This window comes from Poecilia mexicana, unplaced genomic scaffold (genome assembly GCF_051168715.1).
Source record: "Poecilia mexicana isolate PSO_F unplaced genomic scaffold, ASM5116871v1 scaffold_2, whole genome shotgun sequence".
Classification (NCBI taxonomy): Eukaryota; Metazoa; Chordata; class Actinopteri; order Cyprinodontiformes; family Poeciliidae; genus Poecilia; species Poecilia mexicana.
The window spans coordinates 11460079-11603066 of record NW_028263371.1 but is presented as its reverse complement, the minus strand read 5'-3'; the positions used below and the strand labels follow the sequence as shown (position 1 = coordinate 11603066).

At 39.5% G+C, this 142988-nt stretch overlaps 6 protein-coding genes, 2 long non-coding RNA genes, 2 other non-coding genes and 1 pseudogene across 12 annotated transcripts; 7 read left to right on the top strand and 4 right to left on the bottom strand.

Moving 5' to 3' along the window:
* The first annotated feature begins 10570 nt into the window (after positions 1–10570).
* Positions 10571–12537, top strand: LOC148160407 (uncharacterized). Its single transcript, XR_015762373.1, has 3 exons — positions 10571–10662; positions 11071–11197; positions 11410–12537. It is a non-coding gene; the product is annotated as an uncharacterized LOC148160407 (long non-coding RNA).
* Positions 12538–18289: 5752 nt separating this feature from the next.
* On the top strand, positions 18290–30946 carry LOC148160405 (NLR family CARD domain-containing protein 3-like). The gene is made up of 9 exons (XM_088010841.1): positions 18290–18666; positions 21526–21672; positions 22448–22567; positions 23755–23864; positions 24693–26448; positions 28218–28397; positions 29361–29534; positions 30058–30210; positions 30728–30946. Exons 2-9 carry the CDS (start codon positions 21545–21547, stop codon positions 30741–30743), a joined length of 2637 nt encoding a protein of 878 aa, XP_087866967.1. The 5' UTR covers positions 18290–18666; positions 21526–21544; the 3' UTR covers positions 30744–30946.
* Positions 18460–19180, bottom strand: LOC148160406 (uncharacterized). The gene is made up of 2 exons (XR_015764847.1): positions 18921–19180; positions 18460–18820 (listed from the first exon to the last, which is right to left on the bottom strand). It is a non-coding gene; the product is annotated as an uncharacterized LOC148160406 (long non-coding RNA).
* Positions 30947–38637: 7691 nt separating the features above from the next.
* On the bottom strand, positions 38638–42886 carry LOC148160404 (uncharacterized; annotated as a pseudogene).
* Positions 42887–46083: 3197 nt separating this feature from the next.
* Positions 46084–57490, top strand: LOC106912843 (NLR family CARD domain-containing protein 3-like). 3 transcript variants are annotated; one of them, XR_015764822.1, is made up of 10 exons: positions 46084–46249; positions 47061–47180; positions 48374–48452; positions 48558–48759; positions 49587–51495; positions 53276–53455; positions 54418–54591; positions 55118–55270; positions 55788–56813; positions 56851–57490. XR_015764822.1 is itself a non-coding variant. In XM_088010779.1 (9 exons), the coding sequence occupies exons 1-9, from the start codon at positions 46122–46124 to the stop codon at positions 55792–55794; spliced, it is 2952 nt and encodes a 983-aa protein (XP_087866905.1). In that variant the 5' UTR covers positions 46084–46121; the 3' UTR covers positions 55795–57490. The 3 variants fall into 3 exon arrangements, 2 of the variants coding, with proteins under 2 accessions (XP_087866905.1, XP_087866908.1); XM_088010779.1 differs by having other exon boundaries at positions 55788–57490; XM_088010782.1 differs by lacking the exon at positions 47061–47180 and having other exon boundaries at positions 55788–57490.
* A 7507-nt stretch (positions 57491–64997) lies between these two features.
* On the top strand, positions 64998–69903 carry serpine3 (serpin peptidase inhibitor, clade E (nexin, plasminogen activator inhibitor type 1), member 3). The gene is made up of 8 exons (XM_015001440.2): positions 64998–65468; positions 66539–66766; positions 67349–67591; positions 68356–68554; positions 68640–68740; positions 68831–68917; positions 69003–69086; positions 69694–69903. The coding sequence occupies exons 1-8, from the start codon at positions 65204–65206 to the stop codon at positions 69744–69746; spliced, it is 1260 nt and encodes a 419-aa protein (XP_014856926.2). The 5' UTR covers positions 64998–65203; the 3' UTR covers positions 69747–69903.
* Positions 69904–69963: 60 nt separating this feature from the next.
* Positions 69964–96935, bottom strand: ints6 (integrator complex subunit 6). The gene is made up of 18 exons (XM_015001438.2): positions 96457–96935; positions 96230–96307; positions 94296–94445; positions 87023–87112; positions 85808–85991; positions 80533–80658; positions 80103–80254; positions 79205–79357; positions 76446–76578; positions 75590–75684; positions 75386–75496; positions 75079–75294; positions 74751–74877; positions 73180–73322; positions 72905–73091; positions 72401–72769; positions 71687–71780; positions 69964–71436 (listed from the first exon to the last, which is right to left on the bottom strand). The coding sequence occupies exons 1-18, from the start codon at positions 96565–96567 to the stop codon at positions 71343–71345; spliced, it is 2613 nt and encodes an 870-aa protein (XP_014856924.1). The 5' UTR covers positions 96568–96935; the 3' UTR covers positions 69964–71342.
* A 3040-nt stretch (positions 96936–99975) lies between these two features.
* On the top strand, positions 99976–120469 carry wdfy2 (WD repeat and FYVE domain containing 2). Its single transcript, XM_088010743.1, has 12 exons — positions 99976–100304; positions 103404–103471; positions 105534–105607; positions 107383–107437; positions 108838–108988; positions 111357–111469; positions 113036–113162; positions 113333–113438; positions 114850–114951; positions 116641–116771; positions 116889–116997; positions 117911–120469. Exons 1-12 carry the CDS (start codon positions 100168–100170, stop codon positions 117938–117940), a joined length of 1203 nt encoding a protein of 400 aa, XP_087866869.1. The 5' UTR covers positions 99976–100167; the 3' UTR covers positions 117941–120469.
* A 174-nt stretch (positions 120470–120643) lies between these two features.
* Positions 120644–126518, bottom strand: dhrs12 (dehydrogenase/reductase (SDR family) member 12). The gene is made up of 10 exons (XM_015013046.2): positions 126341–126518; positions 124584–124717; positions 124139–124221; positions 123509–123601; positions 123338–123419; positions 123141–123202; positions 122934–123038; positions 122188–122278; positions 121883–122020; positions 120644–121113 (listed from the first exon to the last, which is right to left on the bottom strand). Exons 1-10 carry the CDS (start codon positions 126394–126396, stop codon positions 121001–121003), a joined length of 957 nt encoding a protein of 318 aa, XP_014868532.2. The 5' UTR covers positions 126397–126518; the 3' UTR covers positions 120644–121000.
* A 224-nt stretch (positions 126519–126742) lies between these two features.
* trnal-caa (transfer RNA leucine (anticodon CAA)) lies at positions 126743–126852 on the top strand. Its single transcript has 2 exons — positions 126743–126780; positions 126807–126852. It is a non-coding gene; the product is annotated as a tRNA-Leu (tRNA).
* Positions 126853–127772: 920 nt separating this feature from the next.
* trnal-caa (transfer RNA leucine (anticodon CAA)) lies at positions 127773–127882 on the top strand. The gene is made up of 2 exons: positions 127773–127810; positions 127837–127882. It is a non-coding gene; the product is annotated as a tRNA-Leu (tRNA).
* Positions 127883–142988: the final 15106 nt, after the last annotated feature.

Here is a 142988-nt window from a genome sequence, read left to right as displayed (position 1 = left end):
ACCTTTAGCTAATGTTCTCTAAATACCGTCAAAATGTTATTTCAATTGTTAGCTAAAACCTTTAACTAATATTCTCTAAATATGTCATATCGTTATTTAAATTGTTAGCTTAAACTTTTAGCTAAGGTTCTCTAAATACGTCAAATTGTTATTTAAATTGTTAGCTAAAACTTTTAGCTAAGATTCTCTAAATACCGTCAAATTGTTATTTAAATTGTTAGCTTAAACTTTAAGCTAAGGTTCTCTAAATACCATCAAATTGTTATTTAAATGTTAGCTAAAACATTTAGCTAATGTTATCTAAATACCGTCAAATTATTTAAATTGTTAGCTAAAACTTTTAGCTAAGGTTTTCTAAATACTGTCAAATTTTTTATTTTATATATTAGCTGAAACCTTTAGCTAATCTTCTCCAAATAATGCTGAAAGGTTAGCTATTCTACCTGTTACTTCCAACATCGGGTTAGCATTCCTTGAACACTAGCCAAAGTTTACCTAAACATTAGTTGAAAGCTTTAGCTAAGGTTCTCTAAATACGTCAAATGGTTATTTAAATTGTTAGCTAAAACCTTTAGCTAAGATTCTCAAAATACCGTCAAATTGTTATTTAAATGTTAGCTAAAACCTTTAGCTAATGTTCTCTAAATACCGTCAAATTGTTATTTAAATGTTAGCTAAGACCTTTAGCTAAGGTTCTCTAAATACATCAAATTGTTATTTAAATTGTTAGCTAAAACCTTTACCTAAGGTTTTATAAATAACATCAAATTGTTATTTAAACGTTAGCTGAGACCTTTAGCTAATGTTCTCTAAATACCATCACATCATTATTTAAATTGTTAGCTGAAACCTTTAGCTAATGTTCTCTAAATACCATCACATCATTGTTTAAATTGTTAGCTAAAACCTTTAGCTAATGTTCTCTAAATACAGTCACATTATTATTTAAATTATTAGCTAAAACTTTTAGGTAATGTTCTCTAAATACCATCAAATTGTTGTTTAAATTGTTAGCTTAAACTTTAACCTAAGGTTCTCTAAATACGTCAAATTGTTATTTAAATTGTTAGCTAAAACCTTTAGCTAAGATTCTCTGAATACCGTCAAATTGTTATTTAAATGTTAGCTGAAACCTTTAGCTAATGTTCTCTAAATTCCGTCATATCGTTATTTAAATTGTTATCTTAAACTTTTAGCTAAGGTTCTCTAAATACCATCAAATTGTTATTCAAATGTTAGCTGAAACTTTTAGCTAAGATTCTCTAAATACTGTCAAATTGTTATTTTAATATTAGCTAAAACCTTAAGCTAATGTTCTCTAAATACCGTCAAATTGTTATTTAAATGTTAGCTGAAACCTTTAGCTAATGTTCTCTAAATACCATCAAATTGTTATTTAAATTGTTAGCTAAAACCTTTAGCTAATGTTATCTAAATACCGTCAAATTATTTAAATTGTTAGCTAAAACTTTTACCTAAGGTTTTATAAATACCGTCAATTTGTTATTTAAACGTTAGCTGAAACCTTTAGCTAATGTTCTCTAAATACCGTAACATTATTATTTAAATTGTTTGCTAAATCTTTTAGCTAAGGTTTTCTAAATACCGTCAAATTGTTATTTTAATGTTAGCTAAAACCTTTGGCTAAGATTCTCTAAATACCATCAAATTATTTAAATGTTAGCTAAAACATTTAGCTAATGTTCTCTAAATATGTCAAATTGTTATTTAAATTGTTTGCTAAAACCTTTAGCTAATGTTATCTAAATACCATCAAATTATTTAAATGTTAGCTAAACCATTTAGCTAATGTTCACTAAATACGTCAAATTGTTATTTAAATTGTTAGCTTAAACTTTTAGCTAAGGTTCTCTAAATACGTCATATTGTTATTTAAATTGTTAGCTTAAACTTTTAGCTAAGGTTCTCTAAATACGTCAAATTGTTATTTAAATTGTTAGCTAAAACTTTTAGCTAAGATTCTCTAAATACCGTCAAATTGTTATTTAAATTGTTAGCTTAAACTTTAAGCTAAGGTTCTCTAAATACCATCAAATTGTTATTTAAATGTTAGATAAAACATTTAGCTAATGTTCTCTAAATATGTCAAATTGTTATTTAAATTGTTTGCTAAAACCTTTAGCTAATGTTATCTAAATACCGTCAAATTATTTAAATTGTTAGCTAAAACTTTTACCTAAGGTTTTATAAATAACGTCAATTTGTTATTGAAACGTTAGCTGAAACCTTTAGCTAATGTTATCTAAATACCGTCAAATTATTTAAATTGTTTGCTAAATCTTTTAACTAAGGTTTTCTAAATACCGTCAAATTGTTATTTTAATGTTAGCTAAAACCTTTGGCTAAGATTCTCTAAATACCGTAAAATTATTTAAATTGTTAGCTTAAACTTTAAGTTAAGGTTCTCTAAATACCATCAAATTATTTAAATGTTAGCTAAACCATTTAGCTAATGTTCACTAAATACGTCAAATTGTTATTTAAATTGTTAGCTTAAACTTTTAGCTAAGGTTCTCTAAATACGTCATACCGTTATTTAAATTGTTAGCTTAAACTTTTAGCTAAGGTTCTCTAAATACGTCAAATTGTTATTTAAATTGTTAGCTAAAACTTTTAGCTAAGATTCTCTAAATACGTCAAATTGTTATTTAAATTGTTAGCTTAAACTTTAAGCTAAGGTTCTCTAAATACCATCAAATTGTTATTTAAATGTTAGCTAAAACATTTAGCTAATGTTCTCTAAATATGTCAAATTGTTATTTAAATTGTTTGCTAAAACCTTTAGCTAATGTTATCTAAATACCGTCAAATTATTTAAATTGTTAGCTAAAACTTTTACCTAAGGTTTTATAAATAACGTCAATTTGTTATTGAAACGTTAGCTGAAACCTTTAGCTAATGTTATCTAAATACCGTCAAATTATTTAAATTGTTTGCTAAATCTTTTAACTAAGGTTTTCTAAATACCGTCAAATTGTTATTTTAATGTTAGCTAAAACCTTTGGCTAAGATTCTCTAAATACCGTAAAATTATTTAAATTGTTAGCTTAAACTTTAAGTTAAGGTTCTCTAAATACCATCAAATTATTTAAATGTTAGCTAAACCATTTAGCTAATGTTCACTAAATACGTCAAATTGTTATTTAAATTGTTAGCTTAAACTTTTAGCTAAGGTTCTCTAAATACGTCATACCGTTATTTAAATTGTTAGCTTAAACTTTTAGCTAAGGTTCTCTAAATACGTCAAATTGTTATTTAAATTGTTAGCTAAAACTTTTAGCTAAGATTCTCTAAATACGTCAAATTGTTATTTAAATTGTTAGCTTAAACTTTAAGCTAAGGTTCTCTAAATACCATCAAATTGTTATTTAAATGTTAGCTAAAACATTTAGCTAATGTTCTCTAAATATGTCAAATTGTTATTTAAATTGTTTGCTAAAACCTTTAGCTAATGTTATCTAAATACCGTCAAATTATTTAAATTGTTAGCTAAAACTTTTACCTAAGGTTTTATAAATAACGTCAATTTGTTATTGAAACGTTAGCTGAAACCTTTAGCTAATGTTATCTAAATACCGTCAAATTATTTAAATTGTTAGCTAAAACTTTTACCTAAGGTTTTATAAATAACGTCAATTTGTTATTTAAACGTTAGCTGAAACCTTTAGCTAATGTTCTCTAAATACCGTAACATTATTATTTAAATTGTTTGCTAAATCTTTTAACTAAGGTTTTCTAAATACCGTCAAATTGTTATTTTAATGTTAGCTAAAACCTTTGGCTAAGATTCTCTAAATACCGTAAAATTATTTAAATTGTTAGCTTAAACTTTAAGTTAAGGTTCTCTAAATACCATCAAATTATTTAAATGTTAGCTAAACCATTTAGCTAATGTTCACTAAATACGTCAAATTGTTATTTAAATTGTTAGCTTAAACTTTTAGCTAAGGTTCTCTAAATACGTCATATCGTTATTTAAATTGTTAGCTTAAACTTTTAGCTAAGATTCTCTAAATACCGTCAAATTGTTATTTAAATTGTTAGCTTAAACTTTAAGCTAAGGTTCTCTAAATACCATCAAATTATTTAAATGTTAGCTAAACCATTTAGCTAATGTTCACTAAATACGTCAAATTGTTATTTAAATTGTTAGCTTAAACTTTTAGCTAAGGTTCTCTAAATACGTCATACCGTTATTTAAATTGTTAGCTTAAACTTTTAGCTAAGGTTCTCTAAATACGTCAAATTGTTATTTAAATTGTTAGCTAAAACTTTTAGCTAAGATTCTCTAAATACGTCAAATTGTTATTTAAATTGTTAGCTTAAACTTTAAGCTAAGGTTCTCTAAATACCATCAAATTGTTATTTAAATGTTAGCTAAAACATTTAGCTAATGTTCTCTAAATATGTCAAATTGTTATTTAAATTGTTTGCTAAAACCTTTAGCTAATGTTATCTAAATACCGTCAAATTATTTAAATTGTTAGCTAAAACTTTTACCTAAGGTTTTATAAATAACGTCAATTTGTTATTGAAACGTTAGCTGAAACCTTTAGCTAATGTTATCTAAATACCGTCAAATTATTTAAATTGTTAGCTAAAACTTTTACCTAAGGTTTTATAAATAACGTCAATTTGTTATTTAAACGTTAGCTGAAACCTTTAGCTAATGTTCTCTAAATACCGTAACATTATTATTTAAATTGTTTGCTAAATCTTTTAACTAAGGTTTTCTAAATACCGTCAAATTGTTATTTTAATGTTAGCTAAAACCTTTGGCTAAGATTCTCTAAATACCGTAAAATTATTTAAATTGTTAGCTTAAACTTTAAGTTAAGGTTCTCTAAATACCATCAAATTATTTAAATGTTAGCTAAACCATTTAGCTAATGTTCACTAAATACGTCAAATTGTTATTTAAATTGTTAGCTTAAACTTTTAGCTAAGGTTCTCTAAATACGTCATATCGTTATTTAAATTGTTAGCTTAAACTTTTAGCTAAGATTCTCTAAATACCGTCAAATTGTTATTTAAATTGTTAGCTTAAACTTTAAGCTAAGGTTCTCTAAATACCATCAAATTATTTAAATGTTAGCTAAACCATTTAGCTAATGTTCTCTAAATACGTCAAATTATTTAAATTTTTAGCTTAAACTTTTAGCTAAGGTTCTCTAAATACGTCATATCGTTATTTAAATTGTTAGCTTAATCTTTTAGCTAAGGTTCTCTAAATACATCAAATTGTTATTTAAAGTGTTAGCTAAAACTTTTAGCTAAGATTCTCTAAATACCATCAAATTGTTATTTAAATGTTAGCTAAAACATTTAGCTAATGTTCTCTAAATATGTCAAATTGTTATTTAAATTGTTTGCTAAAACCTTTAGCTAATGTTATCTAAATACCGTCAAATTATTTAAATTGTTAGCTAAAACTTTTACCTAAGGTTTTATAAATAACGTCAATTTGTTATTGAAACGTTAGCTGAAACCTTTAGCTAATGTTATCTAAATACCGTCAAATTATTTAAATTGTTAGCTAAAACTTTTACCTAAGGTTTTATAAATAACGTCAATTTGTTATTTAAACGTTAGCTGAAACCTTTAGCTAATGTTCTCTAAATACCGTAACATTATTATTTAAATTGTTTGCTAAATCTTTTAACTAAGGTTTTCTAAATACCGTCAAATTGTTATTTTAATGTTAGCTAAAACCTTTGGCTAAGATTCTCTAAATACCGTAAAATTATTTAAATTGTTAGCTTAAACTTTAAGTTAAGGTTCTCTAAATACCATCAAATTATTTAAATGTTAGCTAAACCATTTAGCTAATGTTCACTAAATACGTCAAATTGTTATTTAAATTGTTAGCTTAAACTTTTAGCTAAGGTTCTCTAAATACGTCATATCGTTATTTAAATTGTTAGCTTAAACTTTTAGCTAAGATTCTCTAAATACCGTCAAATTGTTATTTAAATTGTTAGCTTAAACTTTAAGCTAAGGTTCTCTAAATACCATCAAATTATTTAAATGTTAGCTAAACCATTTAGCTAATGTTCTCTAAATACGTCAAATTATTTAAATTTTTAGCTTAAACTTTTAGCTAAGGTTCTCTAAATACGTCATATCGTTATTTAAATTGTTAGCTTAATCTTTTAGCTAAGGTTCTCTAAATACATCAAATTGTTATTTAAAGTGTTAGCTAAAACTTTTAGCTAAGATTCTCTAAATACCGTCAAATTGTTATTTAAATGTTAGCTAAAACCTTTAGCTAATGTTATCTAAATACCGTCAAATTATTTAAATTGTTAGCTAAAACTTTTACCTAAGGTTTTATAAATAACGTCAATTTATTTAAATTGTTAGCTAAAACTTTTACCTAAGGTTTTATAAATACCGTCAAATTGTTATTTAAAGTGTTAGCTAAAACCTTTAGCTAATGTTCTCTAAATACCGTCAAATTGTTATTTAAAGTGTTAGCTAAAACCTTTGGCTAATGTTATCTAAATACCGTCAAATTATTTAAATTGTTAGCTGAAACTTTTACCTAAGGTTTTATAAATACCGTCAAATTGTTATTTAAAGTGTTAGCTAAAACCTTTAGCTAATGTTCTCTAAATACCGTCAAATTGTTATTTTAATGTTAGCTAAAACCTTTAGCTAATGTTCTCTAATGTTCTCTTTAACAGGACATGAGAAAAAACTTAGAGCATGGCAGACAGGTGTGACCTCTGACCTCACACCTGTGATGTCCTCAACTATGCGAAGTCCTAGATAGAACTGATCTTTGGTCCTACAGCCTCTGATGTCGTAAAGTATGCGAAATCCCTAGAATATGTGAGACATTCCTTCTGACAATAGCTTACACTGCATTATTTGGTGTTAGACAACAGACTTATAGCTAGTTAAGAGGGGCTGACCTCTGACCCTGCAACCGTTGATGACTGTCTCAGGCAATTGTTCTGAAGGAAAACAACAGTTTAACTGTTTTACTGCAATATTTATGTGTAACACCTGCTAGTGTGATACATTTCAGTAAAAGGTCCTCATCTGTAACTGTATTTCTTAAGGATATGTGTCAGGTACTAAACAGGCCTACATGAGGCTACTCAAATTTTACTTTTAGCTTTCTGCAGTTAAAGTGAAAGACAAACTCTAACATCGATCCCTTTCCAGAATTTGTCCTCACATCATTGTGAATGCTACTTTGCTTCAGTCTTTTTTTTCTGTTGTTGAATCAACACTGATCTTCTCAGTGCTTCATGGTTTCTCCAAAATAGTAAAGGTTGGTACATTTGAAACTCACAGATTTTTTTTATGCAACACTTGCTAGTGTGACACATTTCAGTAAAAGTTCCTCATCTGTAAATGTATTTCTTAAGAATATGTGACAGCGACTAAACAGGCCCAGGTGAGGCTGCTGCTCATATTTATCTTTCAGTTTTCCCCAAAGTTTAAAGTTTTTTACACTGTACAACCACACTCCAAGAGTTGCTCCAACATGGTAAATAGTTTTGCTACCTTTAAAATTATCTACAGCTTTTGTCTCTGACTTATACGCTGTTTGCTTTTTTTGGCCCTAATGATTCTTTTACTCCATCCGTTATCTTACATGCTTAAGTGCTCTAACAAAATATAGTTCACCTGTAGTTGTTAAGGTTCCATTACTAAAAAATTATAAATGATCAATGTGAACCGTCAGTCTTAAAATATTTAGTAAAATTTCTATTTATTTAGATTTGATGTTTTGATGTGAGCACTTGGATTTCTATCGATTTATTGAATGATGCTCTATATAAATATTTATCAAACTGAATGATCATTCAGGATTTATATAGTTTTTTGCTTTTCTTTCAATGTTTGTTGCACAAATTCAAATATATGCAGGCTATCGACCAACAATTCAATCAGTGAATCTTTGCTTTTTTCTCAAGTAGCCCCTCTCACAGAGACTTACTTACATCTTCTGACACCTGGCCCAACTTATAATAACATTAACCAACTTAGCTGTTGGTACACTTACCTAAAGAGTAAAACCTGCTCGCTACACAACCGAGCTCCATGAGTTGGTCACAACGTGGTAAATTGTTTTGTTACCTTTAAAATGATCTACAGCTTTATTTTTCCCTTGGTCCTAATGATGCTACCTGTTCATTAATGCTCACTAACAGACAGGTCACCTCTTGTAACTGATAAGTATATAAATGTGAAGCATCAGTCTGCGTTCAAGAAGATCATATCAGTCAGATTTTGTAAAATATCATGAAACTCCAAGGAGTCAAAATTATAGTTCACAGAAAGGTAATCTATCCCTTTTAGGGAGCTTTGACTGTGAAAGGAATGAATGAAATATACTATGAAAAATTTCAATTTGCAGAATCCTGATAATAAAACTTCAATTGTGAACTGAATGATTAGATTGTATCTAGACACAAAAGAATCAACTGTTAATTAGTAACAATACTGTGGAAATGACCACCAAGATCTGAACAAACAAGAAACTTGACTACCTCAAGAGATTTCACTCGTTGGAGAATGAACCGTCTGACTTTCTTTAGTCGACTAAATTTAATCTTACCACATTTTAGCTGTAGAGCAAACAGGTACTGAGTTTGAAGTGGATCAGATGCCTCCAGCCGTCTGCTAAAGCTAGACTCCGGCCTTCCTCACTGTAAAATAAAACATTCTGCTTTATTAAAGAGTTCAAGTGAACATCACTTCATTCTCAACAACTTGTTTGTTCTCATCTTAAACAAGCGGCAGGAACTTTTGGATTTAGAAAAGAAAAAAAGATGCTTCATAAGTTAATCCATTTAAGTTGAGTCTGCAACAACTAGAATAAAATAAAAAGTGAACTATTTGAAAGTAGTGAGGATTTTGGGTGGTAAATGTTTAACATTTTAACATACACAGACATTACTCCATTTCTACTCAAGCAAACCAAAAGGTTTGGAACAGAACCGCTATGTCAAGTAACGACATGCAGTAAATACATTGCTGCAGCTGCTGCTGCTACTGCTGCCGCTGCTGCCGCTGCTGCCGCTGCTGCCGCTGCTGCCGCTGCCGCCGCTGCCGCTGCTGCCGCCGTTGCTGCAGCTGCTGCTGGCAGAAAGTAAAATACATTTTGCATTGAATAATATTTTGGATGAGTTTAAGAATATTATTTGCCAAAATCACACAATGTAACTACACTTGTTTTTTACATGTTGCAGTAATTGAATCTTTTGAGACAATTGGTTTGCATAAATTTAAGTAACTACAACCCATTTTCCTGCTCCACATACTTGGCTAGCAATTTTCCAGTTAGCTTCCCAGTCTGAACTTCTGCACAATGTCTCGATTCAGTCAAATCTTCTACCCTGTGTCTCCTGTACTTTGATATTCTACTTCATCCACTCTGTGAAAGCTTTGCTTGCTGGTCTTCTTCATGCTTTGAATGCAGTATCTGGTTTCTCTTACTTTAACCCGCCCAACATGCAGCTGATTGGCTTGTTAGCGTTTCGATTCCCTCCCAGTGAGGCGGTGCTTCACCAAGCAAACTGTTTGTCAAACTGTTGATGTCCCTCAGAAGACATGGTGACTGAGTTTTAGACACTAGTATCCAGGTCATACGGCTTTTTTACTAAACGGCAGTCCTAAAAGTATATATCTTTAAATTATGAATAAATACGTACAATTTCATAATTATTCGATCCAGCGGTTATAGAAGTTTGGCAATATTGTTGTTTCTTAATGTCAGTGTTTCTGCTACTAGACAGTAAGAAGACAAGGAACAGGGTTAAACGAGGATTTAGAAATAAAACTACAAAGATGATAGTTGTATTTACTGGGAGAAAGGCTATGACTAGTTATCAGGACAGAATGAGACCCGTAAAACTGTTGGGTCCATATGATCCAACCGGTCATCTGCTCCAACAATTTATTACCCTTTAGGAACCATGTCTGGACACAAGGAGCAGGAACATCACAACATCCTTATATCAAACACTTTTCATCCTTATATCAGCGATTTAAAACTATTTCTAATTTCTGATACCATACGGCAGGCTGCAAAGTTGTGCATGACTGTAAAAGTCAATTATTTTCTTCACCGGTAGAAAAGTGCAATGTGTTTATTATGAGTAGGATTAACCGAGCAGAAGGAAAACAAAGGAGAAATAAATATTCAACGATACAGAACCGAATCAGCAAATATGAACTTATGAAACTATTGAAAACCTTCAAGAATCTTATGTTGTGTAAGAAAATAATTCTGAAACCGCACACATGAATTTCTTTATTTGACTGTTATCTCTAAAATATGTTACTTTTTATGTTGAACACCAGACATCTCACCTCTTTCCCACAGTTTTTCATTTAGTTCTGCGACTGCAGTGGATTTTATAGTCAATGTTTAAAGCAGCACAGAGTCTGAACCGATGGAGGAAATTTATGTCAACATGGAACCTGTTGGACAAACTGCATCTAAACACACAGGTAAGAATAAAGTTACAGATAAATCTAGTATGTATCTAATTACATTTTGGTAAAGTTCAGGTTTTCGTTAAGGTTCGAACGGCTCCAAAGAGAGGCTCTGCCTCTGTGTGGCTTTGGGATTCCTGAATGTTTTACTTTTGGCTGAACTCATCGCCATCAGTGAACGCAGTGAGTCTTCTTCTAGTCATCTGAAAGATGAGTACATTTTAATAGAGTAAATTTCATGTTTCTGTAATAAAAAATGTCATCGGCTCTTCTGAAATCAAACTGACCAAATAACAAGGGTTTGAAAAGCATAAAGCTTGGTGACTCAAAGTGCTGCAGAGGTGAATCATTACACTGTGTTACGTGAGTTTGATTCATTTTGAGCATTGGATGCATTTGCAGCCATTTAGGTTAGCATGTCTTTAATATCTCCTCTTTTTCACACTATTTACCCAACAATTTATTGTTCAGTGTTGCCTCAGTTTAAGTTCTACAGCCATAACCAAAATCATAAAACTATTTTATAAGTCTTAAGTGAAAATTCGATGTGACTTTTATTTTTGCAAACATGCTTGTTGATTTTTTTTCCAGCTCATGACATGACAGCAGATTTTTCTGACATTAGTAACTTTCTGACTGAGCAGAGCAGCGACAGCAAGTTTCCCTCCACAAACGCTAACTTCACTGAAACGACTCCACGAGCTGAAGAGACTTCAAGGTTTGTCAAAACTTTAAAAAAATGTGGATCTCATTAAAATGTCTAAAACCTTTTCCCCTCTGAATTGTAGAGCATAACTAATAACTTTCCTTTTGTGGCTAAATGAATATAATGTAAATGAACAACATTTATTTTAATTTATTAAGTACTGTATAATTTGTGTGCTCTAAAAACAACAATGTAAAAGAAGCAAAACTTTTTTTTTCTTACAGAACGAACAAACATCAATTGCTCCTTTTAATCCAGGGACTGCAGAAGAAGAAGAGAGGAGCAGATCCAGTAGAGATTTATGATTAGGATTTGTGTTCGGTGTGATATTATTTACCAACAATCATGTAGCTTATTAGTATGGTGTTACATAAAACCTAAAGATAAAATGTACACTTGTTGTGACTTACAAAGCAACAATTTTACCGGTTGTACTCTTTCTTGTTAAAACTCTGACTTGATAAACGTTGGAGGATGGCTGGTTGTGGGGAGAATCGGTTCAGCATGAGGCTTTCTGATTGTGTCTTAATGTGACTTTTACTACGAGACTTTATGGAACTCCATTGGTGCCCAGTAATAAAGAAACAAAGAAAGAAGGTAGCATACGTACATGTTGGTTCCCCTGAAGAAATGGATAAAATCAGTCATTACAGGGTAAAAGTAATTTGAAGAGGGGGAAGCATATAAACAAGTCAAGTCAATAACAAGTCAATGACATGATGCAATCCACATTTTTAACTCGGATAACTTAACTTTTTTTTTTACTGTCTTAAATAATACATTTAAATTGCTGCACTGTTAAGTAGAATGGAAATGACTTTTTTGTAAATTGTCTTAAGATTACCTATTGTAAATTAGTGTTATGTAAATCAAATTAATTGTATTATGAAAGGTTTCAATTTGCCCAACGGACTGGACTGAAGAAAAATGATGAGCAATGTTTTATAGGATGATGAAAGCAAAAATTGGTATTTTTTTGGTAACATCATAAGTTCATTTTTGAGGTCAAACTAAAAATATGTACATTTCTTTCCAATACATTTTTCCACATACCATGGCCTGGTGTCTGAGCAGATGAAGGTCATCCCTATTGTCAGAAACCGTGATGTTAAGTTTGACTTACGAACCAATTTTCAAACACACTAGTCATAATATCCTGTTCGGCATAATTCACAGTACACAAAGTCTAAACAGTCTAAAAACAAGCATAAGAATCACCATAAAGTCATGACCTAAAAACGCTTGTGAAAACATTCTTGCTCCTGAATCTGGCTCAGGAAAATAAAGCTAGAGGAGCAAACTCTTCCTCAATTTAAATTTACATTTTAATAAATAAAACAATGTATACATAACCATTGTATTTCATTTGCCTGGTGTTCTTTGTTGGATCATTTTTGTAGCTTGATGTACTAGTACTAGTAATATCATGTAGTGCGATAGTGACAGAGAGCAACATCAAAGTTGGCAATAAGTTTTGCATTAAATCAATGGCAGGAAACTGAGTTGTCATTATGGTACTTTTATTTGAAGAACTTTTATTCCTTAGATAATAGTGCTGCAGGAGGAGGTTCTATATTTAGGACCTTGTAAATATATAATGTTGTATTTACCCCCATATTCCACCCTCATTTGTTTATTTTACATCAATGGGATGTTAAATGGGCAGGCTGTACACCGTGATGGAGATATTTGTGTCTTTAAAGACTTGTTCCAGGATCTTTGTAAAGTAAACATCTGATTTTCACTTTTGAGACGATGGCATCAAGCTGTACGCCAAGAGCGAGCGAGACATCGACTCACTGATCCACACCACCAGGATCTACAGCACTGACATTGGGATGTCATTCGGACTAGAGAAGTGTGGCCGGATGGTTACAAAGAGAGGGAAGGTCGTCCGCACAGAGGAGTCTCATTCCCAGAAGGAACAATAGCAGACATAGAGCACAGTTACAAGTACCTGGGAATACCACAAGCATCACAACCTCGATGAGGTCACAAGGAAAGGAGCCACAGCCAAATACCTCCAACGAATAAGGCAAGTCCTGAGAAGCCAGCTCAATGGCAAGAACAAGATCCGTGTGATAAACAGCTATGCCTTACCAGTAATCAGACACCCTGCAGGAATAACTAGCTGGCCAAAGGAGGAGACAAACACCACGGATGTTAAGACTCGGAAGCTACTAACCATGCATGGAGGGTTCCACCCCAAATCCAGCACCCTGAGACTGAACACGAGCCGTAAGGAAGGTCAATAAGGCAGGTGGTTCCTTGAGTTTTGGTTTTCTAAATTGAGGGAACCAAACCTTTAGAGAATCCTAAAGACCTTTATTGGAAATAAAGGCCCCTCTTAGAGGATTAAGAGGCAGAGCGACCACAAAGCTGATTTGTTGGATTCTGTGAAGACGTTTGCAGTCTACAGAGGAAATCCCACCCAGTTCTAGAAGAACGGGTCTAAGTGGTTCCAGCACACAACCTCCTCCTCTGGGTGAATTGATTGGAATAAAATGCTGAACATAAATCTCTTGTTGATAAATTACAGGCCTTAATATGTTTAATTTTTCTTTTGTGTGTTTGAATAAATAAAAAAATATTTCTTAAAAGGATCAATCAATTAATGAATTTTATTTATAAGGGACCCTTTCATACTAAAAGCAGCTCTAAGAGCTGTTCCAACAATTAGCCCTCAGGTTTCTCTGACAAACTTTTCCAAAAACAGGAGCCATAATACTGGATGGATAATAAATGACTAAAACTATATGATCACGTAAAAGGTTAAAATAAGATTCAAAAGTATAAATGTATATGTATGGAAAACAACAAGGAAAATGACAAGACAAACCCTCATTGATTTTCTATTTGCTTTTTCTCTTCCCTTCTGTCTGAGCCTCACACGGTGCATCTGACCTCTGACCTCAACGCCTCCCATCTGTCCCTCCTACAAAACCAGCCAATGAAAATGATGGAGAAGATCTGGAGGATCAAGAAGACAAAAAAGACCTCCATCACCTGCAGGGGACAACTGTCGGTCTCCTGTTGGGCATTTGGACTGAAAACCTCCGCTGGTCTGCTGTCCAGTATCAGCGAAGAGGAAGAAAAGCTCTTCTCTCACAGGAGCTGTGAGAGAAAAAGACTCTGAACTGTTGACTCTTGTTTCATCTGTGGACAACATGGACATTTCCTGAGGGACGATCTGGATAACCCAAAGAACCAACACCAGAACCAGTTGGACTGACAGGAAGCTGGAGGAGAGAGACGGGGCAGGATTTGGCTGCAGCAGCACCGAGACCGACTGGGGCAGAGGGGCGAGAAGGAAGGAACAACCTGGATCCACATCAACCACTGTGAAGGACGACCTGTCTGTAACGTCCATCTAGATCACGACTTTAAATCTGAAGCAGCAGCAAAACTTCCCTCTACCAAGTATCAAGAACTTCAACTGTTGACACCAAAGAGGACAACGTCCAGAGCAACAGCGACTTTAGATGTTTCTGAAAGGATCTCCACTCAAAGGACTATTGCTGGTCCACTGGCGAGTGACCGAAGCGGAGAGTGAAGATTTAGACTTTTCTGACAGGAGGGAACAAATCCTCCTGAGCAGACAGACGATCCGTGTTCCTCCTTCTACGCTTTACCCACAGATGGAAAATCTGTGCTTTCTTGTTGGGTTTTGAACAGAAACTTATCTGTACCTTCACTGCACTAATGTCATTTTTTTTTTGTGGGGTTTCCTAGAAAACACATGAAATTTGGTAGCTTAATTATAATCTTTCTTAGTTGTTTGACTCCTCAGGATGTTTAAGAGTTTAGAAATTCATTCTTCTAGACATAAGAGAAGTCAACTTAAAATTAACTTTAATGTGTGTAAAATTAAAACTGATAAGTTTAAAACTTTGGACTTATTTAATTACGCATCAGGAATGCACAAATTTATGTTCTGTTACCACATTAAAATAAGACATTAAGGTTTAGATTAAACAAATGAACTAAATGACTTAATATGTACATTTAGGCTGTAACACCAAAATTAAACTGTGCATAGATCAAAAGTGAATGGGGTTAACATAAAAGCATGTAATGCATGTGTAGAAATGTAAAATTAAATTATTCACAGGGAGGTCTAAGGATTGAAATAGATGCACTTATTTTGCACGGAAGAATTTGGGATTAAAATAATGACTTATTTAAGCAATTGGACATATTACTTTGAAAACGGTTTGGTATTCTGCTGGTCCAAATACATTACTTCAAATTTCTCCTTTTAAAGTTTTGTGAAAGATGACAAAAGATATAGATGACAAAAGATATAGATGACCGTCTCCCTGGCAAGGAGAAACAATAAAGGGATGAATGGATGAATGCCGGTAGGTTTTTTGTATCCTGCCTATATGTTTTTGTTTCATCTTACAGAATAATGTTTCAGTGACTGAATGAATATGTCATGTCTTCAAATGTATGGGATAATTTCTCACTTCTCACCATAAAAATTGTACAAATGTCCTTTTATATAATCAGTGGGGATGGAATACAATTTGACGTGTGATTAATAGTAAATATTACATATTTACTAATAATCAAAAGGAGGGAAAAGTGGTGGAAAATTACTACAAGTTAACATCTGCTGATCATATTATATGAAATGCTTGTGAGCTCTCATTAAAAGAGCTATTTGGGTCACATGTAGAAGGCTGGGAGTCGTTTTCTACAGCTGCATCAGAACCAGACTGTGTGGCAGAGCTTTTCACCGAGATCTGCTTCATGATTGGTTGTCCTACCAGCTCTGAGTTGTGCACAATTCATAAATAAACCTGATTGAGTAATTTTACCCGAACAGTGCTTGTCCCCCCTCCCCACAACAATGGATACAGACAAATACAGATCACCGCAACTCTTTTTTTGCGCATTAATACGTTGCATGACAGACTTTATTCAATGCAGCGCAGCCGCAATGTGTCCACCGAACTGCGCAGGTCACTGTGCACCTGAAATGACAGGATATGATTCACGTACACTGATATTACACAGCTTCAGTGTCGCTGCCAACATCTATTTAGCAAAGTTTTGTAATAACGAGTACGGTGATATTTTAAAGTATAGGCACAAAAAAAGTCCACAAGACAACGTATTTTGTCCTGATTTGACCAAACAATAATTTGTATAACGACATTGCCAGGTGCGGAGCTATGGAGGGGGCCGGGGGGCAGCTGCACCCCCAGTTTCAAGTTGCTTATAGACAGAGAAAGTGGGTCCACGCCTGTTGAGAAAGGTATATTTAATGTTAAAGTCCCTCAATGGAATATATATCAGTCCCATTGACCGTTTCACTCACGGTTTTGCCGAAGTGCTTCCTGGGTAAAAATCAAACGAAAAAACGCTTCTGTGATAATTTGGTCACTTTGTCTTTTTTTGTCAAGTCAGTGTTTGTAAAAACAAAAACGCAAATATTCTAACAGTTTATAAAATGTATATTTATATTACCAAAAAAAAAAAAAATTACATACAATCTTAACTAAAGGGGCTATAAATAGAAATATATAAAATTATAAAGAATACATTGAAATACTGTAGGTAATAAGGCCTGTTCGTAATCTGCACCTGATTGGCTCAGCTGGTCATTGGTGACGTGATCCTCGGATACTCAAACCCCGAATCACACGTCACAGATTGACGTCAATGACCGCCTGAGGAGAGTCATTGAATGTAGGCCTTCATCGATCATTTGGTCACTAATCATTTTCTTTGTCTTGCAGGTAAATACTTGAAAAAAAAAAAAGCCATTAAACATAGGTTATCCTTTCTTAATGGTCGAGCATCACAATGCAGGATAAAAAGAGAATCTTTAGTCCAGGTCTTTATTTAAAGGCCTGCATGAAAAGGAGGATGTGTGGACTGTCATTGGCTCAGAGTCCAATCAGAGGCTGGTTTTAAACGGGCTGGTCTCAAGTACAACAAACAGCTGGCTTCCCTAAAACTAACACACTGCGCTCCCCACAACAACCGGACACTTTTCTAGCTCTTCTTCCTCCCATCGCCTACATGTTGCTCTCTGCTGCCCCCTAGGAAAGAGAGGGGGCACCAGCTACACAACACTGCACACTTTAATTAATATTTTAAAATGTATTAATATGCACTGATGCGCTCGTGGATCCAACAGTAAAACAAAATAAGAAAGCGTAAAATATTCTTGCAAGACTAAGTTGCTGGGGTTTTAAAGAACCTTTATAATAATCGGGAGATTGAATAATTTTTAATATTATGTTAATGATAATTATTGGTAAGTTACTAAATAATATTTTTAAATGTGTAAATAACATTACAACATTATTAAGTAACATTTATATTATATACTGAGACAAATTTAAAGACAAATAAGACACTTCCGGTTTGTGTTTTTCAAAACAATCAGTATGATGTCTATGGTGATAAGAAACTACAGCTATGCCATTAAGCTAGAGAATTTACACATCACTTCCACTTCTTTTGAATACTTTCACATTAAGAGCTATGGAAATGAGTTCATATCCTCTGTTAGCTTTATATTAAATAATGCATTTTACTTTTCTTGTTTCCACCCTTAAACTTTTATTTAGAAGCATGAAATTAAATTCTGCCGAGGTTTTCCACCACCACCGTATAACTTTCCTGTTCCTAGTCATTTAAAACAGATTAAAGTATTTAAATAATATTAGCAGTTGCACCTTGATGTTGTTGTACATATAATACATTTATTCACAGATGAATTCAGTTATGCAACAGATTGCAGTTAAATAAGTAATATTAACTAGTCAAATTTTAAACTTTAACTTTTATATTAAGTTTTTTTCCCATTAGGAAAAAAAAATGCATTGAGCGGCATTTTCATCCTGCTCAATGCTCTGATCTCAGCAGGTTGGATTTAATTACGCATTTTTATAGTTTATATATTTTTTCAGGCTTGATTCTTAAAGTTACAGACATCCTCTGTTTGTGAGAATTTTTAACTAAGTAAGTTTAATTTTCTTTTCCATTTATTAACCCTGCAGTGGCTCTTTAAAAACATTAATTTAAGCTGATTTCATTTGACCTGGTAAAGGTGAAAATGAGAACAAATGAAGTCAAACAAATGACCTGGTTAGTATGTAGCGGAATATCTGTAGTTACAATAGTTGACCACCAGAGGGCAGTGAGCGCTCATAATCCACAATCAAAAACCTGTTAAACTCGTTTGTTCTGCTGGTTTTCTGCAGAACAAAAAGCTGCTCAGCTCCAAATCTTCTTCAATAACAGCAAAACAGAAATACCGAAAGTTTTCTATCTTTATTCTAGTTTTATTTCACTTTGTAAACTGAAACTGATGAATCAAACTTTGATTCTGGACGCAGAAGGAAACACAAGTCACGTGACTTTCTGTGAAAAAGAAACTGAAACTAACTTTGATATTTTTCTTCAAGTCAGCCTCCATTTTGAGCGGAGGGTGGAAATAACATGTTGACTTGTTAACAGAGGTAAGTGTTGCCGCTCCGGGTCCCTCCGAGTCTCTCTCGGCTCTCTGGAGCCTTTCTGACCGATAAACCCTCCGAGGCTTCCCGGGGCCTCGGCCACCTCGGTCTGGGGGCCTCGTCTCTCATACGGTGTGGTCCCCCACAGCAGTGCTCTGATCTGGAAAGGAATTAGATTCAATGAAATGTTTTATTGTGAGACGTTGCTGCTTATAAAGTGATTCTAAGTGAGGATACATTATGAGAGAAATAACACAAACCATAAACACACAGCTCAGTAACAGTGTTGTAGTACTCGAGATCGGTCTTGGTCTCTAGACCATTTTTTGATGGCATTTGGTCTCGGGCGCTGAGGACTCGGCATTTTATTGCAAGACCAGTCGAGACCGCAACTGTGAAAATATCACTAAGCGTACAGCATACTGTCCAGTTTCTTTGTTAACATCTTTGTTTTCCGTGGATGCCAAACGCACCGACTAAAATCCAGGCAATAACGTGTTTCTGTTACTCCCCCTCCCCACCCTTCACTCGCAACGCGGCGCTCCAGGACATGCGCAGTGGTTTCCTCTGAGTGGCAGAAGATGTCTGTCTAATCGTCAGTAATATAATAGCGCTGCATAAATCATAAGAAATCCAATGGGCACTGATAACTCAGTAGCGCTTCATTTTCACAGCCAGTGGGGAAAACGTCTAACTATTTTCGTCACTTAGAAAAGTAGCTCAAAGAAAGGTAAGCTCCGTTGACGTGATGTTAGCGAAGCTCGCTGTATAGAGACAATAAGCATTTGTGATGGAAAAAAAAGTCACTCACTGCACTTAATTATTGTGCGGAGGTGTTGACTGACTTGTCCCAGATATGGGACAACGTTGTGTCCAAAAGTCTGCAATATAATGATGTGATATTCAGGAACAGTCCGGTTCTTCTGAACGGCTCTTTACTTAGAAAATAGGACTGGAGGGTCACTGAGAGCCGTTCTTTGTTCTTGTAATGCTTTGGGTACACTGCAGTAGCTATCATTATTTAATCATATGCATTGATATTTTTTTAATTGACAAATAAATAAAACACAAGAATGAAAAAGCATGCACATTGCTCTATGATCGTTTTTGTTCAAAGTGGCAGCTGTCATGTCTGCCATGGTGTCAGACTACCTGGCCTCATGTAGCGGGAGAGAGGGTGAAAACAGTCACAGTGAGCACCTTGTGCTTGGTTACTTCTTTGTTGCTCCCTGGTCAGTGTTCATAGTTGAGCGTTATTTACCGTCAGAGCATTGCCTCAATTGCTATGTTTAAAGGTGCAGACAGTGATGGTTTCTGACATGACTAATATGGGCGTTATTTTTTTAGGGATGGCACGAGACCACAGCGGATTGTAGCACTTCACTTTAATATTGGTAAAATTTATTAAGTATTTAATATCTAGGTGTTTTTATGGGAATATGGATCTTTCAGATCAATTTGAGAAACAATTTTGATAATATTTCAAATTTTATCGTGTCATTTAGCGCAGGCCGCTGTTCTTGGTCTTGACTCGGTCTCGACTTCCCTCGGTCTTGGTCTCGACTTGGTCTCGGACCCTAAAAGTCTTGGTCTTGTCTTGGTCTCGGGTTAGGTGGTCTTGACCACAACACAGCTCAGTAACTGCAGAGTTAACCTGGTGAATGATCAACTCTATGATACAACTTTTAAAAACTCACTTAAAACCCATTTATTTCTCTGGGTTTTAACCCTGAATGAGCTATAGGGTTAAAACCCTTGTCTTCACCTTGTATGTCGAAATGGGGTCCAATCGACCCCACACACGTAAAACCTGGATCATTTTCCATAGACCTCTACGTTTGCCTCAGTCCTGCACACACAAGGGTTAATGCTGCACTGCTACTCGTATTTGTGATGTTTGATTTCTATTTTTCTTATATTTTATCATTTGTTTTCATTTTCCTGCAACCCTTTGGTCAGCTGCTGTTTTATTTTAAGTGCTTTAGAGATAAAGTGGTCCACCATGACAGCTGCATCTAAATCTGATCTGTTTGAGTGGAGTGTGCAGCAACGACCTTCTCAAATCTAACCTAAATGAACTAAACTAAAAAAGTTAACCTCATGTAACTTTTTTACATCAGAGTTCTTGTTGTAGGGACTCTCTGTGAATCTTTTTAACCTAAAAATCAGAACAAAAACAGTTTTAAACTAGTTTCTCTGCTTGTTGAAGTCAGCAGAAAGTGAAACACATCACTCCGTCCCTCATCAGTCTGGGTTCATCACAAACTGATGTTTCTCTTGTCTGGATCAGAACCGGCTTTAACCAGTCCACAGATTTCCTCTCTTCCTCTTCACTGACTTTGGTCTTTTTTAATTTTTACCTCTTGTTGCTCCTTGCAGCAGAAAGAATCGGGCCTCGCTGAGTGTTTGGGGGCTTCATCCCCTCATTGAAGCAGCTGATTACCCATGATTCCTTGCAGTGGGTCCAGCTGGTACCTCAGCTGGATGCTGTGGTCCCTGAAAGCAGCTTTAGCTGAGAGGAAATCCTGCTGAGCTGCTCACATGACCACAGAGGCTGACATGTTGCTGAGATCCCAGCTGGACCCGGTTCTGTCTGGAGGAGAGCTGTGGACCCGACCTGAGCTGCTGCTCCCTCAGAACCTTCTGCACACTGACTCCCTCCATACGGAGCTACAATAGAGTCACGATGCGTTCAGGTCCACTGTGGGAGCTAAACAAGTTCACTAGTTCATAGGAAATGTTCACTTGTTCATTCATCTGATTCACTCTGATCCTCTGAACTCCTGATGGGAACCAGCTTTCTGCTTCACTGGACACTTACTGGACCTGGACCACTGGTCTGACTGGTTCTGGTTTCTTTCTCAGGCTGACTGAAGTCCAGAAGATGGAAGATCTGGATCTAAAGAAGGACAGAACAAAACCTCCAGGACCCATCAGTCCGTCTGTGAGGAGTGACCGGTCCAAACATGAAGATCCAGACTTCAGTGCTGAACCTGGACCCTCAGACAGAAAGTAAGAAACCAGTTTCTAACTGGTTCATGTGAATCTATAGAGATAAAATATAGATGATATTAACTGGTTGATCTTCAGTGTTTGATCAAAAGTAACTTAAATTTCTTCCATATTAATTTAAAGTTAAACATGAAGGATGTTGGTCAGTAAATCAGTTTGAATGAAAAATGATGAAAATGAAACAAAAACCAGCAACAATGTGAGGAGCAACGACTCAGATTGTCTCTGAACTGGATGTTGCAGCAACTAGTTGACTCTTTACTCTGTAGTAACTTTTCCATCACTAGTCTCTCGTCTCAATCACGTCACTAAACTGATTTTTACAAGAAGATGAACCAGGTGAGTTTGTCAAAGTTTAAATTGTATAAACTTCCAGAAAACTGTACAAGAGTCGAAACACTGAATTTCTTTAACTCCAGACTAAAAACCATCTGATTTTAGTGGCTTTGATTATAAATGAAACAGTGACCAACATATTTGATGGTTATGATTTTGGTGATGCTCTCATCAAATATAATGTCTGTTCAGTTGTTGAATGCCTGGTGTTTTCTTTATAGCTTTCTGTCTTTATTATGCAAAGCGCCTTGAACTGCCTTGCTGCTGAAATGAACTGAACTAATAAAGTTGAATGAAGGTTCAGTTTGACCAACAGATCAGTCTGAATGTTTCACTCTGGAGCTTCAGACCTGCAGCAGTTTGTGTTCAGAGCTTCTTCTCTGGTTTTTATCTCAGTTTCTCACTGATTGATCTGAATAACAACATGTTTGTGTTTCAGAGGTCAGAACCACAGAGGGAGAGCAGAACCTCCAGGATCCAGCTGTTCCTCCATGAGGAGTGACTGGTCCAAAGATAAACCTCCAGACTTCAGTCCTGAACCTGGACCATCAGAACCAGAGTAAGAAACCAGTTTCTATCTGGTTCATGTGACTCTGCAGAGCAGGACTGGTTCTAGGCTTGGATACACGAGGAGACAGGCAGAAAGTAAAGGAGGCTTTATTATACGTCCATTTTCTGCTCCATGATATTTATTAACATTGATGACTAGTGATTGATTCATGGAATAAACTTTGTCCAACTCCACAACAAAACTCAACCCTAAAACCTTGAAATTAAAAAGTTTCTTCATAAACTTTTTATTTTCTAGTTAAATCCAAGATTTAACCAACAACATAACATTTATCTACTTGGATTGTGATCATGCAGTTTTGCATCTTAAGCTGATTTGAACATAAATGAAGATAAAAACACATTTCTTTCAAACAGTAATAACAGACAGACTAAAGCAGAAGGTTTTTAAACTCAAAGCTTCAAAAGTCTTTCTTCCTGCTCCTGTTTTCTACTGTCTCTTTGCTTCAGTGCTCAGTGAGACATCAGGCAGGATGAATGATCTTAAAGATTCACTGAATGTTGGCTGTGGTTGGTTACCCAGCATTGGCTCAGGTGATGCACAGCAGCTTTATTACAGGAGACACACCTGATGGAGAACCAACACAGAAAATGAGAAGGGAGAGGGCAGGTCAGACATTTTCTGTTTCATTTGGAAAAGGCAGCAATTTGACTCAAAATAGGGATTTTGTTTGAAGTTGAAAAAGAGGAAAAGGATAAAGAAGGAAGATATGTAATGATTGTAGGACGAATCGGAGAAATGACAATTTGAGTAATAAATGTTTATGAGGAGAAGGACAGTTTCCTGAAACAAATAGTCAGAATAATAACTGATGATGGAAAAGGAATGAAACTGATGGGGGGAGACTTTAATACGGTTTAAAATAATATATTAGTTAGATACTCTTCTGATTATGGGCCACAGACAACGACATCCAGAATGCTAAATAATATTACTAAAGAGCTGGTCTGATTGATGCTTGGAGAAATATCAACCCCAAGAAGAGAGACGACACATTTTACTCAGATCCACACAAAAGCTACTCTGGAATAGATTATCTATACAAATCTGAGCCACATATACATAAGGTATTAAAATGTAACATAGAAAATAGAACTATAAGTGGCCATGCACCTATAATGTTGTCTCTGTGTGGACAGACAGATTCTGGTTCATTTGTCCTGGTTCCTCCACAGAGAGGATCTGCAGAGCTCAGAGGTTCCCACTGATCCGTCTGAACTGAAGATCACCCTGAACTTCCTGAGGAAGATGAAGCAGGAGGAGCTGGCTGACCGTCTGCAGAGCAGTAAGAGGATTTCTACAACAATTCTGCTGTTATGTTGAATAATTAAAACATGATTACATGAGAAAATGAATTCAACTGAAATCAAACAAGAGAAACGAACAAACACAGAAAATCTTAATCAAACAGTCACATGAGCTCAATGACGTTCTGGATTCAGCAGCTTTTTTATTTAAACATCACCTGTGGTGACTGATGTGCTGCTCATGAAATATAAACTTTGGGAACTTTATATTTACCGTAAAATACTGTAAAAAACAAACATGGCAGCAATGCACAAGATAAAAACCCATTTTAGTTTTAATTCCTGCACCCAGTGCATAAAAATGTTCCATTCAGCTGCAGATGAAGAACCTTCAGAAACACACAGACAGCTACCAAATTCACCCTGTGATGCAGCAGCGCCAACATTGAGGGCCAGTAAATGATAAACTGCTGCTGATCTGCATGACATGAACTCTCCGACTGTCTACCGTCCATCTACATGCATCCAGACAGAAGAGGTGGCTAGAAGGTCTCCTTGTTGAACTGAGCTGCAGGCATTTGATGCAGATCAAGTTCAAAAAGTTCTTGCCAAGGTTTTTCTACAGTTTTTCCTGTTTATCCCTAAACAACCAACTATCAAAGTGTCTCTGAATCCTTCTGCTTAGGGCAGAACCTGGATTTCTACTGGAAGTCGGTTTGTAAAGAGTAAACAGGACAGTGGAGAGAACAGTTCCCTGGCTTGACCCAGTGCTGCGTAATATTGTGTCCCAGTTTGCTGTTTTCATTGGTCACTCTCCCCAGCTACAGTGGCCTGTCCAGACCTTACAGTGTGTTGTCTCCATGCAGGGACTGGAGCTGGAAAATGTCAACGGAAATTCAAGTTAAACTTGAAGAAGAAGTTCCAGAGTCTCTCTGAAGGCGTCGCTGAACCTGGAAATCAAACCTTTCTGAACCACATCTACACAGAGCTCCACATCACAGAGGGGTTAACTAGAGAGGTCAACCAGGAACATGAGGTCAGACGGATTGAAACAGCATCCAGGAGACAAGAAACAATCAGGAGAGAAGACATCTTTAAACCTGGAAGTGATCAACCAATCAGAACAGTGATGACCATGGGAGTGGCTGGCATTGGGAAAACACTGTTAACACAGAAGTTCACTCTGGACTGGGCTGAGGGCAGAACCAACCAGAACATCCAGTTCATATTTCCATTGACTTTCAGAGAGCTGAATGTAGTGAAAGAAGAAAAGTTCAGCTTGGTGGAACTGATTCATCACTTCTTTGAAGATATTAAAGACGCAGGAATCCGCAGCTTTAAAAAGTTCCAGGTTCTGTTCATCTTTGACGGTCTGGATGAGAGTCGACTTCCTCTGGACTTTGATGATAATCTGATCCTGACTGATGCTACAGAGTCCAGCTCAGTGGATGTTCTGCTGACAAACCTCATCAGGGGGAAACTGCTTCCCTCTGCTCTCCTCTGGATAACCACACGACCTGCAGCAGCCAATCAGATCCCTGCTGAGTGCGTTGGCATGGTAACAGAGGTCAGAGGGTTCACTGACCCCCAGAAGGAGGAGTACTTCAGGAAGAGATTCAGAGGTGATGAAGAGAAGGCCAGCAGGATCATCTCCCACATCCAGAAATCAAAAAGTCTCCACATCATGTGTCACATCCCAGTTTTCTGCTGGATCACTGCTAAAGTTCTGGAGGATGTGATGGAGACCAGAGAGGGAGGAGAGCTGCCCAAGACCCTGACTGAGATGTACATAGAGTTCCTGCTGGTTCAGCTCAAAATCAAGGAGGAAAAGTTTGATGGAGGACGAAAGACAAGAAATATCTGGAGTCCAGAGAACAGGAAGCTGATTGAGTCTCTAGGAAGACTGGCTCTAGATCAGCTGCTGGAGGGAAACCTGGTCTTCTATGACAAAGATCTTGATAAATGTGGCATCAACATCGAAGATGCTGCGTTGTTCTCAGGAGTTTTCACTGAGATGTTTAAAACGGAGAGAGGAACGCGCAACATCTCCGTCTACTCCTTTGTTCATCTGAGCATCCAGGAGTTTCTGGCTGCCGTCTACATGCTCCACTGCTTCACCAGCAGGAGGTCAGAGGTCATCAAGACGTTCCTGGAAGAAGAATACAATGAAACATCTCTAGATGAGTTCATGGAGGAAGTCATGTATAAATCCCTCAGCAGTAAAAATGGCCACCTGGACCTGTTTGTCCGCTTCCTTCATGGTCTCACTGTGGAGTCCAACCAGAGACTCTTAGAGGATCTGCTGGGTCAGACAGAGAACCGTCCAGAAACCATCCAGAGAATCATCACCAACCTGAAGTGGATGAACACTGATAGAATCTCTCCTGACAGAAGCATCAACATCTTCTACTGTCTGGTGGAGATGAACGACGTCTCATTTTATCAGGAGATCCAACGGCTGCTGGATTCAGGGAAGGAGCTCTCAGAGACTGACTGTTCAGCTCTGGCCTTCATGCTGCAGATGTCAGAGGTTCTGGATGAGTTGGACCTGGAGAAGTACAACACATCATCAGATGGACGACAGAGACTGGTTCCAGCTGTGAGGAACTGCAGAAAGGCTCGGTGAGTCCAGATGTTTTCATTGTGTGAATGCTGATTCAGCACTATTGTCCTCCTGTTTCTTCTTCTTTCTTCAAGTTGATTCTGGATGTTTTTGGCCTTTAACTACTTCCTTCATCCTCTGGATGATTTCAGCCATTCAAACATCTAAACATTCAGTTCATCCAGGACAGCTGCAGCTTCTGGTTTTTACACATTTTGATCATTTAAAAATATTTAACTTTTTATCAGTTTTCAGGTTGAAATGAATAGAAAACCCTGAACTCTAGAAAATGTCTATTTCCTCTCAGATCCAATCAGCCAGAGAGACTTTTTAAACTTTAAACTCTCTTCACTCGTTGAGCTGCTGCTCCATAATTCACCTTTTAGGATCTTTGACTGTTTTTATAAAATAATTGTTTAGGTTTGATGGAAAGTTGAACCATTAAAATAAAGCGTTGCATTAATTATAAACTTTGTGAACAGTGTTGATCTTCTTCATCCCGTCATCATCCTCTCCTCTTCCTCCTCCACTAGTTTCCTCTGAGTTTGTAACTGAGACCAAAATGTGGTGATTGTTGTCTGGTTCCAGAAAAAGTCCTAGTTTCTGTCAGATCCTCCCAAAGCTCTGAGAACTCTGCTTCCAGAGCTGGAACCATTTTCCTCATCAACTCTTCATCTGCAGCCTTTGTTGAAGCTGTTAGCTGTCCTCCATGAAGACCTGCAGAGACATGAGCTTCAGCTCTTTAGACATCCCAGCCTCTTTAGTTCTGGAGAACTTTCACTGCTTCACCATGAAGATGCTGCTGGACCCAAACGCTCCGTCTCCTCCAGGGGTTTTGCTCTTCAGCTCTTTAGGAGTTTAGCAACAATTTCTTCTGACGTCCAAACCTTTGTTCCTCTGAGACGATGGACAGACCACTGCAGAGACACGTGTCCCTCTTCCAGCCAGTTTGTCCCAGTTCCTCTCAGGTCAGCAGAAGACGGTCCAGACCTGAAGGAGCAGCAGGACCGGTTCTGCTGCTGCTCTGCAGGACGACCAGAACAATCTGCAGCTTTTAGCTGAAGCAGGTTGACGACTGTTCACTTTCTACTTTGTTACAGCATCAAATCCAGCAGATGAACGGAGACACAACTGGGAGCATCATGTGTCTGGTCTGCTCCCAGTTTCCTCTGTGGCAGCATTTAATAATCTGCTGCTGGGAGCCACGTTTCTATAGAATATACTACTATTATTAATGATGAGGAGGATTCTAGATGCTGCAGCAGCAGATATGGGCTAAACAAACCCAGAGATGCCACAGCAGGCTGGACTTCCTGCTCTGCTCACTTCATTTATAACTCACTTCCTGCTTGGTGGAAGATCTCAAGGAGCCAAACGGTCTAGTCCAAGTCAGTGTGACTTGTCAGAGCTGTGAGCAGTTCCTCCTCCTCTCCATCATCTCCAGTAGTTTCCTTCATTCAGCTCAGTCAGCCTCTTCATCAGCTGCTGCAGCTCCTTTGAGGCTCTGATGCTGCAGAGAAACTGAACTTTCCTTCACAGATGATAGAAGATCTTCAACATCTGACTGAGCTGAAGGTCTGAGGACATGAAGCCTGGACCAGAACCAGAACCAGAACCTGGACTTTAGTCAGGAGCTGCACAGACTCTCTGTCGGCTCAAACTCAGTAAACTGAAGATCAGATGTTGATCAGATGATGACATCATGATGACATCACTGTTATCATATTTTATCTGTTTATGATCCAGATTGATTTCATTAGAACTGAATTTATTTCTTCTCTCATCTCAGACTTGGTGGCTGTTTGATCCAACAGGCTGAATGTGAAGTTTTGGCTTCAGCTCTGAAGTCCAACCCAGATCTGACTGAACTGGAAATAAGTGAGATCATCATAAATGGAGCTGGAGACTCTGATATGAAGAATGTGTCTGAGATCCTGCAGAGTTCAGTCAGTAAAGTGAAGAATCTGAGGTTTGTTTTCTCTATTTATACAATAAAATCATTCATTGATACTTTAATCCTTAGTTTAATTAATAATTTAGTTGTAATATTTAAAAACCATATTTTTAAATGTCAGATTCAAATTTCAAACAATTTTACCTTATAAATAAATGATTTTCTTATTTCAGACTTTGAGATCATTGAACTTTGTTTTTCAGTTTTTAAAATGTTTCTGACTGATGAACAAAATGAGTAAAATAATTCAAATGAAGTTAATTAATGATGGAGATGTTTCAGTTTGGTTGGTAAAGATTCAGATTGTTTTATTTCTGATTCTCATCTTTACATCCAGAATGAAATGTTTTCCTCCAGTCGAGCCACAAACACTGACCAGTTCAAACCATCATTAATGAAACATCTAAGAAGTGACTGATTGTAGAAAAGCAAATCTAGATGAACTGAATGACAGTGAGGTTTGCAGCAGCAGCAGGTTCCTCACTTTGTCCTGAAGCTGTGGTTCTGTTGGGCCGGGTCAGAGAGGAACCGTCCTCTTCAGTCTGACAGCTGTCAGTCGGTTGGAGCCTCGTCTCTGTGATGAAGCTTCATCAGGTCACGTCTCCTTAGGAAATAATGGCCTCCATTGGCTTTCAGCAGCTTTAAGAAGAACCCAAGGCCATTCATGAATAAACTGAGTGGTTCTGATCCAGTTACCAAGTCGGGTCTCCAGCTGATGATCAGGAACCAGCAGAAATAGCTCACCTCATCCAGGCTGCTGCTCATAGAAAACTTTGAGTTTCTTTGTTGATCAAATGTTCTGGTTCTGCTGGTTTGGACTCTTTAAACCAGTTTGACTGGATCAGATGTTAGAATCAGTTCATCATGTTTCTTTTACGTTCAGGGAAATTAATTTTCTACATTTTATTATTTATTTGTTCATATTTCAGTATTAACTGCATCCTGTTGGCTTCAGCTCATCTTTTATTCTTTATTCAGATTGTGGAGCTGCAGTTTGTCAGAGACCAGCTGGACGTCTCTGTTCTCAGCTCTGAAGTCCAACCCGACCCATCTGACAGAACTGATCCTGTACAGAACCAACCTGGGAGATTCTGGACTGAAGGAGCTCTGTGGTTTTCTACAGACTGAAGGCTGCCGACTGGAATCTTTGAGGTTTGTAATTATATAATAATCAATAATTCAGTGAATAATTATCTATAATTGATCATAAATCAAAGTTCATATCTTCTGTTCTAATAAATATTCTCTGAGTTTGTTCCTGGATCCAGAGTTTAATTTAGTCCCTCTGTGTTACTGAGTTGGACCTGCTGACCTGAGGTCAGAACAGGTCAGCATTCAGACCCCCAGTGTGTAGAAATCCCCCTCATGTCAAGCAGGTCAAAGGTCATTCAACCCAGTCTAGAAAAGTGAATTCCTGGAATCTGACAGGAACAAATCAATAATCAATGATTGATGCTTCAACACTTTGATCAGAACCTGGAATGATTTTACTGACTAAAATCCTCCAACACAACATGACCCAGTACCAGGTTCTGGTTCTGGTTCTGAAGTCAGCAGGTCTTTATTGAAGCAGCAGATTGTTGGCTTTAATATTCCTGAGAATCTTTAACTGGTTCTGTTGGACTGGTTCACCTGCATCCTGTTGGCTTCAGCTCATCTTTTATTCTTTATTCAGGTTGTGGAGCTGCAGATTGTCAAAGATCAGCTGTGATTTTCTGGCCTCAGCTCTGAAGTCCAACAGCCTCCACCTGACAGAACTGAACCTGAGAAACAACAACCTGAAGGATTCAGATGTTCAGCAGCTGAAGCGTTTTGTAGAGACTTTACAGTAAGTAAATGTTTGTAGTGAGTCCAGCTGCTGTCAGCACATTGAACTAAACCCAGTTAGCATCAAAGCAAAGCTCCAGTGTTCCCAGTAAAGCTGCAGCTTCCCAGTGGGAGGAGAATGGTTCAGGCTTCCTGATTGGACACAGAGACAGCAATCAGCCAATCAGAGGAGCAGCAGCTTGCCGTGTTCCTGTGTTTGTGTTGGTGTGAAGATGAGTGTTGTTGCTGTGTCCATGTCTCCAGGACGTCCAGCTGAACTCCAGCGTCCAGCCGTCCAACATGTCTAGAGACAGTGGTCCTCATTCATCAAACTGTGGCAGCAGCAGATCTGATCTCAGATCTGCTTGTTCTCTCAGTTCAACAGGAAACAACTAATCAGGTTCATCTTGGTCACAGCTCTGAGATCAGTCTGACTGCAGCCTGGAAACCATCTACTGGATGTGCTGTGTCACTGACTGCTGCTGGAGAGGCTGGAAACACTCACTGATCTGATCTCTCCTTCCTTCTTCTCTCTGCAGGTTCAGATCTCTGTAAAGTAGAGAACGGTCTCTGTGTCCTGCTGATCCTCAGAGGTTGAAGCTGCAGCAGTTTGAGTCTAAAGAGACTCTGACTGGATCATGATGATGACCTCTGACCCCCAAGATTTTCCTCCCGTTTATTTTCTCATGTCTGTCATTTAGTGTCTGATATTGTTTGTCTCTTTGGATCAATAAAGATCCGATTCAAACTGGGCTCCATTTAGAGGTGTCAAGAAAGCTGGCATGGACTTGTGAGATCTCTCTAGGTACACGCAGAAAGCAGGGTAAAGGCCTGGGGAGTAACAGTAATCTTGTATTGATTTAAGAATGATTAAAGAAATGAAATACAAAATACATAGTTGTGTAATAGTTGAAATGATTGAGGTTTTGTAATCACAATGTCTGTAATGTATGACTGAAATATATTATCTGTATTCATGATCTGCGGTAACAGTAACAATTTAACTGTTATATATTTTCAATGATTTCAGATAATGGTAGAACAAATTGATTATGTTTTGAGTTAATTGTCTTTCATGGTACATTATAAGAAGTTTGCAGAGTTGAGCACAGGAAAATAAAAGAGTGAATCAGGTCACAAGCACTGAGCTGGCTGGGCGGAGGCCTCAGCACAAATTGCCAAAAAAGGTAATAACTACCAGATGGCCAGCAGAAAAAAGAGAAGTATTGCAAAGGAGTTGCAGCAGTCAGACGCAAAAGAGGGAGGTTTGTGTATTACCAAATTCAGGGTGGAACAAGGTTTGGGCAGGACGGGTGCTTTCCGATGAGATATTCGGGAAGAATGAGTCATGAGACCTCTCCCATACACAACTGTGGGCCAAAAGGGTTTAAAAGCCAGCGAGCTGGGGAAGAAACTGTTCTTAGTCCGCGGCGCTGAAGGAGAGTCAACAAGAGCACGCAGGCGAAAGATCAGCAGAGGACCGCACCCCGGGACCAAGGGAAAAGTTGAGACTTCACGCCGCAAGGAAGGACAAGATCCGTCAGCCCCAGCCCTGGCCCCTGAATCCGACCGTCTCCTCTGCCTCCACCCTACGATCCCTATTCAACTGCAGCAGACTTGGGGAAAAGACAAAGGTCACTAAGTGATGAAGATTCTGTTCGTCTAAAAGAAATTGGACAGATTGGCTTTGTTGCTTTTCCGAAAGAGGACTTTGCCCCGCCAGGACAGAGACTCTGACCAAGGACATCTAAAGGTTTTGGCTGCCAAGATCGACTAACAACGGGTGTGAGTTGCCCTGCCCCTAAAGCCTCGCTCAGTGTGATTAGTGACACAGGTTAGGGATTAGAAAAAAGATAGGCTATGATTAATTTCATGATTTGAGATTATTACTTGTTACAATTTTATAATTTCTTTTACTAAATTTGCTTGTCATTTACCCCTGCTAAAGCTTGCTTAATAAAATATATAATAAAAAATAATAATAGAAGTTGTGGACATTGAAATTAATTAAGTCACCGATTATTGAGAGTTCTCCTGGTTTAAGTAAAATCTACATGCATGATTCTAGAAATTTGGTGGCTTCGTACTTTCCTTTGGTGAGTAATAAATAATGGCCCTGGGACTTATATCTAAGTCACTAAATCCAATCTAGCCGATAACAAGTGCACGTTATTTTAAGGAGGAAAGCTACCGTTAACAGGAGTGGTTGTTGAAACTACGCGGCAGTGAGTGCTACTCTGTCGACTGTTTCTCAACTGAAAAGGGCCGTAACTTCTGGATCTGAAGGTAGTTAGAGCTAGACGAGTTTTCTCCGCCGCCAGTTTATACAGAATTTCTCTAGTAAACCTATGATAGGGTAAGACCCAGGTTTCAGGGATTTTCCGGACCTGTTAGACAGAGAACTGGTCAATAGTCAGTCAGTGGTGAGGTGAGGGCGTGGCTGGCTATTGCAGAATAACGAACATGGCGTCCCTGGGTGGGCTCCTCCCAAAGGAGTAGGAGGACCCCACTTTAACCAAGTCAGTAAAAACAGAGGCGAGTATCTGAATAGCTCACTTGGAGGCTAGCTCTTAAGGAATAGAGTTAGTGGTGACTGATCCGGCTGTCAGTCACAACCCTTGCAGTAACTGTATGGCATGCAGGTGAGGGAAAGATTCTACTGAGGATAAACATATGTATCCAGACGAGAAGCCAGTAGCCATAGCCTGGACCCATCCCTGCTCGATAGCTTAAGAGAGGCTTTGGGGGAAAGGCGACTCGAAGACAAAGACAATCATGGATGACGGAAAAGAAGAAGAAGGGAAAGGATTGGAGCCCTCGCAAGTATCAGCGACGGGGCAGGAGACAAGCGTCACTGGACCAAAGGAGGAAGCACAGCTCTTACGCTCCCAAACCGTCCTGCAACAGCTCCCAGTAATGCTGATACTGCTCGGTGACGGAATAGAGACCTGGACCACGATCAATCGGCGAAGCTTCGAACGAGGTCATTACTCGGATGACCCGAAGCTGGGGAGGAGGATGCTGGAGGCGCTGATAAGGCATCAGAAAGTCTACTACTGCACTCAACTCAAAGACGGACACCGCCTAGGGGTCGTCAAATGCCCGGAGAAGGTTACCAAGAGGACGGAAGTCAAAGAGTGGTTGGAGTGGTTTGCTAACCTGCTAGAAGGCTGGACAGATGGCAAAATACGAATTATCTACAGTCCTTCCGAAAAATATGACAGTATAGTGAAGACAGCGTCAATAGTCGCCGGCATAGACGGGATCCTGGTAAACCCAGACGTCCGAGGAACACCTCGTTATGCCGAGTGCACTGAAGCCCTGCAGAGATTGGGTTTCATGGAGTTTTGATCTGAACTGGATTCAACTGGAAAGTTGATCTTTTTTCTCTCTGATTCATTTTCATCCTGGAACCAGAAATGGTCTGAGATGGAAACATGGGAATCATTTTCAGTTCAGCTTTGAATCATAAAGACACTTCAAACCTCTTTTCTCTGCTGCTGCTTCTTCTGTTGACAGGAAAATGTTCCTCAAAGCTCCACAGATAAAAAGATGCTTTACTGGAAACTGCAGAGAAACTTCAGCTTCCATCACAGAAACCAGTTGAACCAGTTTAGAACTGGATGTCCCACAGGAACTCTGATCTTAGAGCAGTTTTCAGGAACATCCAGCATTTATCTGGACATTATTTTAATATTCTGTATATATTGTTATTTTGTTATAGTCATTCTAAAAATCTTTAAATAATGAAGTTTTGCATCATATTCATTGATCCTCAGCTTTAATATTCCTCAGCCTGTTTTGGTTTTTACTTTTTTAACTCCATATTTCATGTTTTGAGTTTTCTAGAGAACTTTAGGACTCGATGCGTCACATCAGGCTCTTTACTGAGATTCACTGATTTATTCAGACCTCAGAGAATCACTGGGATAATGTTCTGATTGGTTCATGTTTTTATATTTCTTCTAACCTAATATGGGTTATTTGGTTAATAAATATTTTAATAATGCTCTTTGTATAAATATAATAACTGCACCTTTTATTTTAATCCTTCATGCTGTCTAGCTTTTTGTATTAGGATCAACAAAGAATTGAAAACATATTTAAGTTTTCATTTTTACTTTATTTAGGTTTACTAAATAATTTCGGTTTATTTAGTAACAACAGAAACATCCTGTTCAGTTGATCTGAGCTTTTGAACTGATTTTGTGGTGAACCTTTTCCATGAACTGCTGAGATTCATGATTGAAGACATTAATGCAATAAAGTCATTAAGTCTCAGTTAATAAATATTGAGGCAATTTATTTTTACAGAACGTGTTGCATCAACCATTTTATTTAATTGTTTGGATAATGTGCTGATTGGTTCATGTTTGATTTTACATTTTTTCTAATGTAATGTGGGTTGCTGTCTGTTTAATGAGCAATAAAGTTTTTAATAACATTCTTTGTGTTTTCTGTTCAGCAAATTGTTTACAAAACTACAGGTCAAAAAATCAGAACATCTCAAAAAGTTCATTGAAGTCATTGTTTCCATTCAAAGAGTGAAATTTGTATATTTTATTCACTCAATACATTCAGACTGATATATTCTCCCGCAGGAGCTTCTGGTTCTGTTTCTGTTCTGGTTCCACCCAGCAGAACCAGTCACAGTTTGACCTTTGACCTCTGGAACCAAAGCAGATGCCCAGATGATTGTTGAATTTCTTGAAGGTTCTGGTTCTGACAGACAGGAAAACTCCCAGCATGCATCAGGATTCTTGGTCTTCTTTAGAGTCAAAGTTCTGGTTCTGGTCCAGATGGATCTGAAGTCTGTTTCTGAGCAGTTAGATTTACTCAGTTACTTTTACTCCAGTAATCTTTTGTAAAAATGAGCCTTTAGGAGTATTTTTACTACGCTGTACTTTTCCTGAGTACTTTTATTTTGAAGTATTTTTACTCTGACTTCAGTAAATTTTCTGGCTCCTCGACTCGCTGAGAGGAACTTCACTGAATGAAGAACAAACTAGTTTTAGACTAAAATTCACCAGACACACATCTACAGTTTCTGTTACAATTTATACATTTTATTTCGAGAGAAACTGATTTATAAATACATTTACCTTATTTTATTATTCTGACAGTAGGTTATTTATATTAATTAATTTCATTTACTCTTTATAATACCAACATTTCCTCCAAACTTTTATATTTAAAGTTACAAATTTTGGAAATATTTGTTGCCAGGTTTGATAGATTTGTTCATAAACACCAACAACTCACTGAGAGTCGGTTTGGATTTAGGTCACAAAGATCCACAGCAATGGAAGTTCTTCAATAACAGAAGGAGCTGCCTGTTCACTAGATACAAAGAAACCTGCTGTTTATTTATTGACTTAAAAAAGCATTTATACAATTTATCATGAAATACTCATCAAGAAACTTGAGCGCTATGGTTTAAGAGGAGGAGTTTTGCAATGGATGAAAAGTTTTCTCAGCAACAGGCAACAATTTGTGCAAATGGGTGATTTCCATTCCTCATGCTTTGGTAATGGTTGTGGTGTTCCTCAGGGCCCAGTACTGGAACTGGAGATGTACAAAGCTAGAAACAAACTATTAAAATATTCCAAAATTGTTACGGATAGAGTGGGTGGATATGACTATAGAGAAAGCCTCAACTTCAGAACTTCACCTGTTGGAACAACGATGAAAATAATGTGCGTCTCAGTAATTGGTGTGAAGATTTGGATCAAACTCAGAGTTGAAGCAAAGTCCAAGCATGACGTATTTTAAGAAAAGCCTCAAAATGGTTATTATTCAAAGGTTCAGGGACAAACAGGGTGACGAATTTGTCTGGGAGGTGAAATGTTTGTGAAATAAAAATTACTATCATCATCATGTAATTTATAAATATGAATTGATGTTTTGATCAGTGACTCAGAACATGAGAAGCTTTTTCACCAAATCCTTTTTTCCTCTAGTAATTTTTCAGATGCTCCTTTTTCCTTTTCCTTCAGTGAACCAGGCTGAGGTTCTGCTGCTCTGGACCACATTTGGTCTCAGTTTTATCCTCCGTTGTCTCTACAGCTGGAAGGACTCAGTAGTTTTTCCTTCCAGAAGAGTTGAACCCTGAATCGTCTCCTGCTATGAAGTCGCTGCACAGCCAGTTAAAATGCTGCTTCTGATGGCGTCCAGGATGAGTCGGACCCGTTTGATTGGGCCCAGAGGAGGAGCAGAGCGGCTGATGCTGCAGCACCTGGTGTCTGATTGGCTGTGGGAGATCGCTCCATCGTTTGCTCTCACTTTCTCTGCCGTTGGTTGGATTCAGCAGATGGTTGAAGAGAGTTTCCAGCATCAGTTCTGCTCTCAATGCTGCTGGATGGATTTATTTCCTGAACCCTGTGATGGTACCAGGTGAGGCTGAAGGCGTTTGGTCCCATTGGACCCTCTGGTTCCCAGCAGGTTCCTTCTTCTGGTTTTCTGACTCCACAGTGACGACGGTAAACTCGGTCCTGTGGCGACTCAGTTGCTCAGCAGCTGAACATCATCATTTTGAATCATCCATGTTTAAAAGTCAAACAGCTGAGCTCCGATTGGATCAGAACCGCTCTTCATTCAGAACCAGGCTGTGGAAAGATGGCGGCAGCAGAAATACTTTGTTGCTGTCATTGACAGCATCTGCTGATCTGAACTCCAGACTGACTTTGTGTTTAAAAGCTCAGCAGCTTTTATCCACATGTTTTATTCTGCTTTTAGAGAATCTTTCCTTTTTCTCTCTCCTGCTGGTTCGGGTCACTAATGCCTCGTTTCCACTGAGCGCTGCAGCGCATCTCGACCCGGTTCACTCTTTAGTCCGGTTCCATCCTGAAAACGTCCTAATCAAAGGTTAGTAGCTTTCCTTGTCATTTTACTGAGTATTTTAGTTGAATGTTAACAGCTTTGTTAAAAAGTTTGAAGTATTTTTCTCTCCATGTGGATCATTAATACCAAACCTCACAGCTGATATTCATAAACAGTAAGAGAGGCTGAGAGCTGATTGGATATTGATTCCTGATAATCAGGTGGAGCCCAGACTTGATGATCAAAATGATCAACTTTTATCATAATTGCCCTTCAGGCTCTTGTTGATAGTTATTGATTACCAAACTAAACCTGTTGCTGCCAACAGTTTGAACCAGAAGAGCCTTTAGAGAGTCGTAAAGATTTATTGTTCAGTATCTTTTCTGACCGTAGTGAACTGTTCTGATGGATCCGAGTCGTCCAATCAGGACGGACCTTGTTTCCCTCCTTCAGCTGCAGATTCACCATCAGAACCAGCTGCTTCAGTCTCTCACACCATCAGCTGCACTTTGTAACCTGTGGAGCTGTTTGGATGTTGAGAGTTTGGTTTGTTCCTGTTTTTACTGCCTGCTGTAAAATGAATTGCCACCAGGATAATGAAGAGGAATCGACCTTTGACCCTTGCAGTAGGGTTGGCGGCATGAAGGTTAATGTTCAAAGAAGTGGAAGCAGTCAGAAAACGATCCGTCTAGAAATGGAGCCGAATGTTTTCCAGACTAGAAACAAAGACAGAAATATTAAAGCTGAACTAAAGCGATCAGATCTCCTCCCAGGATTTCTGCTGATCACTTCCTGTTTTACTGAACTACTTCCTGTATTGATAAGTTGACAGGAAATGAACTAAATATTAGGGAAAAAAACCCTGAAAAAGTTTAAGCTTAGAGTTTTCAAGCTCAGCTCAGTGTTGATTCAAAGGCAAGAAGACAGTAAAGGTGTTTAAAGTCACCTGGGCAGGGGGCGGAGCCTCAGGTGGAGTCAGGGATCAGATCAGGAGACATGGGGTCAAAGTTCATGTAGCAGCAGAGCAGAGTCTGGATCAGGGTGAGTGTTCACTTCTTCTTGTTTTCCTCCCTCTGGGTTTTCTCTCTGTGGAGGAACCAGAACCAGAACTCGGCCCGGTTCTCCTTCAGCTCTTCACATCTTCACAGGAAACAGACGAAGCTTTGATTTTCTGACATTTGGACTCAAACTAACAGAGAAGCAGGAAGTTCAAACCTTTGATCTCTCAGTGGGAATCTTGGACCGACCCGTTTATCCTGGTTCTTTAGAGTCAAAGTCTCTTTAATCGTCTCTCTGGGAGAAATTGGACTTTAGTTTGGTTCTGCTGCTTGTGTTGTTCTCTTCCATATCATCACCAAAATAATCAATACTTTCATAGATTGATATTTAAATAGATTAAAACCAAACAGCTGCTCCAACCTCTAAATCAGGTCACTTATTTTTCCCATGGAGCCGCATAAGAAACAGTAAATATAGTGGAGGGCCGGGCCGATTTATGTTTTCGCATCCACCTGAATAATGTGTAGTTGCGCCACTGGTGACTCCTTACAAGGTTCGGATCCGTCCCGTCCTTCCAACCAGCGCTTGATGCCCAAAGGAGAAAACCTCCTGCTGCTCCTTCCCTCCTGCCTCACCTGGAGATCCAGGCCGCCGCTGCTGGGACCTTCGTCCGTGGAGCGTCGGCTCCTTCGTCCATGGAGGGTCAGGCGATTCTTCTTAGTGGCTGTGTCCTTGGCGCCACCTGCAGCTCTGATCGTTTCCCTTCTTGCTGCCGCCATTCGGATCACAGCCACGGGGGGCATCTGCCTGCTCCTGCTTACCAGCAAGTTTCTGGAGGTCCATATGGAGTCTTTGATGGTGGCTAGGGATGAGCCACATCTCTGCGAAGTCCTTCTTCACCATTTTCCGGTGGCTCACCCCGTACAGCACTAGCTGTGTGTCGAGGACCTCCCTTGCTGGCAAGTATGGGAATTGCAATAAGCCCTGTGGCCTTTGCCCACAGGTCCCTGGCAGCGCTGCTCTCCCACAGCAGGTGTCTCACCGACTCCGGCGCCACAACCGGGTCGGGGGCAGATGGACATCGCTGACATGCCGCGGGAGTCCATAACGGCTCTGACCAGGAGGATCTCATGAGCCACCATCCATGACAGGTCCTGGAGTCTGTTCGGAAGGACGGGACGGCTCACGTTGCGCCAAACCGTGGCGGCGTCTCCGAACAGGAGGCCGCGCACTGGAGTCACTGGTTCCCGGTCCTGCACAACAGAAATAATAAAACGATTTTTTTGAAATTTGAAATTTATTCGAACATGATACAAATAAAAAAAGAAAATAGTGCACAATAACAAGAAGTGAATAAAAAAAAAGAAAATACAGATATCTGTTTCCCTTAACATATCATGCTCAAAATGGGGTAGGAAGAAGAAAAAAACTTATTAACTCCTACCCCCTAACCACTTGAAAACTTACAGTACTACTGTTATTTAAAAGAAAATCAAAGTCAAGTGAAAATCAAAGTGGCAGTCAGCAATTACTGATATTTACCTATACATTATCCCTTTTTATACTGGTTTATACTAGTTATACTGGTTACTATTGCTTTGTTTTAAATCTTCATCTAATTTGCTCCATAACTTTACACCTTTAATTGAGATACAGAAACTTTTTCTTGTTGTTCTAAAATTGCGGATCTTTAAGTTTGAGTGACCCCTTAAATTATACCCCCCTTCTCTTTCAGAAAACATACTCTGTATGTGCTCAGGTAGCAACTTTTTAGATACTTTGAACATAAATTGAGCCATTTTAAATTCTACAAGCTCGTCAAATTTGAGAATTCTGGATTTTATGAAGAGTGGGTTTGTATGCTCATAATAACCAACATTATGGATGATTCTAATGGCTCGTTTCTGTAGGACGGTTACCGGATGTAAAGAGCTCTTGTAATTGACTCCCCACACTTCACAGCAATATGATAGATATGGTAAAATCAGAGAGTTATATAGAATATGAAGTGATTCAGCATTCAATACATGTCTAGCTCTAGCCAATATAGATATGCTTCTACTGAGTTTACCCTGTAAATGTTTAATATGAGGTTTCCAACTAATTTTGTCATCTATTATTACGCCGAGGAACTTATTAGCAAAAACCCTTTCTAGAGTTACGTCCTCTATTTGAACTTGGATTTCAGTATTTTTGTAACAGTTCCCAAAGACCATGATTTTCGTCTTGTCCAAATTTAATGATAATTTATTATGGTCAAACCATATCTTTAACTTACTAATCTCTGAGGTGACTATTGAGAGAAGATGTTCTAAATTGTCACCAGAGGCTAGAATATTTGTGTCATCAGCGAATAAGATAAATTTTAATACATTGGACACTTTACTGATATCATTTATGTAAAGATTAAATAAAACTGGTCCCAATACTGATCCTTGTGGTATTCCACAGACAGTCTCCTGCCAGTCAGATTCCACATCTCTCAATTTCACAAATTGTTTTCGGCTCTTTAGATAACTCCTCATCCAGTCAGAAACTACTCCCCTAATTCCATAACGTTCTAATTTTTTAAGTAGGATTTCATGATTTATTGTATCAAAAGCTTTCTTTAGATCTATAAATATCCCTACTGCCAGTTTCTTACTATCTGTTGCATTGGTTATTTCTTCTATTAAGTCAGTTACGGCCAGCGATGTTGACCGGTTTGCTCTGAATCCATATTGACTGCTGCTAAGTAACGAATGTTTTTCTATGAATTGTTCCACTCTTTTCTTAAAGAGTTTTTCCAGGATTTTGGAAAATTGTGGGAGAAGAGAGACAGGCCTGTAATTAGTGAAGAGGTGATTATTGCCAGTTTTATACATTGGTTTGACCTTAGCTATTTTCATTTTGTTGGGAAATGATCCTGTTTGAAATGATGAATTGCAGATATAAGTTAGTGGTTTAGAGATTCCTTTAATTACTATTTTAATAGTTTTCATGTCCAGATCATCACAGTCAGTGGATGTTTTATTTTTACATTTATTCACAATGTTTATGATTTCTTCTTCTAAAACTGGGTTGAGATAGAAGGAGCTGGGATTATTCTCAATTTGATATTGCTGAGTTGCAGTATTTATAGTCGTTATTTTTCCTGCTAATTGAGGTCCTATATTAACAAAAAACTATTGAATTTATTGACTACACTTTTCAAATCAGTAATATTCCGTTCATTATCTATAAAATAGTGTGGATAGTTATTATTGTTAGAAAATTTTCTAATAACTCTATTTAAAATCTTCCATGTTTCCTTAATGTTTTTTTTATTACTATCCAGTAATTTGTGATAATAGTCCTTTTTACATGTTTTTATAATATTAGTTAACTTATTTTTATATTTCTTATATTTATTTTCTAATTCAAACGTTCTATATTTTAGAAATTCTCTATAAAGTTTGTTTTTCTTTTTACATGCCTTTTGTATTCCTTTTGTGATCCACTGTTCATTTTTTTGATTACTTTTCCTCTTATATTGTTTGATTGGGCAATGCTTGTTATACAGTGTTTTAAATGTTTTTAAAAATTCTTCATATGCTGAATTCACATCATTCATTCCATATATTAATCTCCAATCGTAGGCCAAAAACTCAGCTTCTAGAGCTTTTAATGTCTCTTCAGACGTAACCCGTCTGTAATGCGTCTCTATTTTTTGATCGTCTGTTATGCACTTAAAGTCGTAGACTATGAACACTGGTAAGTGATCAGTTATATCATTAATTAATATTCCACTAATTAAATTATTTTCCAGCACATTTGTGAAAATATTATCAATTAAGGTAGCGCAGTGCGATGTAAAGCGACTGGGTCTGGTAATTTTAGGATACAGACTTAGACTGAGCATGGTGTTAATACATTCTTCAGTCATTCTATGTTTATTTGGATTAAGAAGGTCAATGTTGAAATCCCCACAAAAAAATATTATTTTTTGATTAATTGTTATAAATTTTTCTTCTATCCAGTTGTTGAATACTTCAATGTTTGATCCAGGGGCTCTATAAATGCAACTCACTAAAACATTTTTCTTTTGTTCCACCAATATTTCTATAGTCACACATTCAAACATGTTGTCCATCATAGTTGACATTGTTTCGATCAACTTATAATTAATCTTCTTGTCAACATATAAAGCTACCCCCCCTCCATTTTTTCTCTGTTCTTACAAACCATTTCATAACCATTGATTTTCAAAGTCTATGCCCTTATCACTATTGAGCCAAGTTTCTGATAAGGCAATAACATTGAAGGTCTGTGAAAGTTGTTGGATGTATTGTTTGATGCTGTCAAAGTTTGCATAAAGGCTTCTGCTATTAAAGTGAATTATTGACAGCTTTTGTTCCGTTTTAATCCTATTGTTGAACTGATCATCGCTGTAATAGTGACAACTATCATTGATGACATTATAGAAATTGTTATCAGGATCAATGTCAGTTTCAATATCTTGCTGATGATAGTTTCTTTGTTGGAATACGGGTAGCTCTATATCCTCATAGGCCGCGATCTGTTGCATGTTTCTCTTTCAGTAGTGACCGTCATCTATATCTGGCTGTCTATCATACATTATTGGATAATTTAGGGGTACTAGTACGTGGATGGGTGATCAACTTATCATAACGTAGGTAAGCAATGTCTCCTCTTTGACGTGCTGCTTTTAAGTCCGGCATTAGTTCCGCCCTCCTTTTCCTTACCGCATCCGTGAAGTCTTCGTTGATGAAAATCTTAGATCCTTTAAGTGCCTTGGTGCGCTGCAGAATAGTTGATCTGTCCTTGTATCGTAGAAATTTCACAACAATGGGCCTGGGTCTGTCTCCTCTAGGTTTACCGGTGCGGTGAGCTCTCTCCATCTCAATCTTATGTTGAAAGTTTAGCTTTTCATTTAAAATAATTTTCATTTTCTCCTCAGTCTCAACCCAAGTCTCATTTGGTGATTCAGTAATTCCATCAAAAACCAGATTGTTTCTCCTTGATTGCCCCTCGAGGTACTCCATTTTATCAGTGATAGTCATCATGCCCTCACATACTTTAAATATGTCTGACTGCACCGTGTCACTTCGGTCCTTGTACTTAACACTTTCTACTTTAATATCGTCAACGTCTTTCTGTGTAAATTGCAGACTGGTTTTAATGTCCTGTAGTTCTCGTGTCATTGCGTCCATTCTGGTGTTAGTAGTGTCCACAATGATTTTAACAAAACCTTTAAAATTGTCCTGTTGTTGTTGGAGTAACTCCATATACATTTCCTTTTGCTGGCTCAGCAACTCTTTGACTTGCGTGAGTGATACATAGTCCTCATCTTGTCTCCCGTCGGTCTTGGATCCTTTTGGAGGCATTATTTCGCTTGTTTTTGCCGGTCGCTTCCTTAAGGCTCCTGCTCAGCAGTTGCTTGATTGCAGCGGCTGAAACGACTCTCGGTTTCTCTGATTCCGTCCTTTCCTTCTTATAGTTTCTCGCTCCCTTCAAGGCTTCGGAGAATGAAAAGACGCCAACCCGGGGTCTGCACTCCGCTCCGCAGCAGCGTTTGCTAGCTGGTAGCTAATGACCCGCTGTTTGTTTGGCCACAGAGCGTCTCAGATCTCAGGATTCTTTGTAGGTGAGATCCTTCTTGTCGAAACGTCCTCCATGCAGAACGAAGCGTCTCTGGCGGTGTCGACCTCGGTGCTGCCCGTCAATGATGGTTAGTTAAAATCCTGCTCTCCTCTCCTTCCAGTTTAAAATGCTCTAATTATTTCTGTATAAAAGCGTATGCTGGGGTGAAAAGCTCCAGGGGTTCAGTTTCAGTTTCCTCAGGTATGATCCAAACCAGAATCTATTGCGTTTGTTTTTGGGTCGTTAAAAATGTTCATGGCTTGTTTGAGGTGAGTGCTGGTGTAGTGGCTGCCTAAAAACAGGTACAGGTCTGGGACTCCTTTCCCTCCTTTCTCTTTGGGTTTGGTCATAATGTCTCGTTTCAATCTCTCCCATTTGGAGTCCCAGATGGAATAAAAAATGTCCCGTTGCAGCTCTAAAATCTCTCCTAGGGGAATGAAAACAGAACTGGTTAGTAAAGACGCTGGTAAAATCACTGCTTTGATTATTAAAATCTTTCCCTCTATTGTTTGGCTTCTCATTGTCCTAAATCCTAGTCTTTGTTTAACTCTTCATGTTATTTCTGTCCAGTTTGTTTTTCCTTCTCCATTTTTATCAAATTTAACCCCCAATATGTTTTGCTCTTCTTGAGTTACCTGAAACTGAAGTCCTATTTTTTTCACTATTTTTCCACGGTCCGTAAAATTGTGGTTTTGTTTTTTATTTATTTATTTTTGAGCCTGATGCTTCACCGAACCAGTCTGTTAAGTATGAAAATCTCTGTCTACTGATAAAAGATGTGTACATAAAATGCTAAAATCATCCATATATAGAAGACATGTCGCCGCCTGCCCTCCACTCCCCGGTATAGTTACACCTGAGATCTGTGGGTCTTTTCTCCAGATCTGCGCCAGCGGCTCGATGCAGGTCAAGTAGAGAAGGCAGATAACGGACAACCCTGATGGACACCGCAGGTCACTTTCACTGCTTTTGTCAGAAACCCGTTAACCATGAATCTGCTGGAGATGTCTCGGTACAGCAATCCCACCCAGGCTATGAACCTCCCAGGAAAACCCTTTTTTATTTATTTTTTATTTTTTGCAGTACCTGGAGGAGGTACTGGTGCGAGACCCGATCGAAAGCTTTCTGAAAGTCTAGATTTAGGACCATCAGCCGAATGTTTCTGTCTCTCGTAGAACAGATGGAGTCTCGGATCAGTGAGGCTGTCCGTGATCCTCCTGCCCGGCACCGCGCAGGCCTGATCCGGGTGGATTAGATCGCAACACTCGGCGCATCCTGGCTGCTAAAAGTTTACTAAAAAGTTTACAACGTTTAAAAGGGTCGCCAGTTTTTTAGATCTCTTTTGTCCTTGTCCTTATATAAAAGTGTAACTATTCCTGTTCTAAAACTATCTGGAAGTGTGTCGAGTTTATTAAAATCAGTAAAAACAACAATTAAATCAGGCGCTAAAATGTCCCAAAATGTTAAATAAAATTCTAAAGGGAGTCCGTCTGAGCCAGGAGATTTTCCTCTTTTAAAACTCTTCAGTGATTTAAAAAGCTCTAAAAGAGTAAAATCCTGCTCTAGAAAACTAGTTTCTTTTAAACTTTTTTCAAGAAAATCCAAAGTTTGGTTTATATTTTCTTTGTTGACTGGATTTCCTGTATATAGTTCGTCATAGAACTTTTCAATCACTTTTTTTCTTTTCTATGTTTGACACTGTTTTCATTTTCTGACTTTAGTTCAGACATAAAACTCAGATTATTATTTTCTTCAAAAAGTATCTCGTACATTTTCCTCCTTTCTATTTCTCTCTCTACTTCTTAAAATAACTCGCTTGCTTTTTATTTCTGCCAAAATGCTCATTTCTTTCTTTACTTCTCTTATTTCTTTATTAAATTCATTCCCTGTTGGTTTAAAATCTCTGTAAACGTTTCTGCAGCCCCGTCATGCGTCTCTGTTCCTTCTTCTTTTTATTTCTCCTGCTTGTCTGAAGAAAGTCTGGGTCCTATACCTTTCACCATCTCCCACCTCTGTGCTCGTGTTTCGTGCAGGTCTTGGAGGGTCTGCCACTCCCGGTACTGGCTGACCAGAGCCTGGTCCTCCAGCAGGGAGTGGTTGAGCTTCCACAGACCTCTCCCAGTAGTCGCACCTGAAGGTTCCTCCTTCTGTCCTGCACACTTTCACTTACACTTTCATTTGGTCTCATGTAGACAGAATCAGTGGTCGTCACTCAGATATGAGGCAGAAACACAATAGCAGGTTTAGACCTGAGGATCAACAGACTCTGAATCTCTGGATGGAGCAACATGGATAGCTCAGAAGTTCTCCAGATGTTTGTGAGGAGACGAGCCAGCAGAGATCAAAGGTCATGAAGGAGTCGATTCAAACCAGATGTTACTGCTGGAAACATCTGGACTCATGATGGGAACCAGCTTCTGCTTCACAGGACACTTACTGGACCTGGACCACTGGACTGACTGGTTCTGGTTTCTCTCTGCAGAAGTCCAGAAGATGGAAGATCTGGATCTGAAGAAGAACAGAGCAGAACCTCCAGGACCCATCAGTCCGTCTGTGAGGAGTGACCGGTCCAGAGATGATCCTCCATTCTTCAGTACTGAACCTGGACCATCAGACAGAAAGTAAGAAACCAGTTTCTAACTGGTTCATGTGAATCTATAGAGATAAAATATAGATGATATCAACTGGTTGGTCTCAATGCTTCAATAAAAAGTAAGAATTTAGATTTAAATTAACTTAAAGCTAAATAAATATGAAGGATGTTGGTCAGTGAATCAGAGTTTGAATGAATCGATGATAACAATGTTGCATGAAAACAAAACAACTAAGAATGTGAGGAGCAACGACTCAGATTATATACTGGGAACACTGGGTCCAGTTTATTAACTGGGAACACTGGGTCCAGTTGACCCAGGTAGGCTGATGACCTGGCCACGCCCACTGAACCAAGCAGCTCCAAACAGAAAGGTCAAAGGTCAGAGCAGCTGTAGAGGACTGGGCTGGTCTCCTGGTTCTGAGGTTCTGCTTCCTGCTCGGTTCTTGGGTTCTGGTCTTTAATGACCCACATCGGCTCTTCAGACCAGATGAACAGCTTTAGTTCTGATATCAGGGACCAGACCTTCTGTTCTCCACCTTCTACCACTAGATGGCAGCAGTGAGACGTTGTGCAGTGCATTCTGGGCTTTGGAGTTCTAATAGTGGACACTATAGAAGTACTTTGTGGACTAATCCCTAGAAATACGATCTGATCATCTCCATCAAACTGGGACATGAGCCTGTTGTCCTGCAGGTTCTGCTTTGACCCATGTGACCCAGACCAGTAGAACCAGTTCTGAAGAAAACGTGGCAGCAGTTTGTGTTCAGAGCTTCTTCTCTGGTTTTCATCTCAGTTTCTCACTGATTGATCTGAATAACAACATGTTTGTGTTTCAGACGTCAGAACCACAGAGGGAGAGCAGAACCTCCAGGATCCAGCTGTCCCTCCATGAGGAGTGACTGGTCCAAAGGAGGCAATCCAAACTTCAGTACTGAACCTGGACCATCAGAACCAGAGTAAGAAACCAGTTTCTAACTGGTTCATGTGACTCTGCAGAGCAGGACTGGTTCTAGGCTTGGATACACGAGGAGACAGGCAGAAAGTAAAGGAGGCTTTATTATGCGTCCATTTTCTGCTCCATGATATTTATTAACATTGATGACTAGTGATTGATTGATGGGATAAACTTTGTCCAACTCCACAACAAAACTCAACCCTAAAACCTTGAAATGAAAAAGTTTCTTCATAAACTTTTTATTTTCTTGTTAAATCCAAGATTTAACCAACAACATAACATTTATCTACTTGGATTGTGATCATGCAGTTTTGCATCTTAAGCTGATTTGAACCTAAATGAAGATAAAAACACATTTCTTTCAAACAGTAATAACAGACAGACTAAAGCAGAAGGTTTTTAAACTCAAAGCTTCAAAAGTCTTTCTTCCTGCTCCTGTTTTCTACTGTCTCTTTGCTTCAGTGCTCAGTGAGACATCAGGCAGGATGAATGATCTTAAAGATTCACTGAATGTTGGCTGTGGTTGGTTACCCAGCATTGGCTCAGGTGATGCACAGCAGCTTTATTACAGGAGACACACCTGATGGAGAACCAACACAGAAAATGAGAAGGGAGAGGGCAGGTCAGACATTTTCTGTTTCATTTGGAAAAGGGAGGGGCAGCAATTTGACTCAAAATAGGGATTTTGTTTGAAGTTGAAAAAGAGGAAAAGGATAAAGAAGGAAGATATGTAATGATTGTAGGACGAATCGGAGAAATGACAATTTCAGTAATAAATGTTTATGAGGAGAAGGACAGTTTCCTGAAACAAACAGTCAGAATAATAACTGATGATGGAAAAGGAATGAAACTGATGGGGGGAGACTTTAATACGGTTTAAAATAATATATTAGTTAGATACTCTTCTGATTATGGGCCACAGACAACGACATCCAGAATGCTAAATAATATTACTAAAGAGCTGGTCTGATTGATGCTTGGAGAAACATCAACCCCAAGAAGAGAGACGACATATTTTACTCAGATCCACACAAAAGCTACTCTGGAATAGATTATCTATACAAATCTGAGCCACATATACATAAGGTATTAAAATGTAACATAGAAAATAGAACTATAAGTGGCCATGCAGCTATAATGTTGTCTCTGTGTGGACAGACAGATTCTGGTTCATTTGTCCTGGTTCCTCCACAGAGAGGATCTGCAGAGCTCAGAGGTTCCCACTGATCCGTCTGTCCAGCAGCACCAAACACAGCTGGACTCCATATTTATGGTCTGTACATCGGTTCTGTTCAGTCTGTAGACCAGAGGACTGTCAGTCTGTCCAACATGGACCTGATGTTCAGATCTAGTCTGATATCTTCTCATTCTGTTCCAGCTGCTGGAGGAAAACATTGTCACATTCGTGAAGAACGAGCTGAAGAAGATCCAAAAGGTTCTGAGTCCAGATGACCCAGAATGCTCAGAGGGTCAGAGTGAGGATGAGGAGCAGAGGAGCAGCAGAGAGGCGGTGATGAAGATCACCCTGAACTTCCTGAGGAAGATGAAGCAGGAGGAGCTGGCTGACCGTCTGCAGAGCAGTAAGAGGATTTCTACAACAATTCTGCTGTTATGTTGAATAATTAAAACATGATTACATGAGAAAATGAATTCAACTGAAATCAAACAAGAGAAACGAACAAATACAGAAAATCTTAATCAAACAGTCACATGAGCTCAATGACGTTCTGGATTCAGCAGCTTTTTTATTTAAACATCACCTGTGGTGACTGATGTGCTGCTCATGAAATATAAACTTTGGGATCTTTATATTTACCGTAAAATACTGTAAAAAACAAACATGGCAGCAATGCACAAGATAAAAACCCATTTTAGTTTTAATTCCTGCACCCAGTACATAAAAATGTTCCATTCAGCTGCAGATGAAGAACCTTCAGAAACACACAGACAGCTACCAAATTCACCCTGTGATGCAGCAGCGCCAACATTGAGGCCAGTAAATGATAAACTGCTGCTGATCTGCATGACATGAACTCTCCGACTGTCTACCGTCCATCTACATGCATCCAGACAGAAGAGGTGGCTAGAAGGTCTCCTTGTTGAACTGAGCTGCAGGCATTTGATGCAGATCAAGTTCAAAAAGTTCTTGCCAAGGTTTTTCTACAGTTTTTCCTGTTTATCCCTAAACAACCAACTATCAAAGTGTCTCTGAATCCTTCTGCTTAGGGCAGAACCTGGATTTCTACTGGAAGTCGGTTTGTAAAGAGTAAACAGGACAGTGGAGAGAACAGTTCCCTGGCTTGACCCAGTGCTGCGTAATATTGTGTCCCAGTTTGCTGTTTTCATTGGTCACTCTGCCCAGCTACAGTGGCCTGTCCAGACCTTACAGTGTGTTGTCTCCATGCAGGGACTGGAGCTGGAAAATGTCAACGGAAACTCAAGTTAAACTTGAAGAAGAAGTTCCAGAGTCTCTCTGAAGGCGTCGCTGAACCTGGAAATCAAACCTTTCTGAACCACATCTACACAGAGCTCCACATCACAGAGGGGTTAACTAGAGAGGTCAACCAGGAACATGAGGTCAGACGGATTGAAAGAGCATCCAGGAGACAAGAAACAATCAGGAGAGAAGACATCTTTAAACCTGGAAGTGATCAACCAATCAGAACAGTGATGACCATGGGAGTGGCTGGCATTGGGAAAACACTGTTAACACAGAAGTTCACTCTGGACTGGGCTGAGGGCAGAACCAACCAGAACATCCAGTTCATATTTCCATTGACTTTCAGAGAGCTGAATGTACTGAAAGAAGAAAAGTTCAGCTTGGTGGAACTGATTCATCACTTCTTTGAAGATATTAAGGACGCAGGAATCCGCAGCTTTAAAAAGTTCCAGGTTCTGTTCATCTTTGACGGTCTGGATGAGAGTCGACTTCCTCTGGACTTTGATGATAATCTGATCCTGACTGATGCTACAGAGTCCAGCTCAGTGGATGTTCTGCTGACAAACCTCATCAGGGGGAAACTGCTTCCCTCTGCTCTCCTCTGGATAACCACACGACCTGCAGCAGCCAATCAGATCCCTGCTGAGTGCGTTGGCATGGTAACAGAGGTCAGAGGGTTCACTGACCCCCAGAAGGAGGAGTACTTCAGGAAGAGATTCAGAGGTGATAAAGAGAAGGCCAGCAGGATCATCTCCCACATCCAGAAATCCAAAAGTCTCCACATCATGTGTCACATCCCAGTTTTCTGCTGGATCACTGCTAAAGTTCTGGAGGATGTGATGAAGACCAGAGAGGGAGGAGAGCTGCCCAAGACCCTGACTGAGATGTACATAGAGTTCCTGCTGGTTCAGCTCAGAATCAAGGAGGAAAAGTTTGATGGACGACGAAAGACAAGAAATATCTGGAGTCCAGAGAACAGGAAGCTGATTGAGTCTCTAGGAAGACTGGCTCTAGATCAGCTGCTGGAGGGAAACCTGGTCTTCTATGACAAAGATCTTGATAAATGTGGCATCAACATCAAAGATGCTGCGTTGTTCTCAGGAGTTTTCACTGAGATGTTTAAAACGGAGAGAGGAACGCGCAACATCTCCGTCTACTCCTTTGTTCATCTGAGCATCCAGGAGTTTCTGGCTGCCGTCTACATGCTCCACTGCTTCACCAGCAGGAGGTCAGAGGTCATCAAGACGTTCCTGGGAGAAGAACACAATGAAACATCTCTAGATGACTTCATGAAGAAAGTCATGGAGAAATCCCTCAGCAGTAAAAATGGCCACCTGGACCTGTTTGTCCGCTTCCTTCATGGTCTCACTGTGGAGTCCAACCAGAGACTCTTAGAGGATCTGCTGGGTCAGACAGAGAACCGTCCAGAAACCATCCAGAGAATCATCACCAACCTGAAGGAGATGAACACTGATAGAATATCTCCTGACAGAATCATCACCAGCCTGAAGGAGATGAACACTGATAGAATCTCTCCTGACAGAATCATCACCAGCCTGAAGGAGATGAACACTAATAGAATCTCTGCTGACAGTATCATCACCAGCCTGAAGAAGATGAACACTGATAGAATCTCTCCTGCCAGAAGCATCAACATCTTCTACTGTCTGGTGGAGATGAACGACGTCTCATTTTATCAGGAGATCCAACGGCTGCTGGATTCAGGGAAGCAGCTCTCAGAGACTGACTGTTCAGCTCTGGCCTTCATGCTGCAGATGTCAGAGGTTCTGGATGAGTTGGACCTGAAGAAGTACAACACATCACAATGGGGACGACAGAGACTGGTTCCAGCTGTGAGGAACTGCAGAAAGGCTCGGTGAGTCCAGATGTTTTCATTGTGTGAATGCTGATTCAGCACTATTGTCCTCCTGTTTCTTCTTCTTTCTTCAAGTTGATTCTGGATGTTTTTGGCCTTTAACTACTTCCTTCATCCTCTGGATGATTTCAGCCATTCAACCATCTAAACATTCAGTTCATCCAGGACAGCTGCAGCTTCTGGTTTTTACACATTTTGATCTTTTAAAAATATTTAACTTTTTATCAGTTTTCAGGTTGAAATGAATAGAAAACCCTGAACTCTAGAAAATGTCTATTTCCTCTCAGATCCAATCATCCAGAGAGACTTTTTAAACTTTAAACTCTCTTCACTCATTGAGCTGCTGCTCCATAATTCACCTTTTAGGATCTTTGACTGTTTTTATAAAATAATTGTTTAGGTTTGATGGAAAGTTGAACCATTAAAATAAACCGTTGCATTAATTATAAACTTTGTGAACAGTGTTGATCTTCTTCATCCCGTCATCATCCTCTCCTCTTCCTCCTCCACTAGTTTCCTCTGAGTTTGTAACTGAGACCAAAATGTGGTGATTGTTGTCTGGTTCCAGAAAAAGTCCTAGTTTCTGTCAGATCCTCCCAAAGCTCTGAGAACTCTGCTTCCAGAGCTGGAACCATTTTCCTCATCAACTCTTCATCTGCAGCCTTTGTTGAAGCTGTTAGCTGTCCTCCATGAAGACCTGCAGAGACATGAGCTTCAGCTCTTTAGACATCCCAGCCTCTTTAGTTCTGGAGAACTTTCACTGCTTCACCATGAAGATGCTGCTGCTGGACCCAAACGCTCCGTCTCCTCCAGGGGTTTTGCTCTTCAGCTCTTTAGGAGTTTAGCAACAATTTCTTCTGACATCCAAACCTTTGTTCCTCTGAGACGATGGACAGACCACTGCAGAGACACGTGTCCCTCTTCCAGCCAGTTTGTCCCAGTTCCTCTCAGACCAACAGAGGACGGTCCAGACCTGAAGGAGCAGCAGGACCGGTTCTGCTGCTGCTCTGCAGGACGACCAGAACAATCTGCAGCTTTTAGCTGAAGCAGGTTGACGACTGTCCACTTTCTACTTTGTTACAGCATCAAATCCAGCAGATGAACGGAGACACAACTGGGAGCATCATGTGTCTGGTCTGCTCCCAGTTTCCTCTGTGGCAGCATTTAATAATCTGCTGCTGGGAGCCACGTTTCTATAGAATATACTACTATTATTAATGATGAGGAGGATTCTAGATGCTGCAGCAGCAGATATGGGCTAAACAAACCCAGAGATGCCAGAGGTCCACAGCAGGCTGGACTTCCTGCTCTGCTCACTTCATTTATAACTCACTTCCTGCTTGGTGGAAGATCTCAAGGAGCCAAACGGTCTAGTCCAAGTCAGTGTGACTTGTCAGAGCTGTGAGCAGTTCCTCCTCCTCTCCATCATCTCCAGTAGTTTCCTTCATTCAGCTCAGTCAGCCTCTTCATCAGCTGCTGCAGCTCCTTTGAGGCTCTGATGCTGCAGAGAAACTGAACTTTCCTTCACAGATGATAGAAGATCTTCAACATCTGACTGAGCTGAAGGTCTGAGGACATGAAGCCTGGACCAGAACCAGAACCAGAACCTGGACTTTAGTCAGGAGCTGCACAGACTCTCTGTCGGGTCAAACTCAGTAAACTGAAGATCAGATGTTGATCAGATGATGACATCATGATGACATCACTGTTATCGTATTTTATCTGTTTATGATCCAGATTGATTTCATTAGAACTGAATTTATTTCTTCTCTCATCACAGACTTGGTGGCTGTTGGATCCAACAGGCTGAATGTGAAGTTTTGGCTTCAGCTCTGAAGTCCAACCCAGGTCTGACTGAACTGGAAATAAGTGAGATCATCATAAATGGAGCTGGAGACTCTGATATGAAGAATGTGTCTGAGATCCTGCAGAGTTCAGTCAGTAAAGTGAAGAATCTGGGGTTTGTTTTCTCTATTTATACAATAAAATCATTCATTGATACTTTAATCCTTAGTTTAATTAATAATTTAGTTGTAATATTTAAAAACAATATTTTTAAATGTCAGATTCAAATTTCAAACAATTTTACCTTATAAATAAATGATTTTCTTATTTCAGACTTTGAGATCATTGAACTTTGTTTTTCAGTTTTTAAAATGTTTCTGACTGATGAACAAAATGAGTAAAATAATTCAAATGAAGTTAATTAACGATGGAGATGTTTCAGTTTGGTTGGTAAAGATTCAGATTGTTTTATTTCTGATTCTCATCTTTACATCCAGAATGAAATGTTTTCCTCCAGTCGAGCCACAAACACTGACCAGTTCAAATCATCATTAATGAAACATCTAAGAAGTGACTGATTGTAGAAAAGCAAATCTAGATGAGCTGAATGACAGTGAGGTTTGCAGCAGCAGCAGGTTCCTCACTTTGTCCTGGAGCTGTGGTTCTGTTGGGCCGGGTCAGAGAGGAACCGTCCTCTTCAGTCTGACAGCTGTCAGTCGGTTGGAGCCTCGTCTCTGTGATGAAGCTTCATCAGGTCACGTCTCCTTAGGAAATAATGGCCTCCATTGGCTTTCAGCAGCTTTAAGAAGAACCCAAGGCCATTCATGAATAAACTGAGTGGTTCTGATCCGGTTACCAAGTCGGGTCTCCAGCTGATGATCAGAACCAGCAGAAATAGCTCACCTCATCCAGGCTGCTGCTCATAGAAAACTTTGAGTTTCTTTGTTGATCAAATGTTCTGGTTCTGCTGGTTTGGACTCTTTAAACCAGTTTGACTGGATCAGATGTTAGAATCAGTTCATCATGTTTCTTTTACATTCAGGGAAATTAATTTTCTACATTTTATTATTTATTTGTTCATATTTCAGTTTTAACTGCATCCTGTTGGCTTCAGCTCATCTTTTATTCTTTATTCAGATTGAGGAGCTGCAGTTTGTCAGAGACCAGCTGGACGTCTCTGTTCTCAGCTCTGAAGTCCAACCCGACCCATCTGACAGAACTGGACCTGAGCGGATCCAACCTGGGAGATTCTGGACTGAAGGAGCTCTGTGGTTTTCTACAGACTAAAGGCTGCAGACTGAACTATTTGTGGTTTGTGGTTTAAATATTGATATAATTATCAATATTTCAGTGAATAATTATCTATAATTGATCATAAATCAAAGTTCATATCTTCTGTTCTAATAAATATTTTCTGAGTTTGTTCCTGGATCCAGAGTTTAATTTAGTCCCTCTGTGTAACTGAGTTAGACCTGCTGACCTGAGGTCAGAACAGGACAGCATTCGGACCCCCAGTGTGTAGAAATTCCCCTCATGTCAAGCAGGTCAAAGGTCATTCAACCCAGTCTAGAAAAGTGAATTCCTGGAATCTGACAGGAACAAATCAATAATCAATGATTGATGCTTCAACACTTTGATCAGAACCTGGAATGATTTTACTGACTAAAATCCTCCAACACAACATGACCCAGTACCAGGTTCTGGTTCTGAAGTCAGCAGGTCTTTATTGAAGCAGCAGCTTGTTGGCTTTAATATTCATGAGAATCTTTAACTGGTTCTGTTGGACTGGTTCACCTGCATCCTGTTGGCTTCAGCTCATCTTTTATTCTTTATTCAGGTTGATCAGCTGCAGGTTGTCAAAGATCAGCTGTGATTTTCTGGCCTCAGCTCTGAAGTCCAACAGCCTCCATCTGACATATCTGGACCTGAGAGAAAACAACCTGGAGGATTCAGATGTTCAGCAGCTGAAGCGTTTTGTAAAGATTTTACAGTAAGTAAATGTTTGTAGTGAGTCCAGCTGCTGTCAGCATCTTGAACTAAACCCAGTTAGCATCAAAGCAAAGCTCCAGTGTTCCCAGTAAAGCTGCAGCTTCTCAGTGGGAGGAGAATGGTTCAGGCTTCCTGATTGGACACAGAGACAGCAATCAGCCAATCAGAGGAGCAGCAGCTTGCTGTGTTCCTGTGTTTGTGTTGGTGTGAAGATGAGTGTTGTTGCTGTGTCCATGTCTCCAGGACGTCCAGCTGGACTCCAGCGTCCAGCCGTCCAACATGTCTAGAGACAGTGGTCCTCATTCATCAAACTGTGGCAGCAGCAGATCTGATCTCAGATCTGCTTGTTCTCTCAGTTCAACAGGAAACAACTGATCAGGTTCATCTTGGTCACAGCTCTGAGATCAGTCTGACTGCAGCCTGGAAACCATCTACTGGATGTGCTGCGTCACTGACTGCTGCTGGAGAGGCTGGAAACACTCACTGATCTGATCTCTCCTTCCTTCTTCTCTCTGCAGGTTCTGATCTCTGTAAAGTAGAGAACGGTCTCTGTGTCCTGCTGATCCTCAGAGGTTGAAGCTGCAGCAGTTTGAGTCTAAAGAGACTCTGACTGGATCATGATGATGACCTCTGACCTCCAAGATTTTCCTCCCGTTTATTTTCTCATGTCTGTCATTTAGTGTCTGATATTGTTTGTCTCTTTGGATCAATAAAGATCCGATTCAAACTGGGCTCCATTTAGAGGCTTCATGGAGTTTTGATCTGAACTGGATTCAACTGGAAAGTTGATCTTTTTTCTCTCTGATTCATTTTCATCCTGGAACCAGAAATGGTCTGAGATGGAAACATGGGAATCATTTTCAGTTCAGCTTTGAATCATAAAGACACTTCAAACCTCTTTTCTCTGCTGCTTCTTCTTCTGTTGGCAGGAAAATGTTCCTCAAAGCTCCACAGATAAAAAGATGCTTTACTGGAAACTGCAGAGAAACTTCAGCTTCCATCACAGAAACCAGTTGAGCCAGTTTAGAACTGGATGTCCCACAGGAACTCTGATCTTAGAGCAGTTTTCAGGAACATCCAGCATTTATCTGGACTTTATTTTAATATTCTGTATATATTGTTATTTTGTTATAGTCATTCTAAAAATCTTTAAATAATGAAGTTTTGCATCATATTCATTGATCCTCAGCTTTAATATTCCTCAGCCTGTTTTGGTTTTTACTTTTTTAACTCCATGTTTCATGTTTTGAGTTTTCTAGAGAACTTTAGGACTCGATGTGTCACATCAGGCTCTTTACTGAGATTCACTGATTTATTCAGACCTCAGAGAATCACTGAGATAATGTGCTGATTGGTTCATGTTTTTATATTTCTTCTAACCTAATATGGGTTATTTGGTTAATAAATATTTTAATAATGCTCTTTGTACAAATATAATAACTGCACCTTTTATTTTAATCCTTCATGCTGTCTAGCTTTTTGTATTAGGATCAACAAAGAATTGAAAATATATTTAAGTTTTCATTTTTACTTTGTTTATTCAGGTTTACTAAATAATTTAGGTTTATTTAGTAACAACAGAAACATCCTGTTCAGTTGATCTGAGCTTTTGAACTGATTTTGTGGTGAACCTTTTCCATGAACTGCTGAGATTCATGATTGGAAGACATTAATGCAATAAAGTCATTAAGTCTCAGTTAATAAATATTGAGGCAATTTATTTTTACAGAACGTGTTGCATCAACCATTTTAAAACCTTTAGCTAACGTCAAATTATTTAAATTGTTAGCTAAAACTTTTACCTAAGGTTATATAAATACCGTCACATTATTATTTAAATTGTTACCTGAAACCTTTAGCTAATGTTCTCTAAATACCGTCTAATTGTTAGACGCAGCATTATGCTGTCGCTACCATGTTTCACAGAGTGGATAATGTTCAGAGTCGTGTGCAGTGTTAGTTGATCCTTGCCGGCTGTGATTCTCTGCATGGCTTATAGCAACTTCAAACAATTTCTTCCTTTCCTGCCCTTCACAGCTCAGTGCTGCATTGTTTTTACCTGTAACATAAAATTCCAGTAAAAATATACATTTTTGTTGTAATGTGACAAAACATGTAAAAGTTCAGAGCACTGTATCTCTTCAGTGTGCAAACACACAATGACATGTCTGGTTTTGAGAAAACAATTATAAATAAACACAAACGTAAAGCAGTTAGCCTCTTAGGTTTGCTGTGTGCAGTTTATTGCTTTTTTTTTTTGCATGCAAAAAGACCATGACATTTTTAAATTTTCCTTTCCCACATCCTGAACATCTTCTAAAGCAAATATGGAGAGAAATTCGAGAAGAGAAGAAGCTCAGCTTAACATTTTGGTGGAGCATGTTGGCATAAAAACCCAAATATGTGGTTACTTTCTACTCTGCTCATCATAATAATGCTCGTCTGATAAGATGAGTGGGCACTTATGAAGCTAGTGTGGATTAAATTGATTTATCTTTGCTCTAGATTAGCACTCTTTAAATATAAATAAAAATGAGCCCATCTTTAAACGTCACATCTCTGTAAGTAGCTTTGCAGATGCTGGGTTGTTATTGTGTGTAAATGGTTTTCAGTGAGTTAAGTCAGTTTCTGATTTCTGCATTATTATAATCTCATCACTCTTTAAAATAGTTCAATTATACAAAAAAAAGAAACCATAAATAGCCTAATTACATAAACTTTTTGTTGTGGTTATTTTACTTGCGTGTTTCATAATAAATGGCTCTCAGAGACAATCAGTGAGATAAATTATTAGTTTAAGGGTCAATCCAAGTAAAGGTTAAAAAGAAAATTAACTCAGACTGTGGTGATTTTCAGAAGCTCTTTATATTTACTCTATGAATAAAATTAATTGTGTGTGTATAGAAAAGGCTGGGTGTTCTGAAATAATAGGTCTATATTTTGTTTCACCTATTGGTTACGTATTATAGTTTAATCACTGCAGCCTGATATTTTATTGGGGAATCAAAATAATCTTATCATTTTACTTTTTTTTTTTTAATTGAAAAATCTGGGGTGCATTTGAGTGCAGTCTTTATGACTCGGATACCCCAAAATAAATCGAGTGAAATCAAGCACTTTAAAAAGTGACCTGTAATAAACAAAGTCCATCTTTGTCTTAGCATAAACACCAATGTTTACACTGTTTTTCAATGCTTCCATGCAATGCATGTAAGGCACCTGTTACTCTACACCAAAAAAAACACAGAATACTTAATTGGTGTTAAGAGATGAGCGTTTTCTACTAGTAATGAACTGCCACGAAGGATAAATCAGATTTTTACTTTTGTGTTGAAAGTCTGTTTTACAATATATTTACCTCTAATGACAATCAAAAAAAAAAAAAAAAACTTTTCTGCAAAACTCACCAACTGCACAATTCTTGTTAAAGAGTGTAAGATATGTAGTATTTCAAAAGAGCCGAAGAAATCTTATGTTTTTTGAACAATAACAATTTTTGTTGCTAATCTGTTGCTAAGAGATGAGCGTGTTTACTGGTAACCACAATGTAAACATCTGATTTTCACTTTTGAGACGATGGCATCAAGCTGTACGGCAAGAGCGAGCGAGACATCGACTCACTGATCCACACCACCAGGATCTACAGCACTGACATCGGGATGTCATTCGGACTAGAGAAGTGTGGCCGGATGGTTACAAAGAGAGGGAAGGTCATCTGCACAGAAGGGGTCTCACTCCCAGAAGGAACAATAGCAGACATAGAGCACAGCTACAAGTACCTGGGAATACCACAAGCATCACAACCTGGATGAGGTCACAAGGAAAGGAGCCACAGCCAAATACCTCCAACGAATAAGGCAAGTCCTGAGAAGCCAGCTCAATGGCAAGAACAAGATCTGTGTGATAAACAGCTATGCCTTACCAGTAATCAGATACCCTGCCGGAATAACTAGCTGGCCAATGAAAGAGGCAAACACCACGGATGTTAAGACTCGGAAGCTACTAACCATGCATGGAGGGTTCCACCCCAAATCCAGCACCCTGAGACTGAACACGAGCCGTAAGGAAGGTCAATAAGGCAGGTGGTTCCTTGAGTTTTGGTTTTCTAAATTGAGGAAACCAAACCTTTAGAGAATCCTAAAGACCTTTATTGGAAATAAAGGCCCCTCTTAGAGGATTAAGAGGCAGAGCGACCACAAAGCTGATTTGTTGGATTCTGTGAAGACGTTTGCAGTCTACAGAGGAAATCCCACCCAGTTCTAGAAGAACGGGTCTAAGTGGTTCCAGCACACAACCTCCTCCTCTGGGTGAATTGATTGGAATAAAATGCTGAACATAAATCTCTTGTTGATAAATTACAGGCCTTAATATGTTTAATTTTTCTTTTGTGTGTTTGAATAAATAAATAAATAAATAAATAAATAAATAAATAAATAAATAAATGTATTTCTTTAGACTTAAATTATTCATAATTATTGTGTTAGGGAGTTATAAGGATTGAAATAGATGCACTTATTTTGCATGGAAGAATTAAAATAATGACTTATTTAAGCAATTGGACATATTACTTAGAAAGCGGTTTGGTATTCTGCTGGTACTTTACTTCCAAATACATTAGTTCAAATTTCTCCTTTTAAAGTTTTATGAAAGATGACAAAACATGTAGATGACCGTCTCCCTGGCGAGGAGAAACTCAAGGGATGAGTGGATGAATGCCGGTAGGTTTTCATCATACAGAATAATGTTTCAATGACATAATGAATATGAAATGTCTTGAAATGTATGGGATAATTTCTCACCTCTCACCATAAAAATGGTAGAAATGTCCTTTTATATAATCAGTGGGGATGGAATAAAATTTTAAATACTACATATTTACTAATAATCAAAAGGAGGGAAATGTGGAAAATTACTACAAGTTATCATCTGCTGATCATGTTATATGAAATGCTTGTGAGCTCATTAAAAGAGCTAGTTGGGTTACATGTACATTGCGCATTAGTGCGCTGTATGACAGACTTTATTAAATGCAGCGCAGCCGCAATGTGTCCACCGAACTGCGCAGGTCACTGTGCACCTGAAATGATAGGAATAATTCATACACACTAATATTACACCGCTTTTACACAGCTTCAGTCTAACGTAGTATCGCCGCCAACATCTATTTAGCAAAGTTTAACAACAACGAGTGTTATTAAACTATAATATTTTAAAGTATAGGCACAAAAAACCCCACAAGACACCGTATTTTGTCCTGATTAACCGCCAAACAATAACTTGTTTAACGACATTGCAGACGGCAAACTAAAGCTTATATATTTACATGCTGCCTGTTATGTAAACTAAAAACATGAAGTAATACAGCAGCTTAATGAAGGCCAGGTATAAAATAAATTAAATAAAGCTTCCCGTAATTTGAGATGAAATAAAACACATGAAATGAAACTTCCACAGGTAGGACGTATTTATAAGAAATCTGCTCAGTCAGCAGTATGTGACGTGGCGCATGCGCATTACCACAAGGTAGGGCGGATTTAAGGGTGGCACTGATAGACAGAACACCCCTAAACCCCTATCTAACCTTATGGAGGGCGCAGTACAATGCTGCCCTCTAGTGTTTCACTTTGTGCTTTCTTCAAAACGTCTGCCAGGAATATGATTTATGGAAGTGTATTTGTATGTGTGTTGGAAACTTCTCTGCTCAGTGTGATCACTAAAACCTGTGTGTGTGTGTGTGTGTGTGTGTGTGCGTGTGTGTGTGTGTGTGTGCGTGTGTGCGTTTGTTTGTAATACCTTGTGGGGACGATTTTCCTGACATATGCTACGTTGTGGGGACCAATCGCTCCTTGTGGGGACCTGAGCCTGGTCCCCACGAGGGGAAACCCTGTTTTTGGGTCAGGGGTCAGAGTTAGGGCTAAGGTATGAATTGAGTTTTGGTTAGGGTTAGGGTTAGGTATGTGATGGTTAGGGTTAGGAAAAGGGTAAAGGTCAGGTTTAGGATGTAGAAATTAGTAGAAATGAATGGAAGTCAATGGAAAGTCCCCACAAAGATAGCAAAACAAACGCGTGTGTGTGTGTGTGTGTGTGTGTGTGTGTGTGTGTGTGTGTGTGTGCATATAGCTGGCATGCATATTCCATTGAGAAAGAAAGACATTTTCCCATTCAGCTTTATCAGAAAACACATTCTAAAAGGATCAATTTTATGCAAATTGGGGGACTTTTGTAATTGTATTTTTCTGATCTCTACTTTGAATCAAGTTTGAAGATTAAACAGATCTTTCATACACTTTTCCATTTTTTCGTTTTATTGCAGTTGACAATAATTTTTAGGTTGCATGTTGTGTTAGTTAAATTAAGTGTATCTGATTAGTACGGACACACTCACATGGATCATTATCAACGCAGCCTCACTAATTACTGGCTATAACTAAGGCTAACTTTTAAGAACACCAAAGATTACAGCTAACGTTAAAATAATGTTTTATCAGTGTTTGGAGAACATTGTGTAAAGGTTACTGCCAATGTTCAATTACCCTTAATCAGTGTTCAGGGAACAATGGATAAAGGTAACCGTTAGCCAGAGCAGGTGTTGGAGAACATTAGCTAAAGGTTTCAACTAATGTTTAGGTAAGCTTTGGCTAATGTTCAGAGAATGCTAACCAGATGCTAGAAGTAACGTTTAGAATAGCTAACCTTTCGACATTATTTGGAGAAGATTAGCTAAAGGTTTCAGCTAACATTTAAATAACAATTTGACGGTATTTAGAGAAACTTCGGTGAAGATTTCAGTAACTTTTCAGTTTCACTTAAGATTTGCATAAGGGTGTGCATAAGACTGACATGACACCGTCATAAGCATGATATAACATCTGTCATAAACATGATATTACACCTGTCATGAACATGAAGGAGTCTTTATGAATGTCTATGACTGTTTTCATGAAGTGTCAGTCAGTAAATAATGACACATTCAATGCAAAGTTGCTTTAAAAGTTGCATTAAAAGTCCACTAGAAGTGCCAACTTTGTATTATTTTGTAAAGAATGACACTTTCATGCAAAGTTGGCACTATTAATGGACTTTCAGTGTAACTTTTAGAGCAAAAAATAGTCAACAAAGAAATGTAAGACGTTGATTGCTGCATGCCCTTTATTTACCCTAAAGCCCATCCACTCTGGAGTATTTCCCCCCCTCCCTGAGCCGTCCCTCCTAATTGGGGCCGTGACAGTCAGTGAAATAAAAGTTCCTGGTATTTTTCCCATGAAAAAGAAGAGAGCATGATTGGTAGCCATCAGGTATTCAGCTGCTTTGTTTGACGGCAGATTCCGGCCATTACTGGAGTCGACTAATTAGAGAGAAGCTGCAGCGCGGGGGCTTCATTAAGCAGGGCCGCCGCATTCTTCAAAAGCTCCAACTCCAAACGCAGGAATTTGGAATTTGAGGACTTTGATGGAGAAATTGAGAAGTCACAGTAAAAGACCGAGGACAATTATTAAAAAAAACAACAAAAAACTAATTGTAAAGAAGAAAAGGTCATGCACATGTCATCCACATAGAAGACACAGTTTCCCTGACTCATCCTGCTTCACCTCCAGTGTCCTACATCCCTTCAGGCTCCAGGGATCGCCAGGCCGCTGAAGGATCAGAGAGTGTGCGCCGTGGTGACAGGCTGCCACAAGGCCACGGCTTCCAGAACAATCTGCAAAAAAACAAAAGAGAGAGAGTGATGATGGAGCCAACGGTGGGATCCGCTCACAGAGGTTCCAGCATGTGCACCACAAATCTGGAACAAACTTCAAGAAAACTGTCAAACTGCTGAAACACTGACTTCCTTTGAATCTCGGCTAAAAACGCCCCTTGTTTAGAGTTGTATTTGAAACGTAATCAATTACGAATGTAACAATGGCACTTGGCTTAATGTAATGTTTTGATTGTTGATTCTATGTTGCATGACTTTGTGTTTTTGTGTTTATGATGTAAAGCACTTTGAAATGCCTTGCTGCTGAAATGTGCTGTACAAGTAAAATGTTATTGATTGACTGATTGATTGATGGGCCTAAAGAACCATACAAAAGAACAACAACAATTCTGCTTTTCAATTTTAATAGAATAGAAAAAAGTGGAGAAACACGTCAAATATTTGAGGTGCAGCATTTGTGGCACGTTTGTGAAATCAGAGTAGTGATCTGGAAAGGCTGATCCGGTGCTGTGACTCCACAGCGCCACCAACTGATTAAGACACTCACCTCCAGGCAGGAATTTAATTCTGAGAAAAAGTTAAACGACAAGTCTGAAAAATATCTTAAACTCAGTAAATTTCCTCATCTTTAAAACGTTACCAGAACAAAACCTTATTTATTTATTTATTTATTTATTTATTTATTTATTTATTTATTTATTTTTACAAAAAAAATCAAAGTAGTACTGGCCTCTGTATGTAAAAAGAAAATAGCAAAAGGAAAACTCCCTTTAGTGGAACTAATTGATCGATATTTAACTAAAAACATTCAGAAAAATGGATTATTGGGGTTGGTTTGACATCTACAACCTCATCTGGATCTCTTACATAAGTCCTTCACACATGAACACTTTTTCTAGTAACTCCTCCAAGATTTCTTGTACTAAATCAACTCAAAATACAACAAAGTACTTTGGTTGTTGTGACTTTCGAAGTTTTACTTGTTTTGATTCTACAAAATTTTAAACTCCTGATTTTAAAATCTGCCCATGTACCTCACAAAAGGAGCAAGCTACAACCAAGCACATTAATAATATTATTAATCACACTGGTCCCATATCTGGATTCATAACTAAAAACAAAAAAGTATTTTTTTCCCCCCACTGTTACCTTACAGCCATTCTTCATAGTGCAGCTTAAAACAAGCTGCTCTGTGTTCATTTTGTGATGATTGCATCCTCCTCCCCAAAACTCAATATGCTGGCAGCACCCACCACTGTGCAGTACGAACAGACCACACACACACACGCACGCATGCACACGCACACACACACACACACACACACACACACACACACACACACACACACACACACACACACACACACACACATTATCAGGAGTGTTCTCTCCCCTCTGCCCAGCTTGGGATTTGCTGGTCAGTGACATGCCTCCCTCCGCCTGGCTCTTTTTAGCCCCTGAGGAGGCAGGAATACCGGACGATTGGTACGGACATCGCCGACGGCAACCGCAAACAAGAAAGTTTTCCCTTTAAACACCGTCTCATGACCGTTTCAGGGAGACGGGCGTTTCGGGCAGGCTGAGCTGGAGGCTGATAACCCGGGACAGAGGCGGTGACTAGGTGACAAGGAGAGCTGGGGGACGGAGCAGAAAGCCGGCTGAACCGCTACTGCCTTACCTGTCCACAGGTAAAGTTTTATTTCATATACCAAATTAACTCCAGCTATCAAGTCATCCAGAAGTGTTCCTAAAGTCTTCTAGAAACAGAAAGTTGAAGAATTTCAATTACTTTTTCTCCCACTGATTGGATTTTTAATGATGCAGTAAATAAATATAGATTTTTTTGACAGCATCTGTATGCACATGTAGGATGAGTTTATTTGTATAGCACATTTCAGCAATAATGTAGTTCAAAGTGCTTTATAAAAACATAACCAGCCATAAACATGACATTTTGTCAAATTCATCAAACATGTTTATCAAAGTGCCATTGATTATGGTTCAAAAGCAACTCCAAACAGGTGGGGCTTCTTCATGTTGTAACTTCAAGTTGCTTAATAAAGTTGTTCACATTATTTCTTGCACATAAGATGCCAGTTCCGGTCTTTGACCGGCTCCCCCGTGAATGTCTGACCTTCCTGACCCCAGCTGAAAACTTTTATCACCTCTAATCTTACAGCTCTGATTGTCGGACCACCGAGTTGAGCCCCGTAGACACTTCCTCCACCTGAGGACATGCGTCGTCTGCCTCTGGCCTCCGTCTTCGTGTTCCTCTGGTTGGCCGAGAGGAGCCACTGCACCGGCAGCTTTCAGGACAGCATGCGGGAGCTCCACAACCGCTTCGCCGTCAGCCTCTACCAGACGCTCACCGAGGCGGAGAACCGCTCCAACCTGATCGCGTCCCCAGCGAGCGTGTCCCTGTCCCTGGCCCTACTGCAGCTCGGCGCCAGGGGCAACACCCGGGCTCAGCTGGAGGGAACGCTGGGATACAACGTGAACGGTATCTAGGCTTCGTGGAAAGGAGGCGACAAAAAAAAAAAAAAAAAAAAAGTGGGCGTCGGACTCGCGTTAGCAGCTCATTTTGCTGTGAGAAGTGGAGGGTTTTTGTCGGTGGCGCTCAGCGCCGTTGGTACCAGGTGGCGTGGAGCGGTGCTGCTGCTGCCGGCTGGCCCCCGCAGAGCACAGTGGTGTCTGGAGCCGTAATACCGGCCTCCACACCAGCTCTAATCTCATTAACCACTCCTGCGGCTTGGCCTCAGGAGACGGGTCAGGAGGCCAGTGTGGTTCCTTACCAATAAATGTGACTGATGAGGATCTTTTTTTTTTATTATTATTTTCCTCCCAGGGGTATTAGCTCACAGGTTAGCTAGAGGTGAGATTCAAGGAGGGCAATTTAAAGGGGCTATAAAAAAATTAGAAACTGAAACAAAATTAGAAAAAGAAGTTTTCAAACTTTTTTTTTTTTTAGTTTTAAATTTTTTTATTTTCAATTTAAAAATTTTCAGTTCAATTCAAATTGAAGTTCAAAAATATTTTATTGATCCCAAAAGGAAATTAAAGATTTTTTTTTTGGCTAAAGCCATTAACAATTAGGAAGGTGACAATCTCCCTAAAAAAAAACAAACACAAGTCACCATAAAGTCTAAAACGGATAAGCTTAGTCATTACCGGAGAAAATTAAATGTACACTTCAGACAAAAAATGAAATATTCTACAACAAGCTTCTAATAATGGTGAATAATGGAGAGGAGATGGTCTTTGCATTATTTTATGTTGAAATGCTCTTACCCTCTCAGCTTCAAAACAACCTGCAGACTGCAGCACTTTCCAGCCTGAATGCTGTTAGTTTGATGGAGTCTTTATGGGATGTGTAGGGAAATAAATCAATCTGCTGCTGCAGCTTGAATGTCGAATGGTTTACTTAGGTCTTAAAACATATTTTCTCACAGAGAATGAAGTGTATTTCAGTGCCAATAACAGTAATAATTGCTCCTGAACAACAACAACAAAAAAAGGCAAAATAAAATCCAAGCTCTGCACCGTCTCATATGACTTATTTCTCCCCTGCAGATGCTCAGGTGCTAGACTTCCTGCTGCACGCCCAGGGCGACGTGAGCAACAGCAGCCAAGGGGCGTGGCTGCAGCAGACCTGCACGCTGTTCGTCCAGAACGGGGTCCGACTCCTGGCCGAGTTCACGCAGCACGCTGCCGCCTGGGTCGACACCAGCGTGGTGCGAGCCAACTTCAGCCAACCCGGTCTCGCTCGAGGCCACTCAGAGCCAACGGGACACGGCTACGGTAAACCTGACCGCTTCATCAGCTGCCGCGGCAACAGCGCTTAACATTTGACATTAAAGACAATAATATGGAGGTTGAGAGTTGCTCTGTGACGACTCTCCGCTTGTTTGTCTGGAGCTGCATGTTTGTGGCTGTAAAGTGATGGAATGCTGTCGCAAGACACTAAACTCAAATCACAGACACAATCACAAATGGGATTTTCTTCGTAAATGCATCACTCACCACAGATCTTTAAAACTACAACCAGGTGCTATGCTGACTAAGCAGAGCAGAGGAAGAGCTGGAGACAAGCTGCTCCATTTAGCACTTGTCTTGCATGAATGCGATCAAAGAGAAGCGAAATCTGCTGATAAAACTACTAAGCTGTCAACACCGGCAGACATCTCAGCTCTTTGGAGTCTTGTTATTGCAGAGTCATGCGAACCAGTCCTCCTCACACACAAACACAGCAGAATTGAATTTGCCGTCTTAAGTATTGCAACTACAATAAGAAAAACTCCACTGTTTCTCCAGCCTTCCTGTTTCAATCGAACTCATGCTGATAAGACAAGGACCTAAACTGTTTTGTTTTGTTTTGTTCAGATGGGTCGGGGTCTCTCCAGTCAGGGAGCAGCAGCGGGGAGCTGTCCGGCTCCGGCGAAGCCCAGGCAGAAGCCCTTTGGTGGGGACAACAGCCTCAGGTGGCCCTGGTCAACACGGTGGCGTTCAGGGGCGTCTGGCAGAAGCAGTTCATGTTCGGCAACACCCAGAACCTGCCCTTCGTCCTGACTGACGGGAGCGCCGTCAAGGTGCCCATGATGTACCAGGCTGGAGAGGTCAGCTTTGGTAAGAGCACATCCTCCCTTATTGGCTGTACGTCAATAGTTAAATGTTGATGGAAAGTGGTCTGGTTTTGAGTTTTGTCTCCTTGCCAGATAGTTACCACCAGACGTGGGTACGGTAGCCAAAAATGTTAAGAGTAGCACTGCTTCACATACGTTTACTCAAGTAAAGCAAAAAGCAACCATCCAAGAAATGACTTGAGTAAAAAAAAAAGGTATTTGGTAAAAAGAATGCTTAGTTGCTGAATAACTGATCAATTATTTTGGTTATTTTAGGGACCAAAATGACAACATTGCAGATGAATAACATAATTATAAAATATTTACAAATCAGTTTATTTCAGTGTAAAAGTTATGACACTTTAACAAACCTGCAGGTGTGTGTGTGTGTCTTGTGAATGTTTGGTTAAAACAAGCTTGTTCTTCGTTCAGTTACTCAAAGTGGGTCGAATGTCCAGACATTTTAGTCAAGTAAGAGTAACGATACTTCCTAGTAAAATTAGTACAGCGTAGTAAAAAAAATACCCCTAAAAATACATGTTTTCAAAAATTTCTTAACTGGTTTTGTTAACTAATGAACTAGACCTATGAGGTCTAGTTCATTAGTTCACTAGACCTGACACAGGTGCCCTTGATTGGCCACTGAAAACTATGTACTACATCGTATTTGGTCTAACCACTAAAACCCCAGTGATATATATTGAAGTTTATGGGTGTAATGTAACAAAGTCTGAAGAAGCTCCTTGTTTTGGGGATTTCCCCCCTCAGGTCAGTTCAGGACATCATCGGACCAGCGCTACACCGTGCTGGAGCTGCCGTACCTGGGCCGCGCCCTGAGCCTGCAGGTGGTCCTGCCCAGCGACAGGAAGAGCCCGCTGTCCTCCCTGGAGTCCCAGCTCACCGCCCGCCAGCTGGCCTCCTGGGAGTCCGGTCTGCGGAGGACCAAGATGGACATCTTCCTGCCCAGGTGAAATCCCTCGTTCTGAGGTTACAACAACTAGAACCCAGCTCAGACTGTATATGATGTGTTTTATTTTATTTTATTTTTTCAGATTCAGAATGCAGAACAAGTTCAGCCTGAGGTCAGTGCTTCCTGCTCTGGGCGTCAGTGACGCCTTTAACCCGACGGCAGCCGACTTCACGGGGATATCAGGTCAGTTGATCCGATTCCTCGTGCGGTCTTAACAGAAAGCCATTTCCACAAGCGCCGCTGATGGCCGCTGCTCCGTTTCACTTCCTGCAGCGGAAGAGGGTCTTTATGTGTCCGATGCCGTCCATGAAGTCAGAATAGAAGTTGCAGAAGATGGGACGAAAGCAGCTGCTGCAACAGGTCTGTAGCGTCTTGTCTTGCTACTGATAAGTGCCGGAGTCAATATGGCGGATGGATGTTTAACGGTTAGTTTTTATCATTCCAGCTATGGTGCTACTCAAACGGTCGCGCGCTCCCGTTTTCAAGGCGGACCGGCCATTTTTATTTCTGCTTCGCCAGGTTAACACAGGTATGTACACTGTGAATACTCTCTACCTCCATAAAACACAAGTAGCTCCTTCTATTTCTCGTTTCAGGGTCCTCTGATTCGCATTTTTAAAGGGCTGTCATCGCCATTTCTAGTAGCCAAACTCATAAATTGTGTCCTAACGATATTTAACAATGAGTAAAACTGTGAAAACAAATTAAACTCTTAAGAAAAGCGGAAAATGCAAGTTAGCATTCAGAGACTCTGGATTCAAGATGGAACAGAAAAATTATGAAGTTGCGGTATTTAAAAAAAAAAGATATTTGGCGACCTCTAGTGGATGGAAGTTAAAAATCAGTTTGTCGAATAATTCCAGAGCAAATATCTTAATACACTACAACAAAACTAACTTACAAGTAACTTTTCAGCAAGATACAGGTGCTTGTTTTAAGTAAAAATATTCCTTAATATTGATATTATTTCACTCATGATGAGACATTTTTACCCAGATTGTAAAAATCTGGGTAAACCAAAAATAGACCAAAAATACTTAAGATTTTTTTTTGTCGTTTTTGCAGTGAATCAGACTTTGTTTTGCCTTCAGGCTTATTTTTTTTTTTTGCCAAAACATTTATGTTTTTCCTTTCAGGTTCCATCCTGTTTATGGGCAGAATAATGAACCCAGCAGACCAAGTAATATAACCCTCCTCAACGCCACCACCCCAAATCGCACCAATCCATGCCAACCAGTTTCACCCTCGGTATTTATTTATGGACCAAACGGAAGATACGAGGACACTTCAGGAAGAGGGATGTTATTTTTGTAAATACCTGTAAATAAAATTTTAATATGTTTTTACACAGTGGGTGTGTTTATTATTTACATTAATGATCAAAAAAAATCTCAAGGAGTCGCACATTTATGGAACACTTTATTTACATGGCCCTTCACAGTGTAAAATAGAAACTTTATTTATGGAAATACTTACAAAAAGGCCATTTTTTCCACTGAACATTTCTGTTTTTCTTTTAAATAGTACTCTAGGGTTATTTACATCTTTACAGTGTATTCAAAATACTCTTTTGGTAGCGGCCTCTTCACACATAGAAGACAAGTATGGCAGATTTTGGTCCCTATCCGGGGAGAGTTTGCAGAGGAAGAGGGGAGCCACTGGATTCGGAAATCAACTTTTGACCTCTGGACCCAAAACAAGGGTCAGTTTGTGTACATTTGAGAACGCCGAATATGGATTCCCATTCTTTCTCAGAAATTGCAACAACAACAACGTTTTTTTTCCTCTTTTAAATTACATTAAATAATAATTCTCAAATTTACACAAGTGCAATTGCGGTGAAGTGACGAAGTTGGTTTGAGATCAGTGGCCGACAGGGGGAGAAGGGGGTAGTTGATGGGGGTTTGTTCAGTAATTTGGCAGGAACCAAGACCCCTCTTCATCATCGCTTCCAGCTCACGTTGCATATCAGCCCTTTCGGGGCTTAAATAAATAGGTGGGGGAGGGGGACTCGATGTTATTGCTGACGCTGATGCATTAATGACGGTTCCTGAGCTTTTTGTCCCTGTTTTCATGACCTACCTTTGCATTTAGTTTGCTGTAACTCTGCTTCGCAGAACAAACCTTTCTAGGTTTAAAGGATCCTTGAAAACCGCCGACTTCGTCCGACACCTAAATCATTACGTCGATAATCGACTACGGTGACCTTGAAATCAGATTCTGTCTGTTCGAGAGCCGAGGAGCGGAGTGCCTCTGGTCGGTGGAGTGTAGAAATTCGATTGGAACAAATCGGATTTCCTCTCATGTAAGAGAGTAATACCTACTACGTTGCGGTGGGGGAAGATGATGGAAAAGAAATTATTGTGGAAGGAAAAAAAAAAACAAAAAAAACATCTTCACTGGATCCCTTACGACCCTGAGATATCTGGAAACACGCAACGCTCAGACTGAACTCTGTCCGCCACATCTTCACAGGAAAAAAAAAAACAACTGAACATCTGAACATCACACTCATCATCATCATCAGATCCTCCCTGGGACAAAAAAAAAAAAAAAGTCTTCAACTCCACCCGGGTCATGAGATGCGATCGCTCCCGTCTTGATACCCGGCCCTGTAGATTAAATGTCAAACCGGGGATCCCTCGGTATTCCAGATCCCGGACTCCGCTGCGTCTCGTCTTTGGGTCTTGGTTGAGGAGGGGGGGAGTGGTTGTTTCCACAGGGATGCGGAGGGTTTTATTATTATTATTGTTATTATTATTAGTCTGTGCAGTTTGAGTTGGTCTCAGAGCATGTCCACGTGGTTCATGGTGTTGGATCGGTTGTGGATTTCCTCGAGGAAGTTTTCCAGCTGCTCGATGAGAACTCTCTTCTTAAACCTTTGACGATGAAAAAAAAAAAAAAAAAAATTAAAGTTTACATTTTCAACGTCGTTTACACCTACTGAAAGCTAAACTAGATGTTTTTCGATGACTAAAAGCTTAGAGCAGCTGAGTTGTGTTTGGTTTGTTCGAGTTAATGAGAATTTAAAGTGGCTGACGAGTGCCGGTGGTTTTAACGTTGGTAAAAGAATCTACTTATAGCTCTAATTATCACTCTGGGCTGTGAGAAGAAGTGCAGCTCTGCTACCTGGCGGCCTCTTTGATGATGTTTTGGAGGAAAATGAGCCGAGTGTCCAGCGTTCCCTGGATCTGCTTCAAGAGGACGAAGATCTTCTCGTAGTCTGAAACACAAGAAAGGCAAAGTTCCTTCAACCCAACTCCTTAAAGAGAAAAACTTAATCCTGTTATTAATTGAATAATGATTTAAGTCATGCTCAACTGCTTAGATAGATCAGGAAAAGCTACAGCGCCCCCTACAGTTATGAATCACACACTGCCTCTCTTCCTGTCCTAACTAGATACAATTTATCTTTCACTAAAGTATAAACGTGACACTGAGGCCCATTTCTCCAAGCCACTCTTCAAAATTGGAAAAACAAGAGAACATGCTAACCAAATATTAAAATTGGCTGTTGACTGTAAGTCAGGAAAAAGCTACAAGGACATTTCTGCTCACCTGAAACGTGCTCATGTCTACAAGCGCATATCAATAAATGAGAAAAGAATTAAAAATGTCATTTATTTCAGAAATTCAATTTAAAAAGAGAAGCTTTATCGCCTGAGTGATATGTTTCAAGTGTTCATTTCTGTTAATAACAATGACTTACAGCTTGACAAAAACAGTAATTTGGCATTTGTTTCAACCGCACATTTTCCTTCCACTAAACTTTCTAATAATGTGCTCACGGTCTGTCGGCCACCATTTCTGCATGACCAGTCCTGATCCCCCACATGTACGTACGTCTGCCAGGTTTTCTGATCTCCTTGGTGATCAGCACCCTCAGCTCGTTGTTGACCTTCGTCGTCTCGCCATGAATGTGCTTCTTCAGGGCGGCGGGCGACAGGAAGCGGGTCGTCTGGTCCTCCATCAGCACCATCTCCACTCCTCCCTCGCCGCCCGGCGGCTCGCACGACCCAGGCACCCCGTTCTCCTCCTCGTCCTTGTGCCGGAGAAGCTGCGGGTCGGCGGTGGTGTGGTTCTCCTGGAGGTCGGCGGGCCCCGACGGGTGGTCCACCTCGGGGTCGGAGTTTGTGTCAGGGCTGTAGTGGTTCTGATTCAGGTGGTTGATTATCAGCTCAGGTTCTGGCGCGCCGTCATTTAAGTCCATATCTACGGGGTGAGAGAGTTAGGAGATAGGATCAGTTATCGATCAGGTTTAGCTGTGAGAAAACGTCGATGAGGCGACGGAAAGCTGATCTGCTCGTCCATTTTCATCTATTTTGAAGGAAAGACCGCGGATTTGACCTGTCGAGTGCCGTGGGCTGGCGGGCGGCGTCACCGGAGGCGTGTAGGCCCGGCCCAGACGCAGCAGGGGCGACATGCAGCGCCGTCTCTTGGGACCGCCGCCCGGCATGTTGCTGCTTTCTCCCGGTCGCTTGCCCTTGTTCTGCGGGCCGGTCACGAACTCGTCCGCCTCGTCGATCATCATGCCCTGCGAGGGAAATCGAGTGGTTGCATTTTACTTTAGGAAGTACTCTTCCCTTCTACGTAAAGGCTGACGTGAACGGGGCGAGGCGCACCTTCTTGTCCAGTTTGAAGGGGTTTCCGAACGTGTGCAAACGCTTCGGCTGTTCGGGATCTGCGTCTCGGAGTGGCTGGGGGGCAGATTTAAGGAAGTCTTGGTAGTTTCCCATCTGGGCGATTGGCACGCTGTGGAGCTGGTCTGGAAACAACACGAGCAGAGGACAAATTAAGTTTTAATTTAATTTTCAGTTTATTTGCAGCAGAAATCCTCTGAGGAATAGTCTGATGACCAATTTTCAGCTCGTCGGAAACTTATTTTTCCAGAAGATGAACGCTACATCCCCTATGCCCTGCAACCTTCTAGTATAAACAAGACTTTTTGGTGCAGATGCCCTTAAGAAACTCAAAGTTTGTCATTGGAAAATAAATCCGTTTCTATGTTGTCCGTCATTCAGGCTGCAGGTGAGTGAGAGAGAGCAAGTCTGACAGCGGGAAGGCTAAATATGTTTAATTATTTCAAGCTTTCAACCTCTGGCTTTCTTGGAACTTAATGGCAACATTTTGAAAACCTCACATGTTTACGTACAATTGTCATGCGACTTTTGGATAGACTTAAAATGTCGCAAAAAAGAAAATGCAAATTAGATGTGTTTTCGTCTACTGGTTTGGAGCGAATCAAACAGGTTGCACAAAGCATAATTTTGTCAGAAGTTGATGTTGCGCATGGCTATAATAAACGGGAACAACTCAATTGAGCTCAAAAACTTGTTGGGGAAATTTCCGTCAGCCTTTTCAAATGGGATACTTCAAAATGAGCATATTGATGGAAACACTGTTTATAGTTAGAATGAGGATATAAATTCACCAAAATAATATACAAAATCCTTATATACAAATACGCAAATTTGAACATACAAATTCAAAACTACTGATCCAAAAAGGAAATTAAATGTTGTTGTAACTCATTAGTTTGGAAATTTGAATTTTGTATTAATTATCAATGAAAGATCACTTGAGACAGTACGACTGAAAAAAATAAAATAAAATAAAATAAAATGATGTTGTATAATTTTATGTTACCAGGGTTTCTGCAGGTTTCACCATCTCAAATTTAAGACTTTTTAAGACCATTATGGATGAAATTTAAGACCTGTATTACGACAGGAATATACAAAAGAAAATTGCATATTTTCTATTGTAGTGCTAAGCTTTATTTGCAGAAAATCTCCGTAGCATTATACAGCATCGTCCAGTCAATTAATGATGAACTTATTTACCTATGATAGATCCAAAAAAAGCTAGCCAGCAAGCAAGACTACAGCGGCTAGTTAAACTCAAGGGAATGTAATGAAGATGTCTGTGCACGACTCAAACGTTTGGCTGAGAAAAATATATTACACAGAATATACAAGATAAAATACACCTGTGATTAACAAATTTAGGGTCAACTCTAATGAATTTAAACATCTTAAGGATGTGCGGACACCCCGATTATAGTTCTTGAAGAGAAATTGGCCAAACGTCGCATCATCAGGTGAAATCTTTACTAAAACAGAAGACTGGCCCCAAAGTTCAGATCGGTGCATTTTACAGTAACATGAAAGTCCCGTCTCCACAGACAACATACCGGAGTCCTGCCCTCGTAAGGTGCAGACGGTGGTGTTGAGCAGGTTCCTCCTCATTCGGCTGAGCTGATCGAGCAAGTGGCTGCGTGGGATGTCGTAGGGATTTCTAAAGCTCTGAGGCTTCAGACCCTGAGGAGGCGCAAGGTAAGAAAGGATGGCAAAGAGAAGAGTGAGAGATAAAAAATACAACCAGCACTTAAAAAAAAAAAAAAAAAAAAAGCAGCTTTAAAATGCTGTTCTACGAGGGAGGACACTCAGGGATGTGAGGAGAATCACAGAGGATGCTAAAAACAAAAACAGCCCTGCTGTATTTTATCCATCCTTTCTTACTTTGTTGAGCAGAGCCAGGTGGAAGCCCTGAAACTCTTTGGGGTTGAGCTCCAGAGTGGGAGCGGGAGCCTCTCCTGTGAGACTCTGCAGCTGCTGGATGAAGTCCCGTCTCTGCGCCAGCGAGATGCCGCCGCCCCGCCATCGCACCTTGATGCCAGGCTCCAGAGCGAGTTTCTTCCCGATCGAGGCGATCAGGCGGTCGTACTCGATTTTTGTCTGGCAACGTGACAAAAAAAAAAGAAGTTATTTTTAACAAAGTCATTGCAAAGGAGTAACAGAGGAATGTAAAATTACTGAGTCGTCAAACCTGCTGACTGAGCTTCTTCAGGTAGGACACGACGCTGTAGCTCAGACCGTACTCCATGTTCTCGGCCAGGAGGTTCGGCGCGCCCATTATCCTCAGCGCCTTTCTGAGGGACTGAGCGACAATAAAGAAAGAAAAGGGAACATTATTTATTTCTTTTGTTTCAAAAAATGAAGTAATAATTCAGTTTAGTCCGAATCGACTTACCCCGATATAATACGGAGGCATGGTCTTCAGGTAGTTCTCAAAGGACTGCCGCCATTTCAGAGTGGGCTTGAACTTGTGCACTTTAATCAAGTCGTCTGCCAGAGAAGCACAACATCGAAACAATGTTACACACATAAAGTACCACTGTTGTTGCTACTGCAGCGTTATCTCATAACCCCATAATAACTTGTTCAAAATGGATTAAATACATTTTCTAACTGGTATTTCTAAATAAAGCTGCCAAAGAGCTCAGACGTTACCATGAACTCGTCATGGGAACGAATACCTTTATTCGTCTTGTGCTTTTAATTACGCATTTAAAAAAAATACCATTCCCAACTAAAAACATATATATATATTTTTAGTTGGGAATAGCTGTATAAACAAAAAAATATTTTTACAAATAAGAATTACATATTCAACTTTGACATTTTCTTCTAATCTTCGCAAACACTCAGTAATTATCCTGCTTTGTCTTCTCACAAACCAACATCGAAGTCATTAATCAATTAATTGAAGATTTATTTGCATCTTTTAAGGTACTTCTAATATTGTACAAAGACATGCTTAAGTTGTTGAATGAAAAATCTGATGAATGTGACCATTTCTTTAGTTTTGATATAAAGAAAAACATAAAAAAAAAACCCCAATTCAAATAGAGGATGGCTAAATTTTCTCATATGACATGTTGATATATCCATATAGTTTCCCAGCCCAATAATTTAGCAATAGCTAAACTCTGGATTTTTCTATTACATCTATTTTTAAAACTTTAGAAATCGTGCAATGCTCAGCCAGAGTTTCACTCTGGAAATTTCTTGAGGTAAAAATGAAAACGCGTGGAGCCGAGTCTTACCCAGAAGTGGCAGGAGGACGGGGTAGTTGTAGGGCATTACAAACAGGTTGACGCAGTTGAGAGCTGTGCTAGCCTTTAGGTAGCCAAAAGGTTGACCCAGGTCACTGTACTTGGCACTGTTACTTACAAACACCTGCAAAAAGCAAACAGAAACCGATCAGTAAATCAGCAGCGACATTTGAACTCGGATCGGCAAACAAAAGACTGAAGTACAAAAGGATGTTACATTGGTAAATTGCTCCATTAAGTCTAAATATATAATAATTAAAACACATTAGGACGTCTGCAGGCTAGAAATAAATGTCTAAGAGTAACTTAAATGTATCAGGATTAAAAGAAAAGGCTGCTGTCTCTTTAAAAGAAGTCCTCTTTAAAAGTGTTTGTTTCAGAAAAATCCTGGAAGAAAGTCAATGTGGGTGAACAGGACAGGAGTCTGGAGATGGAACATCTGGCTCCAAACTATTCACGTCAGGAAACATTTTTAATAATCAGAAGATTTTCTTTTTTTTTTAAATCCAATCCTCTGTGTCTGCTTAAGCTCATTTCCTCCCCGTGTTTATTGTTTGGTCCATTTAAATTCAGTCAACATCAGACCCAGTGAGAGGCTTCTGTAAATAAATACGGTGGTTTAGCAAAACTCCTGAATATTTTCCAGTGCAATTTCTGGACAGGTGTGCTGACGGCAGGAAAAAAACAAAAAAAAACAAACAATCTGACTTTTCCCCGTGTGTGACAGTCCGGCTGCCGCTGTCAAACTTTGATCCATTTGGGAGCACACACACACACACACACACACACACACACACACACACACACACACACACACACACACACACACACACACACACACACACACACACACACGACCGGACGTGTGACAGCTCACAGTTTCTCATCTCTGCCTTCTGTTCTCAGCAGACTCATCCGTCAGCTTCTACCCCCTCGGCTTCGCGTCGCGCAGATCGTGACGCCGAGAGAGGAAATGATGCGACACACCGGTCATTTCCACATGAAACGCTTTTCACTCTTGAAGTTGAAGCCACAACGTTCAGGGTAATCTGCTGAGATTTTATGTGACAGGTCATCACAAAGTTGAGCGTAATTTTTAAGACTAATAAATGCTGCCAAAATGTTTTACAACACGAGAAGTGTTGTGAAAAAAAAAAAAAAAAACCTTTACAATCCAAAGAGGCATTTTTTTTTTTTTTTTGCCTTCAGTTTAGCTAAAACAGATTTGTTCTTTTTCCAGTTCAGAATGTAAAAAAATTTGTTTAAAATTTTAACAGAACATTTTTTTGTTTGTTTTTTCTTCAATTGAACATTTAAAGTTAATGGAAAATTATATTGCAAAAATGCATGTTTTCTTAAAAACCTTTTAGGGAAAAGTATAGTTAATAAAAAATAAATAATGCATTATTTCAATATTAATGTATTTTCTTTTTGTGCAAGTCTTATATAAATAAGATTAAATTATTAAAAATCCCATTTTAATAATTTAATTGTCATGTGAAGCACATTGAACTGCCTTGTTGAAATGTGTTACACAAATAAAACTGACTTTAACACGTTACTCAGTTTTTGTATTTATTGTGGAATAAACCTAAAACAAGTAGTAGTAGTAATAGTCTCCATCCATATGTATAGCTGTTTAATAAAAATGCACCAAACACTTTTCAGATTTTTTTTCCCGTGCTAAATTGTACGTTATTTTCGATCCACAATTATGCACATCTTTATGTTGGTCTATCCCACAGTCAGGTGTGAATATGTTGCAAGACAATGCAACAAGTGAAACAATTAAATGGTGCAACAGGCCTGGTTTTACAATATTCAGTAAAATATGCTAATTTTGCTTTAAGAGTTAATTGAAATGCATTTGTTAATACTGTTGCAAAAAAAAACAAAAACAAGTTAAATTCAATTCAGTTGAAAAAAATACGTAATTATTCCCAAAGGAAATTAAACCTTGTAAGTCGTCTTCAAAGAGTCATTGTGGTAGCAGTCCGTCTTGCAATGAATGTGAAAAGGCCTCTGACTGAAGACACTACAGCTGTGTGACGGAGAAATTTCTGGGCAGCAGAGACGATATTTCTCAGAAGCACGTAATCAGCTGCTAATCCACCACATCTGCTTTTTCTGCCCCTCTTTAAACATCATGACAAGCTACACTGATAATAAAAAACATGTTATAAGGATAACTAAAAGATAACACTCCATGTGTATTTGGAAGAAATGTTCTCATTTATGCAGAGCCGTGCTAAATGCACTGGTTGGCAAAAACTCTCTCGCGGTGATCGGAGTGAATTCCTCCCCGTCTCTTCCTCAGGGAACGTGTGTTTCTGCAGATAGCTTTACCCACACAATAACTCTGAAGAGGATGCTTCAGTTTCTTGGCCTGACAGGTGACAACAGCCGACAGCAAACTGAGCTCAAATTCTTTCACTTTCCCAGTGTCCAGTTGGACCAGTCGCAGCCTGCAATTATCCAGTGTTTTGGTATGAATTGTGGAAAAACAAACAGCAACAGCCAACCTTTAAGACGGCGCTCTCACACACGGTTTTTGTCACTGATCAGCTGAAATAAAGTCTGAAACTTCTCACAAAGAACAACTACCAAGCCATTCAGTTTGCACAATCAGAGCAAATTGGTATCTGGACTTAATTGAGATTTAAAACCTTAAAAGAAAGATTCCCAGCAGTCCAGCAGCGTTCTTAGGAATACAATTCTCTCCTCTCGGAGAGCAGCTTTCTGAGGCGTACCTGCCAGCAGGTGTGAGGGGATTTCCTCTCCAGAATGTACTGCGTGAGCGGCGAAGGCTCCAGCTCGTACTTGTCGAAGGGCACCTTGTCGATCACCATGGGCTCGGCGTCCGCACAGGAGAACCGGACCTGGGGGTGGGCCGAGCGGGGCGGCTGTGCCGGATTACAAATGACAGATTATTATTATTATTATTGCTATTTTTATGGATAAAAACAGCACACACTTTTACCTTTTTAAGGAATATTTAGTCTACTGCTTAAACTAGGATATCAGCAACTATGGAGGAGGATTATACAGCTTTCCCCACCACTGATACACAAGTGATCATTTCTACTTACCATCTGGAAAAAAGTATCCACATTTTGTGACGATCACAAAATTCTGTGTATTTTTTATCAAATTTTATGCAACAGATCAACACAAAATAGTAAGTGAAGTGGTAGTAGTAGTAAAATCTGAAAGACTGAAGTTAAAATCAAGGCTTGATTCAATTCAATGCTTTTAACTTCTATCTTTATTATTAAAGGTGCAAATGTTTTGGGGTTTGCTTCAATTAACTTTAGAGATCTAGAGATGGAAATCATTAACGGCACCTTTTAATTATTTTCTTTTTCTTTTTTTTTATTTAGTAAAGTAAAATAAAGGAAGCTGCATACAAATGACTCACACTTTTAGATGTGCATTAGAAAAGAGCCTAGAAAAACGCTCTTGCATCCTAATAATACGCGACTTTTTGTTCCAATAAAATCCCAGGAAAAATCACTGGTGTTTTAACAGAGCATCACATTAAGCTTAAGAGGCATGGATACTTTATGCTGAAGAAGTATGCATAAATAAGTGAAAATCATGTTTTAGTGGAAAAAAATGATCTATATACTATGTTTGTGTCTCTCTTACTAGTGTTGGAGAGTTCTGGTCTGGCCAGAAGGCCTCAGGGATGGGCCAGTGACCGATGGGGACGCCGGTTTTAGGGTTGGGTCGTACGTAGATGAGCTTGTGACAGCAGTGCCAAGGCTGCAGGCCGGATTTCAGCGCCTCGGCTGGAGCGTCTGCTCAAAAACGGAGAGAGAAAGGTTCACCCGTCGGCGAACCCAGGCAGAAAGGTTTCTGGAGGAATGAGACGACTGAACAGTTCTGATATGCGTGTTAGCGATTAACCATGAAGGTGGGAGGTTTGTCCTAATGAATTCAGCTCAGCGGATTAAAAAAGGTGAGCGGGAGAAGGCAAAAAAGCTTCTCGTTTTATCAAACAAACGCAGCACAGCAGATGTCAAGGAGGTTTCTTCTTCTTCTTCTTTCGTCGGAGACAGATTTCACAGAAACGTACCTTCTAGTGGAGGGGGGTCAGGTCCGGTCTTTTCGAAGTTTATCACCACGCCGCTTTGGATTTTCTGCACGAGAGACTCCAAACACTGATTCAACATGCGCTGGGAAAAAACACTGTAGGAACGGCCTGCAACACACAGAACACACAGGTTAGCGTCGACTTCAGGTCAGTGAAAAAGTTCAAAGTTAAACTATGAAGGCTCAAACAGGACATCTTGGCTAGCTTGATTAAAGCTAACGCAATATTTAGTCTCGTTTTAGTCATTCGTAGGTTTTTTTTCTGCTAAACATAGAATTGCACAAGACACAACATCGATTACGAACCCATGAAAAGAATCAATGTGAAACACGATCAATCTGTTGCTAAGCAACAGAGTGAATCCAGAGATAACCAAAGATCGTTGCTGGAAAGTTTCTTGAAGCTCTTAGTCGGATGGTTCCTGAACTTTTCCAGTACCGTCCCAGTAAATGTTTCTCCGACTACCAGTAAACTGACAAACAGAAATCAAACTTGTTCACCGTCTTGTAAATCAAGGCCATCACACCTTGAGAAATTCATACCAGCTCACACCTAATTACACAACATCAGCACTTGTTCCTGGTTCACCGCTTCATTAGGCAAAACGGGCTCTTCAGATTTTCTCCACTTCATTTCTGTGTTTGACGCAAACAGCATCACGCCCATCTTTTAGCTATTTGCACTTATGTGTTAGCCCAGCAACATAAATGATGGACTGATATCGAACTAGGCAAACTCAACTGTTGCTGAACTCTGTGACGCTGCGAGACGTCCAAGAGGCCAGTGCGCGTTTCTATTTAAGTTTTGAGAAATACACAAACTTTGATGCGGCTAAAAAAATTTACGTCATCCTATCGCAAAAACTTTGATCTTTTTCTTTAAGGATCTTTAGGCTCAACCTTTGACAGCCACATTGTGGACAGAGGCCTCCGTACACGGGGTGATCAAAAACATGTTTTCCCAGTTGGCGCGTTTCTATTAAGCCAATTTATTTTCAGAATTCCAATTTGTGCAATTTTATGGTGAATGGGAAAGCAGCTAGCGGCTGATGTTTAGACCAATGTTTAAGCATCGGCCGATTGCTGGTTACCCAAAACTAAATAAACCGGGAACGATTCATCAATGCACCCCTAGAGCGTACGGAAGAATTGGTGCCATGATAAGCTTTGAATACATCTTAAACCATTTTTCATATCAGTTTTCTCACAAGGCCACAATTCAGATTAAAAAAAAGTAAAGTGATCAATCAAAGTTGACCTTCTCATCAGTTACAGCCTCTCGCTTCACCTTTAGTGACCCCTCTGTGCACCCATTCACTTCCCTTTTCACTCGCCTGTGGCTTTGTGTCAGCTCTGCCATCAGCAGTAACGGGCAGGCGGCATGAGCGCCGCGCGCCGTCACTGACAATGGAGCCGTGTCATGTTCTGGATTCAGAGCGCCGTGCGGTACCCCGCAGTTCTCCCCCTCTCTCTCTCTCTGACTGTGCTCATCTTACAACCCCTGGCAAAAAGTATGGAATCACCAGTCTTGGATGAGCACTCATTCAGACATTTCATGCTGTAAAACAAACTCAGATCAAAAACATGATACAATATTAAGGTCGTTCCAAAGTGCAACTTGTTGGCTTTCAGGAACACTCAAAGAAATGAAGAGAAAATATTGTGGAAGTCAGTGAATGATACTTTTATTGACCAAGCACAGGGAAATAAATATGGAATCACTCAATTCTGAGGAAAAAAGTGTGGAATCACTCAAATTGGAGGTAGAAAAAAAAGGACACACCCAGTCTATTTCCTTTCCCTAAATGGACACCTGCCCCAGATTAGATGTGCCCGTTAGTGTGCAGTTCAAAACACCTGCAGTCATGACACCTTGGAGGGCTACTGGACGAAGTGGAGTGGTGAGAACCATGGCTCCAACAAGAGAAATGTCCCTTGAAACAAAAGAGAGGATTGTGAAACTTCTTGAAGAAGGTAACCCTTCACGCATGGTTGCTAAAGATGTGGGCTGTTCACAGTCAGCTGTATCCAAGATATGGACCAAATACAAACAGCATGGAATGGTTGTTAAAGCCAAGCGTACTGGTAGACCAAGAAAGACATCAAAGCGTCAAGACAAACAACTTAAGGCCATTTGTCTTGAAAACCGAAAAAGTACAACTAAACAGATGAAGCATAAATGGGAGGAAGTTGGAGTCAATGTATGTGACCGAACCGTAAGAAATCGCCTAAAGGAGATGGGATTTCAATACAGGAAAGCTAAACGAAAACCAGCATTGACACCTAAACATAAAAGAACGAGACTCCAATGGGCTAAGGAGAGGCAATCATGGACTGTGGATGACTGGATGAAAGTTGTCTTCAGTGATGAGTCAAGAATCTGCATTGGACAAGGTGATGATGCTGGAACTTTTGTTTGGTGCCGTTCCAGTGAGATTTATGAAGAGGCCTGCCTGAAGAAAACAACCAAATTTCCACAGTCCTTGATGATATGGGGCTGCATGTCAGGCAAAGGCACTGGGGAGATGACTGTGGTTAATTCTTCTATCAATGCACAAGTTTACATTGACATTTTGGACAGTTTTCTCATCCCTTCAATTGAACAGATGTTTGGTGATGATGAAATAATTTTCCAAGATGACAATGCATCGTGCCATCGGGCAAAAACAGTGAAGGCATTCCTTGAAGAAAGACACATTCAGTCGATGTCATGGCCTGCAAATAGTCCAGATCTCAACCCAATTGAAAACCTGTGGTGGAGATTGAAAAAAATGGTCCACAAGAAGGGTCCAACCAGCAAAGCTGATCTGGCAACTGCTATCAAAGAGAGTTGGCACCAAATTGATGCAGAATACTGTTTGTCACTCATCAAGTCCATGCCTCAAAGACTGAAAGCTGTTATAAAAGCCAAAGGTGGTGCAACTAAATACTAGTGATGTATTTTGAATGGTCTTTTGTTTATGCGTTTTTCATGATTCCATACTTTTTTCCTCAGAATTGAGTGATTCCATATTTATTTCCCTGTGTTTGGTCAATAAAAGTATCATTCACTGACTTCCACAATGTTTTCTCTTCATTTCTTTGAGTGTTCCTGAAAGCCAACAAGTTGCACTTTGGAACGACCTTAATATTGTGTCATGTTTTTGATCTGAGTTTGTTTTACAGCATGAAATGTCTGAATGAGTGCTCATCCAAGACTGGTGATTCCATACTTTTTGCCAGGGGTTGTAAAACTGCCGCTAGCATCGTTTCTGGTGTGTTCCTCCCGCCAGCTGGAGGAACAAGCCCGCCTCTATAAAGCGTGAATATATTCTTTAAAGCAGCTGCCATGTGGGCAAAGCTGCAGCGGCGGCGGAGGAATCTTCCTCTCCTTAATCACCAGTTCAACAAAGCACTTTCTTACTGCTGTGCTACTGCCTCGCCGGTTTGAGCTGGAGGTACTGAAGACGTACAATGTTTGAGCAGAGTTTATATCCCCCCCCCCTCGGGCAAAGTTATAAACACAGCAGTTGCATGTTGAGAGGAAGCCCAGGGATCTCCCTAACTGGAGGAGAAAACAGCTGTCAAGACGAATCGTTTTCTCCAGCTTCAAAAAGGCCCAGAATATATTACCCTTTTCTCGTTTGGCACTGACAGATGATTCATCTGTTGTGCAGCAGGATGTGTTTAACAAACAGCTATTTTGATGTAGTGTTATAAATACTTGGAGCCTGTCCCGGCTTGTTCCACCGGTGCTCCGCTGTGCGGCCCGGGCTCACTTCTTCTCTTCACCGAATTATGACAAGCTGAGCGCCGCAACATGAAAGCCGCTCCGGCAACTCGGCAACCAAAACTACAAACGGTTTGGTTCATGATTTAAAGTTCTTTCTAGACGTCATTTGAAATTGGACCCGTCCCGGGAGAGCCAATCCCCGTAATCAAAGACAGCTTTCAGTTCAGAGAATGCCGGAGAAGAAACAAGAGTGCAATAAACTGGTATTAAAATTAATATTAAACAAAGATGAGCACAGACTGAATTTGTTCAGGGTTTCATACAGTTTCTATATAAAGATTCAATGTTTCTTCCCAGGAAATTTAGGTGTTTTAAAACCATTTCTAAAAAAGGTGTGAACTACAAATACTAAAAAAAAAAAGACTATGAATTCATTTTTCTCACTTTCAACACGGAGCCTACAAAAATATGAAACTGAAAGAACGGAGTTTCTGTAGGTTTCACTGACTCTGACTTAAAGCTTTTTCAGACCATTATGGATGAAATTTAAGGCCTGTATCACGACACGAATGTGAATATTTTCTTAAGTAGTGGTGGCAAGTTGTTTTACCTCTTTACCAAAACAAACTTTAATGGATGTCTCTGCCATTTTGTGATGTACCAACACAAAATGGAAGGAAAATGGGTTTCTTTTGTTGCGGTACGACAGACTGTTCAGAAATTAAGTCACTTCTGAAGGCAACTAGCTATATGGATCTTTATTTAGGGTCATCAGAGTAAAGTGAGTTGGTTTGAAATGGTCAAAACTCTTTAGATTTAAACTGAACATATGAAAACTACACATAATTTCCAAATTGTTCCCAACCTCTGTGTTGATCCATCAAATCCTATTAAAACACGTTGAAGTTTGTGGGCTTAGCATGACAGAATGGGGATAAGTTCAAGGTGAATCAACACTTTTGCAAGGCACTGTAAAGACGGATGAATGTTCAACAACGGGATCAGGAATAAAGTGAGGATAGACAAATATTTCTACAAATAATTTACTTAAGTTCTATAGATTTTTTTACTTTTGCAGGCCGTGTAGAGATGCTAAAGCCGTGCAAACATACCACATGCTGTGTAACAATAAAAAATACAAAAGCAGATTTACATTTTAATGTATAAAATAAACAATAAAAGCCCATTTAATACTTTTTAAATGGTCTTTAAAAGGTTTTCTACACTTGATGAGCTTCATTAACATCCTGGCTGGTTATTTTCGGGGCCTTGGAGTGATTTATTGCTGCTATCATTTTGTCTGGAGGTGCGGAAGAGAAATGGCACAAGACAAACCGAGGTCATTTGTCAAAACACTCCCATGATGCACCCGAAACAGGAGCTTTCAGAAAACCTCACGCTCCTCTTGAACACAACAATCGTCTCTCAGCCGCCACCTCAACGAAACTCGCCCAGCAAGCAAACTGGTTTTCATGAGCAAGCTTAGCGGACAGATCCTTTAACCACCAGAGTAGACGCACTGCTCGTGAATGAGAACTTCACCAACCTCCAGTGACCTCACACATGGGTGTGATGGGAGAATCGTCGGGCGGGACACCGCCGAGCGGCTCTGGCTCCACCGAGGCGTTGCCGGGGATACGCAACACCAGGGCAAACAGTCGCTGGTCCCAGCGAAAAGGCTCCTTGGTCAGCTCGCTCCCTGGCAGAGGGGTGGTCAGAGGCAGATGGAGCTAGAGAGGGGAGGACATGACGACACGCTGAGATCTGAGAGATTCCACTACGTTTTTGTTTTTTTTAATAATCAGGACAGATTTCTGCATCTCTACTTGCTGATGACTGTCAAGGGCAGCTTTGAAACTAAAAACGTTCTGGAAACGCTGAAGGCCACCTTGTTTATTCATGCAATTATCAAAACAAAGAGAAAATAAAATGAAGCACATTTCTCATTTCTTATCATGTAAACAGAGGAGCTAACATCCAAACTACTACCATCAGGTGCAACTACGCTTCACCACACACAACTCAAATATACCAATTCTTACACTGGCTCCTTCCATTAGGTATTACTATTATATTACTGAAAGGCACAGGAATTACATTTAATTATATTTTCATATAAGTCTATATTTTGTTTTTTTCTTTTTAGTGAAAAAAAATCAGCTATATTAACTTATTAATTCACGTTGTTGGTATTTCTCCTCATGATTAAAATGTTCCTCATAGAAATAACCAGTAATAATCATCCACCTCTATTTGCAAGTTCAATCATGTTGTTGCTTATGATCTCTGAACCGTTTTCATGTTTGCCATTTTTGAACACTAAAGGCAACAAAAACACGATCATCTATACATACATCTCTGTGACTATTTTATTCAGAATTTGCAAGAGAGCTAAAGATTTAAAGGTACATTTTAAGATAATATCCTCCTTCATCTGTGCAAAATTATTTTGAAGATGCCTGATGAATAAATTTGTTTGAAAATGTAGTAAGATGATAACGATGTAGAAAAAGAACTACAGAGAAGTTCCACATAAAAAAAAAACATTGTGAGCACCTCCTTTTTCCCCCCTACATTTTAAAAATCAAAAAGTTGAATTATTTCTCCTTCATTCTACAATTTTGTTAACTTTTAAATATAAAATTGATTCCGATGACCATAGAAACAACCCTGATCAAAGATGCTTTCCTGCAGGCCCCGCCCATCAGCAGAGACCGCATGCTAAATTCTCTCAGATGCTGATTAACAAAGTCCGACTGACCTCGTCTTGCACGCCGCTGCCGCCGGTCAACTTGTTGCCATCGCTGATTGCAATTATGATGGCAGGTTCAAGGAAGAAAGGGTTCCTCCCCTGTAACGAGAAAAGAGGCAGGGAAATCCTTAAAAAGAGCGAGAAGAAAAGCACCAACAAGCAGCACAAAGCGACATGTAGAGCGCCTCGCAAAGGTTTGTAACAATCACAGACCTCTATGAATTTTACTGCCACTTTGTGACACAAAGTAGAGCTCAGCTATGAAGTGGGAAGGAAATGCTTGTTTTTTCACTTGATACAGATGAAAATCCAAACGATTGTGACAGGTGTTCGTATTCAGAGTTGCCACAAGTCACATAATTAGTAGTTCAGAGCTGATGAGAAGATGGATGGAGCTAAATACAGAGAGATCCTGGCACAAAAGCTGCTCTTTACTGTAAACCAAGGCGAACACACAACGAGAACAAGCGAGAAAACAACGAGAACTGCAATGGAATGGTTTACATCAAGGCATGTGTGTGTGAAAATGTCCTAGTCAAAGTCCAGACCCAAAGCCTATTGAGAATCTCTGATAAGACGTGAAAACTGATGGTGACAAATACTCACCAAATCATATGATCTTGCAAAAAAAAGCTTGCAAAAAAAAACAAAACAAAAAAACCCCCTTTGATCTCTAGATTAAAAGTGCACCGATTGAAAAGCCTGATCAGCAGATTCCGGTCAAAGCTGATATTTTTGTCTGAAAAATATAGTGACCAAGCTGGCAACAGTGGGGTGACTATTGTTAACCATTGCCAGAATCACTTTGATTTCATGGCGTTAAGTTAACCTTTACTGAAGCCGATAAATGTACATCTGTAGTTTAATCCGAGTCTGAATTGCATTTATCTACGTCTACATTTCCTGTCCCCTCCTTCCTCCAAAACGACAGCGTATTGAAAGCTCTTTTCTGCCCGATCCTGGAATATTTCCTGACATCTGCACTCCACACAGAGCGTGAAACTGGAGCAGGACTGCATTTATCACAGCGCATCAGCCTTACGGGATCTCCGCCGGGGCCTCGGGATCATGAGTTAACTGCGTGAAGCCCTCAATGCAGCCTGACAGGTTCTGTCAGCAAACAGCAGCGAAGGCGGCGGCGGCTCGCTGCAGTCGCACGGACTTCACAAAGGCCGTCCTGTACCGGCGGCAGAGCGATTATTAATGGAAGAGGAACCGCTCAGTCTGGACTCTACCTGTGGGCCGCGTCCGCTGCTGAATGACGGATCTGTCCGTGTAACCCAAAGCAAACAGAGCACGAGACGACCGAAATCTGCTCTGCTGGAGGTATCCATGACAACCTAGTTATTTCTCCATTTCTGTCCCCCCCAAAATCCTTTCATAATGGGAACTTTCTTGGCATGCTAATGAGTCAGCAATGGGTCTAAATGGCCAAATGATTTTTGATTTCAATCGTGTCGCATCTGCTCCCTCGGCTTTAATAGCTGCTGGGCTGTTTTTCTGTTTAGATCATAATGGGCCTCAATAAACTCAGAACAGAACACAAGCTTGGGTTCCCCCTCCTCCTGCTGCTGCTTCAATGTTTGCTTATGCAAAACATTTTCTCTTTTTTACATTTACTGGTATTTAACAACAGATTTAGCAGGTATAAATGAGTTCATACAGATAACAGATTTTCATTAGATACTGATTAAGAAAACAAACAAAAAAAAGCATTGGCTTAATAATCAGGTAAGAACCAGACATCACTTTCACTGTGTCCTTGTCTTCTGCTCTCTGATTGGCCCCCATATGGAAACTGATCAGTGTCAGGATTACCCGCTTTGCCTCCTAAACCCCTCTTCTTCTTCTCCCAGGGGTAGAGTCATTGCAGATGCCTGGCAACCTGGAGGACTCTTTGTTACTGCAGACAGAGTCACTCCGGAGCAATATTAACTCCCCCAGCAGGCTCAGTCCCCTTTGTTATCGTGCTCTGGAGCTCTTTAAGGATCACTGAACGTCTTACAACTTCAGGCAGTTTATGAACGTTCAGATTAAACAAAAAAAAGCACAAAAGAATGAGGTGGAGCGAAAACGCTTGAACCACAAAGCTGACACATCCATTTTGTTAGGCTTTGATTTAACGCTGCTGGGGGGAAATTGAGCTTGAAGAAGAACAGAAATGATTGGTGTCAGAGTGCTGATGCAACATGTCAGGTTTGACTGCTCAAAAAAAAAAAAAAAGGAAAAGATTCCCCTGATTCAGTCTCTGCTTGTGAAAGAGACTCGTGTTCTACTCGCAGTGGCTTGCAGAAGGATTTATCCTCTTGAACGCTTTCCTGCGAACGTAACCCTCCTGTTATGTTCGCTTCTGAGGTACAGCAATAATGTTCCTGGGTCAATTTGACCCGGAGACTGTTTAGTCATGCAATGGTGTCAGAAACCAAAAAAATAATCCAAAACATTTTTGTATCTGGTTATTAACGCCAATACTAACAATTTCAATCAATATTTGTGCAATGATGTTTTTTTTATTTCTCACAAATAAAGGATCAATGACAACAATTTACTCATTTTTTTATGTCCAACGATAAACCTACACACAAAAAAACAATAATTTCCTTGAAATTGATCTTTTGTAAAAATGTTATATTACATTTTGATTTTTTTTTTTCCTAGGGCTGATCTTTATAATTGAACTTGAGACGCATATATTGTTCAGGGTCAAATTGACCCGCTGATTAAAATCAAGAAAAATGAGCAATGCAGAGAGTATTTACATTTCCCCCACTTCTGCTGAGTGTCCACTCAGTGTGGGTGGAGTTTGCCCACGGGAACAGAAAAGGTTCATGTCAAAAGTTGCACGAATACCTGATTTCTCGCAGTTTCCTAGTGAAGTAAAGAGAGAGTGCATGCACGTGATCATGTATGTGTGTGGTGTGGTGTGTGTGTATGGTGTGGTGTGGTGAATTATGCTTCTTATCTGCAAGGAAAAGTATAGAATTGGACATTTTTTTAATCTTTTTTACCCTTCAACTTGACTGCCGGGTCAAATTGACCCGCACAGTATCCATGTGATATGTAGACGAAAGGGGGGGGGGAGGGTTTGGGGGGGCAGAAAATGTGTAAAATTAATACATTTTCAATTTATATCTAGAGTGCACCTATTAAGACAAATAGAAAAAGTACTTCCAACTATTAAAAAAAAAATTAACTTTAAAACAGGTCAATTTGACTGTAACTAACAGGAGGGTTAAATTAGGATTTTTTTTTTTTTATCACTTGATAAGGCAAAACAAAAGTAGTGCATAAGCCCCAAAAGGGGGAAAAAAAAGAGGATTCATGGCTTTTAAAATCTCAAACTGGCTTTTCTGGTAAATAGTTTGCATTTGTAAAGAGCTCCATCTAATCTTGATGACTCTACAGGACTTTACGCTGACGCTACAATCACCCGTTCACACGCCGATGGTGGTCAGCTACATTGTAGCCAGGGGTGCACCGATTGCAGTTTTCTGGTCAATCGCCAATCTTTAAAAGCTTGACATGCTGATACATGTTTGTTTTTTTTTTCTTATAAATGGACAATGTCTGGCGTTAAAAGTTCACAATACGTATTTAACATTCCAATCTGAAAAACACTGAACAATACCTGTGAAACAAAGTTGACAGCCCTCTCTTACGGCTGAGCAAAAGGGGACAATGGCTGATTTTTAAGAGGTACATAAGGTTGTCTTCACTTGTAAGTATCGACCAATCGTTCAAAATTAAACAGGCAAGGCAGGGGGAACGTTTTTCCCAAGGACACTTCACCGCCTCAGAGGTGTGTTAGAGATCAGAAGTCAGCAAACAGCATCATGAAAAGCAAGTTAACACAGCAGAGGTCAAGGAGAAAACTGGACGACCTTTACCACATGGACAGAGCAAAGGGAATGACCTGACTGGACTGGGGATGGAGCGATGTGAAAATCTGGGCCGATATATCGATATTGCTTTTATGGCCGATGACCAATTATTACTGATTATTGTACATATTTTCCTAACCATTTTGACAACTTGGAAAAGACATAAAAATAGACACCACTGACTTCAACACTGCTTCAGTTAAACTACCCATAATCCTGTGTTGCTTCATCATCATATGTCGAAACAAATACCATATTGTCTGCACTATAGGGTGCACCGATAAAAAAACCAGACTATAAGGCGCATTAACTCATTAACAAGACACTTAAAGCACAGTCGAAAAACTGTATGTTTTAACACACTAGAGGGGGCTGTTTTACTCTAGAACAATATATAAGGTGTTGTTTTTCTTTTTTTTTGATAAGTGCACCTTATAGTCTGGAAAATATGGAACCACATAACCAAGGTCCTCCACTTCCCTCTCCAGAACCAAAGGGCAAAAAATGGGAATAAATATCGGTTGTTGATATCGGGCACCAGTTACAGATATGTTAAAAAAATGAACAATATCGATGCCGATGTTAGTGCTGCTACATCGTGCATCCCTGAACTGGACCCTTAGTGTTTCAGTCCAAATCCAGACTTTAATCCAACTGCAAAAAAATTATGTCTAACCAAAAAAGATCCAAGTAAATCAAATGTGATTGTAACATGAAAAAAATATGAAAGCTCAAAAGCAATAGTCTGCATTTAAACAAGATTTAAGCAGGTTTTATATCTAAAACCTGCGTCTGTCTTGTTCTCATTTAATCTCACACTGTGCCCATTAGCAGCTTTGTTTTATGGAAAAAAATAAATAAAACACGCTTTCCTGGAGGAAACAAAAGTTAATGATTAAAGTAAAAAAAAGCTGAAGATGTGAAATGCACTTCTACATATACTAACACAAGCAGCAGCTATGCAGACCATAGAGGACAAACAGTGTATCTGTGTGTGTTGAACGGACAAAAACAAGTGAGGTGAAGCTTCCCCACTGCCTGGTTATAAAAAAGGAAATATTAGTGGATGATCTGCCTTTTTAAAAGCATGAAAAAAAGATCCCTCTTAGAACACAACAGTGTAATTACAGCCTCTTAATAAGCGACTTCTTTTCTAACAGACATAATAAAGTAATAGTGACTGCGGTGGCAGTGTGCCATCTGTTTAACAAATGACCTCCTTAAGTAGCAAAAAGGCAGAGAAGAGGGAGGCGGTTATTAAATTATAATTACAGTCACACCAACCGGTCGTTAGAGGTCACCACAGACAGGTGCAGAACACACTAACCCTGACCTTGGTGTCTGCCGTTTGTGTTCGCCGGCGTGCGCGCCCGCAGCCCCGGCCAGCACGATATTCAAACTCCCGCGGAGCGTCTAATGTGCGCCGTGCGTACGGACGCGTTACACCAAGTGGAAGGTTCCTTTCAGCTATAAACGCAGGAAATGTTTCAGATTCGTCCTCAGCACTTATCTCCATGAAGGAAAAACAGATGTTAAAAAAATAAATAAATACTCTACTGACGCCAAGAGTCCAAGTTTATGGGACTGAACTGTACATGAAGCCGAGAATGACTCGAAAAGTGAAGTTCAAGTTTTAAAGCCGGCCGTTTGACTGTAGAAATATCACATGGTGAGGTGTTGCATATCCTGTGACCTGCTTCGCTGCTGTTCTCTCTAATGATGCCGTCAAAGTAGAGCCTCTCTGATCTCTATGAAGCGCCGCAAGGCAAGTGTTGCGATGAAAGAAGACTTGGACGCGCGTTTAAGGCGATCTGACAGGAAGGCAGTGGGCTAAAGCTGAAACTGTAAAAATGCCTCGCTTTCCATTTTTGCCCCCCGTCTTCCCAGTGCTTTACTTTGAGGAACTGCAGCTCATCTTAGACAGATGATGTCAGCTGGCACCACCGGTTGAAGCTGAATGACTTCCAGATTCTGTTGGCTTGATGAGGATTTGGGCTCGAAGCAGGGAGTCGAGTCCGCTCTTCTTAGAGACAACATCTGTCATTTCTACTAGCAAGCCCCGCTGTTATTACTGCTTGAATTGTGGAGCAAAGTATTCATCCTCCTTTGTGGATGAATACTTTGGGATTTGTTTTAAGACTATTTTATGGATTAATGTGAAAAAAAGAAAACACTTCAGACTAAATGTCTGGAGGCTTCTTCCTGTCTACAAATGAGTTGTTTCTTACTACTGTCACCACATGCTTGCTCGAAATGAGTAATCTTTTACGGATTAGCATCGTCCTAAATCTGACTTCATGACTGAATTATATGAGCATGAACTGCACTGATTTTAAGCTAATTGGGACGAATCAAAATATACATAAGTGAATAAGAATTTGGTGCTGTATACATAGCCTGAAAAATATACATTAAAGCAATAGAACGAATGTTTTTACAAATAGATTAGAGCCTAAATCCTTAGAAAAAACTTGCTTAAAAATCTGGATAAGCAGCTTAGAAAGTTCATCGACTTGAAAGTCAAAAAAAAAAAAAAAATCAAATTTATCAGCCAGAAAGGCAGCGTGTCTCTTTCCCATGCGAGGTTTAGAATCATACAAAAATATGAATATAGCTCAACTTATTTAGCTGCAAATATGTTGCCCATATTTTTTCCCTCACCCCACTGAGGACGGAGCCGCTGAGAGCAGAAAAGGCAGCCCATCGCCGCCACGCCTGAAAAGTGGCACTGCGTTCTCAAGTTTCAAAACATCACCTTGACTCCTTCAAACACACTTCCCATCACTGTGACCAAACAGCTTCACCTTATCCTCCTGCGAGCGTAATAAAGCGCGTTCCAGGAGACGTTCACGTGTGAAAATTTCAGCCAAACTTGATTCACTGTGGACCGCGCCGCTGGTGTTTAAGCAGTTTCCAGTTTATGACGGAGTTGGTCATTTCTGGTTTGTTCTTGATCGTCTAAGTCGACTTTTTCAAGGTCAGACGGTTGAAACCTGAACTCAACTGCCTCTTCCAAAAGGACAAGATCTCAAAGTTTTTTTTAAATTTTTTAATCAAACACAAGTTCAAACTTGTGCTCTAATTCTTATTTTAAACTATTTGAAGATGCTTGTTGGGCCTCGCCAAAAAGAACAACTCCAACAAGTGATTAGGGGGCTCCAAATGAAAATATAACACCTTATTAACGGTGAAAGAAACAGATGTCACTTCCCTTTCTCTGCAACTAAGCTGCTGTTGTGTTATTCGACTGTGAGTGTGGGCAGAAGGGTGTGCGTGTTGTTGATGCTTGCACTATTGGGGTGAGGATGTGGACTGAAGGGGGGGGGGGAGGGGGGAGCTGATGAGTGGGCTTTTTGCACATGAACTTTTGTTTCCTCTCTTCGTCTCCAGAGGCTACGTACCTGGCCATAGTTGTCTATCCCAGTGACTAATCTATTGAGATTTAGTAAATCAAAAGCTGTCCTCAAGGACTGGCCAAATGTTGTGAGTCCGGTTGCTTGGAGGTTCCTCAGCTCTGTCATGAAAGTGGCATGGCTCTCTTTCCATCCGGCCTTTGGAAATAAACAAACAAACACACAAACAAACAAAAAGGTTGTTGTTAAACTTTCAGACGAAGCCATCCAAATTAAATTCTCTTTCAGGTTATAAATAGTGTGTTTAACTCGGCGGTCTTCACTCCTGTAACATGAATGTCACAAAAAGGCGTGCCCCAAAGCATTGTGTTAGGCCAGTTTTTTTTTTTGTCCTTCTGTAATTTCCAAAAAAGTTAATGATGCGTCTCTCCATCTCTATGCTGATGAAAAGAAATTGTGCAAACAGTTGCCCTAATGTTGGATTTAAGATTTACCGAGTCACATTTTCCATCTCAATTTAGTACTAATTGCAAAAAAGTAACTTGTTCACCCCTCTTAAAAATTAGATTTTTTTTTATAGAAACAATTTAAATTCAAGCTAAAAAAAAAAAACATTGCTGAAGCCACCCTCTTACTGACTATACTATTACTTTATAAATGCTGTTTGCATGTATTTATTATTATCAACTTCTTACTCACAGCTGAACTTTATACTCTCTAATTAAATGGGCTCCGATGTCCACACACACACACACACACACACGCATGCACGCACACACACTCACACAATTGCATTGGCATATTTTCATTTACAAATCAATAACTAGTTCTCTACCATTACATTTAGTGAGCAAGTAAGGCTTATGCTGACAGATTTATTCCATTTGGTGTTGGAATAAATATCACTTCCACTTAGAAATAAACACAACAGCTCCTAAAGTTGCACAGTTTAACCCAGCTGCAGGAGTTTTTAGGCACTTCATATTTTATTGCTAATGTTTTCCCGCTTTTATTTGATAGTCTCACTTAATTCGTAAGATACATTGTATTTACTCATCATTTTAGAAACAGGCCCCTTGAATATAAAACAATGTTTTAGAGATTAAACTGCATAAATAACTGTCTTAATGCTGTTTTTATCCTGTAAATATGTTTCGGTATTTTTTTCTTTCCCAGGCAGAACCACTAAAAGCCACTTCTGCTGTTAAACTGATGTACTTTTGCTTTTTTTCCTGTGGTTGCTTTCAGTCTTCTTGAGCCTTCCCGTTGATCGCAGCAGATAGCGATTCACACCGAGTACAGAGGTTTTCCTTCTGGTTAAAAAAGAAGCTGTTCCATTCCACTGTCACCACATGCCTGCTCAGGAGGAGGGATTGCAGAAAAGTCAACTATCCACAGGGAAACGGGTGGTCCCTTTAGATGGGTTACAAATTGACATAAAATGAATCAGTCTAAAATGCATTATGTTCAAGATAAATTGTCATTAAACCTAATTGTCTTTTTTGACTGGACTGTATTGGAAATTCATTGTGCATTTCTGTGAAACTGTTCCAAAAACATTTATTAAAAAAAAAAAAGAAAGAAAGAAAAAAATCTGTTAAGAAATGCATGCCAACAATACTTTGACAGCCCTACAGTTTGATCCATTTTTCCACAAGAGTTGTGCAACCGGCTTGGAATCAAATAAAGTCGCACAGTCTCCAGTGACAAAGAGTGGCAATTTTCTCTAAACAAGTAGGCTACGAGTCTATCACTCCCTCCTCTTCCTCCTCACTCCCCCCTCAGATATTACCTCGCTGTATAAATAACACCCAGAGTTCCTTGCTGCTCACACTGAAACAAAATGTCGGCCATGTTTTAAAAGGGGTATGAAAGCTCCTCCTGAAGATTTTCTCTACACGACTGACACAGTGATCACAACGTGGTGAAGCGGTGGGGAGGACAGATGTAAAGCTGGACATGACCCGAAAGCAAATTTCTACCTTTATCCCGAACGGAGCGTCCTCAAAATTTACCAACATATACCGGTCCCCTCGGCTCGCCGGATCTCTCCCTCTGAGCTGTGGAAACAGTATAAGAATTATGTACGGTTAACGAGAGATCAGCTTTGACAGGCGAGCTTTGCAACAGTACAATGACGATCTGAACTGCGATTTCCCCCCTCGCTCGGGATCTCCCGATATATCAATGTGTCCCGTTGTTACAGTACCTTCATAAAAGTCTCAACAGCGCCTTTTGCTATGTCCAGATAGGTAGTGCCCAGATGGGTGCGCTGGTTCATTGAAGCGGACGTGTCTATCAGAAAAAGTAAAACGGGCATTGTGATGGTAATGACGCGTTCTGCATGGACTTGGTGTCAGTACAACCGGCCAAAACGCAAAAAAAATCTTTTGTTCTCCTGCCGCCTGTCTCACCTCTCAGCTAGCTAGCTAGCTAGCTGGCTGGCTAACTGTCTGTCTCACACATTCTTTCAAAAAAGTGTAAGAATAGTGAGTATAGAAGCCCATTCCGGGAAAACTAAGCCTAAAACCTGGCACCCTTGGGGCAAGTTATTGATGCACGAGGGATTTTGATAATTTTGTATATATTTTGTAAATATTCCTAAGTTTCATAGTAACAAACTTTCCCTCTGAGTGAGTCCCTGCTTCTCCCTACACTGAATGCGCTGTACCTCCTCCACTGGTTTTAACTGAAGGTCCGTGCCTGGCCCCGCCTCGTGAGCGCTCTTTCACAGTCACGTGGAGCTACATTCGCTTCTCATTGGCTGTCGGCAGCCGCTCATTATCATATCCAAATAAGGCTAAAGCTTGGCTTCTTATGCGCATGCTTAAATGCTCGATAGGCAGGAATGCAAGGAAAACATTCTGTATTACCTTTTAATGTTCAAGACCACCACATTCACGGCATTGTAATCCTTTATTCAGAGCGTCGCTGCAGTTATTTGACGTAATATCAGCCAGCAGTGACCCGTGTTTACCCCAAGAGCAGATTATATAATCAACATTTACTTCATCTTATGTTCGGGCGTGGGCCAATGCGAAAGACAACACTTGAAGACTAAACGAGAGACAACTGATGACAAAGAGAACATTATTAAATAACCATAGCGTTTACATGTTGGCGTAGGTTTGTGTTCACCGCACAGGAAAACAACTCCTTTAGCACTTTGCTCCCATGTGTTAACCAAATAAAGACGATCTGATTGATAACACGCTCATCTTAACAGTCTCAGGGAAAAGGGATTGACATGCACACACACGCACTCATACCCTCCAGCTCTGAGATGTATTTCCTCTTTATTCAGCTAGCTAAATAATAGACCCCAATGTGTTAGCTTTCTTCTTCTTCTTTTTTCTTTTTTTTTTAGAAATAAACGACTGTGTGTAGACATTCATGTCACATGTTGCACAATGTCCCGACAAATTAACCCAAATTGCTCCAGTTAATCACTGCAGTGTCACACTTCATTCTGTTTATGAACCACTTTCAAAGCTACGTGACACCAATAGGACGTGTGCGAAACAATGTACACAATATAGCATGGTGGAAAAATAATCACTTCCGCAAAACCGAAACCATCCGGCGGCTCAGCGATCGTAAATAGAAGGACGGACAGTTTCCTCTTGTTTGCTGTAACGCTCAGAATACACTCTTTCCGGTGTGTCACTGACAAGTTTTTCACATTAAAGTTATTTCTGTAGGGACGTGAAGTCACACAACATAATAATATACTAAGTTAATTAAAGAAAACAATATAAATATAGATGTATATATTCAGTTTTTGACACTACTTCATTAAAGGAACCGTTACTTGAAAAAATTAAATATTTTTCGAGTTGACTATCTTGTCCAAGAACCCGTTGACTTAAGAGTTACTTCTTTGTTTAAAATAATAATAATAATCTCATAGTAATATTTTGTAGGTTAAGACTGCCTAAAAACAAACTCCAGAAATCATTTCTTGCCATTGGTTCCAAGGTTGGGCTTTTATTTTGAACTTCCCGTCAGATTATGAACGGAAATATTTGCACTTCGTCACTTTTTTTCAGACCACTTGCGAGAACTATTTCTGTTTTCGTATTATGTAACATTGATGGGTTAATGACAACACTTAGTTGATTATTAGCTAATGTGGGTATCACGTTTATTTTTTTTAAATACTTGACAGTATTTGAGAGTTGATTATTTTTCTTAATTACTTAAGTTATGTACTCGGATGAGTTTGTGAAGTCCCAAAATAACCAAACATATTAGTGTTGCTGCTTAATGGTTTTATTTCTTCTTCCATTTGAATGTATTGTAGTTGCTTATACAGAGTGGACTAGTGATTTACAACTTCACCTAAAGCATTTTAAAACACAGACAGGTGCGGTCTGTGTTTTAAGCTATTTGTGTTACCCTCAATATTTATGTCAAGCTAATAATGTTTTGGGGTTGGAACACAGTAAAATATGTCAAAGGAAAACAAATGTTTTGGCACATCTGATGTTACTCTAGGCTAGTTAGCATGCTTTGTTATAAACAACTTAACAAAAGAACAGTATTTGGTCCTATTAGCCGAGTTAGAGTTTTCACACACAACCTCCTAAAATGCAAAATAGTTTCACTTCACTAAAAATATGGTTGGGACGTTGTGACTTCTTTCATTTTCTTCTAAGTGTTGAGAACAAGGGAGCAAATAATACTACTAGATACACGGTAGAAATGAGTTTTGAAAGGTTTTAGAAATTATACAAATACATACATTTAAACTTTTGGACGTTTTACTACTTTTATGTATGTTTGTGTAAAACGTTCGACAAAGCTGATTGCGGAAAAAGGAAAAAACAACAACAACAACAACAACAACAACAACAACAACAACAAAACACTTGAATAAGTGTTGCTTCATGTCACTCATGTTTCAGGCAAGTAACCTGGATGCATGACATCAGGTCTGAAAGTAAACCTTTACCGTGACAATAAGCTCTGCCCCCTGCTGGAACCTTCAGTAAAAAAAAATCTGCAGATCAACCAGTGAAAGTTGTGATATAGAATTATTTGGATAATAATAATAATAATAATAATAATAATAATAATAATAATAATAATAATAATAATAATAATAATAATAATAATAATAATAATAATAATGACACCAGTTTGATGGTTGTTTCATGATGCAAAGTCATAGTGATAATATATAATTTACTGTTGTGTTTTTTGCAAGTACCGTCACTTTTTATGAATTATGTTTTGTTATTTCTATTGTGATGATTTTTTAGTCTTATTTTGGTAGGCACTTTAGGTTAATTACATTTCTGTAATATAAGTGGTTTATAAATTAAATTTGTTTAAATTGAATCATTGCTCATATTCATACAAAGGGAAGTGGACTGTACATTTTAGCAATTGATTAATCCATATTTTTAATAATTTTCAGAAATACAAGATTGAAATTGTATTTCTGAAAATACAATTTCAGAAATATAATACCTGCTGTATTTCGCAGGTATGCTGTGAAATACAGCATACCTGCGAGCGCTCGCGCCTCCTTGTTCACTGTTTTTCTCGTCACCAGAAGCATGAATGTCCATTTACCTTGGAAATAATTCGTACGACAATTTAGGAACCTTGATGGCCTAAGAGCCTTCAAAACAAAGCTTTTACTTTGAAATTTTGACCAGCGGCTAAGAGCGGAAGTTTTATTTTGTTGACCGGAAATGAGGTGTGTGTGTGGGAGCGGGAGGCTGTGGGCGGTGATATGTTTGTCAGCTGACCTGGTTGTACCTCTCACAGAAGTCACAACACCGTGTCGGTTCTCCTTGACAGCTACATGTAGCAGCTTCTCCACCGAGGCTCTGGCTTGGGACTGCGGCGGGTTATGTTTCCCTGAGACGGGGGTGGGGAGGCGGAGGTCCGTGCACCACACTGCTCCACCATGGCGGCCGAAATCCAGCCTCGTCCGCAGGCTAGGAAGCCGTGCCTGCTGAGTAAAATCGAGGCTTTCCAGGAGGTTGTGACCGCGGCGGCGATCATCCCTAAAGAAGACGGGGTGATCAGCGTTTCTGAGGACCGGTAGGTCTCTGCGCCACAGGGTGTTTACCTAATAACCTTTAATATACATCCGAGGTTATTTTACCTTAATATTGACTTTTTTCTGTTAAGCATAAAGCTGTTTGTCATCACATGTTAATATGGCTTCAAAACAGTAACGCAAGATGTGCGGAATCCCCTTAAAATCGTTATTTTATTACAGTAGGATAATATCACACTAATATTTAATTTCAATACATTTATTCAGTGAGAGAATAATAATAATAATAATAATAATAATAATAATAATAATAATAATAATAATAATAATAATAAAACAACAGTGTAAAAATCTTCATTGAAATATTATTAGCACCCCTACTGTCACGACTTTGTACAGCACCCTTTTGCCAGTAGCTCAGCACTTTGCTTCTGCAACAGTTCACAAGGTTTGAGCATACAAAGAGAGGGATCTTTGACCATTCCTTTTTACACTGTCTATATAATAATAGATCATTCTGGTTCATCTGTTATAGTCTCTTCAGCTCACTCCCGGGTTTCATGTAGGATTTGGTGGAACTAGAGATGATCCTGGAAGAAGGAAGAAGGTGTTTGCTGAACTATTTTATGCTGATTTGCACCACAAACTCTTTTTGTGGTGCATGTTCTCTATAGCTGCCCAGGCTTTTTTTTTTTTTTTTTGGAAGAGAAGGAAGGCTTTTCCCCATTTTTATCTTTTAATTTCACACCAAACCAACCTGTCCCAGGTAAAATCCTGTAGGGAGTTTTAAAAACGCTCCATATGTTTATGCTTATGATGGTAGATCAGAAAGGGCTTCTTCTTGCCATGCCTCATGGCATCTAATGGTTGCTATGGAGAGCTGATGACAAGAAGAAGTCACCGTTTGCACCATTATTATTAAGCTAAGCTTTCATTCTCGTCCACCGTGGTTGCCGGCATCTTAAAGACAACGGCTACATTTTGCACCATATTTATATGGTGCAAAATATAAATATGGTGCACCATATTTATATTTGGTGCACCATAATATGCACCAAATATGTTATTTGGTGCATATTCTTTCTTTCTGTTTGGTGCAAACAGAAAGAAAACTTTCTGTTTTCTTTGAAACAGAAAGTCAACAAATTAGAAGTTGCTAAAATCTCAAAACATAAACACTTTTTGTTTATGTGTGTATTTTTTATTTTTTATTTTTTTTACCCTTTTGGCTGATTAAGATCAATAACTGGAACATTGCATCTAAAAATTTAGCAACTTTAACTGTGTTTTTAATTTCTGTTATTTAGGTTTAACTCTTTATTCTTCTGTTCCAGATGTAGGTATCTGAATTTGTTTGCTTTTTTTCCTTGGGATTACATTTACCTTAATGCAAATGCTAAGGTTAATGCTACCAATAAGTGCTAAACCAAGGATTTTGTTACTATTATTATTATTTTTTCCCCCTGTGTCTGACTACTCATTTAAAAATGGGCATTTTCTAAATTTATCATCTTGAATTAATGATGGATTTATTTTAGGGATTTTTCACACCTCTTTTTCACATTTCCCAGCTGCGTCAAAGAAACAGCAGCACAGTTTATCAGTCCCAGATTCTTAAGGTTACATATTCAAAGTGTAAAATATGCTACCTTAACTTTACATGGGAATTAAATGAGGTGTAGCAGTGAAACCCAATAACTGGCCAACTCCAATAAAAAGATCATATAAACCCAAGTGGCTATATGTGATAGAGTGAGCTTTGGTTGCATGTAAACGTGTTGTGTGGCATTTAAAAAAAAGGAACAACACAAATGCCAGATTAACATATTAAAATCTTTGGCTAATGTCTGAGTTTGATTTGATATTTTATTTTGGTTCATTTTAGATTTCAGTTCCATTCCAACAATGATTATTGGTCATTATATGGACACCATAACTTAAAAAAAAAAAAGTCACTGAATTCCTAAAATAAATCACAGTTGACTGAAAAAGGTGGAATTTGATCAGCTTAATTATCTAAATATTCAGTTGATTTCTCCAGTTTTTCCAAATCTGGCCTCTAAAGAACAATATTCTGAGCCGGCTTTTGTGTCTTTCTGTAACATAACACCATGTAGTTAAAACAATGAGGTGGCGCGATAAGGGCAGGGTTAGAGGAGGCGTATTTCAGCAAAGGAACCAAGTCATTTCTAAAGAGAGGGAGGATTTGGTCAATTAACAGAACCTGCTCTGTCTCGCACGATCCTCCTGAACATTCCTTTTACGTTAATGAGTCATGGATTTCTGCAGTTTTAAATGAGCAAAAATACGTCTGTGCATGAGAGAAAAAAAACATTGTCTCACTCCTTCAGGAAAAAACAAGCATCCATTTTTTTTTGCTATTTTCAAAGGATAAAACATTTTTAGAAATTCACCTATAAAACAGATTCCAACAACTCCCAAATATAGGGAATTTTATATATATATATATATATATATATATATATATATATATATATATATATATATATATATATATATATATATATATATATTTTTTTTTTTTTTATTTTTTATTTTTTCTTCAAAGCTGAGGTTTAAAGTGGAGCTCTTCACAAACACAGGATCAATTCCTTTACGGGACGATCAGTTCAGCCTTTGATTTGAGGAATTTCATTCTTCCGTCGTCATTAGCAGAAGACAACTGGAGGTTCGTCGTTCTTTGCTCTATTAAAAACTTAAACTCTCAGCTGGAAGGATTCGACAGAGAACCGATGAAGGCTTTTGGGTGAGACCGAAGGAAGTTCAGTAGCTTTTTATTCAAGCCTGTGGACTTATCCGTGAAATATGGTGCGTTCATTTATTTAGATTTGGTATAAAAATGTTTTGTTCTGGCAGATGCATGGATGCAAATGATTTTACCCTAGTTTAACATCTTTTCTTTTTTTTTTTATCAGAGTGAGATCTTTAGAGTCTTTAGGGTCAGTTGTGTTTTTCCCCTTTTCTCAGGAACGAAGGAGATGTGAAACTGAAGTTTATTTCCTGTGGAGCTGGCCGGGTGTATTCGGGTTGAACTTTTTGGCCCCGGCCTGGTAGATGGATTAGCGTCTATCAATAATTTACCTCACCTTAGACTTAATGAGACGCTTCTGTCCCCACAGAACAATCCGAGTTTGGCTGAAGAGGGACAGCGGTCAGTACTGGCCAAGTGTTTACCACACCATGCCCTGTAAGTTTCCCGTCTGTATTTCATGTCTGCACTGCTTCTTCTTATCCCTGTTTTCGCAATCTGATTGGTGCAGTAAAAATAATAGAAATAACACTGAGCCAAGTTGCTACTTATGGTCACAAGGAATCTCTTTTTTCTGTTTTTTTAAAGTCTGCAGATTTCACGTCCTAACAGAAATCAGAGTTCCTGCAGGAGTTTTTATTGTTCTTTCTCTTTGTGTGGCAACGCCACACATTTTTGACAGTTTGCCTTGTTTTCCTCCAGCTGGACGGCTGAAGGAAATCCCATGTAGCAATCAGCAAGATCTGCCTCTGACAATGTGAAGCATTTTGGTTTGCTGACACAGGAATCCATGTTTCACACGCCAGCCGCGGACGTTTGCATTGCTAAAGCGGACTTAAAATATGAATTAACCCAAACTTTATTACAATTAAATGATTCCTGTTAATGAGGTGATTTATTTATTATATGAGATACGTTAGGTCTTTTTCTTTTTTGTAAACCTTAAAGAAGAACGGTTTTCAGCCAATTATTCTCCTGTGCCTCTTGACCTTTTCTTCCCTTTCATCATCTTCATGTTACAACCCCAAATGTCAAATTATTTTTTCTCGGTTAAGTTCATGCAATGGAGCAACACAAACCAATTCATAATGGAGAAGTGGAAAGAAAATCAACTCTGGTTTTTTAAAATTACTTTTATTAAAAAAACAAAAGGCGGCTGGGCATTTTATTTTTCTATACCTCTAAATAAAATTCAACATGAATACTTCTAGAAGTCTCCCTGTCAGTAAATAGAGGAATTTAATGTCTGGCTGCATGCAGCTCAAAAAAAAGCAAAGAAAACTTGAAAGGAAGCAATAGAAGAACACAGCAAAAATATAAAAGATGAAGAAGCTAAATGCAAATAACTTATTGTTATCCTTTAAATTTAAAAACATGCACTATTTACATGTAAGGCCTCACTGAAATGCATTAAAGTTTATGTTTTTTACTAAACAAAATGTGAACATTCGCAGATTTATTTCTACTTTTATTCACATATCTCACATGTACAATCTGCCACGTGAAATTAATGCAAAATACACTGAATTCGAGGCTGTATGTATGAACACTTTTTAATGCTTCTTTTACTTTTATTATTTTTTTTAACTTTTACCAGCTACTTATTCTGCAACATGTCAAACACAAACTACTAAAACCCAAAATGTCTTAGCAATAAGCATAAACTTCACAGACTGTAGTATGTGATCAATAGCAGGCTTCAGTAACCTATTAGTCAATCTATGTAACATTATTGAACTAATTACAGTTTATAAGACTCAACACGTATATATAAAAATAAATGTAAACTTTGGGGGAAAAGTGAGTAAGTTTGTGTCCGAATTCCTGACGCAAAATAAAAATGAACTTTATAAAACAGAGCTGTTGTTTTTAAGTTCAGATCGTTTTCGTCTCCTGATGCTGAAGCGTTTTTTTCTTTTTTTTTTTTTTTGTGGCTGCTTCAGATGCTAAGTTAACCTTAACCTTAACTTTTGTGGTAGCTTCAGAGCCTCACAAGACGCGTAAAACCATTGGTGTGATTTCCACAGCACTCTGCCGCAGAAGATCTGGGTCACGCTCGGTTTATGCTGCCAGTAAAGCCGTAGAGTTTTGAACAGAATTGGAGATGACCTGTTATTTTTTACTGTTTATTTTGGTAACAATTAACTCTTTTTTTTTTTTCTTCTCCTGGTTTTTATCTGAACTGTTTCTGAATTTTTATTTGACATTTGTCACCTTTTTTTTTCTCTCTGGTTCTGTCTCGTGCTTCTGCATTTGTTAGGCAAACTTTGCTTACTTATAGTCACATGACCCACACTTAATAGTGGAACTCAAGACCGATGAGTAAGCCTGTTGAACGCAGCTCGAAGCTAAAGGAAAGTTGATCTTTGCATCTGTTTTATAGTCAGAGTGCTAGGACTTCAGACTCTGCTACTAACTAGAACTTCCCTCTCATAATGTTTTAAGTTATTTTACATAATTTTGGCTTAAAACAGACTTTCTTCTTTCATTTTTCTTGCAGCCTCATGTTCCTGTATGTCCTTTAACCCAGAAACCAGGAGGCTGTCTGTAGGTATGGATACAGGAAGTATCTGTGTAAGTAAAATCTTTGAGACTCTTTCCTTCCTCAGGTGATCACTCAGTCAGCTGCTTTCCATTTTGTTCAGGCACTAAAAACATCTCAAGTATACAATATCAGTTTAAGCGGAAAAAAATTGTTAAAGAGAGGAAGAAATAAAGTTGTACATGAATGAGCCGCAGCACTGCACTGTCGCAATAAAGATTGTCTCAGGTAGATCTTCTGGCAATTAGGAACCCAGTTTTCTCCCCTTTATGAAAGATGGAGTGCAACAAATCCCCGACGGTGTGCGCAGAAATCTTTGATGAGATTGTCGGGGTTCATTAATGTGGGGATGGCATATCTGGGTCATATATCTGCCAGCAACTCATCCACAATGTGCTTCCTGCAAGAAAATAAAAAAATCCATGCAAATTGCTGCACAGCTGCTCTGGGCATCGCGACCCACTACTGTAGATTGTGGTTGGTATCTGTTGAAACAGGTCTGCCAGCTGTGGAGTGGGGCGCACACCTCCAAATTGCACGTACACAAGTTGACACGGGGAGGCTATGAGCTTTTCAGGCTGCAGTTCAAATGCAAAATGTGCTAGTTGTGATGTAAAAACGAAGTTCTGGAGTCATATTTAAGGATTAGGAGAATTAAAAAAAAAGAAGCGTAAGCATCATCTCATAAGTTAATGTCTAAAATACAGTTGTACATCAATGTGTAATACATGTATAGGTTTACATACATTAGCCGTGAGTTTGAGCAGCTCGCAATGAACAGTGAAAAATAAATGTGTGCTCAACACATTCTGACTGTTCTGTGGAGATGGTCCTTCTATCTCCATAGGAAAGGAGAAGGAAGAAGGAGAAAGTCCTTCTTTAAGCTGAAACTGATGGTAGAGGTGCAGAAATCTCCCAATTAAAATAGGAAAATCCAGCAGATACTAAGACAATATTCAGCCCACAGTGACAGTTTTGGGTTAGAAATTCAGAAAAAACAGCTGGGATAAAACTATTTGGTCTCTGAAAGCTTGATTGGGTCTCGCTGGCATCCACAGCGATGGCAGGTTGTCCAGGTTTGACCATATCCAGGTCTTTGGAGATTCTGGAGACCGTGGAGCGGTCTTAATCCTGTGTGAAGGGGGCTTTATCTGCTCCTTAGCAGAAAGTACCATTTATGTTACTTCCTTAAACCATTCCTTACTTAGCTTTTGTGTAATATTGTGTGCATTATTTTAAAGGTCAGTCTGATCTTCAATTTATCCTAAATCTCTAGTGTGGATCAAAGTTTTAAAGTATCTTTCAAGTAAGACCTAATTTTTCCCAGTACTTCCCACCATATTTTTATTTTACAATATGTACTAGATTGCGGTTGCATTGCGTTGTTTTGTATGTTGACATATGAAATGACTCAAACTGGAGCACCAAAGATTGTGGTCTTTTTGACAAAATAAACTTGATGCAAAGCATCGTCATGGGGTTTGATTTTTGGTATTTTAATTTGGAACGAGAAAACTCCACGGGAAAAATCGGACGAGGCCACAACAGCACTTTGCAGATTTTAATCTCAGAACCTGAAATCTGAAAAGCTCCAACAAGGGTTTTAAATATAGTCGTTGCCTCAGAGGAAGCTGTCGTGCAGAACAACTTGTTTCTTTCTGCACTGGCCTGCAGGTTCTCCAGTCCTTCACAGTCGTGTTTTGATGAAACGGTGTTTACTTTTCACCTCGTGTTCTGTGACTCCTGGTCATTTTTATCATTGACCTCGTTGGGTGCAAACAATCCTCTCTGTTTTTCTGTCTTTCAGGAGTTTATTCTGTCAGAGGACTACAACAAAATGACCCCGGGGCTCACATATCAGGGTGAGACGCGACGCTGTTTATTTGTCGGTTATTTCTCATATTTTGAGGCAAACCGGGAGTTTGTAAAAACAGAAATTAATATGTTTAATCTTAGAAGACCTGAACATCATTCCTGTATTCCTACAGTACATTGCAAGAAATATACACACTCCCTTTAACTTTTCCACATTTTGTCACATACATCAATGTATAAATGAATGAATGAGTTATTTGTCCACTCCTCTTCGTAAAATATCTCAGACTCAGTCAGATTAAATGGAGAGTGCTTGTGAACATTGACGATGCCGTTCCAACGTCTTGATCTAAACCATTCCACTGTAGCTCCAGCTTTATGTTTAGGGTTATGTGTAAATCTGGAAGGTGACCCTGCGACCCAGACTCGAGACTTTTGCAGCTTCTGACATATTTTATTAGCTCCATCCATCATCTACCAGCCTCCCTGACCCGTCTGCTGGTTTTCTTGGTCTTCATGATGCTGTTTGTTCACTAATGTTCACTAACAAACCTCAGAGGCCGGTAAAAAACAAACGGCCGTCACACTTTTCAGATTTTCCTTTCACTTCGACGTTATGCTCTGCTTTCTGCTGGTCTGTCACATAAAATTCAGGTCTGGGACTTTTGTTTAATTAATTAATTGCATAGATTTTAAGGCGCTAAACATTGTCATGCAATTAATCATATTGTTTTTTTTTCTTCTTTTTTTAAAAAAGAACGCTCAGGCCAGAACCTTTGTATTCGCGCGTTTCTGGTACGCCCGTTAATCTGACGCACTAGAGGCGTTCGCAAACAACGTCGGCGTCCAGAGTTCGCCTTTTTAAAGAAGGATTTTTCTTCGACGAAGTTACATGAATGCACGTGGAAGTTTAATAACGCATGAATAACCTAAATAACAGATTACAAACAATAAAGTCTGTTGTTGAGCTAACACGTCTATTCATTCAATAATTTAACAGCAAAAACGGTTTTTGGATTTAAAATTGTAGTTATTTTGTTGCTATACAGATATAGTTTAAAATGTGATTAATTGATATTAATTAAATACAGAAACTCCAATGAATTCAATTAAAATCTGAATCGAGACCCCCCACTAGTAACGTCCAACTAAATATTGAAGCTTGTATTTGTAGCAAGACACAGTTTGAAGAGGAGCGAATACTTCTCTCATCGGATCAAGATGCTTTCATTTCTTGACCCCAATAATCGGGCTTTACTGCACGTTTCTATGGCATGTTATAACGTTATAATGCTACGCAGTGTTATCTCGGTTTCTTGTGTCTCTTATTCTCTGTGTTCACAATTCCTTCCCGATTATAATTCACTCCAAACGCAGGCTCCCGTACCGAAACGCTGATCGATTGGGTCTTAACCAGATCGTTTTTGTCTGCTCTCTGTGCCTGCAGCCCATCAGGGCCGAGTGGCGGTGGTGCTCTTTGTGTTGGAGATGGAGTGGCTGCTGAGCACCGGCCAGGACAGAAACTTCACCTGGCACTGCTCGGAGAGCGGCCAGCAGCTGGGGACGTACCGCACCGCGGCCTGGGTCTCAGGACTGCAGTATCCTCCAACACCTCCTGTTATCGTCATCTGCAGGTCACCTCGCCATGCAGGGGCGAACGTTCACACGAAGGGCTTCGAATTTGGTAAAAAACAAATAAGTAACCATCTATAATTGTGAAAGCCTGCTCTAATTTAAGAACGGAGCAATTAGAAGAAGAAGAAAAAATAAACAGGGCAATTGAGATTAACTTCCAGTGGGTTTGTGCTAATGGAAGGGACTAACAATACGAATCAGTCATGCTGCTGTCAAGGAAACGGGCTGAGTGGGTTTCTGTAATGGGCAGATGAAAGGCTGCGAGTGCTCGGCAGTAACACTGATCCATACAAATGAACCCGCCGCCGGGTCATCGCAGCGGTGATATCCTGCCTCGGCTCGCTGGCAGCGCGTTTGGCAGTGCGTGGAACCGGCGGAGACATTTTTTTTCCTTTTCCTTTTTCTGGAGGCTGTGTTGGTGTGGTGGAAGTAAGTGGGTGTGATGTTTGCTGCCAGTCGGCATTAAACTCACATTAATGGTGTTACACCGAGGATGAATTTGTTTTCCAGGCAGATGCAGGACGTTAGTGGATTATAAATAAAGAAAAATCACATGTAGGCCTCTGAGGTCAATTAAGCAAAAATGTTGAATGATTTTAATGGGCACTAAGAAACACCATCATCCCATGAAATACGTGCAACTGCATAAGGAGACTCTATTCAACGATGGAGCTTGCATTTTAACGCCATGAATCCACGTCTATAAAAATCTAACCACAGTACGAATATGATGATGCAGGTATTTATTATAGTCTGTTTTTTTTCTTTACAAGAAATTATGGCAGTGAAATGGAATAATAAACATTAGAGTACAGGGATCCAATGATGTCTGGGAAAGTCTGGAGTCTATTTATTTATTGTTTTACATTTTCTGCAGCTGGACTATTTTAAGTACAGAAAAAAGATCAATAGGAAAACAAGTTCCCGCTTTCCACATTTGATCTCTTATTGTGTCATCTGAAAGAAAACAAATCTGAATTTCTACACAGTAGAGCAGTTCTTAAAATGATTTAAATTCAATTTGGATCGTTTAGCTGTGAGTTGAAACATCTCAACATATTGTTTTTTCGAGGTTCGTGTGAAAACAGTTTTTAATATTTTGAGCTGCTGCCGTTTTCAGAAATTAGTCGTATGTTTTGGGTTGTAATTGTATTAGTTTAAAATGTGAAAGCCAAAAATATGTTTTGAAAGGAAAAACAGACTGTAAAAAAAATTTTTTTGTTGTTTTTTGATTTAGGGTTACAAATTGCATCTTCGGCTTCTTGACCTACATGATAAAGGTTTTACAGATTTATGCAGTTTTGGGAAATTTAAGTGTGATGGATTTTAAATTGGAGCAGATTTAACTTGTCAAGAGAGATTAAATGAAGCAGTGACCTTTACCACACTGCTGGATCAGAAACCTCAGTTTCATAATATATTGACCATACAGACTGTAAAACACAACTAGGTAAATCATTTTCTTTCCACTCAAATGTCTGAAAAAGCTTGAAACTTGAGCCCGGAAGAATTGGGAATTTAATTTTTTAAAATAAAGCACATAAATTATGAGCCAAACTGGCATTTGTCTTGTAATCCAGTATGCAAACTTGCTTTTGTTTATTTGTTTTAATAACTACAGATAGTTGAAGAACCCAGATCTTTAACAAATGTAGACCTTAAGGAAGAGTTTCTAGAAGAAAGCTGATGTTGAAAGTCGTCAGACATCTGGGTTGCAGTTTGTCAGGGAACGCTGAAGGAAGTTTCTGGTTTGTCAAGACCCAAACTTAGCTTTTTTTTTTTTTAGCCAACATTAAAAACATGTGGTGCAGAAAAAAACATGGTGGTGACAGCATCATCCTGTGGGGGGATGCTATTTTTCAGCTAGGTCAAGGAAGCTGGTGACAGTTTGTAGGCAGAAGCTAAGTATAAGAGAGTCGTGGGAGAAAACGCTAAAAACACTGGCAGAGCTACAAGGGAATGGCTCAAATCAAAACACATTCATGAGTTAAAGATTTAAAAACTATACAGAATCTCTGGCAAGGCAAAAAATCAAATGTCTATTTTTTTTCCTTTGGTTGAACTTTGTATAGGAAATTTGCCTGTTTTTTTTTTTTTTTACTTACTCCTTTCTGCAGCCATGTGGCAATGATTGAGCCTTGTGGTGATCTAACAGGTTGGGGAGGGTAAACGTTGCCCGCAGACTGAGACAAACCTCCGAAAACAACTTTCACTTAAGCATCACATGCAGCAGCTGACACGTTTGGTGCAGACTTTTTGGTAAAACGCAGAGCTCATTCATTACAATCAACTCTTGTTTGTTCGGTGAATTGTTTCTTAACCTCCGACCAGGTTTGATGTAGAGACCAGGCACGCCTTTGTAGGGGACCAGTCTGGTCAGGTGACCATCCTGAAGCTGGAGCAGGACAGCTGCAGCCTGGTTACCACCTTCAAAGGACACACAGGTACATCACACCAATACACCCACACACACTCGGTTCCTTTGTTTGTATTACAAAAATTTAAGCTGTTATAAAATGAAATGAGCTTAACAAATAGCTAAGTAAAAATGTCTAATAGCAGGGAGTAAGCTATTAGTATAAGTACATATTAATGCCAATTTCTATGAGAAAATTCAATTATTTTCTTATTTAATCAATGCAAAACAGGTTTGATGAGTAAGAAAAAAAAAAAGAGAGAAAACATCCTGCCACAGATCAGAGGGGGTTTTATTAAACTTATCTGCAGGAAGGACGGCTCAGTGATTCGCTCAGTGACACAGACCTTATCTGATACTGATTAAAACCTCATGGTGCAAACTTAAAAAGTGACGGAGATGAGCCTTGGTGACAGCCGATGTGGAGAGAGTTTGAACCAGTCAGTGTTGTTGGTTATGCTAAATTAGTTCAGCCTCATAGCTTACCAATGCATTTAAATTAATCAGAATGTGGGTTAAACATTTCCAGTGAGTATTAAACTGACAAAAAAAAAAGCTGTTTATGAACAGGAAATCTGACTCTATAAATAAAAATGAAAAAATTGCGTCCGGTATGATTTTACTAAAATAATGTTTAACAGGATGTCCGTGTGTCCTGAAAAGGTCTTATATGGATATGCTTAAAATTAAGGCCTTAAAATCTCTTTAATTCATAAAAATGTAAGTTGGTCTTAAATTCATTAATCACAGGTCTTAAATTACTTTGTTGTGGCGGGACTATTTAATCTAGTATATTCTGTGTAGTTTTTCTTTTTCCTGCAGGACATTCCAATCACATGAAAGTTTGTCTGATTTGCTACCAGTAAATAGGTGGTAATATCCCCTTGCTAGCTATGTAGCTAGTTAGCAAGCTGCTAATATCCCCTTGCTAGCTAGCTACATAGCTAGCTTGCTATGTACTGACTGATTGAAGAGGCTTACTTCTCATATGGATTATCTGGTAAAATGGTATCTATTAATACCACTGTATTAATACATTATGTATCTAGCTAGCAAGGGGATATTAGCAGCTTGCTAACTAGCTACATAGCTAGCAAAGGAATATTAGCAGCTAATTACTAGTGACTACCTACAAAACTTGCTAGTCAGCTTTTTTGCGTCTATCTTGGGTAAGTGCAAACTTATTGCCAGTTGGCTGAACGGTGTTCGTGTTCACCACTGGATGCTACACATCAGGTGCTACATTCATACTTGGAGTCTTAAATTTGAGTTGGTGAAACCTTCAGAAACCCTGAGTAGCAAATAAACAAGCTAGCTTATTTATTTAAGAAGTATGGGAATAACAGTCTTGGTTTGGAAAGCTGATGGTTCATCCTTTTGTGGCTTACGAAATGCTGCACATGTTCGGACTGTAGTCCCAAAATAGTTTGCCATAACTTTTTCATAGTCATTACATTTAGACAAGAAGACTATCAGTTCAAAAAATGCCACCTTTTCCACAGTTTTCGTCAGATTGTTTTAGGCGTATTTATGTATGCATAAGTATGTTCAAAAACGGGAGGATTTATTTCATGAACTCGTCTTTGCGCGGCAGGTAACGTGACGGCGCTGTGTTGGGACCCGGCTCAGCGGGTGCTGTTTTCCGGCAGCTCTGACCACTCCATCATCATGTGGGACATCGGAGGGAGGAAAGGCACCGCCATCGAACTGCAGGGACACAAGTAGGAAACGCTCACCTTCAGCAGGACGAACCAATTAGCTCTGAGTTTGTTCTCAGCCTTTGTACATAACAGATTTGAAGCAGGTTTCGACGACGCGAAGCCCAACTTTAGCTTTCGTCGACTCATTTAAGGTTTGTTTTTTTGTGTGTGTGTGTGTGAACTGTTGTCAGTGACAAAGTCCAGGGCCTGTGCTATGCCTCACACACCCGCCAGCTCATCTCCTGCAGCTCAGATGGCAGCATCGTCATCTGGAACATGGACGTGACTCGGCAAGAGGTGAGCGTGTAACCGCTGACATCGAAGTCGACTCAGCGCACCGAATCGTTCTAAAGAGAAGCAAATGAAGATCAGTTCAGCCGCTGGCAGCCGTGGAGGAGCGTTCTTTGTTTTCCTGTTTTGCTCCACTTGTCTCCACACAGTTAGCTGGGACCTAGTTTTGTCTTTATTTAATCAGACCCACATTTTTGCCTCTGTGTTTCGCCCAAACCCTCTCTGCTCTGCTCTGAAACAGCATCTTCTCCAGCAGAGAAACACTCGCTGCTGGAATACAAAGTATTTTCACTGCCTCTGCCGGATCAGTGTTTTGCAAAGGTTAAACCAAAGTTCAATGTTTTTTTGCTGAATTACCTTGTTTACGAGAATCACTTGACACATTTGGCTGAGTGTCGCTCTCGTGTTTGTGTGATAAACACGGATCTGGAGTCGGGGCAGAGCCGTCCGTTTATAGCATGAAGACCTACAGCAGAGGAAAAACAGACTCGGTGGCCTGGTTTCACAACAACAGAAACAGCAAAATGTCTGAGGCTCAATAAAATTCCCCAATAACTTCAGCTTGAAGTTATTTTTGGGGTTTTTAGGAAGACTGGAGTCACCGAGGAAAAGTTTTTATATCAGTTGTGGTGAAAGAGGCGACACAATCTGGATAGAGCTCTACAAACCGATGTGAATTTTGCTTCGGGCCACAGCTGCAACTAACGATTAGTTTAGTGATCGATTATTCTATCGGTGGATGAAAAAATTGGCGCTTTCTGCATAATTTTCATTTAACGCCTTAATCCGTTTTTATACAGTGTTAGAAATACATAAAGAGATGCAAATAAATAATTCAAGTCTTTTTTAAAAAAGGAAAATAAATATTTTATTGTGTGAAATACAATAGCAGGAATACTTCAGCCAACACTTAATGATTTGTAGTAAAGGATGCATCCTCACTCAGCTAAAAAAAAATACTCCTTACTGCTTCACTTAGCATCAGTGCAGTGTAGGGCTGATCTGTTTACTATTTCTTTGACTATCCAGTTAATAATTGGATAGCAAATTGTGCTAAATACCATATTTTTCTTAGAGAATGTGAACCAGGTGAAGCTAAATCTATGCCACTTGAGTTCTGGGTAAAACATTTTTCAGACAAAAACATTTTTTAATTTGTAATCAAATGTGAATGTAGATATATTTTTGCTCAGTTTTGGCTTCATGGCTGCTCTGAGTGTGTTGTTTTATCAGAATTGTGCTTTCTCTGACATTTTTTAATGCACAGCTGAAACAGCTAAAGTCGCTGGGCGGAATTGGCTGTTCACCAATCGGGGCATAAAATCAGCAATTTCTGATCGCGTGCCAATTTTGTTTCCTAACTCTCCCCATTCTTTGTTTCAACATTGGGAATTTTTTGTATCATGCATGTGTGCAGACTCCAGAGTGGCTGGACAGCGACTCCTGTCAGAAGTGTGAGCAGCCTTTCTTCTGGAACTTCAAACAGATGTGGGACAGTAAGAAGATCGGCCTGCGACAGGTACGTCACGCTGGCTGACCCAAAACTCCCTCGGCTTTTATCATCGGGCTTGAATAGCCTCTCTCTTTCTGCTCGAGCAGCCGTGCATGACCGTATCCCTCCCGTTATTCCAGAGGAAACATTCCTAGAGCCCTTCACTTCTGCCACGCTAATGCTGAGAAAACATCCTGCGGCTCTTTTATTGCCGACTTCTCGGAAACGGCTTCATGTTGCGTTTACTCCTTTAAGAGTGTTTTCTGGTTGTGTTCAGGGTTCTTGGACAAAGTGGCAACGTTTTCCCAAGTGCTGCAGAAAGAACTGACAACATAATATTGGTAGTTTTTGACAATTTATTGTTGTTTTTCCCTTGTCAAACTGGGTCAAAAGTTTAGGTATATCTATCCAAAGTTTGGTAGTTTCACCCAAATCTCCAAAACAATGGATTCATAGAAGGAACAATAAGTTTTGGAATGACTTGGCAGAGTCCAGCCTGTTGTTCTTTGAATCCAGTAGACTTGGAGAACTTCTGCTAGATTTGATTTCCATCTGAATTGGACAAAACATTTGAAATGTTTAGAGATTTTTTTTATATCGCAAAAGCCTTCTTTACAGGAATGTTTACACCAAAAGTACAAGTTCCATTTGCAAATTATTTCACTTATAATATGGGAAAAATGTGTCGTTCCATTGTTCCAGACTTACAACTAGAACTTTTTCATCAATATTAAGGAGCTATTTACTTAAAACGAGCCCCTGTATCTTGCTGAAAAGTTACTTGTAAGTTAGTTTTGTCTTTTTTCAAGTGTGTTAAGATGTTTGCAGTAGAAAGTACTTGGTAATTGTGTTTTTTGCAAACAAACTGCATTTCTCCTGCAGTCTCCGCTCCTCCTGCGTTCAGTTTACATAAATGTTGCATCTTTTATGAGCACCTGCGATGGTTGGCCGGGCGACCATTCGATTAGCGTTGGAGAACGCTTTGACTTTCTATCTGTGGGGTTTGTGTTGTAACAGGCAAAGCTCTCATTTCCCTAAGGCAGATATATGCTCCTCATCATCAGTCTGACACATTGCACATGTAAGAGGTGATTGTAGATCTACTGTTACAAAAAGCTTCCTGCAAAACATTCAACTCAGAGACTCTATATATGTAACTTTTACAATCCTAAGAGCCATATTTGCTTTTAATCCAGCTAATTAGGAATTGTTTAGAGCTGCAAAAGTCACAAGATCATTAAAAAAAATAGCAAAATATCTGTACTTCAGGTCAGTTGTAATTTTTAAAGAACCACATTTTATTTCTGCTTCTAGATTTTAAAATACAGTGAAAGCATAAAACTTTTTTTTTTTTAAAGAAGACGGATATGTTTTCTTTGTGGGATGTTGACATTTATGAAAAATGAAATCCGAAAAAAGTTCATCGTTTCAAACGTAATGACAAAGAAAATATAAATCAAACAATATCATTGCTATTCAAAATAGTATTTGGTTTTGGACAATCAATTTATTGCATGAAAAAAACAGCATTTATTACTTTTTTAATTAAAGCACTAGTTGATTTTTTTTTTCTTTTTACCATTTTAAACCAGAGTTTTTAAGAACCATTATGGAAGGTCCAAAGCCAAAGACTGACTTTATTCTCTGCCTCACTGATGAGAAATGAGGGTCTTCATATGAGCTTTCGCAACACTTAGCCTCTCATGTTTTCCTCAGCACCACTGCCGGAAGTGCGGCCAGGCCGTGTGCGGCAAATGTTCGTCCAAGCGCTCCACCATCCCCCTCATGGGCTTCGAGTTTGAGGTGCGAGTGTGTGACAGCTGCCACGAGTCCATCACCGACGAAGAGTGAGTCACAATCAGCCTCTGTCGATGCCGTATACTGTCCCTTTGTGCTCCCGGCGTCCCCCCTGGCGCTCTCACGCTGACGTCTCTGCCTCTTCTCTCCCTCTGTGTGCGTTTCAGCCGAGCTCCCACCGCCACCTTCCACGACAGCAAGCACAACATTGTTTACATGCACTACGAGCCCACCACGGGAAACCTGCTCACCTCCGGCACCGACAAGGTCGTCAAGGTCTGTACCGGAGATGGCGAGTTTTTCGACGTTGTAGTTCGAGGGTTCGGACACCAGGGGGCGACAGATGCTCAAGAAACTGAGCCAGCCATTTTCTATGAGTTACTCAAAAGCGAAGAAGACAAAATTTAAAATGTTAAAGTTGAAGCAAAAATAATAATACAATGCAGTTTAAATTTATTGAAAGACTTTTTGACCATGTAATTTGAAAATACATCTGCAAATTCAGACATTATTCTGGCTTAATATTGTTCGTTTTCAGTACACTTGTGCTTCATCCATTCAAGCTCTTGAAAATAGGTCTGAAAGAGTTATTCGTCTTAACCATCATTAATCAATGTTGGAAATAATTCTCAACTAATTTAGTAATCAATTAATCATTAAGCAGACTATATAGACTCTAAAGTCATGCCATTTTCTGAAAGAACAAGTTACATAGAGCAGTAATTAAGACGAAACTGTACAAAAAATGCATACATTTTGCTTTTAAGATAAAAAAATATATAGTTTTTCTGTAAATATGTAAAATAACAAAGCCAGAGTTATGTCAGAAGCTTGTTGGTTCCCTACCAAAAAAAAAAAAAGTAATGGGCTTGATTTGCAAATTGATAAAGGACCTATACGCTAATTTTACTTACTTATGTCTATTTTTTTACCCGTATGCTTTATTTTAAGAAAATCAACAGTAAATTGAAGCGTTTGTGCCTCATTTTAAATAGAGTTGTTTGTTCCACAATCCATCCAGCTATACTTTTTCTTTTAATTCAGTTGAAAATATATAGTATAGTCCTCTCACACACTAAAACATTTTATTCTTCAGTTTCTTCTTAGCCTCTAACTTGGCCGATCATTTTGGCGGCTATTATTTAAACAGAAGTTTTTCTTGTGTTTTTTTTTTTTTTTTTTTTTGCAGATATGGGACATGACTCCTGTGGTGTCATGAGTTTCCGTGGACACGGGGCAGCATTTCGGCCATCTGTGACCAGTTGCACTTCGATGAGAGCGAGGGAGCTGCGTCCGTGTCACCTGGATAATATTTAGCAACAAAGCCTGGGTTGCTGCGTTCTCTCACAGCGGCGACACGGCCAGCCCCAGAGCAGCCTGAGGACGGTGCAACGTCTTGCTCAACACGAGGTCACAGACTGGTTGGTCTTTGCTTGATGTCTGGAGTGATCGCGCTTGCACTCTGGGATTCTTTCTGGCATTTGACCTTGTAAGAAATTTAATATCTTATGTACTTTTTATAAATTTCCTTCTCACTGAAGATTGGAGGAGCTAAAAGTCATCAGACTCGTTTTTTGGACTCTAAATCATCGACGTAATCGCAGTTTTCACATCAATACGATTTTTTTTATTTTTATTTTTGTTATCTAAACAAAATTACCATCAGGAGGAATTCAGGCCTGGATTATTATGACTCCCTCTAGAGGCTAAATTTGTTTTGTTCCTGTTACATCATTATTATTATTTTTTTGACTAGTAAAAGTACATATTGTATTCACGAAGGTCATAAACAGGTACCTGGAAATTCATAATTACTGTCTGCTCTAAAAGATTTTTCAACCTGCTTTTTTATTGAATTATTTTTACCCTCTAAAGGTAATTGATCAACATTTCCTGTAACATTTTGAATGTTATATTTCAGACAGTTGAGCTCCAACAACATGTCTGAAACATTAACCAAAGCATAACTCAAACTAGCTGTAATAAACTACAGCAGCATGTTTTTTTTTTAACCCTACCAAATTCTGAGGATGACGAATGTTTTGGTTTCTTCTGAGCAGTAATTGACTTTGAGTCCATAAATATCAGCTGATGCAGGTTTGGAAGTGATAAAGGAAGTAGCTTTAGGCCAGCTGGTCCCTTTAATCCAGCCTCTTTGAGTTAATTTTGTGAAATAATCTGGTGAAAATGGTTGTTGCATGAACAGTTTCTTCCAGTTATCCTAGTTTCAGTGACTCTTAACTACTGAACAGTTCATTCAGTCGGGTCATAGTCTACACACAGTGCTAATTATGTTTACTTTAATTGGTGGCGGTTCTTTTGAATCCTGTGCGCTCTTTAAATCATCTCTGTTTGGTGTTGCGTATTTCAATTCAAGTTTAATTATTTTAGAGGTAGTGAAGATTAAATGCAGTCCAGATTCCTTAAAAGAAAAGCCCTTTAATTTTGGAATAATTCGTTAGAATTATTTTCTTACATGTTTCATAACACAGAGGGCGCCCATTAACAGGACGCAACCTTTTCTTTTTCTTGTTTTTGAACATTTGCACCCCCCCCCCTGTCATGCCGCCCTGAGCAGAGAGCCATCATGTAATCTCAGTTAACGTAGCGATAGGTCTTCACTCCCTACAAAATAAATAGAATTCCCTCATCGTTCCTCAAGCAGGCTTTTTTTTTTAAATGGAAGTGAAATTAAGTAAAATTATGCTTTGTGTCACAAACCAGATGACATCACTGCCAGATGGCCTGATGCATTGTGGGAACCTTTATTTTCTCGCATGGTGCTTAATCATAGTTTAGCTCTGCTTGAGTAATTCTGTAAAAAAGAAAAAAGGAATAAGTCCAGCTCAACTTCTTAAACCAAGGCAACAAATTTGATCCACTTTCCCCTGATGTTAAAATTCGATGTTAAAGTGCAGCTGCCAGAATGATGGTTTAGCTCCACGGAACCCGTTTGGTTCTGGATTTAAAACCAGTTTAAGGTCCAGTCGTTATGGCGATGACGGCGGACACCGATGAGCCTCCTAATGAGCGATCGGTGACTCGGTGCTGTGTAACATCGTCTGTGCCCTTTTATCGAGGTTATTTATTCTAAATGTTTGTTTCATGTATGAAACATGTACAGAAGCACATATCAACACAGCTAGACGCTGTGGCTCTTCAGAGATGCACCAGAGCGTAAAAACGTTGCTACAAAACGGTTTAAATTGTTTTTCCAGCTTTATATGTTGGCTTTACTGTTGATGCACTGGAATCACGAGGCAGAAAATCATAGATTTCTCCTAAATGTTTTACGTGACTTTGTGACGACCGCTCGACGCTCAGCTCGAATCCCTCTGAGCTTCTTCCAAAGATTATCAATTATGGATCTGAAAACAAGGTCTGTTAACATTTCTCGTGTTTTTAGTTCATTTCCTCGACCACTTCCTGTGAACTAATGCACACCTGCAAGCTAAATTAAACAAAGTGTGATTATTAACGATGCAAACTGGTGTAAAATATACAGAGCTAACAGAATGGATCTTCTATTTCGCAAACTTAACCACACAGGAGAAACTGAGCTAGATTAAAACTTCTTCTTGGTTTTGGTTGTTTGTAAATTCCAAAGTTGATAAAGTTTATTTAAGGCCAGTTCTTTGACTTTTTGTTGCAGGAAAGAGGGCTGGGGGGGAATGGTTGAATTTCAGAGTTTTCGTGAATGTAACACTGTGTATAGACGATTGATTAAAACAAAAGGTATTTACCCTCAGCCGTCATGTCCGAGTTGTGTATTTGGCAACCGATATAGAAAGCTGCAGTTATTTCTGTTGTTTCACACTTTTTTCTTCCACTTAACTTTCCAGTAATATGCTAGGAAACATCCCTATGAAGTTATTTTATTGTTTTTTTTGGGTGTGTGTGTTTATATATATATACACACACACACAAAACAAATCACTTTTATTGAATTAAGTAAAACATTTAGCAAAAATCATTAAAAACATTATGTGTGCATACACAAGTCAGAGTTTATTTCACATTCGCTTCATTAAGTTAATGTTTAACAGCATATTAAGCACTCTTGATTTAAACCTTCACGTCTCGTAGAGAAAAAGCTTTGAAAAACTACAACAAAACCAAGTAATTCCTCACAAAAACATTTTTAGATCAAACCTCAATAAAGCATTTCAAAGCTTGACTCTTGTCATTTCAGCCAAACGTGTCTCATTAGGTTTTTGTAAACGGTTAGGTAGTGTCATCGGAGTGCTTTAATTTTGAAAAGCAGCCAGTTTTCCAGATATTAAGGTTTGAACTTTTGGGCAAACTCCTCCAGCGCTGTCAGGAGTTTCTCCTCCTCCTGCGGAGAGGAGCGGGACGAGGCCAGGAGGAGGTGGGTCGCCACCGGCTTACGATCTGAAGAAGAGACACAGAGTAGCAGGAATGCGTCACCGTGAGGAAGATGATTACAAGAACCAGAATGTACAGAGCTGCGTCAGAGACGGTTTGCACTAATGTTATGAAGAGGAATGCTGCACATTTAAATCCTTATTTCAACCTCAAATTTTTGCTAATCCTAAAAAGTATAATTAATCATAAAATAAATTCCCATTGCCATATTTTACAAGACTAAAAACATGACTTTTAATGCATGTCTACTTCTAGCTTTCAGAATGTTTTTCCTTCGTGCCACTTGGATGAAATTTAAGACTTTTATCAAAAGAAAATTTCTTATTTTATACAGTAGAAGAGCCAAGCTTTTTCAAACAGAATGCGTTGTACACATCATACGGGTTGGCACCAGTAGTGGCAAAGACGAATGTCTGTTAAATTTACATGTTCTCGTGATGGACGCAAGAAAAGCTAGCTAGCAAGTTAGCGGTAGCCTCAGCCACCTCAAGTCACAGAATGAAGACGTCTGCGTCTAACTCGAATGTTTGCCTGACAGAAAAATAAACGACATGGAGTATATGAGATTAAATGGTCTCGCCACAACAACATTTAAGACCTGTTGTAAACATATTAAAGGCCAACATACATTTTATAAAATGAATTCAAGTCCTTTTAAAACCCTGAATTTAAGGCTGGTTGGACGGCCTTCTACAGATTATTTCAATCAAATGTGCAGAAGCAAGGATTCACACTTGTGAATCGACCACAACTGATTTGGAAATAACGAGGAAACCTTGAAAGAACTGCCCGCTTGGCAGCTTGACGGCGGCAGGCGACGCGGCGAGCCACACCACCGTATCTGCCCCCATGGCCTCCGTCCTCAGCTTGGACTGCATCTTGGCATGAAACGACGGCATGGAGGACTGCACGGCTACACGAGGAAACACAAAACCAAAGCCTCTGTCACAAGCAGACTGTGGAAAATGTTTGTTTTCTTGTTGATTGACAAGAATCCATCTGTGAAATTCCTCTACAAGCTAAACACGAAGCAGTCTAAAGGATTTGAGTGGCGATAAAGACGTAGTGGTGGCGCTTTACCCGGCGTGTCGGCCCAGCCGGGGTGCATCGAGGAGAAGTGGATCTCTTTGTGCTGAGAAGCCCACCTCTCTGTGAGGATCACCTGTTGTCTCTGAAACACAGTAAGAAGTACCAACGTGTGAGTGTGGCTCCAGGGTATCAGCAAGTCCAATCAAAGAGGTTTTAAGACCTTTTTAATGACACCTGGAATAAAATTTAAGACCAAAAACTATATGGATAGGGGATGGTTTGGGGATCCTGCTGTATTAGGGTAGCAAAAAACCTGCAGTATGAAGCTTAATGTATATATTTTTTTGAGCAGAATGCTCCTTAGTCTTGTATGGGTTGGCAACAGAAGTGAGGTAGAGGCGGGAACAAAAGTCGTCCAGCCAGATGACTGGCTGGACGATAAATGTGATTGTAACCAAAATATGCCTGTAAACATAGTAGAGGCAGAAAAGCTAGCTTGGAACCTAGCAAGGGTATATCAGCAGCTAGTTAGCCGTAGCCTCAACAGCCTGGAATCAAAGAATGCTTGCTGTCAACTTTTAGCCAGACAGAACAGTCAGGTGAGAATAATAAAAGAAAAAACAAACACACAAGACTAAAGAGTCCTGTCACAACAAAAATTTCATGACCAAAAAAGGCCAAATTAAAAACTTTTTGTTTTAAAGACTTTTTGAGGCCTGGAGTTTGGATGCACAAATTTCAGACTTTTTAAGTACACCTTGGGTTACTTCTGTAGAAATCAGTGCGGAGAGCCTTACCTTATTCTGAGCGTACGCCATGGTGCCGTCGAACGTGCCCTTCTCAAACTGGAGGTCGTCCACATTGAGCTTCTGAGTGAGCATACCGCCCGATGACACGGTGATCTGAGGAGAGACACAGCAGCCGTCGTTTCAAAACGCCGCCCTTTCTGATCCGGCCCAATCGTTTGGCGAATGACACATTTGTCTTATCAGAACTGAACCCACCACTCTCGGGTCTTCCACCTTCTTCAGTGCGGGAATCAGTGCAGTGGTGAGGATGTAGGTACCTGGAAGTAAAGATGAAAAGAAAGGGAAAGGTTGCTTTTAACAGTTGTAACAACATTTACACATGTTCTAACATCTTCCTTTGTTCTGTGACCTCAAGGACTTACTCAAAAGGAAGAAGTGCTTCGTTTACTCACCGAGCGTGTTTGTGGCAAAGTTCTTTTCCAAGCCCTCCTCCGTCAGCTCCCTCTGGTTGACCATGCAGCCCGCGTTATTGATCTAAGACAAAGACCGTAAGAAGAAAGCGATGACAAAACGGTGGGAGCGACTCGCAGAGCAGAAGGTCGCATAGATCCGCAAACACCTACCAGCACGTGCAGCTTGTTGTTTTGAGAGAAGCTCTGCGCAAACTCCCACACCTGCCTGGCGCTCGACATGTCCACGATGTGGACGTGGACGTTCTTCAAAGACAAGGGAAGCAATTGTTTTTTTTATGTCTTCGCCTCCCTCAGATATAATGATATTATGTGTGACTTATTTCTGCAACAATTCCATTCTTTAAGGGTCAGAAATTCATTGTTTGATTAGTAATTTCTTTCTTCTTTTTTGCATTTTGTCACTTTACAACTGACTGAGCTGGAATAACTTTTGTGTAAAATCAGTTCCCAGATCTGTCACCCAATAGGGGGCACAGTTAAGTATTTTTCCCACATTTCTCTCTGTATCAATAAAACATTTTCTGCTCAACACATTTCCACCCGAGCTTCTTTACTGTTGCCAGCGACGGCCTTTTCTCCTATTGGGTGACAGGATTTTATAGAGCCAAAGAGCAGGTCACTGAATGCATATGGGCCCATACAGCTGGGTCCAGAGGTGCTCTGATGGGAAAAACATTTCGAAGTTACAAATTAACAGAAAGGTGTGGACTGGCTTGCATCTGGGCCTTTTTTTTTCTAATGATGTCGTGTTCACAGTCGAGAAAAAAACACTAAAATTACCTCATTTTTACTCTGTGCCACAATCTCTCCTTTGGCCGTCTCTGCTCTTTCCTTGTTTCGACAAACCATGTGAACAGTTCCCCCTGCAGGATCAGTAGATTACTTCGGACAAGACCTCGATTATAACAAAGACTTTTATGCAAAATTTACTTATTTAACAAAAAAAAAATGTGTAACTTATGCATACAAGTAAGAGATGTGTGTTGCTGCAATTTGTTTCCCTTGATTACTATAAACAGGAACTTTCAAATGATTTGATTCCAGCCTGGGGAACAGAGGTGACGTCACACTGGGTGTACAGCACAGCAGTCGCTGCATTCAAGTCTCATTTTTACAGTAGTAATTTCCACACCAAACTGTTTTGTTTTTTAAAATCAATTTGCACTTCGTTGTGGAGCATCCACAGAGAGGGGGGGTGGGAAGACAAACCCGATAAAACGCTCACCTCTTTTGGCAATTTCCTGTGCTGTAGCTTTCCCTATCCCGCTGTTGGCGCCTGTGACCATAAAGCACCTGTCGCTCAGGTTTACATCCAGGTCGGCCGGAGAGAAATGCTTCGCTGCAGCTTCATAGCCGCTCCTGTTAAAAAAATAATCAGAGAATACCACAGTCAGCAACGTTCATACCTAGAAAGAAGTCATGTGAGGCACAGGAGCAGGAGCATCTCAATTGTTTTCTGTGTTATCTTCCTGACTACCAGTAGTTCATTTTTGTCCTCTGTAGAGGATATTTCTAACCTTGAATATCTCCCACCCCATGCATTCTACTGAATTAATTCCTTTTGGTATCTAGAGAGGACACATAGGGCTTTTCAATGATACCACATGTGAAGGGGTGGGACTTTTGTACGTACCTTTTTCTAATTCATAAAAATGACGTTCATCAGTACAAGCACATTTTATGGGGAGAGACAAAGTAAGTGCATAAAACGTTTTATTTTGCAAATTTTGGTTTAACATTTTGTTGGCATATTCTAAGTAAGTCCCTTAGCAGCATATTAAAACATTCTATGAATTATTTTGACTGTACTTTATCGTAGTATTTAAAAGTTGAAAAATTGTCCTCTGTAGTGGACATTTGTAATTATTTTTCTGTTTTTTTCTGTATCCATCCATCAATTTTCTATACACCTTTGTCCCCTAGTGGGGTCAGGAAGGATGCTATTCCCTATCTCCAGCTATTGTTCCAAGCGAGAGGCGGGGTCACCCTGGACAGGTAGCCAGTCTGTTACAGGGCAACACAGAGACAAACAACCATGCATACACCACCTAGGGAGAATTTGGAGAGGCCAATTAACCTGACAGTCATGTTTTTGTACTGTGGGAGGAACCCGGAGAAAACCCACCATACACAGGGAGAACATGCAAACTCCATGCAGAAAGACCGGGTCCAGGAATCGAACCCAGAACCTTCTTGCTAGGCAACAGTGCTCAGTTTTGTCAATGTGAAATTCAATCTTATGTTGATGTTTTGGATATTTTCTTTGGGACAAACTGGTTGCCATCAAGGTTCAATTTCAAATGTATGGGGTTCCGATGTCCACTGTAGTGGACACATCATATTTCAAAAATAAAAACTTTTTTTCAGTATTCTAGTTACTTTACAAAGATTGTGGAATTTAAAAAAATGGTGAATGGGCAATTTTTTTTTTCCTGGGTAAATTGTCTTTTGAGCTGAGTTTTCCTACTGCTGCCAACAATGAAAGTTAAAGGGCGCTAATAATTTTTCCCCTTCATCATTTCATGTTTTTTCATCCACCAACTTATAAGGGAGACTTTTTATGACGATAATTTACTACAGTTCCCTCACAGTAACTCCTAATATGTCTGCATTTAATCTGTGTACATTCATCCAGGTAATATTCAGAGGTAAAACAAAATCAAATTATGTTTTTCTTCTTTTTTGCCGTTCTGTGTTTTGCTCATTGCTGACTGAGCATAAGCATAGCTATTTATGAAAACAATAAACTTTTAACCTTATGCTATTATTGAATTTGTAACAGCCGCGCCCCTTCGCCATATAACATCTTGAGTAACTGGATGACCACTGAATCAATCATCGGTAACAGTAACACGTTGTTTAAACTTGGAAAATGTTTAAAGTTTGTTGAAATTACACAGGAACCGAGTGGTAGATGTTACGCAAACCTTAAAAACGACAAAACTAGTGTTCACTAGCTAATGTAAAGCGCACTGCACTTACTTTGTGTACTCCTGCAGACCTTTCACGAACCAGACGGCATTCCTGTAAATAGACATGTTCTCATTTAGGCAGCAGCTGCTTGAAGTGGCCGAATAGACTGAAGAGAGTTATCCATAGGAGGGTGTATTTATTAACTGTTTGTTTCGTAAGAATGACTAAAACGTGGGTTGGCTAGGAGTCACGTGTTTCTCAACCGGAAGTACGTTTTGTAATATATTTCTATAGCACACCTAGTGGATCTTTCGGTTTTATGACTCCAGAATTTCCCTGTAAAATGAAATAATTTAGTGTTTCTATAAATATATCCAGAAAAATAAGGACTAAAAAGACCTCAACGACTTACATCACGCCACACCGCTCTCTAGTACTTAACCATGCAGTTTCGGCGGAATTTGTATAGTTGTCAGGATGGCCGAGTGGTCTAAGGCGCCAGACTCAAGGGTAAAACCTTCCTGTGAATCGGGTATTCTGGTCTCTGAATGGAGGCGTGGGTTCGAATCCCACTTCTGACAATACCTTTTTAACCTTTTCTCAATTAAGAAAAATAGTCTATTTAATTTAAAATTTAACACTCAAGTGATGTGACTCGTATTTGGAAAGGTTATTTTTTTGTGAAAATATTTTACATTAAATCATTACTTAATCATCAAATGTGCTTTAACAATTATCATCATTAGCTAGGTGGTTTTATTGTTATGTTACTAAGTTTTAGTAAAATAGTCGGATTCCTAAAAATGACAGAGCATCAAAGGTGGACAAGAAAAGGATAGGGAAGGACAACAGATAACTGATCTGCAAAAAAATGTAATTTGGCATTTGATACATTTTCACAAAGACAATTACATGCAAAGCAAAAACATGGGTTCTAATATGGAGCCCTGAGGATCTCCTCCTGCCCTGTAGGATACTGGGAGAACTGAGTAAATTATTCATCAGCTGATGGTTCCAGCTGATGAATAATTTGAAAACCAGCTGAAAGCACAAAAAGTCAACTTTGTCAAAGTCTTTACAAATCATGGGAAAGAGTTATTAGATATTAATCAAAACTAAGTGTTGGATAACTAAATGTTTTAGAAAACAAATGTTATGCTTAATAAAAGAAGAAAATTTAAAAAATAAGTTGATTCAGTCGTTTTTTGTGTGTGTAATTTCAATATTGACAATCTAATACGAGGTGTACGGAAAAACACTATGGCGCTTCACTAATGCCTCTCGCCGCTGACGGCTGCGATATGCAGCTTTCACTCTCACCGCTTCGCTGAACAGGCAAAAATACTGAAGGAAGTTCTAAATAAGTTTACGTGAGGTCCCCGGATGGAACCACATAATACATAGTTACTTCGGATTATATACAGAATATAAACACAGACGTTTCACAAATGCTGACGATAAGAGAGGTAATTTGCACTCTGCAGATAGAGGAGGCGGAGTTGTCAGGATGGCCGAGCGGTCTAAGGCGCCAGACTCAAGGTGAAATCCTTCCTGTGAAGCGGGACTTCTGGTCTCCGATTGGAGGCGTGGGTTCGAATCCCACTTCTGACAGCAACTTTTTTTGGTCACGACAAAGACTTAACTTCTGCTTTGATACGTGTTTCAGATTGTCGCAATTAAACCAAACCGTTCTTAGGGTTAGCGTAGGTAAAAGAGAACATAAAAAGATAAATTCTTTTACACAACAGGCATTTTCAAATATTATCTAATTCAAATACAGCCAAACGATAATAAGCATTGCATAAAAAAACTACAAAAATGTCACAGCAATATCTGTCATGATATAAAGGTACAGTTAATGTATGAATAAACTGGTAGAAAAAAATAACATTAAGATAAAACCAAGTTGAGTTGTCCTCTGTGTGTTAAATTTACTAACTTATACAAATAGTTTGCAGTATTGGGTTTGTATAAAAAGCAAAGAGGGACATAGATGTTGCTAAAACACCAGTTAAAATGTATTTATTTAAAAATAATTAAATGAATGATCAAACTTTACCTTAAGTATCACAATTTCACAGAACCTATTTTGCAATAAAACACACTGATATAGATAAGGCTCTTAGTGATCTAATTCCCCCAACTTCACAGATAGCAAACCATTACCCTGCCAGCATGCTTACGTGGGGCCCATATGGGGAAAAGGAGGGCAGACCAGATGGGCCCCATATGGGTTTGTCCGCGGGTTCCACGGTGGCCCCACATGGGTTTGCCCATGTAGGGCCACAGCCCACATGGGCCCTACATTGTGGTGGGCCCGCATGGGTTTGCCCATTTAGGGTCCATTTAGGGCCCACATACGCTGTGGCCCTACATGGACAAACCCATATGGGACCCATAAGTCTGCCCCCTTTGCCCCATATGGGGCCCGATATTCTTAGTCTTCTAAATCATTTATTTTTGCCAAAACCTTAACTATATTTCTCTTAAACTCTACAGGAAGAAGGAAACCAAAGTCAAATTTTTTTAACAAACTTTATTAGTTCTAGAAAGCAACAATTATCTTTTCAATTTTCCCAAATTATTGATACATTTTCAAACAGACACGTATTAGAATTAGGAGTAGCAGACCAGAAACCCTAGTGTGTCTCCAATCAGCCACTAGGAGTCAGTATTGTTGCAAACAAACATTACAGAGTTTCTCTTTCCTGATTCTATCCCTAGTGGATTACAACGCAACCAACCACTGGAAGTTTTATTCCTGACACGTAAAGTTGTATCATAAACAGTAATTTTGAAAAGTCAAATTGGACAGACAAATAATAATAATTTCACAAATCATATAGATCATGTAATATAAATGTAAAATTAGAATGCCTAATGAAATAACTAATGATGTAATCAAGATTCTTTCCAAGTAATGATAATGCATCAGCAATTACTGAAGGCCATGTTAATTATTTTTACTGTCCCATCTCAATATTCACATAATCTAACTGAGAGTCAACAGCTCCCTCTGCTGGTTTAAGGAGAGAATGCGTCGCTAAATGTGTAAAGTCAGCAGCAGGGCCGAAATAAATGTTTCGGGGTTAGTCCTTTAATTTATCAGATTACTGCCATCACGGCTGTATGGAGTGGTTTATCAACCAAAGATCCTTAAGTTGGTTTGCTTATGATTTCACTAGTCAGTGTGGAGGATTAATAAATGTGGATCCTGCTATTTGTCAACGGAAAATTGCTGTAAATACCCTCAAACGTCCGCTAGATGGCAGCCTTCTATTAGCGCCGATAGGAAGGCACATACATAAGGGGAGAGTAGTAATATTAGTTATTAAAATGATTAGGAGAGTTCTTTTAGATCTCATTTGTATTGCTAAATGTTATTTTTAAGTACAAATTTAAGGATACAGAATAAGTTAAATGTAGTTTAGCAGGTTTTAATTTACTTTTTTAAAAAAAATATGTTTAGATAAGAATGCATCAGAATCATAGATCTCATGCATTCTTCCTTCCATTACAGAAATAATATCCAGAACATATGCTGTCGACAGGAATTTTTGTTCCTTTTAAAGACAATTAATTTCTACCAATGCAGAATGCAATTGCCTAGTAAGGACCTAACCATTTCCATAGGTTATGAAAGACTTAAAAGACTTTTCCTATTTTATATGTCAAAACATGGCGTGTTAGCAATGTGATTTGTTTTTTTAGGCGTTCAGCTTTTCCACTGCCATTCATTTTTCAGGAAGTTTGGTGTCCTTTGAAACAACATGTGACGGATCTTTGCTGCCCCTTGTGTTATAGAGGGAGTCATCACACCTAAAGTCTTTATGTAAGGATTACAACATATCTAGCACATGTGGTTGTAATGGGATTCAATCTGAGGCTGGTGCTGAGGGTAAACAATGTAGAAGGGTTGTGACATTTTAAGATTAAAGTACAAACAAGTCATAGCAAGTTTCATAAAATTAGCCTTTAGATTACTGTAGGTAAAATCATCAAGATATTGGAAAATCAAACAGTTAAAGATGAACTACAGGTAAAGGGCCTAAAGGTCCCTTGAGAGTTGAAGAACTGCCCATTAGGAGACTGATGATTTACTGTAGGATTGCCTCAAGAGAGTCAAAATATACCTGAGAACATTTTAGTGAATCAAAGTTGGTAGGAGTCCCGTAACACTGTCACTTTCTAGGAAATCAAAGTCAAACCAGTGCCCAGCTAACAGGAAGTCACTTGATGAAGCTTTGGTCTAATTTATGCTAGTTTGCATTACAAAGTCCTGTGAGTCTTGTTCGTGTCAGACCGCGGTATTTGCTCTGTTCCCATAAGCTCTGCGTGCTGAAAGGCACAAACCCCACCATCCAGCCAACTCCAGCAAACCAGCGGAGCTAGACAAACAAGACCCGGGGTCCGGTCAATTTGTCCGGACAAACGTGGGGATTTAGAGCCATGGCAGTCTACGAGGGACGAGTGCTAATTGATTGTATGCTAAGGATTTCTCCTCAATCCCTCTAGTCTCTCAAGTCACTCTATTCACCCCCGGCTTTGTCTGGAGTCTTGAACCTGACACGTCAAACTAGGCAAACTGGAACTCAGGCTATTTCATGCTCTCATCTAGCAATAAATGTTGCATTTCGGCATATTATTTTTTACTGTTATTCACTAATGAAACCCCATTTTTGTTTAAAAATGTCCTCCCCCCTGCTCATTTTCTTCCTACAATAGTAATTTTAGTTGAAGAAGAAGTAATGAAAGGAGGGATGGGGAGTAGCTGCAGGTGGAGGGGTGTGCCTTCTCTTCACCCCTCAGTCCTCAATGAGCTGAGACCACACTGCTCCCTCAACAAGTGGCTGCGAAAACAATCTGGCGGAGCGGCTGGAGCCGGGCGCCACCTCGGGCCCTGGCCCCTGAGGTCCGGCAAGGCCCCTCCGTGCTCTCCTGGCATGCTGATCAGAGGATTAGGGCCCTCTGGCAACGTCGAGTCAAGAGCATGCCGAAGAAAGAGAAAGGCATGCAGGCAGCATGAGCTCCATGCTGGTTTCACACGCACCCACATCCACTCAAGAAGGGGAACAGACCCGGACCACAAGGACCACACACACCTGCTGCACCAGACGCAGTTTGTCAGAAAAAACAAAAAAAAAATAATGAGTAGAATAGATCTGCAGAATGTATATTTATTGCACAGTTGAATTTAACTAAATAGAAAATCCAGTTTGTGAAGCTGGAAAACTTTGGCCACGATTCTGCTTGACATGTTATTGGCTGGGATTTGCAAAGCAGCCAGTTTAGGAGCGCCTTCGTTTTCTTTGGCACGGATTGGCTGCGCCCTCAAGAGGGAAAACAAGGAAGACTGGGGATGTCGGTGCCAAGGCGGTAGTGCCAGTAGTTTGCGCATTTATGCATTTTGAGGTATATTTGGTGTTTGAACCATTAAATCAGGCAGCTACAGGCATTTTGGAGGGTCACTTAAGTAACTGAAGATTTCAGCTATTCATGGGAAAGTGGTCATCTGTATTTGGCTGATTCTTGGATACATCTAACACTAAATATCTGGAAAGACATTTCCCAAAGCTTTGACCTCAACTCTGTGGAGCATTCCATATCCAGAGTTGGGAAACAACCAAATAAAACGAACTCTTATCAATCCTGTCAAGACAAGTGGTCAAATATCCAACCAGATTTACGACAGACTGCTACTCTTATGAAAGGTTTCATGCGTCGCGTGCATGAATTAATAGGACGTTCATGCACACGATGAGTCACCAAAGTACTTTTACTGAGCGGCAGTGAAAGTACTTTGGTGACTCAAAGTATGTGTATGCTTTAAGATGATCTTAAACCTTTAAAACAGCCTATTTTCCAAATGGTCGTTACTCTGCGCGAAGGCCAAAGACATGTGGAAGGTGGTCCAGCTGATAGTTCGGCGCTTTGTGTGTGCGTGTGTTTGCATGTGCTCCCGCTTTGGGAGTTGCAGGTTGGACACACACGGCACAATATGGGCTTTAATTCAGCCCAACAGCCTCTCTGTCAAAAAAGGAGGAGACAGGGCAATTAGCCCCGGGGAGGAGAACGGAAAAAAGGAGAGAACGAAGGGGAATTGTGAATTTGACACATTAAATGGTAGCCGTCATTAGCATGTGGTTGTGTGGAGTCGGAGCTGCATTCACCAGATCCTTGAATGCGTATTGCTGGCCCGACCATGGTCGTTCCCCCACCTCTCTTCTCAGTCTGTCCATCATCCCCATGGCCACCTTTTCACTGGTAATCACCCCGCTTGGCCTTCTTTTTTCTCTGGGTTTCTTCGGCTTCTCTGGCACTTTTGTGGTTCTTAATGCTGTCACGCTGCTAGGAAGAGAGCCCCTGGAATCCCTAAATCAAAACAAATTAAGCTGGATAATTAGACAGCGGAACAAACGAAATGTTGGACACCAGCCGGCAGGCTCAAGACCGGCGACGGCGTCAGCTTATCTTTCCGGTTTCGCATTCTAAAACCAACACCGTTTGCCGTCGAACGTCGGTCAAACCCGTGGGTTCCGTCTGGTGTTTTCCCAGCGGGGACTCAGGGGCCACATTAAAAACTAATTTTGACTTGAATAAGTCTTTCACTTTGCAGAAGACCCGACACGGCGTCTGTCTGAGTTTCTGACTTTCACTCAGCTAGTTGTCTGTGCCATGCGAGCCTGGAAAAGAGCAAAGTAACAGGCCCAGTGTGGTGCCTTTTCCGCCATTGTGCAGAGATCACCTCATGCCAGCTTTCTCCTGTCACATTAGCGTTCATCAACACAGTGAGCAACATCCCACACAGAAAGGAAGGTTGTCCTCTGGGTTTTCTTTGTGCTCAGCAGTTTTTGGTGTTTTTTTTTACACTGGCGAGAAGATGGCGCATCTTGGAAACATATTCGTAACCCGTGAACTTTTATTTGCGTTCTGCAACGTTGGAACCATAAACGTTCAATTAATTTAATCGTGGCAGGGTGTTTTTTTTTTTTTTTTTTTTTGGAAGGATGCAAGTTTTTCAATTTTGTTTTTAAAACAATGAACATTTGAAAAGTCTAGTGTGCATATGTGATGTGCTCTCCCTGAAAACCAGCCCTCGCTCTAATTGTTGCCATTTTCTTGGCAACTTCAGTCAAATTTTATTGAAAGTATTTGTGGACATTAATGTTTCAGACTTGCCATCAATTGGATTCAGGTCTGGACTTTTACTGGGAAGTTAACCTCTGCTCGAGTTCACGTATTTTGTTGTTTTGTTATGAAACTTTTGTCATGCACTGTCTCCCGTATATATGGAACACCCCAAGGATCAAATATGTGTGAACATTTCACGTTTTACCTGCATACCATGTGGATTAATGTCCTGTTTGCGTGTGGAATACACATCAAAATGTCATTAACACATAAATGACGACTAAAGAACGTGTTAGCAGAAGCTGCAGACAGCCCTGTCACGATTACAGATTTTGCTGGACGATAAATTGTTCCAGGAGTTATCGCAGTAAATGTTAACATTGTTTTAAGACTATTTTCAAGTAATATGAAGGTAATGACTTAACTTTAAATTCTAACGAACATTTAAGACTGGAACTGGAAAACATTTTAAATATCCAAAATAAATAAAACAACAAATAAAATGCATTATGAAGTCTCTGTAAAAAATATTTGTCCTCCAGAAGAAAGTGCTAGGTGAAGCCGAAGTGCCAGACTGAAGACTTTTATCATCCAGTTTTTGGTAGGAGGGAGAAAAGAGAAAAGCAATAAGTCATACAAATGGAAATTATTGAGTTTGTTTGTTAATTTAGCGTACAATTAATTCATTTATTGCTTATTGAGACACATAGGCTGAATTCAAATCCACACATGTGATGTTTTTAATTTTTTAATGAATAATTAATAATCATCCATCTTTTTCCTTCCTCATTACAATTATTCTCTTGTGTCCATCACTTAAAGTCCCTTAAATTTGTCACAAGTTGTAATCTATAGTAGAAAATCATCAAATTGGGATGTTCTGCTTTGAGGTGAAAGGAATTTATTTTGACGTGAGTAACATTTTAATAAAAAATAAAAATTAAAGGGAGAGGTTGTGAATGTATTCTCTGAAGCTGCCATGATTTCATCAGCTGTGGTGCAGGAGTGCCGACAGGAAGTCAGCGTCGTGATGTAGAAGGATTTAATCAACAAAAACTAATAGGAGGAGACTGATAAACACAGTTATTCCATTTTGATGTATAATCCTTGGAAAACCAGGAATATTTACTTGTCAGTAATATCCTTCTCACTTCGGGTTGATGGACTTCAGATTGCTTGAAAACGAGCTCTTAACCCTTCCCTGGTTAACGAGGAGCAGCAGTTACTTCACTGAGGTCATCCCTGATGTTTCTCCACCCTGCCATCACTTGGCTAGCTGACTGTGAAAACTCTGGCTTTTACATTCGGGGTCACATCTGTTAATGATCAGCTAGTTAAACTTGTTTACTGGAAAATGCTTTCTTGAGCAAACAAACAGATATGCAACACGGTGCAACGGTTTGAAACCTCCACCGGGTTTCCTTACGGTCCCTGCACCTTCCTATGAGAGCATCTGATGCGATTGTGAGACAAGAGCAGGGCTACGTCCCGGTTTCTAGAAGAAATGAGTTTGATAAATAATCGGTGAGTAGGCCTCACCTCTCCAATGTGATTCTGAAATAAATAAAGTTTTTGATTATATTCTAATTTGTTGAGATGCACCCGATAGTGATTCCTTTTAAAAAAAAAAAAAGATAAAATATCAGACTGGAAATTAACCGAAAAGTCAAATAAAAACTTCAAATTACCTGAAAAAAAGCTTGTGGAAATATCATAATCAGTTTTCATTAAGAAGGTGCTAACTTTGGACTTTTGGGCAACTTCCCTCTCCCCCACCACCATACATTCAAAAGCCCTTAACCCATTTCAGATTTATTTCTCTTTAGGAAGTCTTTCTCCTGCAGCGTGGCCTTCACACCCCCTTCTTCCCCCTCCTCTTTGGCCTCCTTCTCGGCGTCCCCTCCCTCTCCTCAGCTCCTGTTAGCGCCGTACAACCCTGGCTGTCAGACCCGCAACAATCCCAGTCCATTAGTATGGTAATGAGGCTGTGGGCCGACAGGTGGCCTGGTAGACGGCTCAATTAAAGCGCTCATTAAAGAGGAAAGTTAACGAAGCAGCAGCCCGGTGCCAGTACGGCCTCAGCGCACAAAATGTGATGTCACAGGCAACAAATTGCTGGTAGCGAGGAGGAAAGTGTGTCGGTCTCCCCGCACGCCGCTGCGTACCTGCATGTGCATGTCTGAGAGAAACGCTCGGAGTTGGGCGTGCAGGGGGTCAGAGATTTGAATAACAGGGCAGAGAAAGTTAGATGGACGTTACTAATAAGGCAGCCAGATGACAGAGTGGGAGGATAGGAAAGTAAGTCACTCAAACTTGGCCTTTTGCTGTCCCGTCAGACCGTCAGCACTCGGTATCATTACCTGGACAAAAACATATTAACACTAATTAGTAGAAAATTTACCTTAGATAATAATAATGGCAGACAGAGTTACTGCAACTTACTTAAAAAACAAACAAACAAACAAACAAACAAACAATCAAAACACACAATTAGGCAGCAACATTTTTCAGTTTTATAAAAGCCAGAAGAGTCCACTGTTATTTCAGTTCCTGGTGTTTTCCTAATAGGAACACACTTGATCTCCAGGTTGAAGCAATGCGTGGAGCTCAGTTAGGATTCAATGCAAGTACAGTGTGTACTTGCATTCAACCATGATTCTGGTCTACGTTTAGACCGAGTAAAACTCCAAGCTTAGAACTAAAACATAGAAAATGACACAAAAAGTCTGAAAGTGTATTTATTTTCATCCATTTTTAGTTGGATTATTGCAGCATTCTGCAGAAAAACACTGTATTGGCAAAAACAAAGAAAAATAGAGTTATTGAGAAAATATATTATTTTCATGGCACTGGCAAGTGGAAACAGCATCTTAATTCAGGTTGTAGTTAACATTTGAGATGTACAGGCTGTGCACTCCTTTCTTGATATCATTAGAGATGGATGGTAATACAGTCCTGCTGAATGCGAGACCAGTTTACATGTCGTTATCATTTTAAGGCGTGGCGCTTTTGGCTAACGAAGGTTTTCATTTAGAGATCTACCAAATGTCTACGCACAGAAAACAGCCAAATATGAACAATTCAAACATTTTTTAAAGATGTATTTAAATCTAGAAAGATCTTCCCAATCTTTCCGTCTTGTGCAGGGTCAAAGTACTCAAAGCGTTTTGTCGATGTGTTTTATTATTCAAAACTCTCACATCTTGCTCCTGTTGTTTTCTGTTAGCAAAACTGCTAGGATAAAATTGGCATGCTTATGCTCCTTTGATATGAGTCTTTAATAATTCAAATCATTTGATATTTGCTTTGCTTTAAATGTCATAAAAATGAACTCCAAGTTTCTGCAGATCTCCACGGTTAAAGTTGTTGCTTTTTATTCAGTTGTTCTTTGAAAAGTTGTCAAACATTAGAGATTGTATGAAACTCTGTCTCAAAATGCTAATATACCCTGTTATTTTATGATGTCAAAAAGGAGCACTTACATTAAATATGTCAACTATAACGCATCATTTACATTGTCATTGTGTCATGCATTCAGTGGCTGTGGTCTTTGTCTACAAGGACTTTAATTTTAACTAGGTCTTGGAGTAAAGTAGTACCCATTTTTTATACGTAGGCAGTATTAAATGTCAAAATTGGTACAAATATAAATACAAGGACATAAAAAAAAATAAACTTCTGCCACATTCACCTTCAAGGAACGACTCTCGTTTTGACTCGTGACTTTATTTGAGACTATTAGTCTGGTGGGGACGATGAAGATGGGTAACATTTAGCGTAAACGTGTTTCATCAGTCGCTCATTGTTTATTGCGTATGCAAATAAAGATGTTATACGACATGGTAATCAGTTTGTAACCCGGACATATTTAGTCTGTAATCCAATGAGGCGTGCTCTCTCAAGTGTGAAAATGGGGCTGTGTGTGTCATGTTTCCCTCTGTCTCAACCTCTTGTGTTTCAAACTGTGTGTGTGTGTGTGTGTGTGTGAGGTACAGGATCATGGGAGTTAATGGGGTAGGACTCCGGTCAACAAACGGGGTTATGTATGGGCACAAACAAGAACACAGTGAGAAAACAGACCTGCCAGATTCCCTCAAAGCTGTCTGAAAGATGTCTGCCCTTATGAATATGCTAATCCCAGTTTAGCATGAACAAAAAAAGTGCTCATTAATTAATGAGCAACAATGGCCTCCTTTTTAATGATGCGCTAGCTGCCGTTGGAAACGGCGACAAATGTATGTTCTCAACATGAATCGGTTTAAAACTACCTTCTTGTCGACGGTTCAGAAGGTCCTCAAGTTATTTTATTGTACAAGTTCTGCATATCAGTGGGCACAGTTTACATGACAAGGGGGAAATCGACGTAAAACGGCACCATGTAAAGCAAAGCTTGTGTCCAAGAGCGTCGAGATCTCAGCGAGACAGAGACCGGCCTCTAGACGGTTTTGTCTGACTAAGCTCTACAGTTTGTTATTAACCTATATTGAACAGATTTACACTGTTAATACATCATGGGAACCAAAGGAGATGCATATGGGTCATATTAATAGCATCACCCCCAAAACATGGAAATCCCAACCAAACTGAGCCGAGACACATACGGCGTCAGTTTGGTTGTTAGTGGCAACTGAACACAATTGCTTAAATTGCGAACGGTGACAGAAACAGAAGCGACCCAGTAAGTAAATCTAAAGGCAGAAATGTTTCTAAGCACCAAAACTGGTATGTATGTAATAAATGAAAGTTGTTTTACACAATGTTGCTTTTTAGTCGATTCTGACAAGCACACTTCCTCGAATGAGAACTATAGTTCATGTTGGCCCAGTGAACTTAGTTGAAGATGTTTAAGTTGTGAACTATAACTTTAACTCAGAGATTAGACCTTTTGTTAGTTTATAAATCTATAAATCACTGAATGACATATTAAAGATCTCCCAGACCACTCAGGTGTCCTTGTTTCAGGTCACAAATCTGCAACAAACTTCCAGAAAACTGCAAAACAGCCGAAACACTGAGTTCCTTTAAATCCAGGCTGAAGACCCAACCTGTTTAGAGTTGCTATTGAACCAAAAAAATTGAAAACTCATCAACATATTTGATGTGTATTTGCTTGTTGATTTTGATGATGGCATTTGAGAAAATTGAAAGTTTATTTGCTTGTTTCATAATTGGTGTCTCTGATGTTTTCATGATGTAAAATCACTTTAAACTGCCTGGTCGCTGAAATGGCCAATGGAAGTAAATTTGACTCAACATAGCTGAATAAATTTAGAACTAGATCTTGTTGAAGGTCGACTGGGATGGGTCTGCTGGTTGGGGGAGCAGGGTAGACAGGGAAAACTGCAAAAGATTTACGTTTGTCTTTGATTTTAAAGCAATAAACACACAAATGAGCCAATTCCTCCTCTGAATTTATGAACAACAAAAATAAAAGTACCCTTTTGCCTGAACCAAACCCTAAAAATATATTGTAAACTTATCAATTTGGCTAAAAAAAGAAGATGGGTCACAATTTTCTGGTTTTAATTCTGTCTTCATGTCTGCCTTGTCAACGCTTTATCACCTTTTGCCTTCACATTTGCCCTGTGGCCTTTTGGCAGCGTGTTCTGCTAAGGTCCAAGCAGGCAGCAGCCTGCTGGTCTATTATTCTACTAATTGGTGGCATGAGTGGGATGGCTACAATATCAAAAGGCAGGAAGCAAAAGCTCAGGGGAGTTGGGAGGTAGGAAGGGGTGAGGAGATGGAGAGAATGAATAAAAAAAACCTCCGAAAAACCGCGAGACGGAACAGAGAAGGGAAGAGATTTGTTCTCATTAGCGGAGGGCGTGTCCGTCATCATTGTTGGAGGCAAATTAAGTTGACAGGAGAGAGACAAGTTTTGTGCGTGTGTGTGTGTGTTTGGGAGTCTGTATGGGCATGTCAGCTTAAGTGGTTTTAGATGCGTGTGAGTTCAACAATGGAGTCGGCAGGTTGAGGTAGGAAGCTTCCTGATAAGCTGCTCTTATAACACCAGCACGTTTTTTCATTTTCGGTGGGAGCCCCCCTCTGTACGCCACCCCCCCACCCCCTCTAGGAAACTGAACTGTGGGAAATCAAAAATAATAAAATGGAAAGGTTGTGACAAAAACCCACGAGCAAGAGCGCAGAGAAGGAAGTGGGAGATCAGATTGAGCATACAAGCTAGAAAACTTTGATATGGAAACATTGTTTTTTTCTTCGTTGATGGTGACAAACCACATTATCATTTACATGTTGCTCTGTTTAAAGGGAAATCCGTCAGTTCTACACTACATTTCATTAACTCGCAGCAGGAAAATTATTGTACTTCAGAAAGATGATATTGCCACTTTAAAATTGACCTCAAATGTCCTGTTCAATAAATAAATATTGTCACAGTAGTTTTGCATTTTAAGAAGTTCATGATTATGACTGATGCCAGGACCTTCATTTCTTAGGATTCTCGAACAAGTGCTGTGAGACAAAAACAGCAGAACATGGAGTCAAAGAGATATGTTGCAGCCATTTATGTTATTTAAGTTTTTACCCCAGAAATGTCACCCTAGTTTTTCCAGGGTAAAATGAGTTCAAATATGAGCTACAGCACTAGAAGACAATCTGGTCTGGATCAGTCGATGGGTTGGTGGCCTCAGCCTCAGATATAATAAAGAAAATGATGTTGGCATTCTGGGTAAATACAACCAAAACAAACATGCAAGTCTAACGTCTTGTCCCAAAGACGTCTCGTCCCAAAGACAAAAGAGAAATCCTACAACCGCTAAAATCTGGCGCTGCTTCATTATCATTTACATTCGGCGAAGAAGGAAGTTGTACTCAGGACTTCTTTGGACACTTTCATGTCTTTTCCTTCCGGTGTCCTTGGCAGCGATGGGGTGAACAAGTCATTTCAATTAGTTTGGATCAAGTGACACAGTGCAGTGTGAAAGCGAACAGCACCAGCTGAAAATGTAACAAGCGCTGCCGTATTTTTTAGTTGAACCGAGTCTACCGGACGGTCAGGTGTGAAAACGCCCCGATGCGTCATTTGAGCTCACCGCTTCCACAGACGATGTTTGCTCTGTGTAGCTGGAGTTGTTTGCAGATTATGTTTGTTTTCTTGAAGACTTTGTTTTAACAAGTCCTGTTGTTCTGTCTTTTGTTCTTCATTATTAACAAAAACTATGAAAACTGGGCTTTAAGTAAAGACTTCGGAGTTTGTGAAATTTCTCAGCTGTAATTTTGAACACCAGTGGCGTGTTGCCACTGTCTCAATGCTCTCCTCGTTTACACTGATTGGGATCAAGTTACTCTAATCAAAGCAAGTGACATAATTGAGTGTGTGTGTGTGTGTGTGTGTGTGTGTGTGTGTGTGTGTGTGTGTGTGTGTGTGTGTGTGTGTGTGTGTGAGAGAGAGAGAGAGTCCAACATTGCCTGCAGACTCGCCCTCCTCTGCCCTAAGGGCGTCTCTTCTGTGGAGCTCATGCACCCTAATCTTGCCCCCTGGTACCCCCGTCACTTCCCCACCAGTCGGGAAGGGAGAGAGCAACATTACATCTTAATCTCGCTTGCTTGATGGAGAATGCAGGTCCCTGAAAGGCGGCATTTTCTGGTTACATGAACACATTGGAGGTGGATCAACCATATGCCAATCGACATGGCTACGGCTGAATGGCTCGCGTAGATTGTAACAGTGGTCCTCGCACAAAAAAAAGAAAAAGAAGAAGAAGCCCCCCGCGGGCTCCCACACCTCCAGCAAAACCCAACAGACGTTCAGACTGCCGCTGACACAAGGCCGGACCCCCGCCGCCAACACCGACACAGACACGCTCAATATTGGTCCGTCGCCACACTCCCATATTTATGTTCCCCATGTAGCAAACAAGATGACCTGCAAAATAACAACAATAGCAAAAGCAGTGTTTTTATAGGTTTTAATTTAATGCAGAGATGGAAAAATAAACCCAGTGATCTAAAGATGGCTGACTGGAATCAACTGGACCGGAAAGAACCAAACCAAATTACGAGCAAATTAGGTTTCAATGTTTAATCCGCCTGTTATTTTAACAGCTGAGCAAAACCAGCTTCTGAAGATAAATCAAGATATGAAAAATAGTTTATTTGAATATTTGTTAAAGTAATTATTTACAATCTCAACATTCAAAATGTCTTTTGAATTTAATTTTTATTTTAAACCTAATATAAGCCAGTAGGTATACGATGAAAAGAGCATGTAAAGTGTAACATTTAGAGTGCTATAAATACAAATTTCTTCTGTTGTGTTTTTCTGTCTAGCTTAAATATTTCAGGTCATTAAAATGACATAAATTTAGTTTTACTGAGCCAAAAATAACCTTTTCAAATCAAATAAAAATTATACAGAAGAGTATGTTTTTCCCCATGTTGTAAGTAAAAGAAAAACTGTAATAGGTAATAGTTCTTTTTATCAAAATTCACAAATTATTGACTTAAACTAATCTCATGTATCTTGCTGAAAAGTGACTTGTAAATTAGTTTTGTCTCATTTCAAGTGTACTAAAATATTTGCACTAAAAAGTAAAAAAAAAAAAACATGGTAAGATTTCATGTTTTTGCTGTTTGTTTGCTCAAGTTCCAAAGAAATGGCTTCGTAGCCTTTGTTTTAACCTGCTTCATGTTGTCAGACAGGCTCTATTTAAGTGACTTGTTGATCCTGAAAGTGAGACACTAAACCACGGTTAGCAAAGTACAATCTAAATTTCCAAAAAATTAGTCCATCCCAGGTGTGGAAAACATGACCAGGTTTGGATAAATTTCTCTTAAAAAATTAAATAATTATTCGAAAGTTGCTGATTTCTCCATTACTCCTGCTATTTTTGTCTTTTATAAAACACTGTTTGGTGACCTGAAACAAGTAAAAGCAAAAGAAAGGTGGACATTTGTAAGAGGGCGAATGATTATGTATCACTTGTGTTTCCAAGTAGGACACATACATGCTAGCGTGTTGCTATCTTAAGGTATCGCACTCCGGCCTCTTTGACAAACCAGCGGAAACACTGAAAGGCCTTTTCCACACCAGTGATCCCACATGGGAGCATGTGACGACAAACATTAGGTGAAATGTGTCCGGGCTGGAGAGGCAAGCTGTCCCCGCCACTCCAGCGACTGTACCGCTGGAGAGGCCGGCGCGTTCGCCATATGGGACAGGGATGGTCAATAGGATTACGTCCCGCACCTCGCCTTCTCCCTCTTCTCTTTGGTAAAGAAAGAAGTCCCCGACTGCAAAGCCCCTGCCGATGCATCCAAGATCTCCCCGCGTTGCCCCCGCTAGCAGAGAAGGGTGGAGTGGGGCCGTGGGGGTCTCGTGGACAACGGGAGAGAGCGCAGAGTCCACCGTGTGGATTACCATATTCAACAGGACAGAGATCAAGCCATTATAGAGTGAGGACAGAAGGAGGCTTTCTTTCACACACACACAGACACACACACACACACACACACACACACACACACACACACACACACACACACACACACACACACACACACACACACACACACAGATTCGAAGAGAAAACAGCAATGAGTGTAAGCTGGATTTGCTCGCATTGTC

What these genes read in the sequence shown, in the direction of transcription:
- LOC148160405 (XM_088010841.1), top strand. Translation starts at nt 21,545, where the DNA reads ATGGAAGATCTGGATCTAAAGAAGGACAGAACAAAACCTCCAGGACCC. An exon ending in CCTGGACCATCAGAACCAGA is followed by an intron (nt 22,568 to 23,754) that starts GTAAGAAACCAG and finishes GTTCCTCCACAG; the next exon opens with AGAGGATCTGCAGAGCTCAG. An exon ending in GGCTGACCGTCTGCAGAGCA is followed by an intron (nt 23,865 to 24,692) that starts GTAAGAGGATTT and finishes GTCTCCATGCAG; the next exon opens with GGACTGGAGCTGGAAAATGT.
- LOC106912843 (XM_088010779.1), top strand. Translation starts at nt 46,122, where the DNA reads ATGGAAGATCTGGATCTGAAGAAGAACAGAGCAGAACCTCCAGGACCC. An exon ending in CCTGGACCATCAGACAGAAA is followed by an intron (nt 46,250 to 47,060) that starts GTAAGAAACCAG and finishes TTTGTGTTTCAG; the next exon opens with ACGTCAGAACCACAGAGGGA. An exon ending in AGGAACTGCAGAAAGGCTCG is followed by an intron (nt 51,496 to 53,275) that starts GTGAGTCCAGAT and finishes CTCTCATCACAG; the next exon opens with ACTTGGTGGCTGTTGGATCC.
- serpine3 (XM_015001440.2), top strand. Translation starts at nt 65,204, where the DNA reads ATGCGTCGTCTGCCTCTGGCCTCCGTCTTCGTGTTCCTCTGGTTGGCC. An exon ending in GGCTGGAGAGGTCAGCTTTG is followed by an intron (nt 67,592 to 68,355) that starts GTAAGAGCACAT and finishes TTCCCCCCTCAG; the next exon opens with GTCAGTTCAGGACATCATCG. An exon ending in ATGGACATCTTCCTGCCCAG is followed by an intron (nt 68,555 to 68,639) that starts GTGAAATCCCTC and finishes TTATTTTTTCAG; the next exon opens with ATTCAGAATGCAGAACAAGT.
- ints6 (XM_015001438.2), bottom strand. Translation starts at nt 96,567, where the DNA reads ATGCCCGTTTTACTTTTTCTGATAGACACGTCCGCTTCAATGAACCAG. An exon ending in CCTTCAAACTGGACAAGAAG is followed by an intron (nt 73,092 to 73,179) that starts GTGCGCCTCGCC and finishes TTTCCCTCGCAG; the next exon opens with GGCATGATGATCGACGAGGC. An exon ending in GATCAGAAAACCTGGCAGAC is followed by an intron (nt 71,781 to 72,400) that starts GTACGTACATGT and finishes CTTGTGTTTCAG; the next exon opens with ACTACGAGAAGATCTTCGTC.
- wdfy2 (XM_088010743.1), top strand. Translation starts at nt 100,168, where the DNA reads ATGGCGGCCGAAATCCAGCCTCGTCCGCAGGCTAGGAAGCCGTGCCTG. An exon ending in CCCGGGGCTCACATATCAGG is followed by an intron (nt 107,438 to 108,837) that starts GTGAGACGCGAC and finishes CTGTGCCTGCAG; the next exon opens with CCCATCAGGGCCGAGTGGCG. An exon ending in AGAAGATCGGCCTGCGACAG is followed by an intron (nt 114,952 to 116,640) that starts GTACGTCACGCT and finishes TGTTTTCCTCAG; the next exon opens with CACCACTGCCGGAAGTGCGG.
- dhrs12 (XM_015013046.2), bottom strand. Translation starts at nt 126,396, where the DNA reads ATGTCTATTTACAGGAATGCCGTCTGGTTCGTGAAAGGTCTGCAGGAG. An exon ending in CGGCTGGGCCGACACGCCGG is followed by an intron (nt 122,021 to 122,187) that starts GTAAAGCGCCAC and finishes TTCCTCGTGTAG; the next exon opens with CCGTGCAGTCCTCCATGCCG. An exon ending in AAGCGGGCAGTTCTTTCAAG is followed by an intron (nt 121,114 to 121,882) that starts GTTTCCTCGTTA and finishes TCTCTTCTTCAG; the next exon opens with ATCGTAAGCCGGTGGCGACC.